This window comes from Tenrec ecaudatus, chromosome 8 (assembly GCF_050624435.1).
Source record: "Tenrec ecaudatus isolate mTenEca1 chromosome 8, mTenEca1.hap1, whole genome shotgun sequence".
Lineage (NCBI taxonomy): Eukaryota > Metazoa > Chordata > Mammalia > Afrosoricida > Tenrecidae > Tenrec > Tenrec ecaudatus.
Window position 1 is genome coordinate 51,997,463 of NC_134537.1, and position 144,179 is coordinate 52,141,641.

At 39.1% G+C, this 144,179-nt stretch overlaps 1 pseudogene; it reads right to left on the reverse strand.

Annotated features, from left to right (window-relative positions):
• Nucleotides 1–1,836: 1,836 nt before the first annotated feature.
• On the reverse strand, nucleotides 1,837–105,792 carry LOC142455395 (forkhead box protein M1 pseudogene; annotated as a pseudogene).
• Nucleotides 105,793–144,179: the final 38,387 nt, after the last annotated feature.

Genomic DNA, 144,179 nt, shown 5'->3' on the forward strand with positions numbered 1-144,179 from the left:
ATTCTGTTAAAAATCACTCACAACTGAATCATTTCAGTGTCTTCCTCCATCTTCTCTTACCCAGACCAGTCAGAAAAAAATTATTTGGAAGGCATGACAAACACTATGGAAAGAAGAGCCTAATTAGACAATTCCCTGCACTGGAAAATACCATCCTTTCTGGTTGGTTTTCTTCACTTCAGCTAGTGCAGAAACTGGCCCCACGTATTTCTTTATCCTCTACTTTATCCAAGCTTGTAAACATGTGCATGGGTATACACATGCTCACAATTCATCCTTCTAGCACTTGGGCCTGGATTAGGAGGTTTCTTCCATCATCCTCATTAATGGCCACCACCATGATACAGAGAGGGAAAGCAAATGCCTGAGATGGAGAGAGTTGGGGAGAAATTTTGGAGAAATTTGGAGGAGGAGGAACTCAGCATGAAGAGCCAGGATCTTTATTTCACAGAAGACATGCCATATCAGCAAGATAGCTGATTCAGTGTGGAGCCCTGGATCCTGCAATTTAGAATGGAAAGTCACACCTGTCTGCACATGCTATCTGTACAGGCTGGCAGAGTGTGATTATCATGGTTTCTTGGCATTTCCATATTTAGTATATCATGGCATTTCCATGCTAAACTACACCCTTAATGATGCACCTAAAAGCAAAGCAAAGAATAACACTTAGATGGGGTTAGAGGCTAAAATAGAGAATGTGTCTCTATTATCAGCAATGGAAAGGAAGTATTCCTCTTAGTGAAGCAGAGAAAAGAAAGTCTGAGCTAGATCTGTGGCTCTTCTAGTCAGCTTTGCCATCTTGTACAATGAAATAACCTCTCTTAGATAACAACAGATTTGTTTTTCCACTCCGGATTGTATTGAGAAGGCAGTTACAGTAGTGTTCTTGAGCTGGCTGGTCGGTGAAGTCAGCTGGGGCTCAAGGTGGCTCTCTGCAAAGCCAAGGAGCCAACTAAGGATGCCAGGGAGGTCAGGGGCCCCTTGTAGCCTACTCCAGCCTCCAGCTCCATGCTCCACGACGCTGGCTTCCTGGCACGATTGGGGACACTGTTGAAGAACCATACAGTGGGAGCACCCTCATGCTTGGCTTCTGATACATCCACCCCCACCCCAAAGCCAACTCTTGACCCAAAAGAGACTGTGACCCAGACTACTTCTAGTAGGTAAGCTGACATGGGAACAAGGGGGTGGGGGGCTAGGGGAAGGGGTTTGAAGAGGGGCCAGAGTGAGCTTGTCCTGGTCTAGGTACCTCCAGTTAAGAACCTTTGAGTCAGGAGCCTCCAGCCTGGGAGAAAACTTGCACTGCAGGTCCTGCCCCCCTCCCACCTCTAGGAACTAAAAGCCAGGGACAGGAGCAAACAGAAGCCCCCTGCCATCCCACCTGCCTCCCCCAGGTAATGATCTAAGGAGAGGTTAACATTTGTAACTAGAGGGTAACATCCAGAAGATAGATACATTCTTTACCGGGGCCACCCTATGGGAAGGCTGCTGGGTTCAGAATGGAAACCGTTGAGGCAGTTCCTAGTCCTTCACCCTTGTTTTTGCTGTGCCCAGCCTTCCACTCCCAGCAGGAAGGAGGAGCGGGGTTCCCCTGGGGTGGGAGAGTGGCAGCAGTTGGCGCCGAGACAAGTTCCCAGGGCCTTGCTGTCTGGAGAGGTCCCGGGTGGCAGAGGCGCCAAGGCTGCCTTGGCGTCACCAGGAGGGCGGTACTGAGGAGCACAGACTGTCGCTGCCTGCTGTTCTCAGGGCGCAGGGGCACAGGGGTCTGGACCACCCTGCCACTGTGGATTCCAGAAGAGTGGGAGGCTAAGTGGCAAGGACCAGGCCGGGTCTCTATCGCAGCTCATGGATGAGCTGCGTCCAGCTGATGCTGTCTGGGCCCGGTGGGTCCTCGTCCTCGGCCAGGCCAGGAAAGCTGATGTCCAGCAGGATCTTGCTGAGGCTGTCATTCATCGTGTCCAGAACCAGACCTTCTGTCAGTGGCTGAAAGGTTGGGGGCCTGTGGATTGGGGGGGCCTGGCTTGGACATTTCCATAGCTGAGGGGGCACAGCTGCTAAAGGGGTCAGAGGTGAGGTCAAAGGGCTCTGAAGTGAGGAGCCCTTGGGGTGAGTCAAAGAGGGGAAGGCTTTTCAGCAGAGTGGTGCTCAGATCCATCAGCCCCAGGGAGTCAGGCAGGGGGCCAAAGGCACCCTGGGCGGTTTGCACAGGGCCGAATTCCAGCCCGCCCTCTCTGGTGGGCAGAGTGAGCCTCCAGGACTCCTGGTGATGGGAAGGACTGCTGGCTTTGCTCGGGGTGGAGGAGATGGGCATCCCCTCCTTGATGGGCGTCTTAAAGGGTCCTCCTTCCTCCTGGGAGTAGCCCTGCTGGGGGGCCTGCTCTGAGGTGTCTGCCAGGAAGGGCTGCTCGGGCTGGCTGGCCAGGCAGCTCTGGGCTTCTCTGGACAGTGAGGCAGAAGGTGCTGTTTCCTGCGGGACCGGCTCTGCTTCCTCCTCTTCCTCCGTTTAATGATGAGCATTTCAGAGAGGCGCTGGCTTGGGGACTTGAGTCCACTGTAGGGCCTCTTGGACCTGGGTGTGGGAAGGTGGGACAAGTCCTCTGACTCCCCTTTGAAGGGAGTGGAGGGCCACTCTTCCAAAGGTGGCCTCTCCACTTGGATGCATCTCGCAGTGCAGGATGTCCTCTGCCCGCGCTGGCCTTCCTCCTCCTCCTTGGACTGCACTGGAAGCAGAGGACAGGGCTCCTCTCCAGGCAGGAGCTTCTCCTGCACTGGTCCCGCAGAGGAGCAGGACCTTGGGGGCGATGGAGACGCGCTTGCTGTGACGCGAGAGCTCCGAGCTCATGAGCGAGGCGGCCAGGTAGGAGCTCACCTGTGGGAACAGAGGCTTCATCTTCCGGCGTGCACCCAGTGGGAGTTCCATTTTGACGGTCACGTTCCAGTGGAGCTCAGGGTGGGGCCGCTTCTGCTGTGATTCTGAGTTCTCGGGCGACTGTGGAGACCCTGGGTCCAATGGCTTAAACACCTGGTCCAGCGTCAAGTAGCGGTTGGCACTGGGGTGGATGGTCCAAAAGGACATCTTGCCATTGGCAGATGTCTCACGAACAAACATCTCGTGGAGGGCCTTTGTAAAAAAAAAAAAAATGAGTTCAGGTACACCTAAGATATAACTCCATTTTGCTATCCTGAGCTGAAGTATTTGTTAAACAAACTTCTATTTAGATAATGTAGTGATCTTGAAAGTCAGCTCTTGTCCTGTCCTTCCCACAAAACCCTGCAGGCCAGCCCGTCTCCTAAGACCTAGTCTCACAGATTCCTCAAGCTCGTCTAATTTTGTGCCTCAGATAGTCTTGTCTGAACTTCCATAGTTCAAGTCCAGGGTCTTTCCTTATGATTTAAAAAGTCTTCATACCTACATAAAAATATTGAGCTACACAGTACTTCCTATAGATTTGATTGATGCTCTATTCCCTTTCTCTGACACTAGAAAATACACCACTCTTTGCATTAGTAGTGATCTCAGCTTTCTCCTAAACCTGTGCCTCTTGAGGCAGAGGGAATGTTCAGCCCCATTCTTGTAGCATCTGGGTGGAAATTACTCAGGTGTGCCCAGGAGGGTGGGTATCAGTTTTTCTGTCATGCTTTATGCTCTTTCAAGTGCACTGAAACTTGGAAGGGGTTTGCCTTAGCCTTAATTCCCTCTGTTTCCTTGTATACCTGAGATCCTGGTCCAAATATAGTTGTTGAGGTTGGATTTCTTACCCTGGTGAACCTAAGCTCAGCATTTCTATGGGCCCGCCAAACTGGCTTGGCACTTTTGGCCACTGCCAGAAGGCAGATGCTCTGAGCTGGATCAGCTGATTTGCTTCAGTCATGAGAAGTGTTAAGTGGGTAGGATTAATAATTTCATTAAGCTGACTTCTGATGTCCCCAAACACATAAACTTTTAGGGCTTATATCACTCTCTATATGATTCTCAGATGGATTTACATTGGTAAGTATATCCAAAGGATTTTTGGATATAAGATATCCCCACAACTACCTTTTGTAACCAAAATTTCAGGTAGTGAAAGATTATCTTTGACAACATTGATAACTGTTGTGCACACACTCAGACACACGTGAGCATATACATATATAATGGATCACATGCAAAAACATCAATACGCATGTGTACACACATACATACATACATGTACACACATATATCAATCAACCAAAATATCAAACTGACTGCTGTTGTAAGGTCTCTCTCTCCAGGACTAGATTTCAGCCTCGGTCCCTGGCTCCGCGTGAGAAAGATTTCACGCCGAAAACCGGACTTGTGATCCAAGTGAATTTAATGAGAGTTAAAAGAAGCTTCAGGTTTTACAGGGCACCCATAGGATTCCTTTGACCATGCGGCCTGGCAGAGACTACCCCAGGTCGCGCAAGGATCCCTCTCCTCCCAAGAAGACGACCAGACCAGCCAAGCAAGACCCTCTCCCTTCCGGTCCCTGCCTTTTCAAGGGTTCCTGGGGGAGGCGTGGTGAAGGACCCCAGGTCGATCCCATTGGCTGAATTGCAATCACCTGGCCCAGGTGGGCTGCTCCAGGTGTAACACCCATCCGAGCCCACCGGCGGGAAATCCTGCTTTGCCCTAAGTGCGCTCTCCTGGGCATGTGTAAATGGACTTTCCATCCCTGATGCTAGCTACCTAACACTGTTAAGTTGATACTGACTCATAGCAACCATACAGGGCAGGTTAGAACTGCCGTCATGAGTTTCTGAGACTGTAGCTTTTTTACAGGAGTAAAATGCCCTGTTTTTCTCCCTGAGGGCTGGTGATTTCAAACTGCTGACCTCACAGGTAGTAGCCCAACACGTAACACTACACCACCAGGGCTCTACATCTATCAACACACACACACACACACACACACACACAGTGTCCACATGCGCACACATGTGCTTATATTAATGATGCACACATGTATACATACACACATACATGTACCTTTGCACATAGGTTTTTTTATGCCAGGCATCATGACTAGTCCCCCATTTCTCTATTTGTTTCTATTTATTATGCTACATTTAAGTTTGTTTTCCTCAGCCCTATCCAGGATTGATCTCCATAGGACCTACCTGGGATCAGAGAAGCTCTTGTTGCTCATAAATTTGTGACATTTGTAGAATTAGCACAACCTGATGTCTCAGTGATCAAGCGCTGCTATAGCAGCAAGACCACAAGTAGATTGCGTTAATAAGCTGGCCGTTTAGGAGGTGAAACTCAGAGCAGAGGTGCCACGTGAAGGCTTTCTCTATCACGCCGTTCTGCGGGAGATCCTCACCGCTTCAACTTCTCTTTCCTAGTCCCTTAGAGATTCCCCTATGTGTAGGCGTGTGTCCTCCCCCATTTTTGATTCTCTCATTTGCTTGCTAAATTTCGCTTATATTTCAAAAGAGATTGAATTAAGTTAAAATCCAATCTTGGTGATTGTATCCTGTGTCATTAACATACCTTCCCTTAATCCTGCCTGATTAACATAATAAAGGTTAGGATTTACAACACATCAGAAAATTGCATCAGATCACAAAATGGAGGATAGCTTCATAAGACATGGTCAATTCAAGTTCACATGTATTTTGGCACACAATTCAATCCATAACAACTATTGACTATTAAGGAAAAGCCAATATACAAAATGTTACATCAAATATTTTGTCACCCAGGTCTGGAGAAGGCAACTTCCCCCAACTGATTAGTCGCAAATCCAGAATTAAAAGTAGACATTTTTCTCTCCTGGTTCAAGGATTTTATACATTAGGATGTATTGCTCATTGCCTTTTGGCCTTACTGTTTTAATTTCAAGCTAAATAAAATTCTCTCTTTGATAAGAAATCATATTTTCTAAAGGATCTACAATCTATAGACTAAGTTTAAAATGCTGATTCTCTATTATATTTACAAAGTGTTTTTGCCAGAAAAATTAAATGTCATAAGTTTTTATTGATTCAGTTCTAAAATAGGCTTAATGATAAAAGCTGCATTAAGGAATAAAATTAGGTGATATATGTAAAAGCACATTGCAATGTCTAAATAGTGTAATGAATATTATTCTTATCCCCCAAACTTTCGTGTATAGAGCAGACATTCAAAAAATGAAATTGGTTGGAATATTAATTAATCAATTTGCAAGCAGAAAGAGTAAAGCCCAGCACACTGGAAAAGGGAAGGTTGAGAAATAGCGTGAACTAAGGGGTATCTAGAGGCTGCCTGGGGAAGCTCAACTTCCAGGTGGGTATTTCCTCAATGGTGTAACAACAGTCCATTAAACACTTATATCCTGTATGGTAACATGATAGATTATTGAGACAAACAGATGGATAAAACAAGACCTTTTCTTCCAAATAATTAATATTTTTTCATCTTAAATACAAAAGGTTGTTTTTACTGAGTGCAATTCCCAAGATATTTGAAAAGAGTAGAGAAGGGAAATGTACCAGAATGTGAAAGGATGGACTTTATCTTCTCTCATAATTCTGGTTCAAGGAATATCTGAGCCAACTGCTAAACTATGACTATGGATTTACTTATTAAAAATAGAGAGCTTGAATCCTTCATTGTGGACTACACTTCAACATAAAGATGACAGAAATCTTCAAAAGTGGAATAATAGATATCACAATCAACGGAGAATAGAACAAAGTTGCCAAGGGTTTCGTTTTACTTGTTTGCATAATCAACAGAGATGCAAGAAATCAAATGACCCATATTGTGTGAGGAAATTCTGCCCACACAAAGCATCCTACAAGTGTCATCCAGCAAAGATGTCACCTAGAGGACCCCGATAACTCTAGCCCAATTCACAGTATTTTCACTTGCTTTATATATATATTGGAGCTGGTCAATTAATAAGGAAGGCTGAACAAATCTCGATAGCTTCAAACTGTGGTGTTAGCAAAGTATAGACTGTCTGGAGAAAAAATAAACCTGTCCTTGAAGAAATGCTCCTTAGAAGCAAGGATGGTGAGACTTTGTCTTAAATAATTTGGATATTTCATCAGAAGGAAGCGGAAGGATATCATGCTTAGTAAAGTGAAGGGTCTGTGAAAAAATGAGAGGAACTGACACAGTGGCTACAATAGTGGGCTCAATCATGGCAGCAGTTGTGAGGATGGTGCAAGACCATAGGGGGATTTGTCCTTATACATAGGGTCTCTAGAAGTAATAACCAACTCCACGGCACCTAATAACAACAATGTGACTTTCCAGGGAAGTAAGTAGATAATAGGGGCTTGAGTGGTAGTGGAACAGTCAACAAGAGGCAAGGTGTATAAAAGATTAGCAAGTAATTTAGTTTGATTATTTTTTTCAACTCTCTGATCCTTAATCTCTACAGTTGCTAAATGCAAACTATGATACAGACATTCCGTAGGCTTATTATATTAATTGAAATGATTTGTCCAAAACCTTTAGTATGTTTCCTGACAAATCTATAAATATGATGAGCATAACAGAAAAGATGTTTGGTTTTAGTTTCAGGGGGTTTTTTCCCCTTAAAAAAAAGACAGAAAACTTTAATTTGTTTATATATATTTTTGAATCTACCCAGAGGACTGTGAAAGGAAAGAGAGGAAAGAAGTAGGAGGCAAAAGCTATCTATAGAGATAAAGCTCTAGGCATGTCTATATGTAAATATGTTAATTTGTAACTAAAGGAATAGAAGTCAAAGAACATCTGTTTATATGTTAAGAATTAAGATAGAGACAGACTTTGGGCCTCTTCTCCCGAAACACAAGACATTTTGTTCTAACAACCTGGCACTCTTTGGTACGCACCTTCGTGACACAACCACTGAAGACAAAATGAGTGCATAAGCAAATGTGGTGAAGAAAGTGGATGATGCTCGGCTATCAAAGGATATAGCATCTGGAATCTTTAAGGCTTGGATTTAAAAAAGCAGCCATCTAGCAGGGAAGCAAATAAGCCCACGTCGAAGAAGCCTGCCAGTTTGTGTGATCATGAGGTGTCAACAGGATCGAGGATCAGGTGCCAAAAGATTCAAAACAATTAATTACATTGATGTGGGAGACGGGGGTTGGAGTGGAGACCCAAAGCCCATCTATAGCAATTGGATTACACACACACACACACACCCAATGAAGGGTTACAAGGATGCAGTATAGCACTGATGAAACACACATCATTGCTCTAGTTCCTAAATGCTTCCTCCCCCCCCAACTACCATGACCCAGTTCTAAATTACAAATCCAGCTAGACCAGAGTATACACCTTGGTACGGGTAAGAGCTGAGGTAGTTAGTTTATTGTGCCAATAGTTATATTCTTCATAATGTGTCAATATTCTTATTTATGTTCTCAGTTTTCCCTTCCATTCAGGTAATCTTTCTGCCCCCTCAATGATTTTTTCTGTGTTTTAAAATAGCTGTTGACCCTTTGATTTTATTATATACATATAATCAAAGGTACTCAAAGGTAGCATTCTTTAGATTAAACGGCTACTTAATTTTAAGATTACTTCAGAGGGTAGTTTAAGATGTAAGGTTAACTTCGGAGGGTAGAAATATCGCCTCAGAAGACAATTTATGGTTTGAAGCCTAACTCAGGCAGTTGTCTTGGAGACTCTTCTGATCCTGGATCTTTTGAGAATTTGAATTTTGGTTCTCTATTTCTCTCCCTTTTTATCAGAATTCATGAATTGTCTTCCTTATTAGAATGTTCAGTAGTGGCAGCTGGACACCATCTAGATCTTCTGGGTCAGATAGAAGATAGTGGTTCATGTAGGCAACATATTTCCATATTTATTTGGCATACCACCCCTTTTTCAGAAAAAAAAAAGATTTCTTAGTAACCTTCTGACAATTAAAAATGTTTGTCTTATAGCCCCAAATCCAGTCTCTTTGCATTGTCCCAGGGCTCCCAGGGGGCCAGTATCACCCACATTAGAAAATGCAGATGTAGACAATTTGTCCTACAGTTCATTTTCTTTTCTAATTCTTGCCTTTTCTCCATTTGCTTATGTAACCGTCATATAAAGACTAATAATATAGATGACTATGTATAAGATCCTAAGCCCTCAGACAGGATTCACCATACCAGGAAGTAGAAAATAAGCTTTATGAACCATAGATGCTGCCAAATGGTTGCATGGTCTTGCAAGACCACAGGTCTAGGCCTGGAACCATCAAAACCATGAAGTGATTGGTTCTGTGATTAGCTTCAGCACCTGTAACCCCTCCCCCTTTTAAATTTTGGTTACTTATTATGGTGAAGGTATATATAGCCTAATACTTACCCACTCATGCCTCTTCCCTATGTAAAGCTTTTTGAGAAAGAATACATTACATTAATCAAGCTATGGAAGACTCACTATCTGTGGTGCCATTGAATAGTGGTAATCACTTGGGCCAGAGTCTACAAGGTTGGCAGTTCATAAACCACCAGCATGCTTCACAGGAGAAAGATAGGATTTTATACACCCGTGAAGAGTTTTAGTTTTGGAAATCCACAAGGACAGTTCTATCTTGTCCTACAGCGCTGCTATGGGTCAGGATAGACTTGATGGTGGTGAGTTTGGAGCTTTATAAACAATACAGATTTACTACATAGATAGTACTTCTCCCTTTCTCCTCCTCCTCTTGAGACCACTAACAAAGATCACATTATTCTTAAACAAATAGCACACATTTTGTACTTTTTAAAAAATAAAACCCTCTGTGTATAAGTCTACTGTGTGCACGACACATATGACGTGTATGCGTGTGCTATTTGCCGGCTCACAATATATGTAAAAAACATGCTAGTTTCTTTGTGTTCATCTATTTTTGTCATAAACATGGGAATATAGATGATCTGTTTTATTGTGATTGACTTATTTTACTCAACATGACGTTCATCATGTTGATGCTAATTGCAAGGTATTTCAGAAATACATTTATCTTTAGTATTGAATACTTATGTACCACAATTTATTCACGTGTGTATCCATTGGTTGTGTCTAGTTTTGCTATGGTGAATAATGCTCTGATGGACATAGGTGTGAGCCTATCTATTCTTTTCACTTATGTTAGGTAGGTCCCAGGCTATATCCAGGTGTGGGAGTGTTTGATCACATTGCAGCTCTACCTCTAGCACTTGGAGAAACAGACCAGTCACCACAAGGGTGACAATATTTTGCATTCCCACAAGAAATGGATGAGGTTTTCAATTTCTCTATGTCAACTCCAATAGTTGCTATTTTCCTTTAGCTTGTTTTTAAGTTGGCTGTTCTCTCAATGCAATCCACTCAATTATGACTCATAGTGAGGCACTGGACAGGGTGGAATTGCCCTGTGGGTTTTTGAGACTGTAACTCTTTCTCCCATACTTGTTCTAGTGGGAATAAAGTAGTAGTTCTGCATGGTTTTAATTTGTATTTATCTCATGGCTATTGACATTGAGCACATTTTCTTGTGTCTATCGCCCATTGGAATTTCCTCTTCAGAAAAGTGTTCATGACTTTTGACAAGCTTTTGACTGTGTTATTTTTCTTTTTGTTAAATTACAAATATTTTAATATAGTTTATATATTAGAGCCTTAAATTCCCAAAGATTCTTTTCCAGTCTTAAGTTGTCTCTTTATGCTTATGATAAATTTTGTAGATGAAGACTAGTATTTAAATTTTATTAGATGTTATTAATCTCTTTGTTTTCTAGGGTTTATGCGTTCTTTGTAGTATTTAATTATCTTTTATTGAAAAACATTTTCTTTGCCCTTATACTCAACATCCCTCCTGAACCCGAAACCCAGTCTACACTGTTAGTTGCTCACCTGACCTCACAAAAATGTGGAATAAGATACTGTTGTTTTTGCCCATTCACCTCTCCATAATTTATTTAAAAGTACATATCCTAGACAGCCAGTGCCTCCAGATATTCTCCCCGAGGAGAAGGGATTTAGGAGAGCTCTTCTAGAGCTCTTTCCTGCACTAGGTCATAGTGGTCATTTTATTCTTGAAAGAGCATCAGGCAGATTTCAAATAAGTAAAGGAGAGAGGGTTAAGCCTTGCTGATAGAAACTCACCAACCACTCCTCCCCTGATACATATGCATGTGAATTTCTATGAAACAAACCTACCTTTAGCTGATTGTTAGCAACAAAGATGTTAGTATTGATTGGAAGAAAAGCATTCCACTTCTATGTCCTCCTCCACCTGACAGGACTCCCGGGTTGTACAAATGCTTAACATACTCACTGCTAAGCAAAAGGACAGAGAGGTTCCAGTCTACCGTTTGGCATCTAGGAATAAAACATTGATGAAATACTTTTTAAAAGTTAGTTACTATAAACTTTATGGAGCACAGTTCTACTGTGACAAGCATAGGGTTACCATGAGTTGAAGTCAACAAGATAGCAACATTTTTTTTTCTTTTTTCTCCTGTGAGCAGTTGCCGAAACTAAAGATTACTATCCGATGCATATAGTTGCAACTAAAAGAGCCCTCATGGCATAGTGTATTAGGTATTGGGCTGCTAACCACAAAGTGTGCATTTCAAAACCACCAGGTGCTCTGGCGGAGAAAGTCAAGGCTTTCTTCCAGAAAGATTTAGTGCCTTGGAAACCCACAGGAAAAAATATACTGTGCAATATATGGTTGCTATGAGTCAGAATTGACTCAATAGCAGCGAATACTTGCAATTTTTAATCTCATCTATAAGTTGAAGCTGTAATCATTTCTAACTGGCCCACTGAAAACAAAGTTATTTGCAACAGCCTGTCATTATTCCTCCCCAGAATAATGTAGGGAAAGGGTACAAAGAGGAAGCATGGAATTACCAAAGAAATGATTTTGTAGTCAGCCAGGGCTCAAACCTTACCCATGCCACTGTTCAACTATTTGACTTGGCATGTCACTTCTTTGATCTCTACTTTATCTCTAAAATGGGATGTATAACACCTGTTTCATAGAGGTGAATATTTGTTAAATATAGAAGTGCTTTATGTAGAGATGTTTGCATAAAGTAAGCAGCACATTGATTCTCTAAAAAAATGTCTGGTCTTTGCTCCTTCCTTTGCAAATGTTTACACAAATCTGTATCTGTGTGAGTGTACATGCATGTGAAAATGAACAGGAACCTTAGTATACATGATGTTATAAGGCATTTATTAATTTGCTGCTGCCATTTCAGTTGATCAAGGTACAGTGCCTTTATTGTAGGTCAAAGCATTGCGCACACAAAATAGCACATAACCTACTCAAAGGTCCCTCAGCTAGTAAGGACATAGTTGTGGTTCAGAGTATGAACAAACTCAACAGTAAAAAAAGAATTACAGCTATAAGTTTTTTCCATGAAAATATTAATAGGTCTGGCATAATTGATTTTTAGTTCTCACTCAGTTCTTACACATTTGCATATCTTGTCCCCAGGTAAATTGTAAGACAAAATACAGCAATATAGGGGGCTGGCAGACTGACAGCACCAAGAAAGAATAACTGACTTGAGAGAAAACACATGAACTAAAGCAAGGAATTGGAAAAGAACAATCTGGATACCTTTAGTTTAGGAACATATGTTTCTAATTGATTTAATGCCCCCCAAGAGCATGACAGCTTCATACAATAACTAATATTTCTAATGATGGACTTGGACAGCAAAGATGGTGAGTTATGATTCATGAACTCCCTTTAAGACTATAGGGAAGTGAAAAATCAAATTTTAAAAATTACTTAAAGTGATTAAAATAATAAAAGAGCTTAGTATGTGTTATAGAGGGAAAACTAACATGTGTGGAGGAGATAATGTCCAGATGGCCTGGGATAAATGAAGCTTGGATATCCATTGCCTCTTATATTTAAACTTTCTAGCAATGGTGATGTGGCCATAAAAAGATGACTGAATTTAGAGTTCAAGGAATTGAGTTTGACTTCTAGTTTGCTAAAGAATAGGTTTTTAACTATTGGTAAAATTTTGGGCTTTTTTAATGTCAGTTTCCTCCTTTGTAGAAAATGAAAACAGTATTTCTTTGTCTAATAAATTTTAAGGTGACTGGTGAATCTACTGAGATAATATATATATTTATATATGTATATATTACTATTTTGCATACTATGCTTTGCAAATTTAAGGGATTTTTATAATTTTACAATTAAATTTAATCAAAATATCCACCCAGGCAGCCAATGACAACTATGTAGTCATAGTATTTGGGACAAAATTAGCTGACTCCACATCTCTCTCCAATTCCCCAACCACAGTCCCGTGCCATGATTCTATTAAATGCATGCATAATTAACCTGGTATTTCAGCAGCCCATTCCCTCAGTGAAATACAGAGGTATTATCATGATATATTGGGAGAATCTGCTGATTTGAGATTACAAAGTATATATTAAGCTTCTGGCACTCTGTACAGTTACCTGAGAATAAATGGCAACATTCATTATGGTGTACAATAAAGCACAAAAGTGATGAAAGAAAATAAAACCCCTATTTCCTTAGTTATTGTGTTCCACGACAGCAAGCAACTAATTGCAAAAATCCAATGTTTCAGGTGGTTTGGTGTATTATTATTTTTTAATTCTTTTTATTGGGAGTTTTTACAGCTCGTATCACAATCCATACATACATACATTGTGTCAAGCACATTGGTACATATGTTTCCATCATCATTTTCAAAACATTTTCTTTCTACTTGAGCCCTTGGTATCATCAGCTTCTCTTTTCTTTCCCCTCCCTTCCTCATGAAACTTAGATAATTTATAATAATTGTTTTTTAATGTCTTACATCGACCACTGTCACCCTTCAGCCACTTTTCTGTTGTTTGTCCCCCTGGGGCTAGGGGGGGTGTATTATATGTTGATCATTGCGATCACTTACCTCTTTCTCCCCCCCACTTCCCCCCTGCCCTCCTGATATCACTACTCTCATTATCGGTCCAGAGGGATTTATCTGTCCTGGATTCCCTGTGTTGTGAGCTCTTATCTGTACCAGTGTAAATGCTCTAGTCTACCTGGATTTGTAAGGTAGAATTGGGATCATGATAGTGGGAAGAAGGTAGCATTAAGAAGAGCTGTATGATTCATCAGTGCTATACTGCACCCTGACTGGCTCATCTCTTCCTTGTGACCCTTTTGTGAGGGGATGTCCAATTGTCCACAGAAGAGCTAGAGGTTTCCACTCTGCCCTCCCCCTCACTCATATCGATATGATTTTTAGTTCTAGGTCTTTGATGTCTGATGCCTGGTAACTGATCCCATCAACACCTCATGATATCACAGGCTGGTGTGCTTCTTCCATGTGGGCTTTGTGCTTCTCAAATAGATGGCCGCTTGTTTATCTTCAAGCCTTTAAGACTCCAGACAATAAATCTGTTGATAGCCAGGCACCATCAGCTTTCTTCACCACATTTGCTTATGTACCCATTTTGTCTTCAGCTATCATGTCAGGAAGGTGAGTATCACAGAATGCTGGATTATTAAAATGAATTGTTCTTGTGTTGAGGGAGTACTTGAGTAGAAGCCCAATGTGTGTCTGCTCCCTTCATACTTAAATATAAATATATATACATAGATCTATTTCCCTATCATTATATATAAATATATTTGCATATGGACATGCCTCTGTTTAGACCTCTATAAATGTCCTTTGCCTCCTAGTTCTTTCCTCTACTTCCTTTTACTTTCCTCTTGTTCCACTATCATGTTCAACCTTCATTTGGCTTTCATGAATTCCTCTTGGCTACATAGGATTTGATCAAGCCCCAGCAGGCATCCCATGCCCTCCTCTTCATTGATTTTAGATCACCTGTCCTTCCATTGTCCCTGAGTTTTTAGCTGCCCCCTACCATTCTCCCACCTTCCCCTCTCTTGTTTAGCCCCAAAACCATCAGTCCTGATGTTTTCTTCTCTGGACTGCTTATCCCGCCTATTATAAATGGGACCAAATAATAAAGTTGGAAGTGTCCTTGGATATCATTCTTTAGTTTGAGATTCGAAGCTTTCAAGTTCCACTTTCAATGTTATAAATGAATGCAAAAAAGCTGAATGGAAAGAAACAAAGACTCATGATAATTAAAGAGATTAAGATTGGCTGCACACTCTTTGTATCAGGTATTATGCTAAATGCTATTCATGTATTATCTTATTTTGTTTTCTTATGATATATTGAAATATCTGCTATTATTTTCTCTCTTTCATAGATGGTGAAACCAAGATTTATAGAATCAGTTCACTAATCCAGTCTCAGAATCCCACAGGGGCAGTTCTAGTCTATCCTGAGGTGTTGCTATGAGTCATAATTGACTCGATGGAAGTATGTTTTAGAGTTGCTGTTGTTGTTAGATGCTGTTAATTCAGATCCAACTGCCCGGTCCTATGCCATGCTCACATTGGTTGCTAAGCTCGAATTCTTTATTGTATCCACTATGTCATTCCATCTCACTGAGGATCTTTCTCTGCTTTGCTGATCCTTGAATTTACCAAACATGATGTCCTTCTTGATAAGATGTCCAAATCTTATCATGGACTGGTCCCTCTTGATACGATGTTCAAATCCCTGAGAAGAAGCCTCTACATTCTGCTTCTAAGAAACATTCTGGCTATGCTACTTCATAGGGAGATTTGTTCTGTCATCTATCAGTCCGTGGTATGTTTAGTGTTCTTCACCAACAGCATATTTAAGTCATAAATTTAGCTTGGATTTTAATTTTTTCATTGTACAGCTTTTGTATGATATGAAATCATTGAATACCATGACATATGTCTAGCACCTTAGACCTCAACATAACATCTTTGTTTTTTAACACTTTAAAGAGGTCTTCTGCTGGAGATTTTCTGAGTGCTCATATGTGAGTGCTACTTTTGTGAGAATTGATTGTTGATTCAAGTAAAATAAAATTCATGACAACTTCAGGCTTTGCATCGTTTGTTATAATATTGCTTATTTGTCCAGTTATAAGGGCTTTTGTTTTTTTTAATTGAAGTATAATACATATTTAAGGTTGTATTCACTAATCTTCAAAATACTTTAGATAATTTTGGGAAGATGGCATTGACTAGGGTCATCTGTTGGCAGTTCCTTGTGAGTGGTTACCAAATTTGTGAGAAAGGAGGATCCAGGCCAAGCCCTGTTCTCACAGTGTCCCAGAGGCATTTTGGCAGTTTCCCCACAGACAGCACAGCTGTAATTACCGTGATACATGTCACCCTGGTTTCCCTGGATATGAGACCCATGAACCATGACCACTATTGTTTCCCAAAGTGGGTGACACACTGCTGGAGCTCCCTGAAGTTCCCCATCCCTGGAGATCCCCGCATGCCATGTTTCCCTGTGACTCCACCCCCACATATATGTAGCGATCTCCTGCATTTCCCACCCTGTTGACCAGCACACCTAGAGCCCTTGATTTGCTCCATCCCCCCCCCTGCCCCCATTCTCTCAGCAACCTGTGAATGCCAACCTCATGTGACTGGGTCACCAAGCTCCACCCATGTGGAGCCCACATGCCCAACCAGCATGCTGCCCACACATACCCCTATTCTGGGATGAGGCCCAGAATAGACGGCCCCTCAAGAGCACCACCAAGACATCCCTGTGGATGTCTGGAGGCCCTGGATGCTGGAAACTGCTGTGACCACCAGATCTGAATCTCATTTGGGACAATCTTTTTGCCAAGCACCTGCATACTCGTCTAGTAGCAATGGTACAGCTGGACCCTCCAGATAGATAGCCCTAGCTTTCTAGGGAGAGAGCCAGAAAAGTGAGACCAAGACACAGCTCAAACCTACAACATACCTGGATCCAGGTAGCTCTTAGCCTTATTTTTATTAGTTTCTGAGAAAGAAAATACAGGCTTCATTTCCTTGTCAGAGGAATTGGAACTCAGTATACCAAGGGTTACTTGGCAACCTTCCCTGGCCCTGGAAAGGTAAACAACAAACATGGGGTCCCACTGGACTTAGTCACATCACTTTCTAATAAGAAGCCCCTCTTCCCTGGAGCACCAACTATAGTATCCTGGTACCTAAGACTCCTTTATGCAGCAAAGCTTTCCATCAAATTTGAAGGAGAAATCAAGGCTTTCTCAAATAAATATTTAAAGAACGTGTAAAATCAAAACCATCTTACAAAAAATTACCATCCAGTTTTTTTTATGTGCAGAAAATCAATAACTTCAGCAAATGAGCATGACCTTACCACAGGGTGTAACAATACTCAGAAACCCAAACAAGGAAAACAGCACCCAAAACATCACCGATCAAACAGGGAATCCAAATCAAGAATAGGCGCCTCACACACAGGCACCACCCTATAAACGAGGAAGAAACGAAGATATCAGAAACAAAGATTAAGAGAGGACAGCTCCTAATCTGCAAATACATTTAATTACACTAAATGTTAATGGCCTAAACAGACTCAAAAAATAGATAAAGAGTTTCAGAATGGATTAGACAGCAATATCCAGAGATCTGGTGCCTTCCAGAGAAACATCTCAAACTCATAGACAAAAACAAACAGACTCAAAGGTTTGGGGAAATTTACCAAGCTAAAATGACAATTAAAAAATAAAGCAAGGGTGGCAATATTAATCTCTGACAAAATGGACTTCAAGTTACTCAAGATAATGAGAGAGAAGAAAGGGTATTACATTGTGCTCAAGGGTCAATAGACCAAGAACACATAAACATAATAAACTTACTTGCACCCAGTGAAATACCCTGGAAATTCATCAACCAAATCCTCATAGACATGAAAGGGCATATCACTAGATCAACAATTATAGTAGATGATTTTAATAGACCACTTTCAAGGAAAGACATATCAACTCAAATTAAAGAATGGAAGAGCTGAACAAGACAATCAATCAACTGGACCTATTAGACATTTATAGAGCTCATTATCCATCAAGGGAAAATATACATATTGTTCTCCAATGCACATGGCTGATGTTCTAGAATAGATCACATACTGGGACATAACTCAAGCAAGCGAAAATTCAAATACATTGACTCAAAGATAATCCAACCCATCTTCTCTGACCACTGCACCATTAACCTACAAAGACTAAACCAAGAAAGGCATTAACTCAGAGACTCAACTATTCAAAAAAGAATGGGTAATAATCCAAATAAGACAGGAACTGAGTAAACTCCAAGAAACTAATGAGAATGATAACACAACACACAAAAACCTATGGGATGCAGCAAGAGTGATTATCTATTGAGGTCATTTTATTGCAGTAAACACATACATGAAGAAAGAGGAGAGAATCTTAGTCAATTCCTTAACACAGAACCTCCCACAATTAGAACAGAGTAAAAAGTATAACCCTATAACATCAAAAGAAATCATAGAAATAAGAGCAGCAATAAATGAATGGAAAACAAAAGAACATTGGGGGTAAATTAGCAAAACAAGAAGCTGTTTTTTGAAAGGATGAAAAAGATTGACAAAGCAGTAGCACACTTAACAAAGGAAAAGAAGGAGCAGGCTTAAATATGAAGAAATTAGGGATGAGGGTCATGACAGAAAACATCCACATACAGACAATTGACAAAGGCCCAAAAAGAATTAAATGAGAAGCCCTTGTCCTCTTCAATAAATGGTGTTGAAAAATCTGCATGTCCACATGTAGAAGAATGAAGCAAGACCTATACCTCCCTCCGTGCACAAAAACAAATTCAAGGTGGATCAAGACCTAAATGTAAAACACAAAGCTATCAGGATAATCAGTGAGAAAATTGGGGAAAAGCCGGGGGCCCTAGTGTAGAGAGATACATGGACTATCAGATTTTTAAAAGGACACTCACTCCTTGGAAGATAAAATAGGTGAATGGACCTATTAAAAATAAAACAATGAAAGACTTTATTAAAGTGCATCGAAAGACTTTATTAAATAATAATAAGAGCCCACATATAGGGAAAATATATTTAGTAACAACATGACAAAGGACTGATTACTAAAATCTACAAATTTTTAGAAGCTTATAGCATGGGAAAAAACTAATATTCTTCTTAGTGTGATTTTCTTTTTTATTGTTTCCTGTGGGGTTTCCCAGGTACGAAGCACAGGAGTAGTGGATACATAATGAGAATAATCGATGCAAGGGTTATAGGGAATGCAGGTGTAGGAGGTAGGCAATAGTGAGGGGAAAGGGATTTCGGGAGTAAATAATGAAGTTGTTAGGGGGGAGGAACACTAGGACTGATTGTGATTGCACAACAAATTTCAAAGGTGATTTAATCGTGGGAGGAGGGATGCTCTCAGCTTGACGCGTTGGAGATTGTGCAATGCACCTTGATTGTTATTGAATGATTGAATTGTATGGCATGTAAATTATGTGATATTAAAACTGCTAGGGAAAACTAATTAGGGATGATACAGGGGAAGTCATAAGAGACTCTAATGAAATAAAAAGATTAATAGCACAGTACTACAAAACTGTATGCTAACAAATTCAATAAATTGCAGGACATAGACAAATATCTAGAAAAACTCTCTCTCTCTAAATTATTGCATATGGACATTAAGAACGTGAACAGACCCATCCCAGAAGAAACTCCCATAAAGGTCATAAACTCCCATTTTAAAAAGAGTTCCTATCCAGACAGCTTCACAGGAGAATTCTACCAAGCATTTAAAGAAGAGCTGACACCAATCCTACATGAGCTCTTCTAGAAGATAGAAAGGGACAACAATCCCAAACTAATTCTATGAACCCAGCATAGCCCTGGTACCAAAGACCAGGGAAGACCCCTACAAGGATAAAGAAATACACACCTATATCTCTCATGAACATAGATGCAAAAATATTATAGGGAATTTTAACCAATAAAATCCAACAACATATCCAAAAAAGAATACATTTTGAATAAGTCGGATTCATAACAAGGATGCAGGGATGGTTCAACATTTGAAAAACAATTAATGCAATCTATCATATTAACAAGATAAAAGACCAGAACCATATGATCATATAAATTAATACCAGAAAAGGCATTTGATAATATCTAACACCCATTCCTAATAAAACTCTCAGGATGATAGAATTTGAAGAGAAAATTCTCAATACAATAAAGGCCACATACGAAAACAGAATAGCCATTGTCACACTGTGTTAGTCTAGGTAAACTAGAGAAACAAATTCATAGACATATATATATATATATATATATATATATATATATATATATATATATATATATATATGAAATGTATATATACAAGAGCAATTGAATATTGAGAAAACATCCCGCACCAGTCCAGATCAAGTCCCTAAGTCCAATATTAGCCTATATGTCTGATACCAATCTATAAAAGTCCTCTTCAGACTAACACAGGAATATCAGAGGCCAGTGGATGGGAAGTCTTGTAGATCCAGTGGCATTGTAAGCATCTCTCCAGCTCCAGAGTTCTGGTTGCATCAGGCAGGGTACATCCATGTGGCTTCTCAAGCTCCCAGGGCATAGCACCATGTCTCCTGTCAGTAAAGAGTATCTCGGGGAATGAGCAGAGAGAGAGAAGTGTCTTCCGCCTCCAAGGAGGAAATGCAGGAGTTCCCAGAATTCTCAGGAGAAGACCATACTCTCCGAGGTCTCATTAGTTATATCTTGATTGACAGGCCAGATCTCTACCCCTTCACTCATAATCCTCTCAAATTGACACCAGATTAGATGACTGCCACATACACTCAATGGAGAAAAGCTGAATAAGGCAACCCAACAAGAATGTCCTTTATCACCACTTCTGTTCAACCTATTCTGGAAATCCTACCCAGTACCATAAGACAACAGCAAGATCAAGCGAGTACACCTGTGTAAAGCAGAAGTGAAACTTTCACTATTTGCAGATTATATGATTTTATGTATTGCGAGTACCACGGTGTCCACAATAGGATTACTGGAAAATAAAAGAGTTTGGTAGTGTAGCAGGATACAGGAGGATAGAATTTGAAGAAAAATCTATTGGGTTCCTGTCTACCAGTTATGGGAATATGAAAAAACAAAGACATAAAGAAAATATACCATTCCCAATAGCCAGACAGAGGCTGAAATACTTGGGAATAAACCTGTAAGAAGAAAACTACAGAACAATTCTACAAGAAACCAGACCATCCTATGTTCATGGAGTGGAAGACTTAATAGTGTGAAAATGGCAACATTACCTAAAACACTATACAGGTTTAATGCAATGCCAATCCAAAGACGAGCATCATACTTCAAAGAAATTGGGGTAAAAAAAGATTACCACCTTCATATGGAGAGGGAAGAAGCCCAGGATAAGTAAAGAACTCCTCCAAAAGAACAAAGTACATGCTCTTGCCCTAACTGACCTCAAAACCTACTATAGAGCTACAGTTGCCAAAACATCCTGGTGCTGGTATGATAGATCCATAGACCAATGGGTTGGACAGAAGATCCAGAAATAAAAACACTCTCATACAGAAAATTGATTTTTGACTAAGACCCCATAGACATTAAGTAGGAAACAGATGTACTGTTTAACAAATGGTGTTGGAAAAGATGGATATCCATGTGCAGAAGAATAAAATAATACCCAAATCTCACTCAATGCATAAAGTCAAACTCAAGGTGGATCAAATACCTAAACGTAAAACCCAAAGCTATCAGGATTATTAGTGAGAAAATTGGAACAAAGCTAGGAGCCCTAATGCAAGGAATAAATGGGCTATCAGAATTACCGGATATACTCGTGTATAAGCCATTTTCCAGAAAATCTTTAATGCAGTTTTGTGGTAAAATTAAGTGCCTTCACTGATATTTGGGTCGGCTTATACTTTAGTATACATGGAAACAAAGGAAACTCTCCAAGGAAGATAAAATAAATGAATGGGACCTATTAAAAATAAAACACCCGTGTACAAAAAATATTTTATTAAAAGAATAAAAAGAGCCCACATAAAGGAAAAGATATTTAGTAATGACATAACAAAGGACCAATTACTAAAATCTACAGAATTTTTAGAAACTTACAAGAAAAAACTAACATCCCTCTCAGAAGGTGGGCAAAAGACCTGAACAGACAATTCACAAAGGATGATTCTCGAATGGCTAATAGGCACATGAGGAAATGCTCCTGCCCAGTCATTAGCCATCCAGGAAATAAAAATCAAAACAACCATGAGATATTAGCTAACATTCATTATGGTAGGCCAGTTTAAAAAAACTAAGAACAACAAATGCTGCAGAGGGTGTAGTGAGTTAGGAACTAATATCCTCCGCTAGTGGTCTTGTAAATATCTACAGCCAGGATGGAAGCCAGTATGGTGATATGTAAAACAGATGGCCACTGAACGACCATATGAAAACCATTACTGGGAATGTACCTAAAAGAAATTATCAGAGCACGAGCGCACATGTTTGCTCCCCCACATTCATCACAGCACAGTTCACAAGAGCAGGCAGCTGTAAACAGCTTAAATTCCCATTAATAGAAGAGTGGATTAAAAAAGAAAACTAGTGCATACACACAATGGAGTACTACACATCCCTAAAAAGTAGCAATGAAACACCTCAACTCGTGAAGGGATCTGGAAGATATTACGCTGAGTGGAATTAGTCAAGCACAAAAGGACAAATACTGTATGTGTGCGCTGTGGTAGAAGCAAGCACCAGAATGGGCACAATCTCAAGCTTGCAGGTCTTCCAGTCTTCTCGCTGGGGACAAGACAGTCTGGTAAAGAGCTGAACCAGTGACAATGAAACACGCATCACTTACTCAAGGTAAATATAGTGTCATAGTGTCGGTCACTTGGATGGAAGGCACCTCACAAAAGCTGGGATCACATGGTCAGGGGAGAGGCGGGATTGATATCTGCTGAGTAGAGTGAGGTCCCCCAGAAAGAGAGGCAGCTTTTAGAGGGATGAGGTTTACTGATGGAAGGGGCAACACAGAAGTGAGGAGTGGCAGTGATCAAGTTTGGGGAGAACATATGAAGGGTATGCCCCCCAAAATGGACTTGCGCTGGGCATAGTTGAGCTTTCGTAATACACATTATTCCCCGGAGGCGAACATCGAGCAACTCACTCAGTTATTGCACCCAGTAGCATTGTCTGGGAAGGTTCTCTCTTGTCACAATGAATTTTTTCATAAAAGCAGTTTCATGGGAACCTCGTTTTTTGTGGTGGCCAATTTAGTAGAACAGCCTGCAGCTATGAACCCTCGTTTCCTGCTCCGGAAAAATGCCACAGAACCTGCTGTGATGTTGACCACAGCTTACAAGGACAGCACTATGGTAAAAACTCAAGTGAACAGGTGGTTTACTTGCTTTAAAAAGGCAAAATGTCGATTGATGACAAAACTCATTCTGGGCATCCGTCAACTTCCTAAACGGATGAAAATGTCAATTTGTATTGCATTTGGAGTTCATCTAACCTGGTCAGACTGTTATCAAGCTTTCTATTTAGAGGTTCTGAAAAGATTGTGTAATAGTGTGCATCAGAAAAGGCCTCTGTGACAGACCGGACACTGGTTTTGCTGCCGTAACAATGCACCTGCTCACGTAGCCATCTCAGTGTGGCAGTGTTTGGCAAAAATCAGCATGCTTTTCTTGCCCCACGTACCTTCTTTTTGTTTCTGCAAATGCAGAGGGGCATGAAAAGATAGCAATTTGATCATGTAGAAGAGGTAAAGAAAATATGAGGGAGGTGCTGTCAGCAATCCATACAGATGAGTGTGGGATACAGAAATATTTCTCCCAAATTGTCTCACCCAAGTATATGCTAAACCTGGCTGCTTGCTACACACAATAAATGACTGTACACTTGGAGGTCAACAAAAGTAGAGCAGAGAGTATTCTCCCTAAGTATTATCAGCCATCTAAAGCAATCAGACTGTATAGTCTGTCCCACCCTAAATATGGCCCACTCCCTTTTGATAAGGATAGTAGATTGATTCTCTGAAAGAGAACCCAGGGAAGTCAAACCCAGTCAAGGGTGACCAAGGTTAGGCTGCCATATTGAGTCTAGGCTCCGCCCATCTTGTCACATGTGCACCCCTAGTCCATCCCTTTCCTATTACGTGTGCACCCCTAGCTCCTCCTCTTCCTGTCATGTTTATGCCTATTGTACAGCCCCTTCCGGTGACGTGTGTGCTTACCGGTAATCACACCCCCTAAGTATATATCGGCCTTGGTCAGAAATAAAGAGAGACTCCTCCTGCCTTCTCTGTCCATCATGCGCATGGGCCTGGCTGGTGAGATCACGACCATCCAGGAGGTGACTGTATTACCATGAAATGTGTCTGACCCCTTCATTTTACTCTCTCTCTCCTATCTCTATTATTCTCTATGACGTTACTATAATGTTTACACATATATTTTAACCTTACAATTACAGTTATTGAACCCATGGTTAGTTCTTGGGGGCTGGCTTACCCCCACCCCCCCAATGAGTTTGAAAATGTTTCCATGAATGGAATTGTAAGGTCTCTCTCTCTCCGGGACTAGATTTCAGCCTCAGTCCTTGGCTCTGCGCGAGAAAGAGCTCACGCCGAAGCCGGGCTCGTGATTCAAGTGAATTTAATGAGAGTTAAAAGAAGTTTCAGGTTTTACACAGCACCCATAGGATTCCTCTGACCATGCAGCCTGGCAGAGACTGCCCCAGGTCACACAAGGATCTCTCTCCTCCCACAAAGACAACCAGACCAGCCAAGCAAGACCCCTCTCCCTCTGGGTCCCTGCCTTTCCAAGGGTTCCCGGGGGAGGCGTGGTGAACGACACCAGGTCGATCCCATTGACTGAATTGCAATCGCCTGGCCCAGGTGGGCTGCTCCAGGTGTAATGCCCATCAGCGCCCACTGGCGGGAAAATCCAGCCTTGTCCTATGCTGGCTCTCCTGGGCATGCGTAAATGGACTTCCCAATTCCCTAGGCTAAACTATCTAACAGAATCACAGATTTGACAAGTGTATTAAGTGCAATGGAGAGTAGTTTGAATGTGATAAGGTTGTTTTGTAAAAAAATTTAAAAATTAAACACATAGCTTTGAAAAATAAAGTTCTAGGTTGGGGTTGAGCCTCTTGTAGTTGCCTGTTGAGGGGAGAGGGGGAGGGGCTGACCTTCAGGTGGAGGGAAGAGAGACTGGGGAAGCTCTTGGGAACATTAGGTGGGGTTGTTCCTTATTGGCCTGCAGTAGGTTGGCAGGACTGACCTAAGGCTTCTGTGCGTATCCCGGGAACCCAGGCCAGTGCCATAGAATGCTGGGACACTGAGTCCCTCAGCAGTGGACACACGGCATGCTCTATAAGCTGCATCAGTTAGAGCCCAAACCACTAGCAGATCTTCTCTAGCCAAAGGCAAGAGTCCCGAACAGCTGTACCAAAAGTCAGGGAAAGTGTGATCTTGATAATGCTTGATCAAACGCAATACTCGGCCAGCTGATCTGCCTATAGACATGACCTGGACTTGTACTGGGTGGAAGTATCTCTTAGTTGTTCCATGATAGAAATTTCTTCCCTGGTTTTTTGAATGTTGATGGGGGTCCTCTCCCTCTTATGAAATTATTTGCACTTTTGTCCTTATACTAATATGGTCTTATCTTTACTATCTTTGTGAGATTTTTTCCATTATTTTCTGTTGGGTTTCTCAGCTCTGAAGCATAAGAGGAGTGGATGTATAATAATAATACCTCATGCAAGGTGTTATACGGAATGCAAGGGTGGGGGTGAACCACAGGGAGGGGAAAGGGAATTCTGAAGTAAATAATGATTGCACAGCTCAGTTGAAAGCTGATTTAACTATTAGGGACTCGGGAAAACTCTGAGATACATGTGGTGGTGAGTGTACAACTCCCTTGATATGAATGAATGATGGAACTATTCAATTGTATGATGTGTAAATTATGTGCCACTAAAAGTGTTGGGAATAAAACCAAAAAAAAGTAACAAAATACTTTAAGTACTCTTCTCTTTCAGCTAGGAAAATTATGCATCTGCATAACCCAATTTGTTAATGAGTCTCCCCCCAATCTTGATGCATACAGATTGAATAAGTAAGCCACAAAGATACAGCTTGGATGCAGACCTTTCCTAATTTTAATCAACACAGTAGCTCTTGATTCTGTTAGAACATATTGAGCAATGTGCAGAATCCACATGAAAGCAATGAAGTGTACTGGAATTAACCATTCTTCACAATGTTATCCATAGTTTGTTATGATTCACTTAGTCAAATGTTTTTGCATACTCAGTAAAACAGGAAAAAACCTCATTTTAGTATTCTTGGCTCTCAACCAAGATCCATCTGACACCAGCCAGCAATGATATACCTCTTTCCATGTCCTCTTCTGAATCCAGCTTGAAATTCTAGAAATCCCCTGTTAGTATACTACTGCAATCATTGTTTAATTAACTTCAGCAAAATTATATTTGAATGTGTTACGAATTATATGATTTGATAACATCTACATTGTGTTAGATCACTTTTCTTGGGAAGGAGCATAAATAATCTCTTCCAGTGGATTGGCCTGGTCTTTCAAATTTCTTGGCATAGGTGAGTGAGTGTAATTTCTTTTGTTAAATGTTCTCATTGGTTTTTTTCTATCAGTAACTGGACTTGTGTTTTTCACCAATACCTTCAATGCAGTTGGAACTTCTTCCTTCAATACCATTAGGTTTTTGGTGATGTTGCTTGTTTGTTTTTCATATTCTACCACCTAAAATGCTTAAATGTCAACTAATTCTTTTTGGTAGAGTGCCTGAATATTTTTCCAGTTTCTTTCTAAGCTTCTTTCCAAATTTACCCATAAACTTCTTAAATTTACAGTTCAAAGTTTGAACTTTTCTTCACCTCTTTCAGCTTGAGAAATATCAGAAGTTCTCTTCTCTTATGGTTTTATAACTTCAGATGATTGCTTATTTCATTATAAGAATTTATCAGCTAAGCTACACTTTGAAAAAATCTATTGAGTTGTTTTATTTCTTCATTTCTTCTATTTGTTTCTATGTCCAAGAGTAAGTTTCAGATTCTCTTCTATCTATTTTAGTCATTTAATCCCTGTCTTATTAATTATTTTTCTTCCATTTTAATTTATGTTTAAGTTTTTAGGATCGTTTTAATGAAAGTTAACATAACAGAATAGTTTTCCAGTCCATAGTTTACAAATGTTTTGTTTCATTACTTCGGTGGCTCTCCCTCATGTACCCGGACTCTTTCTACTTCCCTTCTTTCATATCTGTGTTGCTCTGAGTTGGGTGGAGAAATTAACCAATGATAAAATGATACTCACCTATGTATATGAAAGAACTTTATATAAAGAAGCAACTTTACAACAACAAGGTGGAGTGGCAGAGAGAGGAATTGTCTCTGTTTTATCTTGCTCTTGATTTGATGCTTGACCCAAAGTCCACATCCTCAAGGGGGTGTCATCCTTTCCCCTAGCCAGAAGTGTCTAGTTGACATAACATCTAACTACCACACCTCCTATTTTCCCTGCTCCTTCCTGATTTCAGGAATATTCTTGGATATATTTGCAGCACAAGTATGAATGGAATGCCCTCTACCAGAAGGTTATACACTCATGGTAGTACTCCTATTCATTTTCCCACATTTTGCTTAGCTTTCATGCCTATCTATGTATGTACTAATAGATGTTATATGTTATTATTGTTATTGGAGGCTCTGTATATTAGTATTTATATTTTTTGTCTTTCAGGTTACCTCCTAGTGTCTTTCTTTATCTGGGTCCTGTTGTGCTTCCTCTCTCACATTGCACATTGTCTTTTGCTTCATATCACTTCACAACGTCTTTGGTCTTTAGTCATTAGTGTTCAATGAGTCAAATATGTATGTTAGATGGTATGTACATTTAGGTACACTATATACTTTTTCTCTTTGATTTATTTTATTTTTAATTTTAGACTTTATTTTAATATTATTCAACTTCAACTTGAATTTACATGCAAGCAATTGATATTATGTACCTTAGTCAGCTCTTGGCCTTGTTCTAACTAATGATATTTATACTTTCCATTGTGTCTTTCTGTAGATGTATATTCCATCTTGTAAATCCATATTTATAGTCTTTGTTTATTCTGTTTATAAAAAGGTATTTCCAACAGTTTGTTGGTCATGAAACATTCTGTTATAGGACCCCCCAGTGTTATACAAGTATAAATCTTTGTCTTTCTCTCATGGGATGAATGGTGGTTTCAAATTTCTGACCTTGCAGTTACCAGACCAACATGTAATCACTACATCACCAGGTTTTCAATAGATACATGCCGCTATAATGTTTGCTAATCAGTGATCAAAGCAGACTGAAATGGGCGATGTGGGCTGTTAAAGGGAGAGAGTGAAAATTGACTGTCAGCTCACTCCTCGTAAGGCCAGCTGAAATGAGTGGCTGGTGTGGCATTGGTGGTGGTTACCAGAGAAACAACTAGCCAGAGAAATATAATCAGAGCTGAAATTTGTACAACCTAGTATACCATTTCTCAGCAACTCCTTTGTCTTTTTATAATCTCAGCCTATATTTGAGAAATAGAGGAGAACACAGACAATGTACAATTGCATGAATCCTATCCTCTAAATAAGGGGGACATGCTAGGATTTACAAGATCATGACAGAATGAAATGCTGACAGAGCCCGTGGATTCTATGATGCAAGGACATTAAATGTCACATTGCCCTAAAATCATGTAGAACCATTCTGACCTGCAGCTCTATAGCATTTGTGTAGAAATAAAACAGCAAAATATAAAAGCTCCAGCTAACAAACAACAAAGCAAGGCAGCATTTTGTCACAATGAGCAATAATTATCCCCAGAAATTTCAGTAGAGGATTTCCATGAGAGTCAGCAAGAATGCTAGAATAAACAAAATTAGGGAAAAGAGTGGGGGAAAGTCATTAAGTCACGAACAATTTTGAAGTTGCATTTTTCTCTTTATGATTAGGGAGGCTTATGAAGCTGATGGTGTGGCATCAGTGGTGAACTGGTTACTGTAAAGTAGACTCCCATCTCCTTCAGCTATTGAGAGACACAAGTCTGAAATTATAATGAAAGGAAAGAGGAGGACAGGAATAGAGGACAAATTGACGTGCTCTATGTAGCTGAGACTGTCTGCTGAGGTTTCCCCTGGGCCCCGGGACCCCTTTACATAAGAGTTATTTGCAGAAATTGACAAGAAGACTGAAATGAGTGAGCAAATAAAAGGAAGACACAGAATAAAGCCAAAAGAGTTTTAGTGTGTCATAGACTTTAGGTCAAAAGACAAGCTTTTAGTACCAAATCTATTAGGTAAGCTTCTTGGAGACAGGCAATCAAGACTAGCTCTGTATAACTTAAATAAAACAGAATTAATTGAAACATCTTGGAGCAGTCTGCTATTCAGCTAATGGTGTTATACCCTTGTTATTACCTGTGCTTGATAAGTACTCCATACTTCCCTGAGATGTTTTATAAGCAGGCTAATTTTAGAGGTCTTTGTTGTTATCCACACTTCCCAGCTAGTGCAAAGGGTGAAGCACTTGACTACTAACCAAAAGTTTAGCAATTCAAATCCATCCACAGGTCGAAAGGCGTGATGATCTACTTCAGAAAGATCACAGCGAAACAAATCCTCTCAAACACAGTTCTGATGTGCATGGGAATCACACTGTGTCAGAATCAGCTTGGCAGCTGGTGTGTGCCACTCTGTCATGGATTTTTTTTTCCCCAACCTCACTTTGCTATTTTTTCTGATCTGTGAAATTTGAGATTTGGTCTGGAAAACTCCTTCCACCTGCTTAGCTCCTTCCACCTGCTTGAGATATCAGTGGAAGAATGGATGCACAGTGAAGCGTTGTTCACAAGGAATTTGCACTTTAACTCTCCATTCAGAGCAGCATGCTGATCCCATAGCCTTTATTCTACCAAAGGGAAGAAAGATAAAGGGCATTTGAAGAACTTGGCACAAATCCTCCAATCCCTTACTCCACTCATAAAGACAATGAGAATAGATTCTATCTGACGTGGATGTTATCTCTCAAAGGGCAGGGATACAAATCAGGGACAATTGTCAATAGCAGCTAATGGTGATTTGCTCCTATTTTCACCCAGTAATAGTCTGCAGTGCACTGCTAGCTCCAGCAATGAATATTTAACAAGAAAATATGTCATCAGAACAAGCCCCCACAGCAAATGAATTAATATTAATGGGACAAAAATTGTGTCTCTTTTTGAACCTTTAGAGAAAACTGTAAAGGCAGTGATTATTAAGGAATTCAGATGGTTTCAGAATTGACCTTAACCTGGGCAGAGCTCAGCAGGAACCAAATGAGCAGCAATTAAATATTCAGAGTGGTTTGTCCTCTATCCTGGGATTTGGGGTTTAGGAGCTCCTGATAATTTACATTTCAAAGCTAATCAGCAGAGCGGCTGACAGGTCAGGATTTATAATACTAAAGAGGCTTGGAAAGGACCAGCAAAGACCACTAGGCCACTTGGTAACCTGATACTGTCTCAGGGCCTCAAGGATAGAATTGTGACAAGATGAAACTGAAGGTTTAATCCAGACCTTATCCTTCAGGTATAGAATCTGAAACCAGAGTAAATAAGAGGGGTACCTAGATTTCCTGATAAGTCCGAGCACTACAAAGTGTCTAAAAATAAATCTTTCTTCAAAACGAGTACTAAAGAAATACAAAATCTATTCTTCTAATCTAGATAATGCTGTCCTCATTTACAAAATGAAGGAAGGATTAGATGACTCCACAGTCACTTCCAGCAGTATTTCCAGACATCCTTTTCTGCATCGTGTTGTTTGGGGAATTTTCTTTCAATTGCATGGCCACTGATAATTATCACTTTAATTATTAGTGAAGGTATTCTCAGCCAAGGAGAATTTTTAGAAAATGTCGTTGTGTCCCATAGCACACACAAATGAGTGGATTAACTAACTTACTTAATCATTCAACAAATATTTACCAAATGCATACCATATATAACTATTTAACTAGGTGACCAAAACAAACAGGAATGACCTTCTAATTGGGGAGACAGTGAACATAGTAAATGTGTGAAATATGTTCTGGGTTGAAAATTTGCTAGAGAAAAAAAAGATATAAGTAAGGCAAATAAGAAATATTTGAAGTTTCAAATTTTAGATAGAACACCAGAGAAGCCATAGTTAAAGTGGTGCTTTTTGGAGAAGAGCCCTGGATGTGGGAGGAAACATTCTAGAAAGTTGAAGTTGTGGTTAGAATAGAGTGGGCACAGCAGGAAGTAGTAGGTGAAAATATTAGAGACAATTAGGCCATGATTATATAGGATTTTGTAAACCACAAATATTTTATTAGATTTTCCTCTAAGTATTTAGAACACTTTCTAGGGCGTTATTTTTGAATCAGGAAGCCAGCAACTTGCATGTTATTATATCCCATTGTCCGTCATATTGAAAATTAACTATAGGGGTTTAGGGGAAACACACAAAGTAGAGAGTCATTTCTGTAATCTCGCTCTCTCACTGTCATCAAGCAAATTTTTGCTCTGAGTAAACTGATAGAACAGGATAGCCTGTCTTTGTGGGTTTCCAAAAGTGTAACACTTCACGGGATAAGAAATCCTTTTCTTTCTCCCGTAGGCAGGCTGGTGATTTCCAACTGCAGATCTTATAGTTAGCAGCACAACATGTAACCCCTGCACCAACAGGGCGAATGAAAATAGTTGTTTGGATTTGGTGAACAGTGGATATTACTGTTCCTATTTTGAAAGTTTAAGTGAGTTTAAATGGAATAGGTGAAAGGATACAAAAGAACCCCCCTTTACTTACAGACATTTGAATTGAGTAATTGTAAAGATATGATTGCCATCAATTGGAATGTTGACAAAAATACAAAAGAAGCCGTTTTAGGGGAAGAAAGGAAGATCAAGAGCTCAATATGGGACAGCTAGGTGTGATATCCCAATTCTATATGCAAAGAGTATGTCAACAGTTATCTGTGTAAATCTGGAGAACAAGGAGAGGATGGCTTTGATATAAAATTAATTCATTGATATTTCAGCAGTAATTAGAGCTATGAAACTACTTGGAATCATTTACTCAGAAAAGTGACTAGAGCTTTCAAAGATCAACCACTAAGCCATGGTTTTTCCAATGGTAAGAGATCACTGATAGAAGGAGTAGCCAACCAAGGACTAGCATCCAGTGACGTAGAAATAAAACCAGAAGTGTATGTTATCCCAAAAGTAAAGTATACAAAGGTTTCAAGAAGGAAAGAATGATACACTCTATCAAGGGTAACACAAGATCAAAAATCAATGGAACTGAAAGTAGTGCAAGCTGTGTTGAGCCATAGGTATTACAAAAAGTGGGGACTTCAATAATTGACTAAATATCATTTATATACTTCAATAAATGCATATAATGCTGGAAGGATTCATTTTTCTGTGACAAGAAAGTTGGATAACAGATACTTGGACAATAAACTGAAAGAGATATATATTCAGGCACATTCAATCCAATGGGTATTGTGTAACAATGTGATTAATATCACATACATGCAGAATTTGCTGAAGATAATTTTAAAGTGGCTGACGCCATATACCAAGATAGAAATTGCAGACATTCAAATGATGTTTATTTGTGTTTTATTAACTACACAAAGTACTTTGTGCGGGTCGTAATAAATTACAATAACATTTCTAAGAATGGGAATTCCAGGATATTTGCTTGTGCTCTGGGAAACTTACCCATAGATCAAGACACAGTCATTCGATTAGAAGGAAGAAATATTATAAGGTTTAAAAATAAAACTTTCCAATCGGGTCATATTATTTTACTTTACTCATTCAATCTATACAATAAACAAATGATGTGAGGTACTTGACTAGCTGATGAACAGCATGGCATCAGAATTGGAGGAAATCTCATTAACAACCTTTGATAAGCAGATATCTTGCATGACAAAAGTAGACATAGCTTGATGCATTTACTGATAAAGACAAAAGCTTTCAATATGGATTATGCCTCAAGATTGAGAAAGAGGGAGGGGAAAAAACATTGCAATTGGACTAAAACATATATAGTAGATGGCAAGTAAATTGGAGCAGTCAAGTATTACATATTTCTTTAATTCATAATCAATGCTTCCAGAAGCAGCAGTCATAAAATCAAAGTACATATTGCATCAGGCAAATCTGCTGCAAATAATCTCTTTAAAGTTTTAAAAATCAAAGATGTTGTTTTGATGTTGAAGGTTTATCTTCATCAAGCTATGGTGTTTTCCATTGCCTCAAATACATGTGTATGCTGGACCATGAAAAAGAATGACCAGAGAAGAATTGATGCATTTTAATTGTAATGTTTAATATTGAATATATCACAGCTTCTATGGAAACAAACATCTGATCTGAAGGAAGTATAGTAAGAATGCTCTCTAGAAATGAGGATAGGTAGTATTTTGATATGATATCTGAAGGAACTGAAGAGTCCTGTTGGGTAAGTGTGGGAGCTGCAAATGACATAGCAATTCAAATCTATCAGCAGCTCTGCAGAAGAAAGACCAGGCTGTCTGCTTCCTTAAGAATTTACAGTCTTAGAAACCTCACATTGGGTTGATGTGAGTAGTAAAGGACTAGATGACAGTGGTTTAGGGATTTTTTTGCTTATCAAGAGAGACTAGAATGTTTGGGCTACTACTCAAAGAAGGACACATACTTAGTAAAGATTAAGGAAGAAAAGAGGATGACCATCAATGAGATGGATTGACATAATGCTTTTAAGGATGTTGAATTACTAAGTGGTATTGCAATCTGCTACACATACAGTCACTAAGAGTTTTAGTCAAGTTGCAGACAACTAACAACACCATCAGTAGTTAATGAGAAGACAGAGAATTATCATTGACTTAAACAAGATTGTGTTCACTGGTGACATTGAAAGAACAACTTGAGTGTTGGCAAAAGGAAAAGGCTAGCTGTATCCAAGATTATATGAGTGGGAAACTGAAGGCAATAAGAATGAATTGTTCTTTTCATGACTTTTACTATCAAAGGAAGCAGAGAAACAAAATGAAGGCTGGAAAACAAAGGCATATCAAAGAGTTTGTTTTCATAGTTTTAAACATAAATTAACAAAAAACATGTTTACATGCTGATAGAAATAAAACTTTCAAGATAAAAGAGCTACAGAAGAAAATTCCTGGAATAATGTTTCAGTGCATTAATGAGATAGGATTTAATGGAAAAATGAAGGAATTACACTTAACTAGGCTCATGATCATTTCATCCTCAGTAAAAGAAGAAAATTTTGATGGAGGTGGGATGGATGTGAAGTTGGTGGGTGAAATGATGGATGGTTGAATGAATTTATGAATTAAATTATATATTCAATTAATTAATGGTATTTACTGGTTGCCATCAGCTCCTTGATAGGATTTAAGACTATTGTAACCTTTCATTCAGGAAACTCTAAAAGCTCAAGAATATGAAACTCAAAAGTGTTGATAAAATCTAGTTAATATACACCTTAGCAATTAACAGAGACAAAAGCGCCAAGCATTGCTTCCTCCAGATATACAGATGATGTCATTGGACGATTAAAGAACAAGAGCATCCTCGAAAGCTTCTATTCTCTGATTGCTCACAAAATTATCTTTCTTGAGTGACAATTTAATCATATCACTCAACTGTATAAAATCCTTCCCTGGCTTCATTTTGCCTTTAAGATAAAACTCAGCATTTTTATTGTGACCTACAACACTCACTGTTTCAGTTTTATGTATGAAATAGCTATTGCGTGATTATTACAATTATAAAATTTATTGAGTAAAATAAGTAATTATTTCTCATTGAATATTTGAAGCAGCTGGGAAGTTATATCAGGGTCGAGACTTACCAGACCTCAGTTGAGCTTATGTATTATTTATTTGTTAGTTGGTGAGTCGTCGAGGGACTAACTAGTCTAAGATGGCTTTGGTTTATAGAACCTAGCCTTTGCCTTGGGTTATCGAATTCCAAAAGAAAAATAGGGAAAGTGGAAACTTGGATGGTGTCCTAAGATCTGGGTTCAGAACTAGCACTTAATTACTTTCACAACATAACATTCTAATTATCAATACAAGTCATAAGGAAACCAAGATTTTAACAGGGTATAGTGGGGAGTAGAGAGAATAGACTCTCAATTCTTCATGGGAGATGCTGCATAGTCAAAGAAAGAGGGTTTAAATACAGAGAATATAGCAAATAAATCTGCCATATCATTCTCTCCTGCACTCATACCATTTTATAGGTCCTTCTTTCTCTTTTACTTCCTCACCAAAAAATATTTTTATTTGTTATTTTACATGTTTGTAAAATTGTATTTATGCCACATCAGCACTCCCATGCTTTCTCACCTGATTAACTCTCCTTTGACATTCAGATTTCCAAGTGAATGTCCATTTTCAAGCCACCCAGATTGGTTTTCCTTGAACCAAATGAACACCTGTTACTCTCGCTCAGAGCAAAGTACTTCCCAGACCTTCTAAAATTTCCATTAAAATATTTACTTGCACAATTACCGTTTAATATCTGTAGTCTATGAGAAAATAAACTCAATATAGAAAGGGTACAGATCGTTCTTGTTTACATTGCTATGTTCAGGACCTAATATAATATTGGTATACAATAAAAGCTGGGTAAATATCTGTATTACAATTAGGTAACTTAATAAAAAACAGGTATCTCTTAGCAAAGACACAGTAACATAATTCTAATATTTTTATCTTTTCTCTCCCTACTAAGTTCTCTTTAGAGAAGCTGAAGTGTTTAGGTCCAATCTCTTTCTTAAAGGATTCTTTTTATCCAAGTTATATTAAGTCGCACATCATCCTATATCCCTCACTAGACTGAAACTATTAACATGTAAAAGGTTGTGGATGAAAATATGGCCATGAAACTGGTATATATCAGGTTCAAATTCAGACTTTACCTGTTAATGAAATTATGAATATTTGAGACTTGCTAACCTCACTGTTACTCATTTCCCCCTATGTATGGTAGGTATTTATTTTTTATCAACATTAGCTCTACTTGCTGCTAAGACAGAAAGGCATCAAGCAGATTTTTTTATTTTAATTTTTTAATCTTTTTAAAATATTGTTTCCCAACATGCCGGTTTATCTCATCTTAATATTTATTTTTTATGTCAGAGTATATTCCTCTTTCTTTCTGCCATTTTTCTTTATCCATTTTCTCTCTTATATTTCGTGCCTCTTCATTCTCCCTTCTTCTTCCCTACGGGGTCTCAATTACTCCTTTCCAGCACCATTTCTCAGAGTGAACTTTGCTAACGTGATCTGAAAGCTCCCTTAACAACTGGAAAATGATGCCTTAAAAATTTCCAAAATTATACTTATGAAAAACAAACATAATTAAGTGGGAAAAAGGACATTTTTGAAGAATAAAAGGTATTGGAACTGCTATAAAGGCAATCCAGAAGAATTATGTTCAGGTTCTTTCAATGAATGGAAAGAGAATCCAAGATTGCAACAGAAATGAATAGAAAAATTATAAACCTTACATCAACTAGAATTTCTGAAAATGGCTAATAGCACAACAGAATTAGGAAACACTTTAAAAGACCAAATAAATACAATTGAGGAAATAGACAACCAAATTAGAGGGCTTGGATATACTCCAATATACAAGAATGCTCAACAAAAAAGTACGAAAGTTAAAGAAAATCTATGAATTTTGTGAAACCCTCAAAAGAGGGAAAAGGAATGACTCATTGGGGTTCCAGAAGAAATCCAGAGAAAAAGTACAAGAAATCATGGGAAAATTTTCAAAACTACATAAAAAGAGTAAATATAACTATCAAGAAGGCTGAGATAACATCAATAGATTACAAAAAGAAAACATAAAAACATATTGTAGTCAAACTATCCAATATCACGGGTAAGGAAAGAGTCCGGAGAATAGCTAAGGAAAAAACAGCAGTCATCTAAAAAAGGGGAAGTAAGAATAAGCTGAGGTTATTCAGTAGAAACATCTTAGGTAAGAAGATAATGGAATAATATTTATAAAACTCTGAGAGAGAAAAATTGACAATCAAGAGTCTTATATTTCAGTATATTATCACTCAAATATGAAGAAATAGGGATAGTTCCAGATAATGAAAATAATGGAATTTGTAAAACCAAGAACAGTGTTAAAAACTACATATACTGAAGGGAGTACTTTGCACAGATAGCCAACAAAAACAGTACACAAACCCAAAATCAACATACAAAATAAACCACCCAGCAATAGACACACTTAGAACAGTATCTACAACTGCACAGAAATATAGCAAGAATAGAGAAAGCAACGCTAGAAGCACATCAAAATGACAATACATATCAATAATAACACTTAATGCATTAAATGCACCAGTCAAGAAACAAAGAAGAGCAGGCTGGGTAATAAAATCAGAATCATCAATATTCAACTTAAAAGAATTATATATTAGACAGAGTGACAAAAATACACTGAAAATCAAAGATGAAAAAGAATATCAAGCAAAGAAAAAAACAGGAAAGGCTATATTGATATCTAATAAAATAGACTTAAAGGCAAAATCCTTCGTGAGGGACTAGGAAAGACAGTGCATAATGATTAGAGGTTCAATGGAACCAGAAGACATAGCCAGAGTAAACATACACACACCAATGAAAAATCTACAAAATACACTAATCAAACATTTATAGATTAGAAGAAAGAAATAGACAATTTTTTTAAAAAAGGAAGGATACTTTAGTGCTCCATTCTCAAAGAAACACAGATCATTGGTAAAGAAACTCAGAAAAGACATAGAAAAACTAACAATAATATTTAAAAACTTGAATTCCATAGTATTAATTTGACTTTCTAGACCTATAAACTACACTGTAAAAGTATATTGTACATTTTCATTGCACATGGAAGATTGTCTAGAATAAATCATATATTAAATTACAAAGTGAGCTTTAATAAATATTAAGATATTGAGATTTTGACAATTAAATTTCTCACAATGCTATAGTAGAAATCAACATAGGAAGATCAAGATAAAATTTAATACATGAAAATTTAACAATACACTGCTTAAAAACTATTGCATAATTGATTAAATAAGGAATGAAATTAGAAACTCTAACAAATGAAAAGAGAACACAACATTCAAATCCTTTTTTTGATATAACCAGTTAATTTATTGCAACAAATACACAAATGAATACGCTGAAAACCAAAAACAATATCTTTACCCAGTATCTCCAACAACTTTATCAAAAGCAACAAACCCAGAAGAAAGAAATAAAAATTAAAGCAGAAATGGGAAAGGACAGGACAAGTTGGTGACCAATTAATACACAACAGAGGGATTCTGCAGAAATCAGTGCAGGAGAGTCACAGAGCAGCATACTATACTCCAGGTCACAGAGGTAGCAGCAGAAAGATATGTAGACACAGGTTAACTAGGACTAAAAGAGCACAGGCTTTTTGCTCACAGCCACCACTGCCGCTGGCCAGGTCTTTTATCCTGCCAGCACCATAACCACTGACCCTGGCCTTATCTGCCACCTCCTACAAACCACAGGCGCTGACATCACCCAGGCAGGGCTTTTTTTCTGCTGCCACTTCTGCCAGACCAATGCTTCTTTCCACAACTGCCTCTGATGGCCTGGGGTCTTTCTCCCACCACTGCCACTACCAGCCCAGGGCATTTATTTTGCCTGCCAACAATACAGGACAGTTTTTCTGTTTGTTTGTTTTGTTTTTTCCCCTCCCTCACAGCTGCCACTGATGACCTGGGACTATTTTTTTGGGGGGGGCCACTGCTAACACCCCCACCTGTGCTGCCTGAAAGAGCCATCCAGGCTGACTTCAAATAGGTAAATCTCGCTTACTAGAGATCCAGTAGAACCTCAGTGAGATAGAGATGCAGCCTTATCCCACAGTGCAGTTGACTTTAGAATCATTCTTACTAGCTTCCCAGAGATATCATTCAGGGCTCTTGGACTCTGGGAAAAATGATACCAAGCTCCACCAAAATGTCACACAGACAACAAATCACCTCAGCAACTTCAAGAAACTAATAGAACTGGAATCCAATGCCTGAGGAGGAACTAGACATAGTGATGTACATAGAAGAGGCAAACTTTTAACTGCCACAGAACTAAATTTTCAGAATGCTGCTTAGCATAACACATGATATGAGGGAATCAGTACAGGAAAATGATGAAATAATAGAGAAGACAGAGTCCACATACTGAAGGGAAATACAAGAGTTAAAAGAAAATGCAGCAGAAGCAAAGCAAATGGTAAAAGACTTTACCGGCAAGCTGGAAGAGGCAGAGAATCTTATCAGTGAACTAAAAAATAGACAAGTAGAATCAGCAAATGTGAAAAACAATCAAATACGGTAAGATTATTTAAAAAACTGAAGAAAACCTGACATCAACAAATGATGCTTTGAAGAGAAACAATATTCTAATAATTGGGTTATCTGAGCAGTACATAGCATAAAAAAATCAACAGCCAAGATAGCAAGGGAATTCCTGGAAGAAAATGTCTCCAATTTATTGAAAGAGTGTCAGACAATCACCCAGGAAGAAGAGAGGCCACCAATTAGACTGCACAACAAGCATATAGTAGTCAAATTATCCGAATTCGAGGAAAAGGAGAAAAACCAAAGAGCGGTTACAGAAAATGAAGCAGTCACCTACAGATGACTGATATAGGGTAATCAGAGAAGAATATGCTCAGACCTATCAGCAGGAACTATGAAGTTGAGGAGAGAATGGAACAGCATCTCCCCAAAGTTAAAGAATGATAGTAAACCAAGAATATGCAATCCTCCCACACTCTTCATCAAAATAGATGAAGAGCTAATAGTTTTCCCAGGTCAGGAAAAAATTAGAGAATAAGTCACAAGATAGATAATCCCAACACTACAAGAATTACATTCCAACACTCATTGTCCAGAAGAAAAAAATCCACAGAGCACAGTCTGAAACCACCACATTATGTAACACTATCCAGAAATCAGAGAACTGAAAGGAATGTCGGAGATCCTTATACCCAGTGGTGAAAAGAAAGCGAGAATGAATCCCCACGCACGTACATAGCAAATTTCTAATGAGGAAAGGAGGAAAATGTCTCTCACAAAAGGAATGAGATGACAACAAAGAATCCACAGATGGGTGTAATAACTTTGAATGTAAATGGTCTGAATCGCCCCATAAAAGACAAAGATTAGCAGATTGGATTAAGAAACAAAACACAGCAATCTGCTGTCTGCAAGAGAGACATCTCAAGCTCACAAACAGGTTAAGGACAAAAGGTTGGCAGAAGGTATATCAGGCTAATTGCATTCTAAAAGAAGCAGGAGTTGTCATTCTAATCTCTGGCAAAATAATCTTTATTGCATCGGACATAACAGGAGATTAGTATGGATATTATATAATGCTTAAGGGATCAGTAGACCGAATGCCAGTGAGCATAATAAACATATACACACCCAATCAGAGACCTGAGGAATACGTCAATCAAATCCTTCAAAAGATAAAAAATAAATCATGAGATCAATAAGCATATTAGGGGACTTCAATATACCACTCTCCAAGAAAGATAGGCCAATGGGAAAGAAGCTCAACAAGGAGGCTACAGAGCTAAACTCTACAATTGGACAACTTGATCTGATAGACATATTCAGAGTTCTCCACCTAACCACAAAACAATTTCACATTGTTTTCAAATTCCCATGGCACATATTCAAAAATAGACCACATGCTGTGTCACGGGTCACATTTGAGAAAATTCAAACATATAAAGAGCAATCAGACATCCTTCTCTGACCACTACACATAAACCTGAATATCAGCAAAAGAAAGATTAAAAAACACAGGGTACTTCTTCAAAAGGAGTGGATATTGGCCCAAATTAGAAATGATTTAGGAAATTTCTGAAAACCAATGAGAATGAGAGTACAACATAACAAGATCTATGTGATACATCAAAGGCAGTCATCAGAGGATGCTTGATAATGATAAATGTGCTTATGAAGAAGGCAGAGAGAAGTTTATGTTGATACCTCATCACAAAACCTTCTCAGCTCAAACAGTCAGCATAATAACCCTTCTAATATCAAAAGAAAAGAAATTATAAAAATCAGGGCAGATTAATGAGTGGGAAAACAAAGAAATGAAGAAAATCAGTTCAGTACATAGTGGTTCTTCCAAAGGATTATCAAAATCGACAAACTATTGGCAAACCTAACATAACAAAGTGAGGAACAGATGTGAATATCCAGGTTGAGGGATGAAATAGGAAATTAAAACACACTCCAATGAAATTAAAAGAGTAATTACACCATACTATGAAGGACTGTACTCCAAGGAATACAACAATGTGGAAGACATGGACAAACACCTAGAAAAACAAACTCTCCCTAGATCATCTCATATAAACATCACTAGTTTGAATAGATCAATGGCAAAATAAAAAAATAGATAAGGTTATCAAGGAACTACCAACTAAAAAAGGCCCTGGTCCAGATGGCTTCACAAGAGAATTCCAAAAAGCATTCAGGGAAGAGCTGACACCAATTCCACAGAAGCTCTTTCAGAACAAAGAAAAGGACAGTAAACCAAACACATCCTATGATGCTACTATAACAGTGATACCAAAACCAACAAGAATCGAGAGCTATAAGCTGATATCTCTAATAAACATAGATACAAACATCCTTAACAAAATAGAATTCAAAGGTACATATATATATAAGTAATGCATTATTACCTAGTGACATTCATGCCAGGGATGTTGTTCAACATTCGAAAATCTGTCAACATTATCCACCATATTGAGAGAAAAACGACAAGAGACAGATGATAATATCAATAGATTCAGATAAAGCATTCTACATTATGCCTATTGAGACACTCTAGAAGATAGGATTGGAAGGAAATTACCTCAATGTAATTAAAACTATATATGAAAATCCAACAGTCAGTTTTATAACCAGTGAGAGAAGATAAAATTTCCCACTGAAAAAACTAATAAGAAAAGGATGCGCCTTGACCCCACTTTTATTCACCATCGTCTTGGTGGTTCTAGCTAATAATGTAGGTCAACGGAAGGATATCAAAGCCTTTGGGAAATAAATGAAATTACCATTATTTGTAAATGATGTGACTTTATATATTGAGAACCCCAAAGTCTCCATAATAGGAGTACTAGAAGCAATAGAGAACTGTGGTAGAGTGGCATGATGCAAGATCAACAAGCAGAAGTCGATTGGATTGCTATATACAACTATGGGCTTTCAGAAAAAGAGATAAAAAAGATCGTACCCTTAAAAATAGTTAAGCATAAATTAAAATATGTAGGGATATACCTAAGCAAAACAAACAAACAAACAACATATCTCTATGAGGAAAACTACAGAACATTATTATAAAAAACCAAAAGGAACCCTCATAAATGGAAAATTATCCCATCCTGTTGAATCAGTAGACTCAATATTGTAAAGATCTCAATCCTATCTATGGCACTAAATAGATTCAATGCAATCCCGTTACAAATATCAGCATCATTTTTCAAAGAAATAAAAAACAAAAACCTGACTACCATATGGAAAGTAAAGAAACCCAGAATTGACAAAGAACTCCTTAAGAAGAATAAAGTGAGTAGACTTGCACCACCTGACTTTAAAACTTATTATGCACCCACAGTTGTCAAAACAGCATGGTAATGATATAATAATTGATACTCAGATCAGTGTATAAGAACAGGAAATCTATAAATAAATTTTCACAAACAGACTACAGACAACTGATCTTTGATAAGCAACACCCCTCCCCATTTAACAAATGGTGTTGGAAAATTTGGATTTCAACCTGCAGAAGAATGAAGCGGGACTCTTACCTAATCCCATACAAAAGGATAAATTCAGAGTGGATCACAGACCTTGAGGTAAAGCCCCAACAAATCTAAGAATCTTAGGGCAGGGAATACATAGGCTATCAGTCATAATGAAGGCTACACATCCAGAGGAAGATAAAACCGATGTGTGCGGCATACTAACGAGAAAACACTTGTGTGCACCAAAGACTTCATTGAGAGTAATGAGAGCCCCGAAGCTGGGGCAGGTGTTTAGTAATGACATAATCAGACAAAGGTCTTATCACTGCAATCTATAGAACCTTTCAACCTTACAATAAGAACAAATAAACAGCCCACTGAGGAGGTGGGCAAAAGAAAAGACTTGAACTAAAGATTCACAAAGGAAGAAACCTGAATGCCCAATAAACATGAGAAAATATTCCCAATCATTAGCCTTCGGGAAATGCAAATAAAAAGAACCTAACCCCCACAAGGATAGTCCAATTCCAAAAAGCCATAAATATTGGCCGGGGTTTTGGTGAAATAAGCATTCTCATTCACTGCTGTTGGTTTTGCAGATATGTAAAGCTACTGTAGAAAGCAATTTGGCGATACCTAAAACAGGTGAAAATCAAATTATTTTACAACCCAGCAATCCCACTATTAGGCATATACCCAGAAGAAATAAGCACAGGCTAGGACTAGACATCTGTACTCAAATGTTCATCACTACTCAACATACAATTGCAAAAAATTGGAAACAGCCATAAATTTCCATCAAAAGACAAATGGATTAAAAACTCTGGCATATACATACAATGGGATACTATTCACCCTTAAAAATAGTGATGAAATTAAGAAGCACCTTGTCTCATGGAAAGAATTGGAGGATATTACACTAAGCGAAGTTAGTCAAGCACAAAAGAACAAGTATAAGATGAGTCCGCAGAGGTAAATTCAAACAATAAAATGGGTGTAGGGGAAAATGTATTTATCACACAATTCCCAGGCTGAGGAACAGACACTCTGGCAAGTCAGACGAAACACAGTTATGCATATGTCTTCATATGATATGTGGGGAAGGAAGCACCAAAGAGCTAGAGGAAAGTTGTTTGTTTCATTGGTGTTATACTTCACCTTAACTGGCTCATCTCTTCTCTGTGACCACTCTGTGAAGGGATGTCAAATTTTCTACAGATGGGCTTTGGGTCTCCACTCCATGCCCCCTCACCCCCATTCACATTGGATATGATTTTGTTCTGGGTCTTAGATACCTGATCCCATTACACATCATGATCACACGGGCTGGTGTGCTTCTTCCATGTGGGCTTTGTTGCTTCTCAGCTAGATGACTACTTATTTATCTTCAAGCCTTTAAGACCCCAGATGCTATATCAAATTTCTTCACCACATTTGCTTATGCACCCATTTTGTCTTCAAAAATCGTGTAGGAAAGGTGAGCATTGCAGAATACCGGATTATGAGAACAAAGTATTCTTGCATCGAGGGAGTACTTGAGTTGAGGCCCAATGTCCACCTGAAAGGAACACCTTTTCTCATGATGTCCAGAGAAATCAGGGTAAAATCTCAGGAGGCTATTATTGAATCTTTGTTTAAATGGCAACCACAATCTTCACCTCATGCTCCATTCAATAGGAACAAGGAAAACTAGGCTGTCAAGGCAAGAAAGTTCTAAAAAAAGAAGCCCTACCAAAAAGGAAGTAATGTAGTCCCTGCGCAGACTAACCTGGATATGTATGTCTATCTTCACACTTATTTAGATTGCAAGTACGTTAGACAGAGTTCTCTAGAGAAACGAAGCCAGGACACTAATGAATATATATCTGTCTATGTCTATGTCTATATATCATCTATATCTATATATGTATACCATAAGAAATAGAGTTAATTAATCTATAGAGCAGTACAATCTGTGAGACAGCTAATACACTGGCAGTCCTTCAAGTCGAGGGCTGCTGGGTCATCCTCTTTATAGCTATTCAGCCTATCTGGTCATAGGCAGCAAACAGCAAGGCAGGTCAACAACAGTCAGCCAGAATGACGGGGTTCGACAGTCCCCAACTCAACGGTGTATACTCCAGTAGCATAGCAAAGTAAGTCTTCACTACAGCGACAAAGTCCATGGGTTAGGTGTACCCACAGGTAGTGGGACATGACAAAGCATGTCATGGACTACAGTGACACAGTCAATGTGTTAGGTGTCCCACAGGTGGTGTAGCTTGGAAATTAAGGCAGCGAACAAGCTAAGGCAGCCACACACTGTTCTGATCATCAAAGAGCAGGAGACAAGAAAGGGCAGGCTCACTGAGCCATTTATCTCTCGGCCCTTTAATTAATCCCACATGTCCATTGATCAGGTTGGCATAATAAACTTATCTATCACAGCATGCTTATGGACTCATTTAAAAAGAAATCTAAAGTTTTTATGGCCTCCAGATCACAGATAGAAGTTTGCTGGAATGGGACAATAGGAATTCCTCTCCACAGTTCTGGAACAGGTTGTTCCCAGTCTGACTCAAGGTTGGTTATTTCAGGCTTGGGTGTACCGTGTTTGTCTATTCCCCACCTGGCTGCTGTTTCAGGTCGGGTTGCTCCAATCCTGACTGATCTAACTATAATTGTTCCAGGCCTGACTATTCCAACTCTTGTTGTTCCAGGTCTTGCTGTTTCATCTCTGATTGCTCTGCATTGGAATGTTTCCAGAAGGCAAGCATCCTTAGTGATAGGAAGCACAGAAGCCCAGGTACTCTGTACATAGAGATTGTCTGAGTCACACCATGGCTGTTCTACTTGTTGGTGGGTTTCTGCCACTTACATTTCATGTTTTGGTTCTGGAACCCATTCTTAACTTTTTTTATAGCTCAGAGTCAGGACTTGGGAAAGTTTTGCTTCTGTTGGAGGTTGCATGTATTTCTGCTTCTAAAAATGGTCTCTGAGTATGCACAGCTGGGTCTGAGAGAACACAATTTGGACTTTCTGGTTCTTGCCCTGCTGTCTACACTGGACTCTTCTCTTTAGAATTGGGCAGTTTCACTTTGGGATTGGTGGAAAAAGCAGAAGTTTCCTGAAGAAGCAGGTCCACAGAGTGTGGTAGTAACATAATTTAGCGTCAATTTGGGACTTGAGAGGATTAAGAGTGAAGGGGTGGAGTCTACTCTGTCAGTTGAGTCATAGCTAATGAGGCCTCTGTATGGGTATGGCCTTCTCCTGAGAATTCTAGGAACTCTTGGATTTCCTCCTTGAAGAAGAGAGAGATTCTCTCTCTCTCTCTCTCTCTCTCTCTCTCTCTCTCTCTCTCTCTCTCTCTTTCTCTCTCTCTCTCTCTGCTGACTCCCTGAGAGACACTCTACTGACAAGACACATGGCAATACACCAATAGACCCTATGCCCTAGGAAATGGAGAAGTCATGTGGAGACCCCTGCCAGTGCTGAGATGCTTACAACACCACTGGATCCAAAGACTTTCTACCCACTGACCTGTGATCGTCCTGCATTCAGCATCATTGCATGTGTTTCATGAGTCTGAAGAGGACTTTATAGATATGGGCTAATATCGGATTTATGGGCTTGGACTAGACTGGGTCAGGATGCTTTTTTAATGTACAATTAAATTACTCTTTATATAAAATTCTCTCTTAGATGAATATGAGTTTCTATGGATTTGTTTCCCTATTCTCCTCAGGCTAACACATGGAGGAAGTTGGAGAACAGATGGCAGTCTCTGAGTAAGGTGTCTCAGCAGATGACGTTTGCAAGGATGTACAATTTTCTTCACCCAACAAATCACATCTATTGGTGAAGAGTCTCTAGAACTGTGAGTTTGGAAAGACTCCACTTGTTAAATTGAAGGTTCACCTCCAAATCCTGAAGCTACATCAGGTATTGAAACTACCACTACAGCGGTTTGTTTGTTGTCATGGCAGCCCATGGTCTTTTCAATATTCTTCAACAACACCATAGTTTAAATACATTGATTTTTCTTCAGCCTTCTTTATTAAATGCACAACTTTCACATGTCTATGCAACAATTGAAAATACCATGGCTTGGATCAAGCATACCTAAGACCTCAAAGTATCATTCTCGCTTTTCAAAACTTTAAAGAGGTCTTGTGCAGTAGATTTACTCAATGTGACACATTGTTTGATCTCTTGAGCATTGATTGTGGATCCAAACAAAAATAAATTCTTGACAACTTCAATCTTTTCTCTATTTAGCATGATATTACCTCTTAGCCAAGTTATGAGGAATTTGTTTTCTTTGCATTGAGTTATAACTCACATTGAAGGCTATAACCCTTGATCTTCATCAGCAAGTGCTTCAAGTGCTCCTCATTTTCTGCAAGCTAGGCTGTGTCACCTGCATATCAAAAGTTGTTAAGAAACCTCCCTCTGATCCTGTTGGCACATTCTTCTTCATATAATCCAGTTTCTTGGTTACATAGGATTGCAGAGGGGTAGAGTTATCCCCACTTAATTTCTTTGCAATCTTAATACTACTGCAAGGAAGTTTCATTTCTTCTGTGGCCTACTCTTAATATAAGTTGAAATTGTGGGGAAGTTAGATCACTTCTTGCTGTTCTGGATCCCACCTCTGGTTTATCAACCCACCAACCTTAAAGGCTGTTAGTAGTCTGCCATTTTGCCTGCCAAACTTAGATAAGTCCAACTCTGCAGCCACCAGTCTTTGATTTTCCTGCTGTTTGGTCCATTTTCCTCCTTTTCGGTTCATCAGGACTCTAAGTGAATCATAAATAGCCTCCTGCATAACTGATCCACATGTTTGATCTAGACTGAGCTAACCCACTTCTGAAACTATGTGAGCCACTTTTGTGATCTAAATTTCTCACTTTGTGCTCTCATATAAGCTTCACTGGTTTTGCTTCTCTAGGGAAACCAGAATAACAAACCTCATTTGGTTTTTTTGACTGTAATCATTATGGGCCTATGAAAACAATAGTCAGAGAATGAGGCAACATATCCCATTAGGCAAATCTACTTCCTAATATATCTTTACAGGATTAAGGACTAAGGTGCAACTGACTCATACTAAGGGTCTTTCAAAACTTCATCTGCATGTAAATGCTAGACAATGATTAAGGAAGAAAGAAGAATATTTGATGCCTTTGAAATATGATGCTGGTGAGGAATATTAAATGTATCATTGACTGCCAGAAGAACAAACAAATATGTCTTGGAAGAAATACAGCCAGAATGCACCTTAGAACCAAGGATGGCAAGAATTGGTTCACTTTCTTTGTACGTATTTGCACGAATTGTTTTCAGATGAAGGGCATCATGCTTGGTAAAATAAAGGGCCAGCTCAGAAGAGAAAGGCCCACAATGAGATAGATTTGCATAGTAGTTACAACTATGGACTTAAAATGAGCAGCAATTGTGAGGATGGTACAGTACTTAGCTGTTTTGTTCTCCTACATTTGGATTGCTTGGAGTCAGAACTGAGCCACCAGCACCTAGCAACAGCAGTCTTCATAGGAGCAGACTCCTATGTCTTTCTCCTGTGGAGTTACTGTTTTTTTTCTGACCACCAACCTTTACGTTGGTAGCAGAGTGCTATTGTGACCAAGGGCACTTTAAATTACATTCACAGTATAATTTAAATCAGTAAACAAGTTCTAATTACTCATCTCAGCATTATGTTCATTGCTAAAAAAATGACGAAAATGTGAGCCTTTATAGTTAATAAATTTTTGAAGTTTTATACAGTATTAGGTCAAATACTCTGTATGGGAGACAGACTTTGGGTTTTTTTAAATTTTTTAATCAGTTTTGTTTGTTGTTCTTTTTCGTACATACTACTCTCTAACTTGCCAAATGGCCCCATCTAAGTCTTCCCCTTCTCAGAGTCCCCATTTCCTAATCTGAAATAGAAGATTGACTTAGACTGTCCCTAAATCCATTTTCAACTATTGCATTCTATGTTTCTATTTGAGGAAAGAAAATGTTTTGAAGATGAGATTGTAGTTAAATGTGAGGCCATTGGTATATCTGCAGGGCCGTACACATTTTATTTTGTGAATAAAATGATTTCTCTTTTTATTGCATAGAATAACAAAAAGTTCACTCAACAAACATGTATAGACTGATTACTATGTATGGATAATTCTTTACACACTGGGGATATTACAATAAACAAACAAACAATAATCTTGAATCTCAGAGAATCTATGTTATCATGGGTAAAACTAAGAGAAAAACAAAACACTGCCATTGAACTGATTCTGACTCACAGTGACACTGTAGGGCAGAGTAGAACAGTCTTTGGTTTTCTGAGGCAGTTAATTTTTAGTCTTGTTATTCTCCTTTGGAGCCACTGTGGTTTTGGACTGCTGACCTCTCTGTTAGCAGCGCAACTTGTAAGTTCCTATGCCACCAGAACTCTCCAATGGGGAAAACACACACTAAAAATAAATAAAAACATACAGAATGTTAAAAGGTATATTAGATTTTATTATATGGTTACATTACAGCCTGTCAAAATTTTAGTAGCTTAAAAACACATTTATTATTTCATATTTTTGTGAGTAACAAGTCATTATAGTTTTGCTAAGTCTTGAGCCACAAGACTTCATAAGGTTGTAATGAAGATGCTGACCAGGCTGCATCAGAATCTGTAGAACTATCTGGGGTTAAATCTGCATCCAAAACAGTTTTCTTGACTATAGAACTCACAAGTTGCTTCTTTAAAAGCAGCATGAAGAACAAGGTTTTAGAATGACATGGTGCAGTTAAATTTTCAGGTGTCACCCCGACTGAACAAGAGATGATTATTATTAGTGTCATCCAATCACAACAGAATAACACACTGCCCTTCCTCACACTGCGGCCATGTTTGAGCCCATTTTTGCAGTCACTGCATAAATCCATTCTCCTGAGAGTCTTCCTCTTTTTCACTGACTCTCTATGATGTCAATATTTCCCCACTTATCATAGTGTTATACATTGGCCCATATGGGAAAATTTTTTTCTTTACATGTTGAAATTCAAACTGAAATTTGCGATCTTTGATTTTCATCAACAAATGTTTCAACTTCTTCACACTTTCAGCAAGCAAAATTGTATCATCTGCATATCTCACATTGTTAATAAGCATGCTTCTATCCTGAAGTCGCCTTCTTCTTCATATAGTTCATGTTATAAGATTATGTTCTCAGCATAAAATATTTAAAAAGGATGTTGAAAGAATGCCACCTTGAAACACACATTTCTTGATTTTGAACCAAGAAATCTTGTTTCCAAGATTGTAACTCTTTACGGGAGTGCACATCTCTGTATGGTCAATAAAATATAAGTAAACTTCCTTATATTCTCTGATTTCAGCAAAGTGCCATCTGATGTCAGCAATACACCTCATGCCATGTCCTCTTTTGAATCCATCTTGATTTTTTGGTAGCTCTCTGTTGATGTACTGCTAAAGCCATTTTGAATTATCTTCAGTAAAAATTTACTAGCATGTGATATTAATGATATTATTTGATAATTTATACATTCTGTTGGGCTACTTATTTTTGAAATGGGTGCAAATATGTATCTTTTCTAGCTGGCTATCTAGCTAGTTTTATTCCACATTCCTTGGCATACATGAATGAGTGCTTCCACAGTTTCATCAAATTGTTGAAACTGTGTAATTCAAATGTAATTCTGTCTCCTGGAGGCTTGTTTTTGCTGATGCCTTCATTACAGCTTGGACTTCTTCCTTCAGTTTTATTGGTCACATGTTACCTTGGAAATAGTTGAGCATCCACCAATTCTTTTGGGCATTGTATGTCTGTGTATTCCTTCTATCTACTTAAAAAACATTTAATAGTTTATTAGCACTTCATCCACATGTCATACAATTTATTAATTCAATCATATAAAAAAGTTGTACAATTATCACCACAGTAAATTCTAGAACATTTCCTCTTCCTTGTGCATATTGTTATTCATGCAAATTTTTTTTCTAATTGTGGCAAAAGTAGATGCAACAAAACATTTTTTAATTCCACAACTTCTGCATGTATAATTTGGTGCCATTTATTTTACTCTTTGTGTTGTGCAACCAATTATTGATATCCTTTTCCAAATTATTCATTACCATTACAGACTCTAACCTTTTATTTTTTTAATCATTTTGTTTGGAGCTCTTGCAGATATTGTAGCAACCCATTATTCAATTAGATCAAGCATAATTGTACAATTGCTACCACCATCAATTGCAAAAGATTTTCTTTCTTCTTGAACTCTTTGATATCAGCTCCCCTTTATCCCTTCTTTCCCCACCCCCACCAGGAATCTTTATTATTGTTATATATACTATTTTATTGTTTTATAAATTTTTATCATGTCTTATCACATCCAATGTATTCATTCACCTCCAATTCTATTAGTTATTTCCCTCTTGTGGGGTTATACAGTCATCATTGCTATCTGCTCTCCCTCCCACCCCTCTCCCCATACCCTCAGGTAATCATTACTCCCGTTACTGTTTCTGCAGGGTAATCTATCTTGGCTTTCATGCATTCAACACTCCTTTTGATGTATCCTGCAATGTTTTTCAAACCTTCAACATTGCACTTTGAAGCTTGAATTTTTCTTCAATTCTCTCAGGAGGCAGGAATCCTTAGTGTCTCAGTCTGGCTGCTACCAGAAGCTCTATGTATGTATTATGGAGAAAAGCATCGTTGGAAAAGATGGTCATGAGCTTCATTAGAAGGGAGGAAATGAAAATAAGGAAAAACAGTTGCTTTCAAGTTTTCTTTGACCATGGAGACTCCATTTGTGTGAGAATATAACTGTGCTGTATAGGATACTCAATGGCTAATTTTTCAGAAATAGATTGCTAGACTTTCTTCCCAGTCACCTCTTGAGACCTCAAGTGGTCTCAAGCCTGCAATCTTTCATGAAGCAGATGAGCAGTTAGCCCCTTAAAGTGGATAGGCTATTCTTTCTCCATTACCTTGCTTTAGTCTGGAAACTCCACCAAAACCTTTTCAGCAGAGTGACCCTGCTGGGATTTGAAATGTGAGTGACGTTACTTCCAATATTAAAGCTGCCATAGAATGACAAAGTGATAGATAAGATGACATTAAGTAGTCATTTGATGAAAAAAGATATTAAACAAAGACTCGAAAATGTGAAGTAATCATTGTGATTGCAATTAATGAAATGGTCTGGAGGGAGAACCCAACCGGATGTGTTTATGGAACAACTAGGAGGCTGGAATAGACAATCCAGGGAGAAAGTTGTAGCTGAAGATAGAGAGTTGATGGGGTCCGGATTGTTTATTGCCTTGTGGAGCTTATAAAGAACATTTTTTAAATCATAGATAAGATGAAACATATTGGAAGATGTTCATCTACTCTTGTTTTGAAAAATTACTCTGTTAGGTAGAAAAGACACTGTGTATGAATAAGAGTCAAAGCAAAAGGGAAAGCCAACACACTGTTACAGTGCAGCATCTTAGAGACACTGGTGTATCTGAGGAGGGTGATAATTGACAGAGCTGGTGATAGGTATCTGAATCTTTAGCATGATTCTGAAAGTAGTAGATTTAAAATGCTTTCTGGCAGATTGGAAGTGAGTTACTTCAATAATAAATATCCTACAATGACCTCAATGCTTTCTACCTTGAATCCAGAGAGGGCTGTGGTTTGATCTCACTTGTCTTCTCTCTAATCATTGTCCCATGTATCCCTGACAGTATCCTCCAGCCAGTGCAGAGGCAACTTTTCCTCACAATCCTTTATGTTTCACAACCCTTACATTGTCTATCTCCCAATTCCAAACTGTCCTGTTATGTAAGTTTTTCACTAATTTTCCCTCATACACTATGCCTCTTTATGCCTTTTATAGACAAGTTTTATCTCATGGAATACCCTTGAATAGTGCCAGTAAAACTCAAATATCCCCTTGCATGTGAAAATTTCCAAAACAGCTACACAGAATTGATAACATTCTGCTCCATTTGCATATCACATATCTGCCCTTCACTAGACTAGGCTTTTTGAAGGCATTAATTATGCATTAATAATACTTAAGTCTCAGCCTCTAGTATAGTGCCTGACATAAAATAGATACTTATTAAATATCATTATTGAGTGATAGAAATGAAAGGTTAATATAACCACTAAATGATTAACCCAGCTAGCCAGAGAGCTGATTGTAAGCAGGAAACCAATTGTTGGAAGCTGCATTTTTAGGTTACTAATGGAAGATTGCTAGCATTAAAAATGAAAACAAAAAAAAAAACTTAAATGTCATCCCAAGAGATCCACTTCAAAATTTGCAGAGGGGTAAAGGAATTTGATGATGTGAAGCTAAATCAGCAAGTAAATCAAAACAAACAAAACCGTAACAGGTGGGATTCAGCTCTGTTAATGCCAAGGAGTCTGAAGAATTGTGGGGCAATATATGTTTATGGAATTGGGTGAGGATGAATCCAAAATCAGAAACCAAATGAGGGAAGAGATTCAAACAAACATTAGCACCATGTCAGATGGACTCAGAGCATGCTGACTACGCTGGAATGGAGAAACAGCAGCATTGGGCATTTACACTGTGCTTAAGTATTCACTCTGTCTAAATGCCTTTAAACCTCCATTTGATATGATCTGCAGGCTTCTCAGTATCACCTCCTCTTATTGAGTCTATCAAGGAGGGTCTTCCTAGGGGAATGTAAATGGGTCCAGTGTCCACTGAGCCCAAAGCAGTATGCACATGCTGTCTGAACTCCTAGGGTATTTCTTGTCTGAGCTTTTCTCTGGAATTTAATCACCTGCCTCTACACAGACTCCTCCCTATCCCATTCCCCTCCCCTGCCGTGCCAGCCCTCTATTTCTTGCCCCAATGACATTTGCACTGAAGAAGCCTATGTACTTTCTCACCTGCCTCAGAGTGCTTCACCCCACACAGGGTCCTCAAACAGAGCTGCATCAATTCAGACTCAAAGCAGTGTCAGTGGAAGCTCATATTTAGACAATGATGGACCTCTCTTAAGGCTCCTTCCTGAAAGCTTCCCAGGAAGATTTGTGGACAGACAGCTCTTCCCCTGTGTTCCAGGATCCTGTGCCTGATTTTGGCTTCACGGAAGGCTCAAGGAGGCAGTCGCCTTAAAGATCAGGGGGTAGGTCCTTATGATTATCGAAGGTTGGAAAACACACTAGTGAAGGTCTTTTCCTTGGTTTCCTCTCCACTATGAGACTGCCAATACACCTGGGTGTGATGATACATTAACCTATTTCTCGTGGAGACCTGGCTCATTTATCAGATCCATTTTCCTCCTCATAGGAGGGACCAGACTGCCAGGATAACCAGACCTTTTCTGAGTTAGAAATGGGAGATCAGAGACTGCCAAAAACACACTGTGTCAACCTCATGCTCCTGCCAAAGGCGAATCTGGCCCATGGCTTCCAATCAACTGGGTATATTTGGGCAAATCTCTTTCTCTCTCTGAACCTCAGTTCTTTAACTGACAAAGGGGGTATTTCACCGTGCTCTGCAAGCCCTCTGCTCCCTATGGATTCCCTGATTATGGAAAGGGATTCACTTGTACTTCCTTTTCCTTCTAAGACAAACTACAGGTTACAATTCAGTGTTCTATGTAAAATGAATTCCAAGGCAGACAATTAGGTGCCAGTCACTGTCTGGTGTTTTTGCACTTGTGATTTTGAGTGCCCTGCTCTGTGGATATTTTATCTTAAATCAAAATGATCAATAATGAGAAAATGAAATTAGCCATAGTTTTCGATACCTGTACAGTCACAGGTAACGGGAGTGCCTTTCGATCGTGCTTTCAGAAGGTGGGTGAAGGTGAAAACCAATGGGAGAAGAATGCAAAAGACTTAAGAAGGCTTCAATGGAATCTCCTGGAGAGTTCAATATTCCCCATCACTGCCAAGAAGATAATGTCATTTGACAAACAGTGAAAATGGATTAAATCGCTGAAACTACTAAGGATTTCTGAGTGTTGTTTGACTTACTGCTATCCTGGCAAAGGTGTGGGTGGGGGTGCCATACATTATGCAGTGAGTGAATTCTCTGAGGGGGAAAAATAAATAAACAAAATAGTCATATTAAATGGTATTAGGAAGCAACAGAACTTGGTGTCTGTCTGTGTGTGGGTGGTAAAAAATCAAGCTCATCTTTGAAATGGATGCAGGCTGTGACTGCCCGTCTCTTTACACATGTGCCTGAGCCTCGGAATCTCTGTGGATGATTTCTGCTCTCAGGAGCCTCGTGCTGCCCAAGCAAGGGAGGCATTTGTGAGGCTTAAACTACAGACTGCTTCTGTGGCTGCATTTCTGAAAGGGCCATAGAATGCCTTTGAACTATATCTGTAGATGTAATGAGGTCAGTAAATTAGAACTTCTCATTTCTATATGTGAGTTTATGATTAAATCTGTTCCAAAAGTCATTTTTTTCTTGAGTGCCTACAGTATACCATTCCTGGGATTGGTCCTCTTCCTTAGTCCTTTGTCTTTTGCTTCATTTGTGCTCATTCTCATTGTACAGATATGCAACCTGGGGCTTGAACTGCGCAACCTGACTCTCTTCAGAGTAATCACAGAGGTCAATCACTAAGTGGCATGGTTGTTGTTGTTGCTGTTGTTAATAGCCAAGCTAATTTTTGAATCATAGTGATCCTATAGCACATAGTAAAGTGCTTCATAGAATTCCTACATTACATTTATGAGAGCAAATGACAGGTTTTTTTATGGCCACAGAGTCCCTGGGAGGTAGAAACAGCCTACCTTTTGGTTAGCAGCCAAATGTGTAACAATTTGCACCTAGGACTGAATCATTTCGCCTCAGTTGCATGGGTTTCAGTATTAAAGCCCAGGGATATTTATGGAACAATTAAGGCCGTTTGTTTCTTTGGCCTGAGGTTTGTTGGCATTCATAGTATCTGATGATATAAAGATGTTGGAGGGAGAGGATTATGCTGCCCTATTGCCCCATCTGTGGGAAATCTGAGATGCCAGGGAAAGCCACGAATGCCATTCACTTTGGAGCTCATACGCTCTTGAGGCAAGGAATCTGGAAGTACTAAATTATAGTTATAGCTCTGGAATGCTGTAAATGGGAATCCTGATTCAATAGAGGAAATACCCTGGACATAAGGCGCATGTGCTGGGAAAATGTCAAACTCACTCCACATAGGAGTCTATACGGAGTCCTCTGATTTTTCTGAGGATATCTTAGTCAATTTTAGCACACACGCACAATATTTTCAAGAGGAGTACTAGGTATCAAATTTACTTCAGCCAAATTTCTGGGGTGTTAAACCAAAATCTACAGAGTAACGACAACTCCATTTGCAATTAAGAGTTGTTGTTAGGTGGCACCAAGACAATTCCAACTCACAAAGACCCTATGTACAACACAACAGCACACTCCCAGGCCCCAGGCCAGCTTCATAATTGTTGTCATAGTTAAACCCCTTGTTCAGCCAGTGTATTAATCAATCTCCTTCAGGGCCAATTTTTTTTGCTGTTGACCCTCTATTTTCCCACAAATTCTTCAGGGACTGGACACAACTAATACTACATCCAAGAGTGTGAAAAGAAACCTTGCCAATTTCGGTTCTTCGTATCATTCTGCCTGTACTTCTTTCAAGACAATTTTTTGTTTTTTTGTTGGTTCTCTGGTACTTGTGCTGATTTCAATGTACTTTTTCAGAGCTATAATTCAAGTAGATCAATTTTATCATCTTTATTCCTTGTCCAACTTTTGCATGCATTTGAAGGGATTGAAATATATATTTGTTTCTGTTTTGGTTCTTGGTTCAAAAACCACCACCTGAAATGGTGGAATGTCAACTTGCTCTCTCTGATGTAGTGGCTCTTTGCATTCTTCTCATGTTTCCTTGATGCTTCCTGTATCTTTCATTATTTCACCCATAGAATTTTTCAATATCACAACTCAAGGCTTGAATTTTTTCTTGATTTCTTTCAGTTTAAGAAAGGTTGAGCGTGTCCTTCCCATTTGGTTTTCCAATTCTAGGTTTTTGCACAATTCATTATAATATTTGGGTTTGTCATCTAGAGCAACCCTTTGAAATTTTCTATTCAGCCTTTTGACTTTGTCATTTTTTCCACTTGTTTAGCTGCTCTGTAATAAAGGAGGGTTCAGCCTCCTTTGACACCCACTTTGATCTTTTCCTTCCTGTCTTTTTAATGATCTTTTGCTTTCTTCATGTATGGTGTTCTCGATGTCCTCCCTCAGCTTCTCAGTTCTTCTGCCATTAGTTTCAGTGTTTCAAATGTGTTCTTGAGAAGTTCTAGAAATTCAGGTGGGTTAGATTCAAGGTCACTTTTGGCTCTCATGGATTTGTTTTAATTTTCTTCAGCTTTATCCTGAACTTATGGATGAGCAATTGATTATCTATTTCTCAGTCAGCCCCAGGCCTGCTTTTTAGATGCTGATATTGAGCATCTCTAGTGTCTCTTCCCACAGATGTAGTCAATTTTATTTCTGTGTGTTTCATCTGGAGAAGTCCACATGTATAGTCACCTTTTGTGTTGTTGATAAAAGGTATTTGCTATGAACAAGTTTTTGACTTTGCAAAACACCATTTTGTGATTTCCAACTATCAACAATTCCCTATTTTCCAAATGCGGTTCCTTCCTCTTTGTTTTCAACTTTTGCACTCTAATGGCCAATAATTATCAATGCATCTTGATTGCATGTTTGATCAGTTAACCACTAAAGTCATAGGTAGAATTCTTCCATTTCTTCATCGCTATCTGTTATGGTTGGTGCATAAATTTAAATAATAGTTGTATTGATTGGGTTTCCTTGAAGGTAGAGAGATACAATCCTACGACAGACAGCATTGTACTTCATGAATTATTTTGTAACACCCTTTTTGACAATGAATGTCATGCCTATTCTCTTCGTTATGTTATTCCTGGCATAATAAATCATATGATTTTCTGATTCAAGATGTCAAACACCAGTCCTTTTCAGCTCACGAATGCCTCAGATATAAATCTTAATGAGTTCATTCCATATTTGATGACTTACAAGTTTCCTAGATTCACATTTTGAACATTCCAAGTTCTGGCTCATCTTCCCCTCATGACCCTTCTGTAAGGGGGTGTCCAGTTGCCTATAGATGGGCTTTGGGTCTCCACTCCACACTCCCCCTCATCCACACTGATAAGACTTTTTGTTCTTTGATGCCTGATACCTGCGCCTATCGATACCTCGTGATCACACAGGCTGGTGTGCTTCTTCTATGTGGACTTTGTTGTTTCTCAGCTAGATGACCGCTTGTTTATCTTCAAGCCTTTAAGACCCCAAGTGCTATATCTTTTGATAGCCAGGCACCATCAGCTTTCCTCACCACATTTGCTTATGCACTCGCTTTGTCTTCAGTGATCGTGTCAGGAAGGTGAGCATCTCAGGATGCCAGATTAATAGAACAAAGTGTTCTTGTGTTGAGGGAGTGCTTGAGTACAGGCCCAATGTCCAATTGCTACTTTAATGTTAAACCTATAAATATATGTACATAGATCTATTTCCCCATCATAATATGAACAATATATTTACATAAGTACATGCTGTATTTAGAGCTCTATAAATGTCCTTTGCCTCCTAGTTCTTTCCTCTACTTCATTTAATTTTCCTTTTGTCTTACTATCATGTTCAGTGTTCATTTGGGTTTCAGTAAGTCCGCTCGGTTACATTGCCCTTGATCAAGCCCTACCAGACCTCCTATACCCTCCTTGCCATTGATTTTCGGTTATTTGTTGTTCTCTTGTTCCTTGGTTTTAACACTCACTTCCTCTCCTCCACCTTCCCCTCTCCAATGTCCCCCCCCAAACTGTTGTCCATTGTTTTTTCCTCTGGCTTGTTCATCCCATCTATCTTATCTTGAAAGACATGCAGAGATAATAATATGTACAAACACAAGACAAAGCAAAACAAAGCACCAATAGAAAACAAAGCACCAATAGAAACAATAACTCCAACAAAATAAAAAGCCAATGTCCCGAAAAAGGTTTATTTGTTGACCATTATGAGTGTTTTCCAGTTGAGTCTGATGGGTGCCACGCCCTGGACCCACAGTCTATTTTTGGTGTTCCCTAGGGACTTAATTGTTCTGCTCCCCTTGCTGCTCTGTTACATACCCTTAGTGTTTCACCTTGGTGTGGTGGAGTCAGATGGGGCACAATTTCCACAGTGTTGTCTCCCATAGTGCTATGGGGTTGGTCCTATGTTCCTCGCTGTGCATTGGCTGTTCTGAGAAGAAATATTATCTTCAGAGCTTGATAGGCCAAAATGCATTTCACTCTTTTCCCCTTCCCCTTCATTTGCTTCTGTGTGCTCTGATCAGACATGTCCCTCTCCCTGAGCTGCAGCTTTAGTGCTGTCCTCTGAAGTGAATTCTTCTGTGGGGAAGTGGGGCTGTCCACTTAGTTGGGAATGGGGCTGGCCCCTCAGGCCTCTCTCTTGGTTTCCTGTCAGTGTGTTGTGTTCTCTTCTTGGAGCACTGGGTTGAAGTCTGGTCCCTCTTTCCCTGTGGAGATATAAACAATATTCTCTCCTTGAGTGGGTTAGCGCCCTGTTCCCCCACTACCCAGGTCTCTATTTTTCTTTCTTTTCCCCCTCCTGTTTAGTTGGCTACTGTATGTATCCCTGAGTTTATTTTGGTCCCTGTCATATTACCAGGACCTCACCCTAGAAATGTCTGTATACAGTAGCTTTTTCCCTATTAACATTTTGCATTTCTGAGCTTACCTCCGGTTGTACTTACTTCATATTGTACTTGTCATGATGTGTTTGGCTTGCTTTGCTTAGTATAATTTCCTCCAATTCTTCCTATGCAGCAATGTGCTTCATGCATTCATCACTACTTTTTAAGGATAGTACTACATTGTATATATGCACCACTGTTTTTTAATCCATTCATCTACTGATTGAAATTTGGGTTGTTTTCAACTCCATGCAATTGTGAACTGCGCTGCAATGAACATTGGAGCACAGATGTCTGGCCGTGGTTTGTTTTCTGTCTCTTCTAGGTATATTTGAATTAGGGGAGTTGCTGGGTCATATGGTAGCTCAATTTCCATCTATTTTACATACCAATAAATAGATTTCAACAATGGCTGAACATACCCACAGGTCTACTAGCAGTGGACAAGAGTTCCTATATCTCCACAGCCCCTCCAACACTTGTAACTATCTGATTTTTGAATTGGGCTATCTCTAAGGGTGTTAGGTGGTATCTCGTAGTTGTTTTAATTTGCATTTCTCTTATGGCTAGGGACCTAGAACATTTTCTCATATATATTGGCCATTTGGGTTTCTCCCCTTGAAAAATTTCTGTTCAGGTCCTTTGCCCACCTCCTTAGTGGACATTTTTTTTCTTGCTGTAAGTTAGCAGAGTATTGTAGATTTTAGTAATAAGGCCTTTCTCTAATGTGTCAGTGCTAAAGATGGCTTTTCATTCTGTGGACTCTCTTATTACTCTCTTGGCAAATTCTTGCCATGTACACAAGTGTTTTATCTTTAGTATATCCCACTTGCCAATTTGTGCCTCCTCTGTGGTTGTGTCAATAGCCTATGTGTTTGTGTCAATAGCCTATTGCCAATAGCCTATGTATTCCCTGAGTCAAAGTTCTCAGAGTTCATCCAATTCCTTCATTGATAGTCCTAATAGTTTGGGGTTTAACCTCTAGGTCTGTGATCTCCCTTGAATGTATTCTCATGCATAGGGTGAGGTAAGGGTCTTGCTTAATTTTTCTGCAGATATGTATCCATTTTTTCAAGCACCATGTATTGAAGAGGGCATCCGCTTCCCACTTGATATTTTGGGGGCCATTTATCAAAGACTATTTGGCTGTATGCTGATGCTTTTATTTCTGAGTTTTCAATCATTTTCCTTTGATCTGAGTATATATCATTAAACCAATACCACTCTGTTTTGACCACTGTAGCTGGTTAGTAGGTGCTAAAGTCGGGTAAAGCATGCCCTCCACTTGATCCTTCTTGAGGTGTTCTCTGCTATTTCTGGGCTTCTTCCCTCTCCATATGAAGTTGTTAATCAGTTTTTCCAATTCTTTGAAGAAAGATATGACAAAATAACAATCTATAAATTATCAAGGGCTCATAAGGGAGGGGGGAGCAGGGAGGGAGGGGGAAAAAGAGGACCTGATGCAAAGGGCTTAAGTGGAGAGCAAATGCTTTGAAAATGATTAGGGCAAAGAATGTACGGATGAGCTTTATACAATTAATGTATGTATATGTATGGATTGTGATAAGAGTTGTATGAGCCCCTAATAAAATGTAAAAAAACACAATGAAAAAAAGAAAGATCATGATATGTGGATCGAGGTAGCATTGCATTTATGTAGTACATTGGATAGAACTGGCATCTTTATTATATTGAGTCTTCTGATCCACGAGCATGGGATGTCCTGCCATTTGTTGAGGTCACCGTGCTTTCTTTTAAGAGAGTTCGGTAGCTTTCCTCATATAGATCTTTTGTCTTTTTAGTCAGGTATATCCCTAGATATTTCAGCTTATGCTTGGCTATTTGGAAGGGTACCACCTTTTTGATCCCTTCTTCGGTGGTCTTGTCCGATGTGTATAGTAGTCTGATAGACTTCTGTTTGTTGATCTTGTAACCTGTCACTCTGCCATATTCCTCTATTACTTCCAATACTACTCTTGTGGAACTTTTGGGATGTTCCATATATAAAATCATATCATCTGCAAATAATGATAGTTTTACTTCTTCCTTCCCCAGACGAATACCCTTGATATTTTTTCTTTGCATTATACTGTTAGCTGGGACCTCCAGTACAATGTTAAATAGGAGTGGGGACAAGGAGAATCCTTGTCTGGCCCCTTATTTTCAAAAGGATTGATTTCATCTTTTCTCCATTGACTACCACATTGGCTGTTGGTTTTTCCATCTATAGCTTGTTTTATATTGAAGAATTTTCCTTCCATTCCTATCTTCTTGATTGTCTAAAACAGGAATTGGTGTTGGATGTTGTCGAATGCCTTTTCCTCATCTATTGATATTATCATGTGGTTTTATAAGTTTTCATTTTAATGTGGCAAATAATGCGGATGGTCTTTAGTATATTGAACCATACCTGCATCCCTGGTATGAATCCTGCTTGGTCATGATGAATTATTGGTCTTATATACTTTTGTATTCTGTTGGTCAGTGTTTTGTTAAGGATATTTGCATCGATGTTCATTAGGGAAATTGTTCTGTAGTTTTTGATTCTTTTTTTTAATGTGGTAGTTTTTATGGGGTCCTTGACTGCTTTAAGTATCAGAGTTATACTTGCTTCATAGAAAGGGTTTGGGAGTTTGCTATCTTTTTTCTATGTCCTGGAAGAATTTGTGTAGGATTTGTATCAGTTCTCCCCCGAAAGCTTGGTAGAATTTTCCTACATACCTTCTGGTCCAGTTTTTGTTGTTGTTGTTGTTATTTTTGGTAATCCCTTGATAACCTTGTCTATTTCTTCTGTTGATATGGATGTATTGAGATTAATGACATCCATCAAGGATAGTCTACAGAGGGATTGTTATTCCAAGGATTTGTCCATGGCTTCAAAGATGTTGGATTCTTTGAAGTACAGTCCTTCAAGTACTGTGTAATTATCCTTTTGATTTCATTAGGGTCCATTGTAATGTCCCGTCTTTCATCCCTCATTCTTGCTATTGAAATTTGTTCCTTACTTCCTTTGGCTAGGTGTGCCAGTAGTCTGTCATTTCTGTTTATACTTTAGAAGAACCAAACTTTTAGCAGCATAATTTTGTTCATAGTGTTCTTATTTTGCCTGTCCTGAATCTCACCTCTGATTTTTAAAATTTCTTTTCTTTAGCTATTAGTAGGATAGTCATGTTTACTCTGCTCTAGCTGTTCTAAATTTTATGCCAGCATATCAATGATAAGTTTGTCTTCTTTTTTTATGTGTGCATGTATATTGCCTTGAAACTTCCTCTGATGAATGCCTTTACTGTGTCCCATGTGTTTGGTATGTCGTGTTCTCATTCTCATTGGTTTCTAGAAATTTCTGAATTGCCTCTCTGCAATAGAGAGTTATTCATCCTTCAATTATTTGCCCTTGTCCTCTTCATCTTCCTTTTGTTGATTTTGAGCCTTCTGGCACAGTGTTTAGAGAGAGATCTGTATGATATCAATGTGCTTAAATTTATCCAGATTCAACTGATGCTGCAGCACGTTGTCTGTCTTTGAACATGTGCCCTGTGGGATTGAAGACAATGTGAATAGTTTTGTATTTGGGTAGAGAGCTCTGTAAATATCTATCAGGTCATATCGTCTAAATGTAGAATAAATCTTTAGCCTGCTTGTTGCGTTTCTTTCCCAGTGATCTATCTTTCTCAGAGAGTGGTGTATTGAAGTTACCTACTGTAATTGCGGAAGCTGTGATTTCTTTTTTCATCTTTTGGAGCATTTGATTGACATATCTGCTGAACACTTGTTCAGCCAGTAAATTTTTAAAATGCTGAGTGGTTCTTGGTCTATTTTTGCCTTGAGCTTTAAATAGTGTCCCTCCTTATCTCTTTTTATGGTTTTATGGTTTGCACTTTGAGATCAATTTTATCCTAGATTAGGGTTGCAACCCCTGATTTTTGATTTGCTATTTGCTTGGTGTTTTTCTCAAGCCTTTGATTGTCAACCTATTTTTGTCTGTAATCTGGAGATGTGTCACCTGTAGGCAACAGATGGAGAGGTTGTGTTTTCTAAGCTAGTCTTCTAGCCTCTGTCACTTAAGACCTGGTTTCATTCCAGTAACTTTCAGGGGTTTTACATCTCTCTGTGGACTCCGTGATGTCATTTTATCTCTCTTGTGTTCGGTGTTTTCCTACCTCCAATTTTTTTTCTCTGTGGGTTGTGCATGTGTGTGTGATTCATTCCTGCCTTCTTTCCATCATCGAGACAGTGTTAACTTGCAGAATATTTTCCATTTGATGATCTTTGGGTGGAGTTATTTTGTGTGGCTGTCTCATATGTGCTTGGTGAGTGTTGTTCTTCTGCCCATATTGGGTCAGCAAGGATCTTTTGTAGCTCTGGGTTCCTTTATAGCATATTATTTGAGCTTTTCTTTGTCCAGCAAGACTCTCACTTCTCTATCAACCTTGATAGATAATTTGTCTGGATAGAGTATTCTTGTGTTTGCATTGTTTCCCTCCAATTTTCAGATATGTTTCTAAAATTTCTCCTCTCCTTCATAGTGTCTGCTGATAAGTCTGAGCATATTCTTATCTGCTTGCCTTTGTATGTGACTGCTTGTTTTTCCCTTGCTTCCCTCATAATTTTCTCCATTTCCTCAGAGTTGGCTATCTTAACAACTATATATCTTGGTCACTTCTTGGGATTCAGTCCAGCTGGCATTCTTTTGGCCTCCTGGATGGCTGTCTTCCTTTCATTCATTAAGGTAGGGAAGTTTTCCTCCAAACATTCCATTACTATTTCTGACATTGATTTCCTTGATGTGTATTCTTCTGGTAATCCAATTATTCTGATGTTGTTCCTTCTCATGGCATCAGACATAGCTCTGAGGTTTTCTTCAGCTTCTCTGATTGACTTGTTAGATTTTTTCTCACATTTATTAATGTCTGCTTGCGAGTCCTCTACGTCACTCGTGTGGTTCTCTGCCTCCTCCATTTGACGGGTGAAATCCGCGAGTTTGCTATTAGTTTTTGTTATCTTGCCCCTTAGCTCTTGTATTTCCCTTTGATGCATGGCCTTTATCTCTTCTATCATTTCATATTTTTTCTGTAATGCTTTATTTATGTCCTGTATGACTCTAAATAGCATTCTGAAGATTTCTTTCTGTGGGAGGTCAATGCCTACTTTTTCTATGACTGCAGTTAGGTCCAGGTTGTCCTCTGGCATTGGATTTTGTTTCTCTTTTCTTTTTGAGGCTGTGGAAGCAGCTTGCTGGGGTTTTTTGTTTTGTTTTGTTGATTTATTGGAACTAGGTTCCATTTTCCTGTGTGTCTCAGATCCCTGGACTCTCTCTTTGGGAGGTTGGTGTTGGTGCTTCTGTAGGCTGCTTACTGTCAACAGCCTTGAGCGCTTTTGTTTCACCTTTGTCCTGTTGGGGTTTCCCTCTCACCTAGGCCTAAGCTATGTGCTCCAGTCACCTCCAACCTCCACTGTGCACACTTTGGTCTGATATAAAGTGTTGGCCTAAGCAAAGTGTTGGCCTCAGCGCAGGGGCATGTAGTTCAGGGATGGGTTGGGGATTGGGTAATCTGTTCCTAGCTGGGGCACTTTCCCAGCTAGTGAGAAGGACGGCCCTTTACCTCTGTCACCATGCAACACCACTTCTCAGAGCACAGGGGTTGGGGTGGGGTGGGGATTGTGTTGGCAGAAGGCAGAATGCCACAGTTTCACAAGTTTCTGCCAGACTTGAGCCAGACACCTGGCAGGTCCATCGTGTCACAGCAGGATGGGAATCTCTGTATGTGGGGAGTGGGCATCGAGGAGCTGACTGGTCGAGCATCAAGGTAGGCCTAAGGCCTCTGCCATATGCCTGGCAGGCCTTTGGCACTTGTCGAGGTGAGGTGGGTGCCCTGAGCACTGCAAAAGAGGCAGCTGGTGGGTCTGGGACCTCGGGAGTTCACAGGGAGTGCAAGGGATCAGGTTTAAGTCAGTTTCTTGCTCAGAAAAATGCTCTGGGCTGTCTCGGGGATTGACCTACAGCCTTGACACGCCTACTTGGTCCCAAAAATCTCTCCACCCATTGATATTCGTGGAATTCTGGGTGTGATCTACCTACCTTCTTTTTGTGCTTCTTGCATGGTTCAATATTATACATTTAGCATTCTCAATATTGCAACTGGAGGCTAGGCTATTTTTCCTGTTTTTCCACATTGAGACAAGCTAAACATGTTCTTCCCCTTTGGGCCTTTAACTCCAGGTCTTTTCACATTTCACTGCAATACTTTATTTTGTCTTTTCCAGAGACTCTGAAATTTTTTGTTCAGCTCCTTTACCTCAACACTTATTCCATTTACTTTAGCTACTCTATGTTTAAGAGCAAGCTTCAGTGTTTCTTCTGACATCCAGTGTTCTTTCTTTCTTCCTTTTTGACAACCTCTTGCTTTTGTCATGTGCAATACTATTATATCATCCGACAAATCAGGTCGTAAGTATTCAAACTGTGAAATCTGTTATACATTGCTGTTAAAAGTTAAAATGAGCTCATAGCAATAAGTTTGTTTGTTTGCTTGCTTGCTTGCTTATTTTCTGTGCTTATTTGACATGAGGCTCAAATGAAAATCAGAAGGATTCATTTCTGTCAATCTCTGTCTGTTGAAAGGATTTCTCACATGAAAGGGCTCAGAATGATCTTTGAAGCCCATCTGTCCTTAAATAGAAAGGAAAAAAGTGAGGTCTGAGAGAGAGAGAAGTTTCAGGGAGGGTGGGAAAGAAGTAGAGGGATAGGAAGTTGGATAAAGGAAAAGAGAAGGGGGAGGGGTAACAATGGAAGGAAGGAGAAAACAGGAAGGAGAAAAGGAAGGAAGAAAGGGGATGAGGGATGGAATGATGGAGAAAGGACAAAGGATATTTGAAACTGATCTTAAGCACATTTCTTTTTTGGAAATAAGTGTCAAGAAATATATAAAATTTAAGCAGCCCATGGAGATTTGCTTTACAAAACAAATGAAGAAATCCTTCCTATGTTTTATGGCTAAGGGAAATTGTGGAGGGTAGTTATTCTCAAGATGATTTCTATAAAATGACTTTCTCTCCTCCATATATAAAGCAGAAAATGTGAGTCTGAAATATCACTTGTAGAAATCCATGTGCCAGCTGGAAATGACTCTTAGAGGATGACTATCAAATGTAGGTACTTCCAGGAGAACCCCGTTACCTTTGACAGCCCCCCTTTTCCACTTGCAATGAACCAGGCTAGATTCTCACTAATGAGATACCAGGCCACATATCATCTAAAGGCACTTTTGAATTTTTTCTAAAACTCTCCAGAAGTTCCCGCACTAACTCCAGAGGCCTGAAGACTAACACACTTTAAATTAATGTCTGGTACTCCTGCTCAGGTATTGACCTGGAGCCCAGGCTCTTCCTCATACCTGTTTTCAATTTTCACTTTTACCCACTCCATCCACCACTAACCCAGAAGGTTCTCAGCAACCCTGATGCTGAACTCACTACTTTTCTGTTTTTTGCTTGTGTAACTTCCTGTTGATCCTAAATTAATTTCAGCTCATGATGACCTCGTGTCATATAGTAGAATGGCTCCATAGAGTGTCAGAAATATAAAAGTATGTTGGAAAACTGGATCATCAGACAGCTGTGACATTTTGTCTCAGTATCAATGTTAGTAATGACAAAGGAAAATATCTTCTCAGTGATTGTATCAGATGTTTCTGAGTGTCTACTCTGCACAACATGAGCCTTACCATGGGCTCAAGAACATGCATTGTGAAAACACAAAGCCGTTTAGTGGAAAGCAGAACAAGTAGATTGCTACAGAAAAGTAAGTCCCATCCAGAGAAGTTTTGTAGTAAAAATAAATGTTCCAAGTGATTTAAAACATCAACAAGACAGGTCAGGCGGTACAAGGGATAGGTTTATGTTAGAAAAAAATCTTGGTGGGTAGATCACCAAATTTCCAAATATAGTTGACAACTTAATATCTTGAAAAATTTTTAAACATTTTATTAGGGGCACATACAACTCTTATCACAATCCATACATACATCAATTGTGTAAAGCACATCTGTGCATCCATTGCCCTCATCATTTTCAAAGCATTTGCTCTCCATTTAAGCCCTTGGCATAAGGTTCTCTTTTTTCCCTCCCTCTCCTCTCCCCCCTCCTTCATGAGCCCTTGATAATTTAGAAATTATTATTTTGTCATATCTTGCCCTGTCCGGCGTCTCCCTTCAACCCCTTTTCTTTTGTCCATCCCCCAAGGAGGAGGTCATATGTAGCTCCTTGTAATCATTTCCCTCTTTCTAAACCACTCTCCCTCTACCTTTCCAGTATCACCAATCACATCCCTGGTCCTGAAGGTATCATCCTCCCTGGATTACCTTTGTCTCCAGCTCCTATCTACACCAGTGTACATCTTCTTCTCTATCCAGACTTGTAAGGTAGAATTCGGATCCTGATAGTTGGTGGGGGTGGGGCAGGGAGGGTGGAGAGGGTGGAGGAAGCATTTAGGAACCAGAGGAACTAGCTGTCTTCTTCATGGGTGCTATATTGCACCCGGACTGACTCATCTCCTCCCCTAGACCCCTCTGTGAGGGGATCTCTAGTGGCTGACAAATGGGCTTTGGGTCTCCACTCTGCTCTCCCCCCCTCATTTGCTATGGTCAGATTTTTTTGTTCTGATGATGCCTGATACCTGATCCCTTCGACAGCTCATGGTCACACAGGCTGGTGTGTTTCTTCCATGTGGACTTTGTTGCTTCTGAGCTAGATGGCTGCTTCTTTATCTTAAAGCCTATAAGACCCCAGACACTATATCTTTTGATAGCTGGGCACCATCAGCTTTTTTCACCACATTTGCTATTCACCCGTTTTGTCTTCAGTGGTGGTGTTGGTTGGGTGAGCATCATAGAATGCCAATTTAATAGAAGAAAGTATTAAATGTACATCTCAGTTCCAAACCTGCCCCCACCCCCAACGTCAAACCCATCACAATAAGTGACAACCCCATTCTACCAATTTCTTGGATCATAAACTAAGCCTCATTGATTAATCTGCTTTTTTTCACATCACACATCGAGTCTGTTGACGAATACAGTCAGTTCACCCCCTGCATAGCTGCCCCTTAGTTTATTATTATCATCTCTTTCCTGGATTACTGCAACAGCATCCTGGTGGCTCCCCTTGCTTCTACTCTTTCTGTGGAAACAGAATGATCCTATTATAACAAGTCAGACTGTATCACTCAGCTGCTTACTCCCTATGATGGCCGATAAAATCAATCTCTTCCTTACCACCTCACTTCACTGTCTTTTTGGCTTCAGTTCCAGGCAAATTGGAGTTACAAACAAACCTGTCCAGTGTCAAGGACCTTGCAATCGCTACCCTCTTCTGCCTGGGATACTCTTCTATTCGATGGTCTTGTGTCTCTTTCTCTTGCTTTCCTTCAGGATTTTTTCTCCCTTATCAGGTAATTCTTTACTGTCTAGTCAATTTATAATACTAATCTCCATTATCACTATTTCCTTATTTATTTATCTATTGTACAAGACTCACAGTGTCACAGGTTAAAATATTTGTATATGCTGACTTTCCCTAATTATACCCCCAAAATGATCCAAGATACTATGAGGAACAGAAGAGTTAAAGTAAATACTATTACACAGACTATTCTTCAATATTATGAGTTCTACTCTTCCAGGTAAATATATGGATAGACATTAAAGCTGAGCAGCTATGAGAAGGCAAATGGAAGACACCCATGAATATATAGCATTGTTTTTGTAGTCTATACTATGCCAATTAACATGAATGTACACATAACTTTTACAAAGATTATTTCTCTATATCCCTAATTATGGTACAGTATCCTGAACCTCATTGCTGTCAAGTTAGCTCTGACTCACAATGACCCTATATAAGGTTTCTGAGACTGTAAATCTTTGTGGGAACATAGAGTCTCATTTTTCTCCTTCAGAGCTGTTGGGAGCCGATAGCCATTAAGACCCTGGCCTCAGACAAGTAGCAGAAACTTGGCCGCTTTCTAACAGCAAGGCTTTGTTTCCTGCCCAACTTCGCCCCCACATTCCAAGCTACTGTAGCATGAGCAGTTCCGATAACTGACCTTGTTGCCATTAGTCAAAGTACTGAGCACCCATTGAACTGCAGATATACCATATTAGGAACATAGTGATAAGTTCACCCGTACATCACCACGATGTCTTTGAGTACTGTTGCGTACCCTTTGTACCTTATTGGGAACATGTGGCTAATTGGTTGTTGTACAGTGTGTGGTAGTTACACAGTGTGCTTCATTGGAATATGTGCCTCCCACTTCCTTCTCTGTTGTGAATATATACCCAGAGTTTTGGCAAAATAAACGGGCTTGATCAGCACTTGTCTTGCCCCATGTCTCTCTTTCTTTTTCCCATCCAGGGTCATTGCCCCTCCGGGTCACCGTGTGAGGGTCTTGCTGGATGAGACCCTAACACAGAGCCCTGGAGGTTTGAACCATTGATTTTACAGTTAAAACCCCAATGCTTACCAGACAGTGCCACCAAGGTCCACACCGAGAGGAAAACTTTTGATGATATGGATTCATACAGTGGTTGCAAAAATCAACTCACACATGAAAGTCATGAAGATGAACTAGGACTGGATAGTGCTATATTCTGGTATACATAGGGTCGTTACAAGTTGTAGTTGACTCAATTTGCATATGATAACAACAAACAACAGTAAAGCACACCACAGGCAACGTTATGGATACTTGTGAGTCATAATCTTAAATCTTGAAGGACTGATTCTCTAGGCCACAGGGTTTAGTACCATCATCTAGGGACACTTCCATGTCAATTGCCATAACATAAAACACAGAAACAATGCTGTATGTCATATTTTGGTGAGTAGTGACTGGAGGCTTAAAAGCTTGCCAGAGTGAATAAGACAAAAACAAAACTCACTTCCATTGAGTCAATGCCAACTCATAGCCAACCTATAAGATAGGATAGAATTGCACCTGTACGTTTCTGAGACCATAACTCTTTATGGGAGTAGAAAGTCATGTCTTTCTCCCTTTTAGAGACTGGTGGTTTGGAACAACTGACCTTGAGTTTAGCAGACCATCATAACCACTCCACCAGTAGGGCTCCTTCCTTGGTGGAAAAGAATGGATTAAATCAAATATATAAGAACCACAGGAGCATCAGCATCCATGACGCTGAGACCAAAGGAAGTAAATGGTACCAAGCTATCATTGCCAACCACTCTGAAAGGGATCATAATAGTAAATAGTACAGTGGGGAAAATGTGGATCAAAATTCAAAATAATAAAAAATATTAGGATTGCTAGTCAGAGTCATCACCAACATCAGCTGCCATCACTCAAGTTCATTCAAAAATAGGGTTTCTGAGGTTTTATAAATCTTTACCACATAAGCCAGTGTTTCCTATTTCTCTTGTGAGGTGGTCAGTGGGCCTGAACAACAGTCGGCTAGTTACCTAACTGTGCCACCTATTTGATAGACACTAGAAAAGCTCTATCTGCCACCACACCCCTCTATGTCTGTGGTCCCTGGACAATCTACCAGCACAGACCTGAGCTCACCTCTGTGGCTTAACTCTCAGTGAAGTTATAGGAAGATTTATACAGTAAACACTGAAGCCAGGAAGGTATACATTACTTTGAACAAGCAACCAAAGAAGAGTTCCAAAAAACAGAATTTTCCCAGAAATAAAGTTCAGAGGGCAGAAAGGATCAGGAAAGATGAATGAAGATGGCACACAATGTAGAGAGAGTACTGATACCTTGTGGGTAATGCAAACAATGATGTGAAAAAAAATGTGTATGAAGTAATGAATGGAAAAAAATTTTGTTCTATAAACTTTCACTCAAATCACAATAAAATGGTAATATGTATTCTTATTATTTTGGTATAAACCATTACACATATATATTCCATATATATATACATATATACACTGTCTATATCCCATACACATATCCTGTGTGTATGTATTCATGTGTGGGTTTCCAAGATTATAAATCTTATGGAAGTAGACAGTCTCATCTTCTTCTCAACGAGTATCTCGTGGTTTCAAACTCCTAACCTTGTGGTTAGCAAGCCAACACATAGCTCACTACACCACTAGGGTTCCTGCATCTGCATATAGAAGTGTGTTAGCAAGACTTCCCCTAATTCTGATTTTTGTTATTTTTCATATATTCCAGCATCTTGAATTATTGCTCAACCTACAGATTGCATACATATTTAGGAAGGATATAATACTGACTCCCACTTTAAGGACTAACGGGTGCCTGACCTAAGTGATGGTACTTTTTCTATGACTTCATATTCACGTGAAAGCTAGGCAATGAATAAGCAAGTCTGAAGGCAAATTAATGCATTTGAAATATGATGCTGACAAGACCAGTGGAAATACCATGAACTGCCAAAAGAATGAGCAATACTGTCTTGGAAGAGTGCATAAGACCAGAATTTGGACATGCGAGTATGAAAAACCAGTTGCTGGAAAAGGATCTCATGCTTGGTAAAGTAGTCAGTCAGCTAAAAAGAGGAAGACCCTCACTGAGGTGGATTGACACAGTGCCTGTAACAATGGGCTCGAACACAATAACAATTGTGAGCACAGCGCAGGACTGAGCAATGTTTCATCCTGTTGTATATAGGTGTGTTAGTCTGGGTAGACTAAATAAAGAAATTCATGGACATTCATATGTGTATAAGAAAGAGCTTCAAATAAAGAGTAATTGTACTTTAAGAAAACATCTCAGCCCAGTCCAGATCAAGTCCAATAGTCCAATATTAGTCAATATGTCCAGTACTAATCCATAAATTTCTCTTTAGACTCGTGCAGCCTTGCAATAACATCAAATACAGGAAGATCACAGGCCAGTGGGTGGAAAGTCTTCTGGATTCAGTGGCAGAAGAAGCATCTCAGCACTGGCAGGTATCTCCACATGGTTCCTCCAGCTCCCAGGGCTCTGGATGCCATCAGCAGAGCACCATATAGCTCAGTGTCCATAATGTATTGCAGGAAGTGAGTATGTGTCCTGTCTCCAACAAGCTATTTATTTCCTTAGTGCCTCCAAATGAGGTGATCAAGCCAGGACCTGATTGATAGGCTAAACTCCACCCCTTCACTTCTATATCTCAAATTGACAACAGATTATGTAACTACCCCACTAGGTTGCTATAACTTCGAACTGACTCAACAGCAACAGGTCTCTAATATCAGAACCCCTAAAATTAATGTAAATGCTACCCCAATTTAGGATTTCAGCATATATGCTCTCTTCCCTTCCAAAACTGGTAAGGTCTAAGTGTCAAGTTTTTTAGTTTTTTTTTTTCCCTAAGAGGATGTAGATCTCATGGAGAACTCAGTTTAAGGAAATTGATGTCTTCCAGAAGTTTAGAAGCAGTTAGTGAATGAAGTTTCCTTAAATTAAATTAATTAATTCAAGCCTTTATGACAGCAGTTCTCAACCTGTCGCTCACGACCCCTCTCGAATGACCCTTTCACAGGGGTCACCTGATTCATGACAGTAGCAAAATTACAGTATGAAGTAGCAACAGAAATAATTGTATGATTGGGGAGTCACCACAACATTTGGAACTCTGTTAAAGGGTCGCAGCATCAGGAAGGTTGAAAACCACTGTTTTATGAGTTTCTCTCTTAATTCAGTTAAAATTAGCTACTATGACAACTAAAATTCAAACATATAATGACTCAAACATGATAGATATTTAATTCTCATTTACCCAAAGTCAAAAGCTGCTGATATTGTGGTTGGTCAGTGGCTTTTCATTAAGCATGGATTCTGAGAACAAATGGTTTTCATTTTGTGGCTCTTTGTCTTTAGGGTGTAATTCCTAACATTTCAGGTTTCATCTGTACCTAAATTTAAAAAAAGGGAACAAGAGCAGGGACAATCACATGCAGGAGACATTACTCACATTGGTCAGAACTGAGTCATAGAGTCATTCCAGCAAAAGGCTTATATCTAGGAAGTAGAGGGAATTATTTTGGTAAACAACGATTCTGTCTTCATCATGACATGCTTGGTGAGGACCATACAGATTATTGGCAGACCTTGACATTGGGCACACAGATTCCATTTCAGATATGCCATTAACAATCTGGGTTCTCTTAGGACATCAAAGTATCCCCATCTGTAAATAAGGGGACTACAGTAATATAAAAACAAATATGAACTCTTGACAGTTTTCTGGGCAAGGCAAGTATGATAGAAAAGGCTTTGTATCAACTTGGCTGGATCAGGATTCTCAGTGGTTTGGCAGTTAAGAAGACATACTTGTTGATGGTGTGATAGAGAGGGACTTCAAAGAAAAGAGAGAAGGAAAAATGAGGAAAACTGCCAAGAGGTTTCTGTGGCAAGTGTGATGTAAACTGTCTCTTCTGGGTTTCTTCTGAATTCCTTAGTAAATTTCACTTGCCTGACCAAGATTATTTTATGAATAAAGGGAAGCACAAAGTATAAGAAGAGAAAAAATTCATTTATATTATATGGATGCTCCATAAAATCTTTTTCCAACTGGCATACTGTGATGTGTCTCTTGTGTCGTTATTATAATGAAGGTTCTGAGCTCAAAGGCATGCTCCTGCAAGGATGTCAGAAAGGCCTCAGGATTGCTCCGCTATACTATATTATGATCAGGACCTCACCATTGAATAGTGTAATGGTGCACTTGAATTTTACAGCCCACTAGCCTCCAGGATTTTATCGCCACAGGTCTGGAATATTGTCACCAAGCAATGCTATTTTATGGTTCAGTAAATTCTAAGGTTTATCTTTCATAAAAGCTCCAACTGCAATGAAAGTATCCCATGCAGGTTTGATAGGAAACTGTCATAATCATTTTCAAGTCTGAAAAGTACCTTAAGCTTCTACTTATCAAAAATTATTGGAATAATCACTACTGAGTCCTTCCTTGTCCCCCACTCCATTTGTGACAGGATACTTCTCAGAATCACTTCAGTCATTTTTCCTCAGGAAGCTTTGAAATAGAATTCAAATTCTTCTACAAGAAAAAGACAACGAAGAGAAGTGATAGCTCCTTCTTCAGAGACCACTTTTTGATTCATTCTATCTCAACTTATCAAGTGCTATCATCCCTTCCATCCGAACTGTAACAATTGTGGTGGCTGAACCAATGATGGTGTGGCCAAACTTCTTCCAAGTTTGTCCTCAGAATGTCTGTCTTTAAAGAGTGATAGAAGTTTGTAAACAAGTTGAGGTAATGTTGATTTACTGGTCTGGTATGAGGAAGCACACGAAAAATAGCTAAAATCATGCAGGCTAAAAATGCACCAATAAAAAAGGCATCCTTTTGATCAGGTTTTTCTCTTTTTTCCTTCCAGTAATTTCATTGAAAATACTAATACTCCAATGGGCAAAGAACTCTCTGTTCCCCCAGCTAAATGAGTCTGACTTGAAGTGCTATTCCTCAACTTTCCCGGTTAGTCTGTTAAATTGCTCCACACTATAGAGCTACCAGACAATGTACTTAAAATGGGGTTTCCGTTTCCCAATTATTCACTGGCAGCTTCAAGGATGTTTGGCTGCCATGCCATCTGAGCTCCCCAAACTAGGTGCACTAGTCTCCAATCTACCTGTTCTATAGCATCCCAGTTCATATTCAATGCTAATTAAGCACAAGGAAAACCAAAGTGGTTTCAATACCGTCATCATCTAAAATCCAGCATAACTTTAGGCTAGGTGGTTGCTTTGTATTTTTGTGTGTGTTTGTTTTTTGCTAGTTAAGTAGACTTAGCACTGCTTATAGAGTACTCACAAGCAGTGCCCAAAGTGTTCAAGGTCACTTGAACTCAGTCACTTAATGGGGTTCCTGCATGACCTTGCTCCAGGAATATTTTTCCAGTTTCCTGCATTTCTCCAAGGCCTCTCCTATGTCCAAAAGCAAAGAGGTCAACTTGAAGGACTAAGGTGTACATAACCCAAACCTTTGTATGTCCAATAACCTCATATTTATGTGAAAGCTGCACAGTGAATAAAGAAGATCAATGATGAATTAATGCATTTGTATTATGATGTAAGTGAGGATTACTGAATATACCATGGCTTACCAGGAGAATTGGTGAATATGTCTTGGATGAATTTATAGATTAGTATCGGACATATGGGCTAATATCAGACTTATGGATTAGATCTGAACTGGGCTGGGATGTTTTCTCAATATTCAATTGCTCTTGTATGTAAAGTTATTTCTTACACATATATGAGTGTCTATGAATTTTTTTCTCTAGTCTACCCAGAGTAACACATTTATGGTACCAGGAGTGGGATACTAGAGAAACAAATCATAAAGATGGAGAGTGAATGCTTGTTCCACCTCTGCCACGTGGTAGTTTTTCTTCTTTGTCTATCTAGAGGTCAGGTATGGCCATGCAGTTTACTGGGTTGCTTTCTGGAAAGAACATGGAAAGTTAACATTTTGATTATTTTGTTTGGTTGAAGTACTTGGTTGTTCCTGTTTGAAATGTCAAAATAGAATGTTGTTAATATATATTCTGAGCTCAGAGATAGAAATTGCCCCTTGAATTTCTCACAGACTAGGCTGCTTAGTGAAAATGGTTGACAGAAGGTCAAAATGACTGACAGAAAGACTGGCTCTGGCTTGATGTTGTCAGATGCCTAGTCCCATATTTTGTATCAATGGAATAGATTAGATAAGGATTACGATAAGGTAAATAAGGATATAACTTGACCTTTAAGAATTTAGATTAGTGTCTGATTCTACTTTGCTTCTACTGATTTCTTCTGCTTTTTATTATTGATATAGTGATTGATAGAAATGATTATTGGGAAGAATAAAATAGGGAGTTTGTAAATCTTGCCTCCAGTTATTAAAATTTGAATTTTTAAATGGGTTAGGCCATGCCAGCAAGGAGGCTCTGATAAGATAAGCTCCACCCAGTACTTTGGAGTACTCTAGACATTCGCATTCCAAGAGACTTGCCTAGGGGGGATGTTGACAGATTGAAGAAAAATGAACTCCTTGGTTTTTTGAATCTTGAACTAGTGGTTTTTCTCAGAAGCTGGAAAAAAAAAATCTGGAGTCATGAAGAAACTCTGTTCTAGGACTGAACTGTTAAAAGGAGCCTGTGAGCAGGCTGAAATGCTTTCCAAGTGATCTTTGGATCCACTTGTTGAGTGGAAGTGAGAGAAGTGCAGCAATAAAGAGACAGGTTGATTCTGGCCACTGACACCCATGGACCTGGTTCACAGAAAGTAGAGGAGAGGAGTAGAACAGGTTGACTGGTCTGAAAGTTGATGACCTAGCCTCAGGGGCTGGGGTTCTTGAGCATTTGTGATGGGGCCCATGGTCTAAAGGGAAGGCAGCCCATGGGCACCCTGGTGAGGCTAAGTGAGACAGCCTAGATTGAGTTGACCAGAGCCCGGCCAGATGAAGTGAAGATTTTTAAGCCTGCGAACTGGTGCATATTGCTGCTGACTTTATGGACAGCCTCTCCTGATTTGACTTTGCTTATGGATGCAGATTCACAAGGTTCCAACTGGAACGAAGAGTCTTCACATCATTGGTTATGATTGTCTCCTCAGAGCACTGGGTTGATATAAGTGGGCACTATAGACACTGGATACCCAAAATGGGGAGGATAAGGCATGAAGTGGCTTGCTTACAAACTCTCATAGGTGCTGGAATATACTCATAGGATTAAGGTGTAAATGCTATTTACCTGCAATTGTTAGGCATAGAATGTTGTTGTATTGTTCACTTATGGAATATTATTTTTAAAGGAGACTTTGGCACATACTGAATTTTATGCAATTTGGTTTTATACTACTAGGTACAGATATTATTTTATTATTGTTTTGTTAAAAATTATCTATGGCTAAAGAGAAAGTGTCAAGTTAATAAAGGGTGCTCTATGGTAGTTAGATAATCTGGTGTCAACTTGTGGCGGATTGGAGTCTAGCTCGTCAGTCAGGTCGCAGCTTGATGTCCTTATTTGGAGGCAATAAGGAGACAAATAGCTCGCTGGAGGCGAGGTACAGATACCTTCATTCCCTGTGACCCATTCCTGTTGAGAAGACACATGGAGCTACACTAGAGAGCTGGAGCTGAAGGAGCCACATGTAGTTCCCTGCCAGTACTGAGATGCTTCCACCACGACTGACCCCACAAAACTTTCCAGTCAGTGGCTGGTGACCTTCCTGCATTTGGCATCAATGCATGTGTTGCAGGAGTCTGAAGAGGAATGTATAGATTGGTATCGGACATATGAGCTAATAGCTAAGTAATGAACTTGATCTGGACTGGGCTGGGGTGTTTCCACAAGAATTAATTGCTCTTGTATATAAAGTTCTTTCACATAAACGTATGAGTGTCTATGAATTTATTTCTCTCGTCTACAGAGACGAACACAGAGACGCATAAGCAGAATGTTCATTCAAAGTGAGGATGGTAAAGTTTCTTTTTCTTCTATATGTATGTTATCGGGAGGGGCTAGTCCCTGGAGAGGGACATCATATTTGGTAGAGGGTCAGTGAAAAGGAGCAAGATCTTTCCTGAGATACATTGACATGGTGGCTGCAACAATGGGCTCACATATAGCTATGATTTTGAGGATGCACATAGGGTTGGGACTGCCTTAATGGTACCTAATTCTGAAAGAACAAGCTGTCCCTTTGTTCTTGCCACTTCTGGTCCTTCTTTTGGTGCAGCCCAATAACTACAGTCATGTGTCATAAACACAGATATCACCCAGAGCCAACAAGTTCTTGTTTTTCTTTTTTGCTTCAAAGATGGAGCATCCTTAAAGCCAGGGGAGTGATAACAAAAACTGGCCAATCATTTCTATTAGTGTTCCATGCTATGTGCATAGTCCCATGCCATCATTTGGCTGCAGAGTTCCAGAGACTTGTGTAGGAGAGTTCTATTAGAATTTTCACTCCACCACAACCTTCAAGCTTGTCATTTATAATTCTATTATAAGATCATTCCACTATACTGGTTTTCGTCTATATGTAGGTTTATAGATTTTCTCTCACTGTGCTGAGGACTACTCTGTTGGAATATGCTTCAGTTACTTTGTTTCCCTGACCCACAGCGCGCATAACAAACTAAATATATGGTCTGGAATGGGTGAATAGATGTATGCATGAAAAATATTGGATAATGTTTTTGAGCCCCTTTAGATTCCCCCAAGTAGACAGATGATTCTTGGAATAATAAGGTGGAAAACTCTGCTGTTGTTCCTGAAGCACTGGGGCTACACTCCCTCTACTGCATCTATATCATGGAGGCATCTGTATAAACTCATGCATCTGAAGCAGTTGTTCTCAACCTTGACTACACAATGTAAATGAGTAGAGGTTTAAAACTTACCGATTCTGGGTAGAGCATCACCAATAGGAATTTTGAAAACTCCATAGATGATTCTAACATGCAGTCAGAGTTGAAAGCCAGTCATCTAAAGGGACTTAACCCAAGAGTGTTCCTCTCTGATGATGATGATAACCATCCCTGTATCTTACAGATTTTCTTCCTCCTGTATCCCTCTTCTTTGTGCCCAAACATCCAACTCCCTGGTATTCACCTTTATCATAATGGAAGAGATACAAGGGGGAAATCAAGGAAGAGCTTGGTGGCTGGCACAGATGGGGGAAATGTCAAACTGGGGCAGAGCAGGTATCCAGGGTAAATGTTTAAATGAGAAGGGTCAAAGTGATGAAGTGAATAATCACAGGCAGCATCCTCTCTACATCTGCCTTCATCTCCTCGCCTTCAGGGCAGCCCAATTTCTTGCCATCAGTTCTGACAATGAATTCATGTCTTTTGAGCTTGGCTTCCAGCCATGTCCATAACATTGGGAATACAAAACTCTACTTAATGGCTCTCATTGATCAGGGCTCAAACAAGATCCAGGGCTGATTGGAAGATGTGTCTAGTCTGCATTGACAATAGTTGGTCATTTCTGACTTATTAATCAACCTACTATGAGCCCAGAGATGTACTAGGTCCCCAGCAGGGAAAAGATTTAGGATTTGGTCAGAGGTATCCAGGGACACAGTCTGTGACCTTGAAAGAAGCCATGCAAATGTCACTGTAAGAAGACTGGCAAGTTTTGAAAAGTAATTTTTTTCCTGTTTTGCAGCATTACTCCAAACTCTTATATAATTCTTGCACTGCCCACAGATTGAAATTTCTCTTCCTGTCTCTCTAAATTCCACCTACTTTCCAATTAAACACAAATAAATACTCTATTAGTCTGACCCTGAGCATTGAACCTTCAAAGCCACCCAGAATCTCTGTAGGAGAAAGACCTGGTTATTTGCCACAAGTTCTGCAGCTCAGAAAACCTTGTGAGGTAGTTCTGTTCTGCCACATGGGGTCACTAGGAGTTAGAGCAGACTGGGTGTCACTCAATAACAACAATGCAACAATGTTCAATGGGAAGGAGGCCTTGAGAAGAGCCCTCCCTCCCCCACCCCCGCCCCGACTCCCAGCTGCTTGCTGCCTACATAGCCAGGCCCAGACCGTCTCAGATATTCTCTTCATCCTTATGCCCCGTGTCTTGCACACATTGAGCTACTCAGGCTGGTGTAGTCTCTACTTTGTTATGGTCATGCTAGACCCAGATTTGAATGATTCAGCTTTGGTTTGAGGACTTGATTTCAGCCGGGCCCTGTCATCTTCAAGCGATCATTTGACACTCTTTCACACAAACATGCCCTGGACTTACAGACCACATGGCACTTGTTGCTCAGGCTCCTCAGCACCAAATTTCCATCAGCACAAAGCTCAAATCCTATGTACATCACAAGTCTACTCAATGAAGCCTTCCTTGTTATTGTTGTTGTGTTTTTTTTGATAACCTGTTTTTTTTCTCTTCTGTAACCTTAACACTATGCACTTTCATACTAATTTACTTGAATATCATTATAGCATATTTCCCACTCTCCCATTTGCTATCACTATTTAAAATAATAGTTTATCTTCTGTCCTAGATTTTGACAACTGGAAAAAAACTATATCTAATTCGTTCCTTTCCTCTTCTAGATCCAGCAAAATATACCTAAAATCACGTATAAATAAATAGGGATTCTAAAATATGCTTATTTTAACATAATCAAAATTTCAGGAATTTTTATTTAGGACTATGTCTGCCCTTGCTTTTCCTTAATTTTACATTAAAAAAATAAAGGAGCTTATTTTCAAGATAGCCCATGTTTATCTAGAAGGCATAAGGAGGAGCCTGAATGAGTGACTGTGCAGGCAAATTTCCTAGATGACTAAAGTTACAGTGAAGCTATCATGTTTTCTTTAATATCTTAAGAATATTCTTTCAAAAGCATACTAATAATTTAAGTAAATGTAGCTGGGATAGCTCTTGATTGAGGCAATAACGTAGCTTCTGAGTAAATCCTTACTCACATATATATTTGCTCTGCTGGAGTTGAGAATGCATATGCTGTGGCTGAACTTGGATATTTCCTTTTCAACCAACCCCAGAATTGCCTTTGAAATTAAATTCATTTTGAGCTCCATATCAATTTATACTTACATGAGGTATCTCTTTATCCTACAAATAATACAGCCTAAGTTATGTTTATTAGATATAGCTTCCGTTGATAACATGTTTATACAGCAAACCTTTATTTAATACAATGAAACGCAAGTATCACATAGTTTGTCATACAATGTGGAATAGTAGAAAAATCCTACAAATTGAAGCTTGAATCTTTGATATGTAATTTTATTAGGTATCCTTGGTAAGTCTCGGATTCTTTAAATTTTGCTTTCCCTCTGAATTTGTAGCAGAATCCCGAGTGGAGTTGTTAAGGAAGAACTGGACTGCCAGCAGCATGGTAGTTCAAAACCACCAGATGCTTCCAGGCAGAAAGATGAGGTTATTTGTTCCTCCAAAGACATACAGCCATGGAAACTCCATATAGGTTCGCTCTGAGTTGGAATCAACTCTGTGGCATGGGTACATATTTGTAAAATGGATCTAAAAAATATCCATCGACCATCAATCCTGCTTCAAAAATTCAAAGAGAACATAATGGGCCCTCAATCTCATTCTCTTCCATTTTATTATCACGGAAACCCCTATGTGACTGGTTGTAGGCAATAGAGAGTATAGAATAAAACCTTAAATCTGGCAGGAGCCATGGGAAAATAAGGGACTGAAAGGCAAGAGCCAAGCTTGCCACTATCCAAAGTGAACCGTGTGTCATAAGGCTGATTGCTAAAGCCAGAAACCAATTGTCTCCGAGCTGAAGAAATAACTGGGAATCCAGGGAGCATGCAAAGTCAAGAAAGGAAAGAAGGAAGGATGGGAGACAGGGGGCTAGGAATAACCAGGAAATATAAGAATTGCCTTAATCATATCAAAATTATCTCCCTCTGTCCACTCCAGCTACTTTGACTTCCCTTCATTCTTACAAGCAAATGCTCTTGTCCCCAGAACATCTTAAAAGAGACAGGTGATTTATAACAAAACATGCAGCTAATTGGTGTGATTGTCCTTATGTTATAATTATCATTATTATATTATTTTTGCATGAATACTATTTCTACTGACTTAAGTGGTCATTCTCATTAAAATTCCCAGAAAATTGTCTCATAGTTATGCCCATGCCAAAAGGAAAGTATCATGATCAGAGGACCATGCTTAAACTTACTACATTACTTTGAGACTTCTAGTTCTTTATTTGGGCAAAACAAAGGTTTTGCTTTAAAATCTCCAAATGCTTATCTTACTTGTCAAAAAGTTGGATCAAGTATCTTCTGAATTTTACTGGCTCAGGGTTCAGAATCACACATTTGGAAGACCGTCTTGACACATCATTAGTCCAGCCTTCCATGTTCAAGCACCGGCCATATTCACCCACTCAGCCTATGGCATATCTTGATTGATCCTTCTCCAGCACCCCTGCTATTGACTCGGGGCAAGGCAACATCACCTGCTCCCAATGGTCTCTTAATCAGCCTCACACATTTGGCCTCCCTTGGACTTAGTTTCACACTCCTCTGCTTAAAAAACTCAGCGGTTTCCATCATCTAAACAATAAAGGCCAAGTCTTTGAGGTTTGTAAAAACCTCAGTCTAACAGAAAACTCTTCACAGTTCGTTTAAGGGGAATATTTTACAGCTATTATCTAAAGTAACTACAAATAGAATTTTTTGTGTACACAGATTAGGTTTAGATAGCCCTGTATCATTTAGTGAGATGGAAAATTCCTTCCCATCTCTTGATATATGATGATACAATAGAAAACTACTAGAAAGGGTTCAAGCATCCACATACTAAGGATTTGTAAATCATGAAAATACAATCCAAATTACCACACAGTTCAGAAAGAGAGGGGATAGTATGGAAAAGAACTGAGCTTTGTTCCTTTTGGGCTAGCTTGGTTGACCCAGTGAACTACCAAGAATAGAATGTTTGTTGCTCAGAATGTCACCCCAAAAAGAATTTCCTTAGCCTGCCCTCTACTAAGAGGCCCTGGCTCAAATTATGTTTTCACCAAAGGGAAGACTTCTTATCCCCCTATTAGAGATTAAATGTTGTTACCCAAAAAGTAGGTATTGTAAATCCTTATTTCTATGACTATGGGTTCAATTTCATTTGGGAATGGGTCTTATTATGTTGCATTACTAACACAAGACTGTTGCTGTTAAGTGCCATTGAGTCAGTTCTTGCTCCTAGTGATCCTATGTACAACAAAACAAAACACTGCCCAGTCCGGTGTCATTCTCACAATTGTTCCTATGCTTGACCCCATCACTGCAGCCACTGTGTCAATCCATCTTGTGGAAGGTCTTCCTCTTTGTCACTGCCCTGCTACTTTACCAAGAATGATTTCTGTTTCCAGGTACTGGTCTCTCCTGATAATATGTCCAAAGCACATGAGATAAAATCCCACCACTCTTGTCTCCAAGGAGCATTCTGGTTGTACTTCTAAAAAAGACATGTTGATTCTTTGGCAGTCCACGGTACATTCAAAATTCTTTATCAACACCATAATTAAACGCATACATTCTCTTCAGTCTTTTTTATTCAATGTTCAATTTTCACATGCACCTGAGGCAATTGAAAATATGATGACATGGGTCAGGCACACTTTAGTCCTCAAAGTAACATCACTGCCTTCCAGCACTTTAAAAAGGTCTGTGCAGCTGATTTACCCAATGCAACAAATCCCTTTATCTATTTACTGATTTCCATGATTGTAGATCCAAGCAAGGTGAAATCCTTCACAACTTCAATCTCTTCTCCATTTATGATGCTGTTGTCTTTTGGTCCAGTTGTGAAGATTTTGGTGTTCTTCACATTGTTTGTAGTTCAAACTGAAGGCTGCAATCCCTGATCATCCTCAGCAAGTGCTTCAAATCCTCCTCAATTTCAGCAACCAAAGTTGTATCAGCTGCATATCACATGTTGTTAATAAGCCTTCTTCCAATCCTGATGCTCTTCTTCATATAACCCAGTTTTTCTGAGATAGTTGAATGCCTTAGTGTAATCAATAAACACAAATAAACATATTTCTTATATTCTCTGCTTTTAGCCAAGATCCATCTGCCATCAGCATTGATATCCTTTGTTTCACATCCTCTTCTGAATCAGGCCTTAACCTCTGCCAACAACCTTTCAATCTATTACTACAATTGTTGTTGGATGGTCTTCAGCAAAATTTTATTTGCACAAGATACTAATAATAGTGTTCTATAATTTGAACAATAGAGGATTATAGTACAATATATTCTGAAACCATCCCTTTTGACAGATAAGAGGTTAAACAAATGAGCAAAGCAGAGATGGGAGAAGAGCAATGTCAAATCACATGAAGATCTCCAAGGTGCCAACCCACATAAAGTAGCAGAAGTTCAAAGAGCCTTTTCCCAAAGTCAGCAAAGAGAGAAAATCTCTAGAGCTGTACATCTGAATTATGACCTCAAATATAAGAGGTGAGAAAATGCAGTTTGTTAAAGTGGATAATTTTAATATGTCTGTCATAGCATCACTAGAGAGCTAGGACATGGCTCTTCCAGAATGATAACTTCTGCTGCCATTTTAGAGTGTCTGAAATATTTTTTGGAGGCTGGGGGTGGTATAAATGGTTAATGCAATCTGCAAAAAAAATGAAATAGGGACAACACCCCCATTTACACCTTAGAAGAAAGACCTGGGATCTCTTTTGAAAAAAATCAGTCATTGAAAATGCTATGGAATACAGTTCTGCTCCACTATATATGACATTGGCATGTGCTGGAACCAACTCAATGGAAACTGGTTTTTTTAGCCTTCTTGAGTGCCTAGAGGGTTGCCATAGCCTTTGACATGAATGCAAGAAAGAGACACACTTCCTTCCCCAATATCAGCTGTTGACTAACACACCGGGGCAAACTTGTGTGTTGGCATATACGCAAGGATAAGAGGAAAAGATAAGATGTATTTTGCACTGGTTTATTTTTGTTTTTATCCTTCAATGTCTTAAGGAAGGAGAAGCAGGAAGAGGAGGAGTAGGAGGCAAAGACACAATATATTTGTGTACATATCACTTACTACATCTACATAGGCTAAAATAGCTTCTGCTAATATCACATCTAAGTCTGTTCTGGCTTGGGAATATCTTATAATCTACTTCCCATTAATAAATACAGAAGGATAAACAATTCTAATGAGTTCTTCCCATACACTAGATATTTATTTTTGGATTGTATAGGGGTGTGGCAGTTACAAAATCTCCTATCAACTTGTGAAAGGGTGGAGTCTAGCATGTCAATCAGGTTGCAGCTTGATGATGTAATTTTCAGGCACAACAGAGATAAGTAGCTAATGGGAGGCTAGATGTACACTCCTCTCCTTGAGAGACATTCCTGTTGGCAAGACACATGGAGTTATATTGATGGGGCCAGAACCTTGGAGCTAGTGGAGCCACGTGGAGACCCACACCAGCACTAAGATTCTTCCACTGCCACTGAATCTACAGGACTTCCCACCCACTGGGTTGTGATCTTCCTGTATTTTGTGTCATTTCATGTGTTGTATGAGGTTGAAGAGGAATTTATAGACTGGTATCAGACAAATGAACAAATGGGCTAAAATCGGACTTATGGATTTGATCTGCATTTGCCTGGGATATTTTCTTAGTATATGATTACTCTTTATATAGAGATCTTTCTTTTACAAATTTGAGTCTCCCTGAATTTGTTTCTCTAGTGTACCCAGACTAACAAAGGTGGGATAGAATTGGATCACGAATTCCTGTCTCCAGTCCCCCTATGTTTAAATTCTGCCTTTCCAGTGTTCATTCTTAGTCCTTTTGTATTTCCTTATGGGCCACTTTCCTGACAATAGGCAGAGTTCATCTTTGCCTCCTTTGTATTGCATTTTATTTGTGTTCAATATTTTGACGAAGACCTATCAAACCATATAGCATTTATTTCTTTGACTGAATTTTCTTCTCCTTCTTAGCTCTAGTTCTTTGAGAACAAAGACTACAGTATGTATATGTTAATAATAGTCAGCAATAACCAACATTTTCTAATTTTTTCCTCTGTGAGTTTTATATATCTAAGGGTTTTATATTTATTCTCATTGAAACTTTATAACAACTGTATTTTAAAGATGAGGAACTTAAGTAAGCGACAAAATAATTAGACTAGGAACAAAAATCTAGAAAATGCACTCTACCAAAGATTAAACTCGGGCAGAATCTACACCCTTTACAACAAGCAACAGTAGTAAATACTGTGAAAGAAGTTATATCCAAAATGTTGATGGCATTGGTATGTGTCATCATTGCAAATTATAGAAAGAGGGCTATCTTGGCTATCCTTGGTGTTTGGCTAAGATAATTTCATATATCATATATAAATTGAAACATCTGGCTGATTTATATGTATCTATGAGGTGGTGATGCATGGATGCCAAGCACTCACAGACAGCCTGACCATGAGAAGAAGGGAATGTTAAGGGGACAGCAGTAGCCCATGAAGTAGTACCAGGCAACCTTGGACTCATTGAACACCCATTGTGAGGAATATGTGGTATTGAACACCCTTTTTCAATTTTTTTTTACTGTGTAAACTGGGCCAGAAATTGGGGGCAAGACAGGGGAATTAATACAAAATAAGTTGGGTTCTTTTTTTTTTTCCTTCCTATCTTTTTTTCAAATAACTCTTTCATAGGATTTATTCTCATGTGAAAGCAGAACCATCTCCTAAGAATGAAATCTTAATACCATGTATGACACAGGAAACTCTGTGGTCTGTCTTATCAATCATTTCAAACTTACCTTTCCAAGCCTTCAGGACTCCTACTCTTAGATCTTCTCACATAATAGTCCCAAAATATCGAACAATACTTGGTTCTTCAAATGCATAGCTCTTCGATAATCCTTTGCATCTTCAATTTCTCTGGTCTCTTGCCTTCCCACCTTTGGCATGGAGGTTTTATCTAGCAGAAATTTCCTAACTTCTGTTTCTGCTCTTAATCTTGTTCCCTCTTTAAAGGTTAAATTTAAGCTTCAAACACCATCCCTGATTCCCTCAGGCCCATTCCTCTGGCCTTCCAGTACACTTGAACCTATCTTTCACTTTTTACTTCTAGAATTTAGTAACATGATTACCACTTTACCTAAGTGTCACACTGCTGCAAGACTATGATATTTTTAAAAACAAGAAGCGAGTTTCATACTTTTGAAGAAGCATACATGTGTACTTTACATTACAGAAAATCAGTAAAAGTGTCAGGATGAATAAATAAATATGTAATTGAAAACATAACTATGTATTTACCTCCTAGGCTGGTGGGTAAAAGATCAGGGTATTGTGATTAGGAAAGTAATATAGTTTCCCCACCAATGTTATTTCTTTTCCTTGGTATTCATTACTCTTTTTTAATTTATTAAATCATTTTGTTGGGGGGTCGTGCAACTCTTATTACAATCCACACTTACATCATAAATGTCAAGCACTCCTGTACATGTTTCCCTCATCATTCTCAAAACATTTGCTTTCTACTTGAACCCCTAGTGTCAGTGCCTCATTTTTGTTTTTTACACTGAAAAAAACTTTTTATCCTTTCTTAAAGTAGACCTACATGATACCAAAGGAAAGTAGCTTACATATGCCTTGGAGAAATGAATGTTGCTTTGTTTTATGGAAGCTCTATTGAAAACTCACATGGAAACAACTGGATTCTGAAAACATCCTAAGGTGTCCATGTTGGAATACCTAGGTTTATTCCAGGATATATGCAGAAAAAAATTTAAAAATAAGAAATAAAGGGAGATCAGAAAACTTTGGGTACCAGAATTATAAGATGAAAGAATAAATATAAAAGCTTTTTAAGGTGAAGCATATAAAAGGAAAACTAATTAATCTGGAAAATAAGGAGTAAATTTCTGGTGGATATTTGAGTTTGTAAGGATACCATCTGGCCGACTGCTCACAAAGGAGGTAAATGTAAACAGAGAAACCCAAAAAAGCATGTTGGTAATTAGAATCTGCCTTGTGAACACTACCATGTAGGCCACTTTCAGTTCTGGGTCTGCTGCTTCCTTACTGTCTTTCTCTCATTTCTGAGTTTTATCTGGGATGTGAAGCCCCGTGGAGAACCCAGGAGATTACAGGTCAAAAGACCAGTGTTCCAGCACCAGCTGTGCCAACTCCTACCAAGGGGACTAAGATGAAGCCACTTCACTCCTATGGCTCTCAGCCTGCCACTTCACAACATTCTGACAATAGCCACCTCATGGGGCCATTGTGGGTTTGAAATAGACTGAGACTGAAAATTGGTATACATATATCTGCTACTACACAAACCAAGTAATCTCAATTGTTTAGAATTTTTTACCGAGAAACAAAGTCATATTATCCAGCTCCAAATGAATTTACTCATTTATTCATGGATTTAAACATTTTGTGATCCAAATGTTTAATGAATATTGTGGAGTTCTGTCTGCAATGTTTAATTTGCAACATCACCTAGCTTTGTGACAATTTCAAATTTCAGAATGATGTAGTGTGAAGGATGTGAGCTTTGGAAGTGAGCTATATTAGACCGGGTTCTCTAGAGAAACAAAACCAATGAACTTATGATTTTATAAATATTTATATAGATAAATATATGCAATATAAGAAATAAACAGCTACTTAGTCTATAGAGCCGTACAAATGGCTCAGTGCAACTCACTTCTGTGAGACAGCTAATACACTGACATTCCTTCAAGTCTTGCGGGCCACCAGGTGCAAGTCAAGGAAGCATCCAAGTTCCGAAGCTATTAGATGATTTCTGGCCTCTTACTTCACTGATCTTCTCTGGAACATTTGATAAGATTCTAGTCATTCCTGGAAATTCTACTCAATTGGTCTTCAGTACAAAACTCATTCTCTGAGCACCTTATTATCTTTAAATCACTGTGTCTTAGACTGTGCAGTGGGTTTGACCTCTTCCACCCATATATGCTCCCACTGCTTTGTTTTGGGACCACTGTTTGATTTTCCTCTCCCAATGAAGACATGTTAAACTTGGCTGAGGGAACGCTCTGCTCTCTTTCCATCGCATTCCATGTGTCTGGGGGATACCCTGGCCACCCTCCACAGCCCCACACATAACTGAGGAAACATCCTCCCACCTTCAAAAGAGTTTCACTCATCCTAAGGCAGCCCCATCAGCCCTCTCCAGTGCTCCATGCTGCAGCAGGAACCTATACCTGACCTCTGCAGTGATCTTCCCAACTAGAGAAATTCCTCCTACCATACATGGTGCTCTAAACCAAAGTGGACACACCCACCTGCCTCTGTGGCACTCCCATTGCAACAGGAACCTCTGCAATCCTCTGAGACATTTCAAGCCTCTGTGGACCACACCACCACCACTTCCTGTGAGATCATCCAGCAGAACATCAACTTCAAGAGCCCTCCATTGCCCGACCAGCGTACCCAGAGAGAGAGACATCCAATTTGCCCTCCCCAAAAAGAATTACGGTTGGCTAAGGAAAGAGTGAAACCACAGGAGGATAAAGCTGTTACCCAACCCACAGAACAATTAGCTGAAGGTAGTTTGAAGAAGCATTTCTAAGAGCCCCCAAAAGAGATCCCTGTGATCTTAAACTCTCTGGAAAATCTTCATCAGGAACCTCTTAAACAAAATGCAAACAACAACCAGTCCTATCAAGCTTAACGAAAATTAAAAAAAACAGGAAAAAAATGAAGGCAATGTTGTAAGAAGTCCTGAACCTAACAATGTGCATAGAAGAAGCAGACGTTGATCTAGCACAGAAAGAAATCTTTAAAATGCTGCTGGGAGTCACCCAGGACATGATGGAAGCAAATACAGAAAAATGAGGAAACAATAGAGGAGATAAAGGCCGTGCACCAAAGAGATAAGGGACAAGGTTACAAAAGCAAATAACAAGTTAACAGAAATCACTAACAGACTAGAAGAAATGGATAACTGTGCCAGTGACCTCGAGACCATCAGGCAGATTTCAACAAACGGGAAACACAGTCAGACAAGTTAATCAAAGAAGCTGAAGGAAACCTAAGAACAACGTCTGATGCCATGAAGAGGAAAAATATTTAAATAATTGGATGACCAGAACAAGACACAACCAAGACGTCAACTGCAAAAATAGCAAAGGAATTCCTGGAAGAAAACTACCCATGCTCAATGAATGAGAATCAGGCAACCATTCAGGAAGCAGATTGGACATCAGCTAGACTGAATCCCAGGAAGAAGGTGCCAAGGCACATAGTAGTTAAACTATCCAACTATGAAGAAAAGGAGAAAAACATAAGAGTAGTGAGGGGGGTAAAGGGATTCACCTCGAAAGCACTCAGAAAAGAATATGCACAGACCTATCAGCAGACACCATGAAGATGAGGAGAGAGTGGAGTAACATCTTCAAAAAGTTGAAAGAAAACAATGCCAACCCAAGAATTCTCTACACTACCAAACTATCTGTCAATATAGTTGGAGACCAGGAAAATCTCAAAGAATACATTAAAATTATGCCAGCTCAACAAAAAATTCTTACTGACTCACTGTGTTCAGAAGAACAGTGTGCATTCAGAACAAATAAGGGACCACCCCATAGAGCAACTTCACCCCGAGGTAAACACATTGAAAACATCCTGGATGATATCATTTCTCAACATTAAAAATACAGCAAGAATGAACACCTCTTTCAAACACACATACACACAAAATACACACAACACAATGCTAAGAAAGGAGGCAGGTAAATACCCAACACAAAAGGTTTGAGATGACATCACAGAATCCACAAATGGATGTAATAACTCTGAATGTCAATGGACTGAACTCACCCATTAAAAGACAGAGACTAGCAGATTGGCTTAGAAAACGTCACCCATCCATTTGTTGTCTATGAGAGACAAATCTCAAGTTGCAGACAAAAATAGTCTGAAGATTAAAGGATGGGAAAAATATACCAAGCAAATGGCAATTCAAATAAAGCAGGGGTTGCATTCCTGGTCTCTGAGAAAAATGATCTCAAGGTGAAAGTCATAACAATAGATAAGGAGGGACACAGCATAATCCTCAAGAGAAGAGTTGACTAAGAACAATTAAGCATAATAAATATATACACATCCAAAGAAAGACCTGCACAATTCATCAAACACCCCAAAATATGAAAAAAAGAAATCACAGGCTCAACCATTACAGTAGGTAACTTTAATACACTGCTTTCCAAGAAAGATAGATAACAGGGAAAGAAGCTTAACAAGGACCTAAACTCTACAATTAGGCAACTTTACATATAGAATCTTTTTCGAGCTCTTCACACAAATGCAAAAAATTCACAATAGTTTTAAGTGTACATGGCACACATCCACACGCTGGGGAACAAGTCAAGGCTGAGTAAATTTAAGCATACAGAGATCACTCATAAGTTCCTCTTGAACCACTACACAATAAGACTGGAAATCATCAAAAGAAAACAAGGTCAAATAATTGGAGGATGAATAACTCCCTATTGCAAAATGATTGGTTACTGGTCCAGATCAGAGATGAAATTAATAAGTTTTTAGAAATCAATGATAATGAGAATGCCACATATCAAACCCTTTGGGACACAGCAAAAACACTTATCAAAGGAAGCTTGACAGTAATAAATACAAACATGAAAAAGGAAGAGAGACTTTAGATTGAAACTTTGTCAAAAAGTCTCCAGCGATTAGAGTAGAGTCAACAGAATAATCATAACTAATTGCAAAAGAAAAGAAATAATAAAAATCAAGGCAGAGATAAATGAGTAGGAAAACAGGAAAATAATACAAAAAACCAATGCAGCAAATTCTTGGTTATTTGAAAGGATTAATAGAATAGATAGACCATTGGAAAACCTAACCAAAGAAAGGAAGGATGAGGAATGAAATGGGGGAAAACTCAATGGACCCTAATGAAATAAAGAGGTTATTTACACAGTATTACAAAGGGCTGTACTCCAATGAATTTAACAACTTGGAAGACACAAACACTGGCAACACAATTTCTCTCTAGATTATTCCAAATAGACATCATGAACCTCAATAGACTCATAACAATAGAAGAAATAAATAAAGTTATCAAAGGACTGCCAACTTTGGGCAGATGGCTTCACAGGAGAATTTTACCATTCAGGAAAAAACTCTCACCAATCCTACACAAACTTATCCAGAGCACAGAAAGTGACAGCAAGGACCAAAACCCTTTCTATGAAGCTAGTATAACACTGATACCTAAAGTGGGAAAGTATCCCACAAGAATTGAGATCTAAAGACTAATATCTCTAATAAAAACTGATGAAAAAAATCCTTAACAAGATATTGGTCAATAGAATAGAAAATTATATAAATAAATAATTTCTCACTACCAAGTGGGATTTATTCCAGGGATGAAGGGATGCTTCAAGATCCCAAAGCCCATCAACATTATATGCCACATTGCCAAGAAAAAGGATAAGAAACACATGATAATATCAATAGACACAGAAAAAGCATTCTACAACATCCAATACCCATTCCTGTTTAAGACACTCAAGAAGAAAGGAATATAATGAAAATTCACCAATATAATACATGCCATGTATGAAAAACCAACAGCCAATATACTAGTAAATGGAAAAAAGATGAAAATATTCCCACTGGAAAAGGGGTCCAGACAAGGATGCTCCTTGTCCCCTCTTTTATTCACCACCATACTGGAAGCCATAGCTAACAACGTACAGCAAAGGAAAGACATTAATGGAATTCATCTGGGAAAGAAGAGGTGAAACTATCCTTATTAATAGATGATATGCTTTTATATATTGAAAACCCCAAAAGCTCCACAAGAGGAGTGCTGGAAGTGATAGAGAAACATAGCAGAGTGGGTGGAAACAAGATTAACAAACAGAAATCTATAGGATTGCTATATACACTGGATACAATTACAGCAGACTACAGAGGTAGTACCCTTCACAACAGCAAAACACAAATTGAAATATACAGGGATATACCTAACTGAAAAACCGAAAGGTATGTATGAATAAAAGTATAACACGCTATTGCAAGAAACCAAAAGTGAACTCCACAAATGGAAAAATAGCCCAGGCTTGTGTATCGGAAGTCTCAATATAGTAAAGATGTCAGTCCCACCCAAGGCACTATCTAAATTTCATGCTCTCCTGATACAATACCAACATATTTTCCCAAGGAATTGGAAAAACTGATTACCAACTTCTTATAGAGAAGGAAGAATCCCAGAATTAACAGAGAAGTCCTGAAATAGAAGGATAAGGTAGGAGGGCTTGCTTTGCCTGACTAACACTTACTGTACAGCCACAGTGGTGAAAACAGCGTGTATTGGTATAAAACAGATACTCAGACCAATGGAAAATAACAGAAAATTCGGAAATGAAAACTTCAGTATACACACAACTGACCTTCGATAAGAGACCCCCAAATATCAAATGGGAATCAGACACCCTATGATATCTACCTGAAGAAAAATGGAGCAAGACACTCACTTCAGTTCATGCACAAGAATAAAGTTGAGGTGGATTATAGACCTTGAAGTAAAATCCTAAACTATTAAGGTCATCAATGAGGAAATTGGAACACACCTAAGAACTATGGCGCAGGGAATACACAGTGTATCAGAAATAGAGAAGGACACAAACACAGAGGAGGCACAGGTTGACAAGTGGGATATGCTGAAGATAATCCACCTGTGCACATCGAAAGACTTTGCCAGGAGAGTCATATGAGAGTCCACTGAGAAAACATTTTTAGCAATGACACCTCAGACAAGGGCTTATTACTAAAATATACAATACTCTCATAGCCTACAACAAGAAAAATAACAAAGAGGCCACAGAGGAAATGGGCAAAGGACCTGAACAGAAGTTTCACAAGGGTGGAAATCCAAATGGCCAATAAGCATATGAGAAAATGTGCCTGATCATTAGCCATAAAGGAAATGCAAATTAAAGCAACTATGAGAAAGTGAGCCTAATTAAAAAACCAGAAAGCAACAAGAGCCGGAGAGGCTGTGGTGAGATAGGTACTCTCATCCACCATTGGTGATCCTGCAGATATGTGTAGACACTATGGAAAACGACCTGATGATACCTAAAACAAATGGAAATCTAGTTACCATACGGTCCAGCAATCCCCCTACTGGACATATACCCAGGAGAAGCAAGAAACAAACCAAGACCAGACATCTGTGCTCCATTGTTCATCACGGCACAGCTCACAATCACAAAGACCTGGAAGCAATCTAAATTTTCTCCAACCAACAAATGGATTTTTAAAATCTGGTATGTACAGACAATGGAGTACTATGCAGCCCTAAAAAGCAGCAACAAAAAGCATGAAGCACATTTTCTCATGGGAAGAGTTGGAGGAAATTATGCTGAATGAAGTTAGTCAGGCACAAAGGGACAAGAATAATATGAGTGGGTATAGAGGATAAGCTACTTCATGCATAAATCCTGGGATGAGGTCCAGGCACTTTGGTAGGGGCCCGACACAACTCAGTAATGCATATGGCAACCAGCTAAAAAGGAGGAGAAAAGAGATGGAAGAAAAAAGGGGAAAAACATGAGGGTGATAGGGAAAAGTAACTAATACACCCACAGGGAGGGTATTGTTTATGTCTCCACAGAAAAGGGAGAGAGGGACCAGACCCCATCACAGAGCACCAAGCCTTGAGAGCAATACACTGGCATGGAGTAGTGAGCTAACAGAGCAGATGATGGGGTTGGATCAAAGCCAAACTATGTTGACCTCCTCCCAGAAGAAAGCAATACAGAGGGAAGCACTGTAGATATAGCTTGGGGAGAGGCAGATCTGTCTAGACCACACGAGAGTGAAATAAAAGGGAGAGAGAGAAAACAAAAAACACCTCAGCATGGCTCATCAAGCCACAGGAATGACATCCCTGGTCAGAGCAGCCAAAGTTTTGTTTTTTGTTTTTGTTTTCCTTTTGTCCTATGCCTATTCATATAAGATAGTCAGGATTAACGATCCTGATGAGAAAACAAAGGGATTGGTGTTTCCAGGGGAATATGGGAGATAAGCGGGGCGGGGAGAAGGAGTGGGGAGCAAACAAACTCAGGGATGAAGGAATAAGGATCTAAAGTTGATGGTGGGAAGGGTGTACAATGCCTAATGGGGTTTAATCAAGTGCAATGTGTCTGAGAAGAAATACTGAGAACCAAATTGAGGGTGAGCATGATAGTAGGACAGGAGGAAGGTGAAAGAAAATAGAGGAATGAAATAGGAGGCAAAGCTATCTATAGAGGTATAGCTACAGGCATGTACATATGTAGATTTACTAATTTATAATGAAAGGACTAGAGACCAATGTACACATACTGATGTTAAATATTATAATAGCAGACAAAATGTGGACTTCTACTCAAGGTCTCCCTTAACACAAGAACAATTTGTCTTACCAGCCTGGCACTCTTTGATACTCACCTACCTGACACGATCACCAAAGACAAAATGGGTGCATAAGCAAATGTGGTGAAGAGAGCCAATGGTGCCTGACTATCAAAAGATACTTCATCTAGTGTCTTAAAGGCTTAAAGATAAACAAGCAGGGAAGCAAATAAGCTCCATGGAAGAAGCACACCAGCCTGTGTGATCACGAGGTGTAGAAGGGGTCATGTATCAGTTATCAAAAGATCCCAAACAAACAACTACATTGATGCGAATGAGGGGGGGTTGGATTGGAGACACAGAGCCCATCTGTAGATAATTGGATATCCCCACGTGGAAGGGTTATAAGGAAGGGATGATTCAACCAAGGTGCAGTTATAGCACTGAGGAAACACACATCATTCCTCTAATTCCTGAATGCTTCCTACCCCCAACTATCATGATCCGGTTCTACATTACAAATCTGTTTAGACCAAAGAAAACACATTCTACAGATAAGAGCTTTTGCACATGGAATGCAGGACAGATAAATACCTCAGGAACAGTAGTGAGAGTAGCAATAGCATAAAGTTAGGGGGATGGTTGGGGAGAAAGGGGAAACCATTACAAGATTGGATCTATGCCTCCCACCCCACCCACAAAGCGGACCAATAACAGAAATGTGGGTGAAGGGAGAAAACAGAGAGTGTAAAATGTGAAATAATAATAATATATAATTGATCAAATATTCATGAGGGTGTAAGTGTGGTGGAGGGAGGGGAGAAAGGGAGGGTTGATACCAAAGGATCAAATAGAAAATGTTTTTGATGATGACAACATATGTACAAATATACTTCATATGATTGATGTATGGAATGTTACAAAAGCTGTAAGAGCCCCCAATAAAATAATTTTTTAAAACATTTTATTAGGGGCTCATACACCTCTTATCACAATCTATACATATACATACATCAGTTGTATAAAGCACATCTGTACTTTCTTTGCCCTAATCATTTTCTTTTCTTCTTTTTTAAAAAATATTTTTATTGGGGCTCATAAGGCTCTTATCACAGTCTGTACATACATCAATTGAGCAAAGCACCCTTATACATTCATTGCACTCGTCATTCTCATAATTCACCTTCCACTTGGGTTCCTGGAATCAGCTCGGTTTCCCTTTTTTCCCCCCATCCCCCTCCCTCCCCATCCCACCCCTGGTCCCTTGATAGTTTATAAATAATTATTTTATCTTATCTTACACTCCCCGGCGTCTCCCCTCACCCGCCTCCCCATTGCCCATCTCCCAGAGAGGATGTTACACATAGATCTCCGAGATCAGTTCTCCCTTTCTACACCCCCTTCCCTCCTGGTGTCGCCACTCCCACCGCTGGTGTTGAGGGGTTCGTCTGTCCTAGATTCCCTGTGCCTCCAGATCCCCACTGCACCGCTGTACATCCTCTGGTATAACCAAGTCCGCAAGGCAAGGTAGAATTGGGGTCATGATGATTGGGAGGGGAGGAAGCGTTCAGGAACTAGAGGAAGGTTTTGAGTTTCATTGTTGCTACAATTTTTTAAAAAAGAATAGCAGTTCAACATATGTTTGACTTTTAAACTGCATGCTGACTTGACAGTTCACATATTTATAATGTCTTTCTCAACACCTGAAATCAATCTATTCATTTTTAAGCTGTGTTGGAGGTGCAGTGGGGTAAAGTGTTGGGTGGTAGCTGAAAAGTGAGTGGTGCAAATTCACCTGCTGTTCTAAGTGCAGATTTCCTAGTTCTACTCTGTCACTATGAGTCAGATTCAACTTAATGACAGTGGATTTCATTTCTTACTACATATTTTTGCAGGGTTTTAAATTCATTCTCTACAACAAACATACCACCTTCCCACAAAGCCGGAAACGTGGAGGGTTTTTGTTTGTTTGTTTTGATAAATAAAACCAAACATTTATTTACACCAAAAAATTCCAACATTGGATCTTTCACATATGAAGAACAAAATATTATATATAAACACATAGCAAGGGGTGGGGCGGCAGGGCTGGAAGCGAGTCCTGTTTCCCCACAAGCAGAAGTCTACCCTTTCAGCTTCAATGGTGGCTCTGCTCCTGCCTCTCCAGTCACATTTACAAGTCATTTCACTGGATGATGGGATGTGAGAGGGGAAGGCAAGGGAAGGGAGGAGGAGGAGGTGGTAGAAAGCGTAAAATATAACCCAGTGTGGCCATATCTCCTTTTAGCTCTTAGCATAAAACCTACGGAGATAATGTTTCTTATGTAAAAAAGGAATTATGTCTAGCAATGAAGTAAATGTCAAATGGCCTCATCAAATAAAACAGAGGGGACATTTTTTGCCTCCCTTCCTGCCAGCTACAGCGCTCACAGTGTGCTGGGCCATGGGAGGTAGAGGGAAGGCACGATATAGTTACACTGGTATTCCAAACTAAATCGATGAGTTGAAGTTCAGGCTAGAGAAGTAAGAGGATTCAAACTGAACAGAAGATGTTATTTAGGGTCTGTCCGAACTCTGGGTAGATTTTCAATATGTTAATGTAACCAAGATACTTGTCTGTCCGCTCAATTCACTGAAGCTCTACTGAAGGTAAGTGATCAAGAGAGGAGCAGTACAATGCTCCTAATCGGGGACCCTCCAGAAACCTAGAGTCAACAGAAATTTTATTCCTCTCTGCCTCTCTATCTTCCTGTTTCCCAAACACCTATTCTGCTCATTTTCCTCCGTTAGTGGATCGACTTCTCTTTCTTCTTTCCAAACCTGCTAACCCTGCTGTTGTTCAGAGACTCATCTCTTTCACTCAGTTATCTCATGGGTCACCTATTGATCTTCTTGCCAATCGCTCCACTGTTTTAGCTGCCCTCTCATAGCTCCACGGTCAATACTGAAGCCATATCGTGTTGTCAAAACTTTATTGCATTCTTTCCTATTTTTTAAATCCCTTCTATTGCTTCCAGAATAAAATTTAAACTTCTCTTCATAAAGTATAAACTATCAGTTATCTGATACTTTATTTCCTTGTTGAGTATTATTGCATGCCATGCCCACCCTGATGTCCCTACTCTAGTGATCACTAACTACGTTCTTAATCATGCTTTGAGGCATTCCTTGCCCTTAGTCTATCCCCAATCCTCCTGCTTATCTTCATCTAGCCAACATGGCCCGTACTTTGCTGCTGTTAAGTACCATTGAGTCTCTTTGAATCAGAATGAACAACAGAAGAAAATGCTGCCTGGTCTTGCACCATCCTCAGACTTGTTCTTATGTTATAGCTCATTGTTGCAGCCACTGTGTAAATCCATCTTACCAAGAGCTTTCCTCTTTTTCACTTCTCCTTTACTCTTCCCAAGCATGAAGCAAAGTCTACCTATCCTTTCATTGTACTTTAGAGTCATCTGCATCTTATCTAGGAAGTTTTTCTGTATTTCCATTAGACTTAGTTGTCCTTTGAGGTAATTACATAATATGGTGCAAACAAATACAGAATAACTTGGAGTGAATCAATGGAGTCTTGTCTGGCAATCAGGTCAGATCCTGATAACACCTCCTTGTGGGCATGGTCTTCTCCTGAAGATTCTGGGAACTTCCTCTCTTCCTCGAGGGATGTGGGTCACACACACTCTCTCTCTGCCTTCACTCTCCTTTTGAACAGCCATATGGAGCCACACTGATGGCAACCAGAGTCCGGGAGATGCTTCTACTGCTTCTCTGGATGTGTTTCTCTTGTCAACCCGGACTAACAAATCCCTCTTAGCTCTTACATATCCTATACCCATCTTTAACACAAATCTTCCTTATCACATATACTTAAATGTGTGAGTCTCCAAAATCTGTATCCTAGGAGAGGTTATGCATAATATTGCACATTTATCTTTTATCTTCAGTGTCCAGGACACTTGAAAGCATATAGTAAACATTCAACAAAAGTTTGTTGAACTAGTCAAAAATGAAAAGAGAGTGAAAGAAAGCCAAGAAATTGATCTGTGGGGAAAAAATGCCGGGTTTTACAAACTACCCCTAGACACATTCATGATCTCAATAGCATTTATCCAGTGCCTACCACAATACCCTTATAGCTTTATTACAAAACTATGACTTGGGACCATTACCTGTTATTCACAAATCTGTCTCCCCACTGGACTATAAACAATTCAAGATCAAAATGTTTTTTATTATAACTGTCTTCCCAGTACAGTTACTCTGTACTGACATAGGACAAATTACAAGCTACAATATGGTTTACATACGCCAAAGTTCTCTTTCCCTTTGCATTTTCCTGGCAACAAGAGGGCGAATCTATTCTATTATCAGCCACTTTTGAATTAGGAGCTGCTCTGATACCATTAGGAGGATTTCAATTCATGCTACCCCGCTCCTGAGTGATAGGATCAGACACTATCATTTCTACAGAGGTGGCCTCAGAATCTTGATCACCCCTGAATCTGTCACAGCTCAGCAGGTGGCTGTGCACACGACTAAGGAGTGACATCCATGTTTGACACTAAAGGTCTAGTCACTTCTCAGTAGCACATTCTAACCCATGATTACATAATTAATATCCTAACACAGATCACTCACTGACATGCAATATGCTACAATTCCAGACGTTGCCACTTATGACTCAATCTTTGCAGGATTCATTAGGTTTAGTTGCTCAGAAAATCTGCTTAATTTCCAGTTATGCCCTATCCTGTAGGCAAAAAATTATAATCTGTAACAATTACATAGTTCACTTGTTTAATGGAAAGAGATTTGTCATAATTCTCTTGCTAAAAATGACTTCACCTCCAGGAAGTGCACTACAAATGTCCGACAAATTCTGGCTGTCTTCTGGGAGCAGCTGGGATCCCTGAAGTAGCCCGGTGGGTGGAAATCACTTGGTTCTGACTGACTTCTAGCTGTGAGGTGCAGGGTGGGGAGAGGAGTGTCCAACTGAAGCACCACTGAGAAACCCAGCTTCCTTTCTCGACCAGGGAATCCCTCATTTAAGAGTGCTTTATGTGGAAAGGCCCTTGTGCTGAAGAAAGAATTCATTACAAAGTAAGTTTGGATGACATTAAAACAAAAAGTAAATACAAGGGTAAGTAAAAAAGTCTCTGTCTCTATGCTGCTCTTAATAACTCAGTAGCTATTAGATAAAGCTATACTATACACAAATATCGATTTCTTAACAACAAATAAATGCTGATTCCTTAAATAGATTAATTTGGCAGTTATCAAGGTTATAATTGAAACACATGTTGAAGGGAAACGAATGATTCCATAACAGCATGTATATGTCTATGTATTATGTACATATATATGTAGCAGTATTAAACAAAGTTTTAATATTCAAATTCTTTCAAATTTTGAATTATCTGAGAGGATGATATAATATGCAGCACTTCTCAAACCAACCTTCCTCTAGAAATCCCTCTCCCTTTTGTTTGAGGCCAATGAGTAAGACATATTCAAAAAGTCATCCTTGGAAAATCCATGCAATAAACTCCTCCGATAATATTCAAAAGGCAACATGTATGCAAATATAGCACCGCCCCCATTGAATAGATGTTTTAACAAAAATAAAGCTCTTTTGACCCAAAACAAATGAATAAAAAACAACAACTCTTTCATGCATCCATTCATGTATCCAATGTTTCCTAAACAGCATGTATGAGAGGACTTCAAAAGGTCATGACAAAATAGTATGAAAAGGTAATGGGAAATTTTCAGGAGCCTTTCGAAGCTCTTCAAATGTGCCCAGATGGATTTGTCATTGGAAAGTAATTTATGTTATATTCTTCAAAAGTATCCTCTAAATAAAACAACAACAAAAAAAGATTTCTGTGCATGTGATTCATTAAAAAAAAAATCGCTCCCCATGGAAATTGTAAGTGGAAGCAGAGGAAGAGACACAAGGAAAGTAATGGAGGCAAAAAAGGACCTGGCTCAGGGCAAGGTTGCTCTCCGAGTAGCGTCAGCTTTGTCAGACAGGAGAACTCTGGAGCAAACATATGGTTAGGTTTCTCGAAGGTAAGAGAATCTTTTGATATTTCTATAGCAGTCCACCACTGGTTGAGTCTCTAAAGGGTGAAGTATAAAGTCAACTGTCAAAGACTTTCACCTCCCTTGGCGGTCTCTGAAAAAGGGCTGCAGCAGGTACTGGATGTGGGAAAAGAACACATAGTGTGTTAGTCCGAGTAGACTAGAGAAACAAATCCAGGGAGACTCATACGTGTGTAAGAAAGGGCTTTAGATACAAGAGCAATTGAACATTGAGAAAACATCCCAGACAGGCCCAGATCAAGTCCATAAGTCTACTATTAGCCCATATAAAGTCCTCTTCAGACTCACAAAACATACGCAATGACACCAAATGCAGGAAGATCATAGGCCAGGGGGTGGAAAGTCTGGTAGATTCAGGGGTGGTAGAAGCATCTTAGCACTGGCAGGGACCTCCATGTGGCTCCTTCTTCTCCAGGGCTCTAAGGTAGCTCCATGTGTCTTGCCAACAGGAATGTCTTGCAGGGAGTGACTGTGTGCCCTGACCTCAGAGAGCTATTTATCTTCTTAGCACCTCCAGATGAGGTCATCAAGCTGTGACTTGATTGACAGGGTAAACTCCACCCCTTCACTCTTAAGTCTCGAGTTGTCACCAGATTATGTAACTACTACACCCAGGGAAGAGGTTCAGAGGTGCATAAAAATTGTAAAAACAACAACAAAAAGAAACTGAGTTGTTGCAGGTAGAACATTGACTATACCAGATACTGGGATATAAAATGTATAAGCCTCATGCAAAATCTTTATTTGTTCTTCATTTCCTCACACATTATTTCTCAAAACCGGTCTGCTTTGAAGTGCCATTCATTTTGTTCTTCGGCTTCTTGCCACTTCCACTCTGCTACCCAAAAGTCAATTCACAGAGGACAAGTGTTCTCAATTATTTCCACACCACAATTGTCTCTTCTGTTCCATACAACCTACATATTACTTCCTATGTCCTCTTCCTAAAGTCCTGTCTATGAAAGTGTCTTCTGGTCCGTAGAACACAATCTGATACACAGTAAGTGATTAATAAGTTTTGTTGTAGAAATGAATCATGATTTAACAAGTAGAAACATGGAAGAGGTCATACTACTTTTCAAAAGCCTTGAATAACACCTTGTTGGAGAAGGTAATATGTTTTCTTTTATTAGATCACACGCTCTGATGATGAAATGCTAGGTTTCACATCCAAAGGGATTTCATATCCCTAACTTATAAAGGAGGCATTCAGTGAATTGACACATGCACAACACGTAGAGGACAAAATATCTCCGTCATTTTCCCAAGTAAACAAGAGCAAGCCAACACAAACACACAGTTGCCAACAGTTCTTTAGTGTAGTTCTTTGGCTCTTAAATTTATTTCGTCATCCTCCATATGTGTGATAGCCTATCCAAATTGCAGGTCTAATTTTTAAGTATATTCTGCATGCTGAAATATTCTTTATGTCATACCATATTTTTATTCTCTCAATTTTAAATAGTTTCCTCCCATTTCTCTGTATAGCTATCATCCTCCCCAGCACCAGCCATGCCTCATTTTTCCCCATAACTCCTTGGAATATGGTGGTGATGTTAAGTATTGGACTGCTAACTGTAAGCTCAGCAATTCAAACCCATCTGTTTCTCCCTGTGAGAAAGACTAGACTACTTAATTATGTAAAACTTTGCAGCCTCAGAAACCCTGGGCTCATTGTAAGTTGGAATTAATTTCATAGTAGTGACTTTGAATGTTTTGGTTTACTACATAACTAATATTTTGATCAGCATAAAGCAATATATATGAGAACTGAGTCTTTATCTCCTAGATTCCCATACTTTCCTAGCACAGTGCCTTGCAGATAGCAGGTTCTCAGGGGAAGGAGAAGGATGTGTGTGTGTTTGGGCGGTGGGGGATGAATTATACACAAAGAAATAAACATGTGGATGAAGAGGTTTGTATACAGTCTAATGAAGCACTTTCTTAATCACTCTGGCAGCTAAGGAACAAAACTAAAACACGCAAAATTTTAGTGACATTTTTTGCCAGTAAAAGAGACCTGAGGTAACTATATTTCCAGAATAACTATATTTCTAAAGTTCTATAGTCATCAGAAGGCCAAAATTAATAATTCAGTTTGAGTACCCCACAATTTTTAGGAGGCCAAAATAAACTAATTTAATTCCATTAGCCTTACTCAGAAACCTGTAGAACACCATCACACCATGTTTAAGCAACTAGATTGTTAGGAGGAGGTGGCTGTCTAAAACCCACATGGCTATTTGTCTTTCAGATAAAGTCATTCATGAAATTGGCTTTCAGACAGCAAGAGACCCACCAAATCAAATTTCTGTCCACAGAACATTTGCCAAGAGAATGTCTGGGGAAATTCCCCTTCACTAAGCAAAACACTAGAGATATCTAGCCTCTTAAGTAATCAGGTAGGTGATGCGAAAGGGAAAAAAAGGCAGTTAGCTATTCCAGCACACCTGAGCAAACTAGCTACACTGACCTGTGACAGAGGCTGTGTGTCCCCCTCCTTATCTTAGAAGCTTTTGAAGTCACTGTCTATCACCTCAAATTTGCCTCTAACATACATGCACTCCCCTCACATGTGTACAGAACAGCTTTTGGAAAAGAAAAAGGTAAAAACAAGCAATCAATGGAGAAATTAAAAGATAACAAAAGGAATCTCCTCTTGGTTGCTGATGCTACCTAGACTTTGTAAAATATTTTTTTCTCATCTGATATGCTTCATTTAAAAAAGTCATATGTGGGACAACATCATATCTAAACCCAATGTTTATTCATTTACTCACCTAAAATTTTTGATTATCTGTTAAGCACCAGGTAATTTTCAGCTGCTGAGAATGCAATTGTGAATAAAACAGTAAGAATTCTTATTTCAAAGATCTTATTCTAGATTTAGGAGAGAGGAGAGGGGAAGAAACAGGGGGAAAAGCTATGAACTCAAAATCTCATTTATGATGATTACATGACAACTTATGGACATTGATTAGGCAGACATAGAAAATCTGTTTACAGTGTTCCCAATTACATATGAATGAAAAGAAATCCACTGCACCTGAAGAGTTAAAAACACTCCTTCAAAAGATACCATGGAAGGACTGTAGACTATTAAATTAATGAATCAGGGAAAATTGGAACTTCTCAAAATAAAATGAACTTCTCAAAATAAAATGAAATACATAAAGATTGATAACTTAGACATTACTGAGCTGAGTTGGACTCATTGCCACTGTCAATTTCAACTGATAGCAAGGTAAGACTGGGTAAAACTGCCCCTGTAGGTTTCTGAGAGCATAGCTATTTACAGAAATAGACAGCCTCATCTTTCTCCCTGGAAGTGGCTGGTGATTTCAAGCTGCTGACCTTTTGATTAGCAGCTCAATGAATGACCACTATACCACAAGGGCTCCTGGTATTAGTCATTTTGAATCAGACAGTCATGTGTTATACAAAACTAGAAATAGCTAATTTAAGAGGAATAGTGTCATATTCATCATCAAAAAGAATGTTTCAAGAGATACCTTGATATACAACTGTAGGTAAATGGACAATATCTTTACACTTAACAAAAAAACAGATAATAGAATTATATTCTAATATATAAAAAACACTAAAACAAATGATGAAGAAATTTAGGAATGCTATAAATATCTTCCATCTGAAATTGATCAAATGTTTAATCAAGATACAGTTATAATTACTGGCAACTGGAATGTAGCAGTAAGATATGACAAAATAATTTATAAATTATCAAGGATTCATGAAGGATGGGGTAGCAGGTAGGGAGGGGAGAAATGAGCAGCTGATGCCAAGAGCTTAAGTGGAGAGCAAATGTTTTGAGAATGATGAGGGTAACAAAATGTACAAGTGTGCCTGACACAATTGATGATGTATGGATTGTGTTAAGAGTTGTATGAGCCCCCAATAAAATGATTATAAAACAACAAAGAGGAAGTGTCAGTAGTTGGAAACTACAGGTTCAGAAGGTAGCTTGGGCAATTCAGGGGTCGCAGGAGTGCTCTGATTCTCCCATCTGTGCGGGACTTACTCTTCACCATGTTGAGCATAGACTAAGGGCAAAGACCATGACCAACAAGAAATGCCCTAGCGCACAACATCCAATGTGTTTGCCACGTTTGACCAGTCACAGATTCAGGAGTCCAACATAATTGATCAGAATCAAGATGGCTTCATTGACAAGGAAGATTTGCATGGTATGCTCACCTTGGTGGGGAAAAATCCAGCTGATGAATATCTGGACGCCATGATGAATGAGTGTCCAGGTCCCATCAATGTCACCGTGTTCCTTACAATGTTTGGAGAAGGAATGATGCAAATCAGAACTGCTCTTGTGTTCTTGGATGAAGAAGCTACTGGGACCTTTCAGGAAGATGACCTTAGAGAGCTGCTGAAAATAATGGGAGATGGGTTCATGGATGAGAATTTGGATGAGTTGTACAGAGAAGTACCTATTTATTGACCAAAGGGGAATTTCCATGACATTGAATTCACGCGCATCCTTAAACATGGAGCAAAAGACAAGGATGACTGAAAGAACATCAAGTTCCAGTCATTTTGGGTATTTCTGAGACTTTCTCTTGGCGCTTATTATATGCCCTTGGTGTTAAAACCTTTGACTTTTTGTTGTATTTATTCTCAGTCACCTTGAGCACATGCATCTCTGTAATCAGACTGGAAATGGGACTTTTTAAAAGTGGAACTGGGAAAAAAAACCTAAGGAAAATATTCTCAGATTTCTTCCAATTTACTAGATTTTTACTTTATTTTTTTGAAATAAAAATTTTAAAAGAAACTACAAGTTCAGTAATAGAAACTAAAATGGAGCTGACATGAGAGAATGTTGCCACACCAACTTCCTCATAACACATTTTTTATTAATAAAACATTTTATTATGGGCCCTTACAGCTCTTTTAACAATTCATACATCAAATGTATTAAACACCTTTTTTTTTCACCATTGAAAGCATTTATTATTTGTATTACTGTAAACACCTTTGTGTATACATTGTCATAATCATTTTCTAAACAGTTACTTTCTGTTTGAGCCCTTAGTATTAGCTCTTCTTTTTTCCCTCCCTCCCCAACCCTCCCAGCCTCAAGGACCCCTGATAAGTGATAGATTATTAGTGTTTTCATATCTTGCACAACAACATAAAGTGTGACTATACATATGGACCTCACCAGGTAGAATGAACAGGAATTAAATAGACTGAATTTGTGAAAATAACTGATAGAGACTCTTGATTATGAAACAGACTACCAATTACTCAAATTCAAGCTCAGGTTGAAGCTGAAAAAATGAAGTCATTGAAAGCCAAATACAAATTTGAGTAAATCCCATCTGAATTTAGAGGTAAGCTCAAGACCAGGTTTCATGATTTGAACACAAAAACAGAGAACAACAAATGCTGTACAAAGAGATTGGGACTCTCAAAACTGTTGGTGTTCCCGTGACACGTACAAATCTTGTGGGACACAATATGGCATAACCTAAAATAATGGCAGAGAAATCTCATAATATTCCACAGTACCTTTAGGGCATGCACCCTAAAGAAGTAAAACACATAACATGAAAAGAGGTGCGCACTCTCAAGTTCATGGCAGCACCGAGAACAATAGCAAGCAGTTGTGGATAGTAGCAAACACCAACAATATGAGAATGGCTAAAGAAATTGATCCACACACAACGAGATACCATGCATTGTTTAAAAATATTGATAACCTCATGAAGTGCCTCATAACATGGATGGATCTAGAGAACACTGTGCTGAGGGAAGTTAGTCATCACAATAATACGGATATTACCTGAGACATTTACTGTCAGGAAAAGCACTAAGACAATGACAGGCATCATTTCTCATGGTATCATTTATTCTGGCTTCCCAAACAATGTGGTTGTGTGTCTGTCTAGTGTGTGCAATCCATTCATCACTCACTTATTTGTACATCTTAAAAGTCACTTATTTAGAGGAGGCCTTACCTCAGCTAGAGTCACTGCTTATATTTGAGGGCGGAGGGACAGGGCCAAAGACATCCTGTTATATAGCATTGTCCCATGAGCAGCCAAATTAATAGACACTCCTAAAATGGTGATTAATTAATATCATGGACTTAATGACCAGAGGAGGGGGTCTACATGTCTGTCATTTCCGGTGGGAGAAATCCAAGGTGGTGCAACCTGCTCTTGTGAAAAATACTTAACACAATACTTCCAATGGGAGATTCTGTCTGCTATTACCTTGCTAATCATGCATTTTTGACCCAGTTCCCTTTCAGCCCTCAATAGCTCTGGCTGTGTGCTATATGCTGCATAGACATTAGCTATTGTTTATTCAGGTATAGAGCATTCTTCATAGACCACATAAGCACTATGTGATTTGGAAACCCCGCGAAGGGATCCCTTTACCCTAAACAAACCCATTGCAGTTTAAAGAAATGGAAATAATCCTTTTCACTCACAGCTGAAACGTCCTAGTATGAGATGAAGCGAGGACTGTTATTCTGAAGTCGTGGATTTTGGAGTCGATGGACTTTGGTTTAAATCCTTGCTTTTGATGTTGCCCAATAGTTGGTAACTTAACTACCATGTACTTGATAATCTTATACTTTCTTTCCTTTTTGTGACTTGTGTTAGTCCTGAAAACATAGTTTTGCCTTAAAGAATTAGCTTGATTCAAATTATTGTCTTTTGTCATTGCTTTCTTAAACAGAGTTTAGTTACTAAAGTTTTTCACTTCTATAAGTGAACATCCCACCGTATTGCTGTTAATTTGTTGTATTGTAATTGCTTGTGTATGGTAGCAGCTATGTCATGGATATTTCAAGTATCCGCAGGGTCATCCAATATAAACAGGCTTCAGGAGAGCTTCCAGAGTAAAACCAGCCTGTGAATGGGCTGCTCATTTTAGGAATTAGTCACTGAAACCTTTTAAGGATAGTAGGATCTACACATTGTCAGTTACAAAATCCTTCAGGAATAACAGCAGAATACTGTCTGAGACAGAGCCAGAAAATGTGGCCCTCAGGTTGGAAGGTACTAAAAATGTGGCTAAGGAAATATTTGGAAGAACTGAGTCTATCTTCACTTGCTAATGAACTCAAATGGAGAACAAACAGCTGGAAACATTAATTAATAAACCGAAATTGAAATGTATGAAGTGTGAATTTAAGAAACTTTGAAGTTATCAAAAATGAAATGGAAAGCATAAAGTTTGATATTCTAGATGTCAGTGAACTAATAGATAAGTATTCATTATTTTGAATCAGAAAATCATATGGTTTAATATCCTAGAAATGACACAGTTAAGAGAAGTAGTGAGTGTCTCATTCATATAAAAAAAAGGATATTTAAAAATGTATCTTGAAGTACAATGCTGTCTGTGATAGGATTATATTTATCCACATGTAAGGAAGTTCAGCCAATAAAATTATCATTCAAATTTATGCACCAACCACAAAAGGTTGCAAAAATTGGAGAATTCTATCAACATAGTCTAAAATTGATCAAACATACAATCAAGATGTATTGATAATTTTTGATGATTGAAATGCAAAATTTGGAAACAAAGAAGAAAGAACAGTAACTGAAAACATGATCTTGGTGACAGATATGAAGGCAGAGATCATATGATAAAATTTTGCAACTCCAATGACTTCTTCATTGAAAATATTTTTTACAACACAAACTGTGTCTATACATGTGAATTTCTTCAGATGGAATACACAGACATCAAATTGACTGTGTCTTTGAAGATACGATGGAGAAATTCAATACAAGTAGCTAAGAGCAGGCCAGGAAACAGCTATGGAACACACCATCAACTGCTCCTATGTTAATTCAGGTTGGAGTTGAAGAAAATGAAACAAAGTCCATGAGAGACAAAATACAACTTTGAGCAGATCTCACTTGAATTTCAAGAACATTTTACGAACAGATTTGACTCATTGAACACTGATAATAGACGGCCAGGTGACCTGTGGAAAGACATCAAAACATCATTCATGAAGAAAACAAAAAATCATTAAAAAGTCAGGAAAGAAAGAAAAGATCAATATTGAGAGTAGGCATACCAGGAGGGGACGGGGAAAGTGGGGGGAGAAAGGGGGAACCCATTACAATGACCTACTTATAACCCTCTCCCAGGAGGATGAACAACAGACAAGGGGGTGGGGGGAGACACTGGACAGTGCAAAATATTTTAAAAATTTTAATTATCCAAGGTTCATGAGGGAGGGAGGGGAAAAATGAGGAGCTGATACCAAGGGCTCAAGCAGAAAGAAAATGCTTTGAAAACGATGATGGCAACATATGTACAAATGTGCTTGAGACAATGTATGCATGTATGGATTGTGATATGAGTTTTATGAGGTCCCAATAAAATGATCTTAAAATAAAAGATCAAAGTGAGCATCAGAAGAGACTGAAATTTGCTGTCAGTTATTGAGAAGCTAAGGCACATTGAAGAAATGAATTAAAAGAATTATACAGAAAATTTCAAAGGACAGCTCAGGATCACAGGTCAAATATTATAAGAAAATGTGCAAAGTTTCTGTTAGAAAACCAAAAAGGAATAACACACTTAATATATCTTAAACTGAAATAAAGGGAAAATAAGTTCAGCCTTGAGTTGAAATATTGAAAGATTCTAGGTGCAAAATATTGAATGATACAGGAAGTATCAAAAGAAGGAAAGAACACTGGACCAACAAGAACTAGTGGATAGTTAATTATTTCAAGAAGTAGCACATGGTCAGGAATCATTGGTACTGAGGGAAGAAGTCCAAGGTGCACTGAAAACATTCATTTAAAAAAAAGACTCCAGGAATTTGTGGACTACCAATTAAAGTATTTCAACAAGCTGATGAAGCACTCAGTCTATCTATCTATTCCAAAAACATTTTTTGTTTTATTCCAAACATTTTTGAAGAGAGCTACTTGGCCAACTATCTGGAAGAGATCTATAAATTTACTCATTCCGAATGATGTCAGATAGACCTTGGCTGGAGACAGAAAACTCCAGAAACACATTTACTTCTATTTTATTGACTATTGAAAGGCATTTGACTGCATGGACCATAACAAACTATGGAAAGCCTTGAGAAGCATGGGTTTTCCAGAATACTTCTTTGTGCTCATGTAAAATCTGTGCATCAATCAAGAGATGGTTGTGCCAAAGTCCACATGGAAGAACACACCAGCCTGTGTGATCAAGTGGCCCCAAAGGGATCAGTTACCAGGCATCAAAGAACAAAAAATCATATCATTGACTGCACACCTCCATGATAGGATCGCTGAAGACAAATGGGTGCATAAGCAAATGTGGTGAAGAAAGCTGATGGTGCCCGGCTATCAAAAGAGATAGTGTCTGGGGTCTTAAAGGCTTGAAGATGAACAAGCGGCCATCTAGCTCAGAAGCAAAAAAAGCCCACATGGAAGAAGCACACGGGCCAGTGCGATCACGAGGTGCCAAGGGACCAGGTATAAGGCATCATGCAAAAAAAAAACCCACGATATAAGTGTGTGTATGTATGTGTATATATGTGTATATGTATATGTATATATATACCATATTAAATGAAGGGGGAAGTGCAGACTGGAGACCCAGGGCCCAAGTGTTGGCCAATGGAGATCCCCTCATAGAGGGGTTTAGGAGAGGAGATGGGTTAATTAGGGTGCGAGATAGTACCGATGAAGAACACAGCTTTCCCCCAGATCCTGGATGCTTCCTCCCCCCAACTACCATGATCCGAATTCTACCTTGCAGGCCTGGATAGGACAGAGGCTGTACACTGGTACATATGAGGGTTGGAGGTACAGGGAATCCAGGGTGGATGATACCTTCAGGACCAAGGGTGTGAGGGACGATGCTGGGAGAGTGGAGGGTGAGTGGGTTGGAAAGGGGGAACTGATTACAAGGATCCACATGTGACCTCTTCCCTGGGAGAGGGACAGCAGAGAAGGGGGGAAGGGAGACTCCGGATAGGGCAAGATATGACAAAATAACGAGGTATAAATTACCAAGGGCACATGAGGGAGGGGGGAAAGGGGAGGGAGGGGGGAAAAAAGAGGACCTGATGCAAGGGGCTTAAGTGGAGAGCAAATGCCTTGAGAATGATTGGGGCAGGAAATGTATGGATGTGCTTTATACAATTGATGTATGTATATGTATGGATGGTGATAAGAGTTGTATGAGTCCCTAATAAAATGTAAAAAAAGAAAAGAGGAGAAAAAAATGATTAGGGCAAAGACTGTACAGATGTGCTTTATACAATTGATGTATGTATATGTATGAACTGTGATAAGAATTGTATGAGCCCCAATAAATTGTTAAAGGAAAAAAAAAGAGATGGTTGTGCAAATAGAACAAGACAATAGAGTATTGTTTTCAATCAGGAAGGGTGTGCACCACATTGTATCCTCTCACCACACTTATTCAGTCTGTATATTGAGCAAATAATCAGAAGATTTGGATTATATGATGAACAATTGGGTATCAGGATTAGAGGAAGGCTTATTAATTACCCAACAGCTGCAGAAACACACAATGTTTGCTGAAAGTGAGGAGGAGTTGAAGCATTTGCTGATAAAGATCAAGGATTACAGCCTTCATTAAGGAATACAACACAATGTAAATAAAATAAAAATCCTTAAAACTAAACCAATAAGTAATATGGAGAAGATTTTGAAATTGTCAAGGGCTTCTTCTTGCTTTGGTCCACAAGCAATGCTCATGGAAGCAGCAATCAAGAGAGCAAATGGCATACAGCATTTGGGGAAATGTGCTATATTTTTATAATCTGTTTAATAATCTCTTTAATCTACTAATGAGTAATGATATCACCTTGAAGACTGAAGTTAATGTGAAAGCTGGAAAACAAATAAGGAAGAACTGATGCCTTTGGAATTATAGATTGGGCGAAGGATATAGAAAATACCATGAACTGTCAGAAAAACTAAGAAATTCCTCTTGGAAAAAGTACATTTACAATCTTCCTCAGAAGCTAGAATGGGGAGACGTTGTCTCATGTATTTTTTACATGTTCTTAGGAGAGGCCAATCCTTGGGATAAGACATCATACTCAATGTGTTAGTCTGGATACTTTAGAGAAATAAATGCACAGAAACTAATGTATAAGAGAGTTTTATATAAAAGTTAAGTACACATCAAGAAAACATTCCAGTCCAGTGTTGTCCAAGACCACAAGTCCAACACTAGCTCATATGGCCAACACCAATCCACAAAGTCCTCCTCCATATCACAAAACACATGCAATGATGCCGACTTCAGGAGGAAAGCTGAGTCAGTGAAAGTGTAAGCATTTCAGCATTGGCAGGGGTCTCCACACGGCTGCTCCAGCACCCAGAGCTGCATCGGGGTAGGTCCATGTTGCTTCTCCTCAGGGATGTCTTGAAGGAAGTGAGCCTTGCCAGCTGAAGCAGGGAACTGGCTAAGGTAGCTGCACCCTGGTCTGACCATCAGAAAGCAAGAGACCTGAGAACTAGAAATGCGAGGCTCACTGAGCCATTTATTCCACACCCTTCAATTAAACCCACAGGTTGGCACATTAAACTAACTAACTCACTCAGCAAAGCAAAATAGCATAAAAAGAGGCAGACCCTCAATTAAATAGATTGACACAGTAGCTTATACAATTGGCTCAAACATAGCATCAGTTATGAGGATGGCAATGGACTGGGCAGCTTTAGTTCTGTTGAACATGCGGTCACTATGAGTCAGAATCAATAACAAGATGCAAAGCATCTTAGTATGTTTGAAGAAAAAGAACAATTTCCAAAACTTTGTTGTCAGCAATAAGGCATCAAATTTTATTTAAAGTGAATTGGGAAGCATTCATATATTTTAAGCAGAAAGGCAGCGTGATGTGCTTATGATTTTTCAAAATTCTGGCACTGTGGAGAATGAGCTGTTTGCAAGATAGGACTTGGAAGAGACAAAACAGTTATAGTTCTTGGTCACAAAATGATGATTTATAGACAATGAGAATAGCCATGGAATTGGGCACTCGTGGATGATTTAGAGCATTTGGGGGAGATGGAGTTTAAGGATGGGAAGACATTTTTAGATAATGGTAGAAATTTTCGATTGCACAATTTAGTGGCTGCTGAGATCAGTTGCAGTGCTGAGGAGACAAGTGGGAGGAAATGATTTGTCTGTTGGGGAGATAAGGGTAAGTAGATCTGTTAAGTCAGTAAAGCAATTCATTGGATAGCAAGAATTAACATGGACAAGGCAACATAGTTGTAAGAATAGTAATGGGATTGCCTCTGCTCTCTTCTGCTTCACATGTGAGGAGAGGAGAATCACTATTAGCATCAGACCAAGGCCAATTCCATGCTTCTGAGGTCAAAAGCGCTTGAATCCTTCAACCTCCTTATAGCTTCTGATCCCTTGACCCCTCCCATGGTATTTTCTTTGTCTTTGCTGGGCTGAATACTTCATTCCAATGATAACATAGAATTGATGAACAATACGCACAACTATCAAGTTTATTAGCAAGGTTAACAACTTATGATTCAGGCTCAGAAATGCTGAAGCAGCAGTTCTTTGGTCAGGACAACTTTTTCCCAGCCATGTCCATAGGCAGGCCTTCTTCTGGTCTTAGCATCTTAACTACATGGATCTCTGGATGCTGGTCTGTTCAGGCAATATTAGAGAACTCTTTAAACAGTGCTAATAAATAATCAAAGGTCTTGCCACTCCACCATCAGTCTCAGCCCAAAGGTACTTATTTTTTATGATAGTGAGATTCTGCATCCTCTTTCTGTTTCTGAATAGTTACTTATGTTCTCTGTGAGTTGGTAAAATTGACCCACTTCCTCATTAAATTTTCATGTTGACAATCAAAATCCACCCTCTTAACAATCACTCACAGCTGAATTATGTAATCACACCAGGGTCTTTCTCTACATTCTCTTACCCAAAGCAATTAGTAAAAGAGGAAATACATCTACTCTGCATGGTGCTACACAGTCCTTTCATGGAATTGACAAATACCACCATCAAAGTTGGGGTCTAATCGTATTGGACAGTTATTCAGTGTATGTGTGTGTGTGTGCGTGTGTGTGCCCACACGCGTGTAGGTCTCAGCTGAGATTATAGCATTATATACCACTCATTGATAATACACATTTTCAAGAGGTAATCACTAATGCCAGAAACAACATTCTAAACTGCCTTATGCATTCTAAAGAGGAAATAGTGATATGAAATTGAAGTTAGATAATTGGGTAAGTTTTGTTATACTTTACACAAAAAGCCACATACATACTTGTGACATTTGATAAAGATAGAGGGGGAATATGGTTCCTTTTAAGGAGAAATAAATTTATGGAGAAACAATGACATATCAAAAATACAAAAGAGAAAAAGAATAGGTTCTAATAGAAGTAAACTTTTAATATGAGAGAGCAAAATCAGGACGCAATGGAAAAAAGAATGAGATTATACAACAAATTGCATTGGAAAAATTTCCTAATGGAAAAAATTCAAATTAACAGTTTTATTTCATTTCATACAAGAAAGTAATTTCAAATAAAGGAAGTAAAACTGGTTCCTGTTGAGTTGGTTCCAATTTATGGACAGAGTATAATGGTGCCTCATAGATTTTTCAAAGGTTCATATTTTGGAGTAGCTCACCAAGCCACCGCACTTTCAAGGGGACTTGAACCACCTAAAGAGTGCTTAAAAAAAAAGTGCTTTGACCATTTGCAACACCTAACTCCCAGTTACTGTCATCAAGTCAATTCCGACTCAAGCAGCTCTATAGGACAGGGGAGAAATGCCTCTATGGGTTTCTAAGACTGTGGATATTATATTTGCAGATGTATAAAGCCTCATCCTTCTCCTGCAGTGCAACCTGTGGTTTTGAACTGCTGACCTTGTCCAATGTGTAACGCAACACCACTAGGGCTCCCTTGGTAACATGCAGGTACTCTATAAATTAATAGCTAAATATAAAGCCAAAATAAAGCCCTAAAGAATACACGTAACTTCCACATGTTTCTTAGAGAGCTCTATAGGCCAGAAAATAAGTTTAATATTGGGTTCTATTGTCACTGCTAAGTACCGTTAGGTTGATTTTGAGCCACTGTGACCTGTGTAACAGAATAATAGGACTGTGCCATAGGATTTTCTAGACTATTTTTTTTTTAGTTTCTGGTTTTTAAAACATTTTATTAGGGGCTCATACAACTCTTATCACAATCCATACATGTACATGCATCAATTGTATAAAGCACGTCTGTACATTATTTGCCCTAATCATTTTCAAAGCATTTGCTCTCCACTTAAACCCTTTGCATCAGGTCCTCTTTTCCCCCCCGCCCCTCCCTCCCCGCTCCCCCTTCCTTCATGAGCCCTTGATAATTTATAGAGTACATGTGAGGATGTGGGTATGTCATATGCAAATACTATGCTGTAAGAGACTTGCGCATTCATGGACTTTGGTGTCTGCAGTAGTTCCACACAGAAAACAAAGGGTCAGTGTATGAGAAAAAATAAAACATGAAAACATTACACAACTTTGCTGGAGTCATATAGAATGGCTCCTGGATTTGAATATACAGGTGTCAGACCCAAGAATCCGCATTGAAGGAGCTGTGTTGGTGCAAGGGGAAGTACTGCCCTGCTAACCAGAACACGCAGGCCTACTCAGTCATTTTGACCTAGCCAGGGCTCTGCAAGCAAGAGACCTGTAAAAATTAGTCTAGATTATTATTTAGGACTCCAGCAAAGTTGTGTAACATTTTCATAACTTATTTTTCTCATACACTGACCCTTTGTTTTCTGTGTGGAACTACGGCAGATACCAAAGTCCATGAATGTGCAAGTCTCTTACAGCATAGTATTTGCATATAACATACCCACATCCTCACATGTACTGTAACTACTTCTAGATTACTTATAATTCCTAGTACAGAATAAATGCTGTGTAAATAGACGTTTACTCTTCCTCTTTGTTTTTGAGGGATTGGTTTTACCATTTAATTCCTTTTACAAAGGCAAGGGTTTATTTTAGAATATTTTCAAACTGAGGCTGGTTGAATCCAAGGATTCAGAACTTGTGGATTTGAGAGGCTGACTATAAAAACAAGAGAAAAGCTGTAATGAAACTAGTCCCCAGCAAATCATAAGTACCTACTTCGTTAGCTACTTTTATTATTACAGTATTCATTATAGGAAAGTGTTTCAATGGTTGTGAACAAATGTTTCATTTTTTCCTCCCTTTTCAAAGGATTCTTAGATCTTCAAATTGTCCCATCACTCACAATGCGAAGAAAGTGTCCCACTGATGGCATTCAAATAGCAAGACAAAATCCCAAATAATGAATTTGCTTCTAAAACAGATCTGTTATATTGCATATAACCAATAGGGTAATGGTTTGATAGATCATTGGAATGAGCAGTTGAAACATTTGTTATCTAAAACAGGGGGAGATACATGCATTAATGGTGGTCTTACACTGCTTCAAGTGTGTGTGCTCACACTCAACAGGAACAAGGCAAAGGGAGGATTACAACTGGATAGATCCCCATATTTCTCATGACAGTCTAGGGATGAAGAATGGAAAGCAATCATTGCATCACTGCATAGATCTTTCCCATATCAATTGAAATCACTTTTCTTTTCTCCCCCTGCCAGAAGCTGCAGTCCCTGGGCAAGGGGTACAGCATAGAGTGTGCGAAGGAGTGGCCTCTCAACTATCTGTGCACTGTAATTATCCCCTGTCTATGTGTGCCAGAATTCCCCAGGCCTGATGTGACGGATTGAACCATTATCCTAACTGGCAATTCTGGGGTTCATTGTGAATAGTATTGTATTGTGGTGCAGATAGTCCACTAGTCTTGTAACCCCAATATGAATGGGAATGGCTTAAGGAAGAGAACTTGCTAGACTTGTCTTTCTCCCAGCAATCTTGAGGGCACAGTAGCTGACCACAATGCTTCATTTCCAAGGTGGGCACGTTTGGGTAAAAATAAATGGGGAAAGGAAGGAAGGACACATAATTGCTGAAGGCAATCAATCAAAACTAAACTCGCTGCCATCGAATCTATGCTGAGTCATAGAGAGTCCCTGTGGGATTCTGAGATTGTAACTGTATGCTGAAAATAAAAGAATGAAGAAATGAATTATGCAGTGGGGAAAATCTAACATTATGATTACATTTCAAGAGGTTAAGTTTTATCAGGGACAGAAAAGGTGAAGTCTAGACAATTTTTCAAGAACCTAACCACATCACATGCGCACCTGCAGCAAACCTGAGCGGCTGGTGTCTAATAAACCTCACCCTTATGTCACTTGGCCTTCCTGAAGGATCAGCTGTTGATAACTGATTTGGACTAACGAAAGGATTGGGGTGAGGAAGTGAATGCTTAAAGTATGAAAAGGAAATGACTAGAAATAGCCAGGGAGTGACCTGAGATGCAGTTAATTTCTTACCTGATCCTTTTGCCATAATCCTCCCTTTTGTGATACATTGTAAATTCTAGCCTCAACACCTATGGTTCTATCACTTGTCAGTTCATAGTGCTGTGGTGACTTGTGTGTTGATGTGATACTGGAATCTATATTACTTATATCTCAAATACCAGCATGGTCACTCAAAGTGAACAGATTTCATCAGAACGTGCAGACTAAGAACGAAAAATGAAGGAATTGACTGCCTTATTTGGAGGAAGTACTCACTGAAAACTCTATACCTTGCTTCAAAATATTGTCAGATACTAAAGGCCTACTTAATGGAAGCAGAACATTTTGGGGACAGTGATAGAGGATAGATTCCTGCAATCAGACAACTCTCAAAGTGTGGCTGAAGAGGAGTTCCTTTCTCAAGGTAGAGCTGAACTCTCCTGGCATAAAGCCTGTGTGAGTAGAGCTTTTGAGATCTTCATTCCCTGATGGGCCAAAACTAAAGATAAGAAACAGCTGCAAATATCTACTAATAAGCAGAAGTTGGAATGAATCTAGGAAATTTGGAAGTGGTCAACAATGAAATGGAATGCATAAAGATTAATAACCCAGGCATTAGAGGCCTGAAATAAAATGGCATTGGCCATTTTGAATGACCTTACATACAAATGCTGTCTGTGATGTATTATATCTATCTGCCTCCAAGAAAGGCCAATCAATACAACTATTATTCAAATTTATGCAACTACATAAACTATATTGATGGAAGACATTAAAGAATTCTACCAATGACTTCAGTGGGAAATTGATCAAACATGTAATCAAGATGCATTTATAATTATTGGCTATTGGGAATGCAAAAATTGGAAACAAAGAAGAACGAACAGTAGTTGCAAAATAGGGACTTGGTGATAGAAATGTAACTGGAGAATGAGTGATAGAATTTTGCAAAACCAACAACTTTTTCAAAGCAAATACCTATTTTCAACAACACAAAACCTGGATTTCTCCATTTGGAACACAAGAAATCAAATTTACTACATCTTTGCAAAGAGACACTATAGAAGCTTAATATTAGCAGCTGAAATTAGGCCATGAGCTAATTATTCTATCAAGCAGTTTAATTGTGTGGACTATAAAAAAACCATGGAAAACTTTCAGAAGAATGAGAATCCATAATACTTCATAGGTCTCATGAGAAACTTACACATGGGGGAAGAGGTAGTTGTGGGAACAGACAAGGTAACACTGAATGGTTTAAGATCAGGAAAGGTGTGCATCAATGTTGCATCCTCTCATCATATTTAGTTAATCTGTATGCTGAGTCAAAAATCAGAGAAGCTAGATTATATCAAAGAGAATGTGGAATCAAGATGTGAGAAGGGTTCATTAAAAAAATTGTGATATCTATCGCAGAAGACAAAATGGGGGCATAAGCAAAGGTAGTGAAGAAAGTTAAAGGTGTCCGGCTATTAGAAAACATAGCATCTGGGATATTCAAGGGCAGCAAAGCCCACATGGAGGAAGCACACCAATTGGTGTGATCATGAGGTCTTGATGAGAATAGGTATCAGAATTTGAAAAGAAGCAATCAAATTAATGTGAAGGAGTGTGGACAAAGTGGAGACCTTAAACCCACCTGCAAGACAATTGGACAGGCAAGCACAGAGGGCAGGAATTCAGGGTGCCGTATAGCACTGATGAAACCCATAACTATCCTCTGGTCCTCTAAAATTTCCTCCCCTTAGTATTAAGGCTTGTTTCACCTCATTAATGCTGTTAGACCTATGTATATTAGTGTGTATAATTAAGTTTGTTCAATCCAGGAATCCCAGGATGGATGACCCTTCAGAAACAGCAAGAGGAGTAATGATTCCTTGAGGATAAGGGAAGAGGGGTGGGGGTGGGACTGATAGCAATAATGACTGTATAACTCCCCTGGAGGTGAGTGAATAACAGAATTGTAGGTGAACAGATATAATGGATGGTGTAAGATGATCTCTCTATATATTAGAATATATATATAAACAATAACAACAAGGGTATGGGGTGGAGTAAGGGAGAGAGGGGATAAAGGGGAGATGATATCAAAGAGTTCAAGAAGAAAGAAAAGTTTTAAAACTGATTGTAGTAGCAATTGTGCATTATGCTTGTTCTATTTGAAAGGATGTTATGATATCTGTAAGAGCTCCTAATAAAATGATGAATATAAAAGAAAAAAAAAACTTGTGCTATTCAGAGGAATTGAAGCATATACTGATGACGTTCAAGTTTCCAGCCTTCACTGTCTGTGGATTACAACTCAATGTAAAGAAGACCAAATCCTCACTACTGGATCAACAGGTAACATAATGATAAATGAAGAAAAGGTTTAAGTTGTCAAGGATTCTATTTTGCTTAGATCCATAGTCAATGCTCATGGAAATAGCTGTCGGAAGATCAAAGGTGAGTTGCTTTAAGTTAATCTGCTGCACAAACCTGTTTAGCGTATTAAAGATATTTTAGAGTATTAAAGAGTCTTTAAAGCAAGGATGTTTCTTTAAAGACTAAAGTGCCTGATCCAAGACCTAATATTGTCAGTTACCTCATATACACGTGAAAGTTGGGCATTGAATCCAGAAGACTGAAGAAGAATCCATGCATGTGAACCATGGTGCTGTGGAAGATTGTTGAAAGTACCACAACTGCTCAAAGATAAACTGGTCTGTTGGAAGTACAGCCAAACTACCCCTTAGAGGTAAAGATGGCAAGACTTGGTTTTACACACTTTGGACATGTTGTCAGGAGAAACCAGTCACTGGAGAAGGAGATCATGCTTGGTAAAGAGGAGGGCCAGTCAACAAGAGGAAGTTCCTTAATGAGATGAATTGAAACAGTGGCTGCATCAGTGAGTTCAAGCATAGGAAAAAATGTGAAGATGGAACTGGACTGGGAAGTGTTTTGTTCTGTGGCGCATAATAGGGCTGCTATTGGTTAGAACTGACTCAATATCACAAAAGTCACAGAACTTAACTAATAGCAACAACCCACATATGGTTATAATATGATTCTTTAGGGAGTGATCTGTTATGTCAATGAGACAGGATTAAAGTATATTTATTTGTGTCTTCATTTCAGCAGAGGGAATGACTCAAATCAGGGCCCTTTGTTTCCTTTGGAGTATGGTCTGCATATGGCCAAAGGCACACCTCCATCAAAGCCTGGGATATTGGCAACATATCTTCTCTGTGACCTCCCCTTAGGGACTGATCATGCTCAGAAGTGTGTGCTGACCTACAGGTGACAGAACCCAATCAGATGCCAGTTATCACTCAAAAAGACTGCTCCACCAGGACCCAGATAATCCTTTTAATAGGAGTCCTAAATACATTTTTTTGGCTTAGCTAAACAAGCAAGTCTGTTTTCCCTCTCAGGTGTGTCACATCCTGCATCTGGCTTGTCTCTGCTTAACCTTGAGCTCTTGGGATTTGAGTTTGCATGTATCTGATTCAAAGCCTTCTATTCAAGAAGGATTCTCCTGATGGACATCTAAACTTCTGATTTGGGACTTACCAACCGCACAATCATGTGAGCCATTTCCTTAATGGTTCATGATTCTGTGAGATATTGCAGCCAATAGCTTAACTCCAGGATGTGAGGGACTAAAGGGAGGATTAATGACTTAGAACAAGGATAATGGAGTGGTAGAGCCTTTTTGAAAAGTCAGACATTATTCTCCACCTCACTGCCACCCACTTGATTCTGATGCCTGGCAACCCTATAGGACAGAATAGAACTGCCCCTTTGGGTTTCTGAGGAAGTAAATCTTTACTGGAGCAGAAAGCTTCATTTTTCTCCCTCAGACTAACTGCGCTTGCTACTAGTCCTTCATGGTGATTTGTCTTGTATTAATCTTTCTAAAAGAAATTATTTTTGAAAAGGCCTACATGCCTCCTCAGTGTAAGGGAGCTTCATGGAAGACGTTCTGTTAGAGAATGAAAGAATCATAGAAAACAAAGCACAACCAGCTAAGCCCTGTATAAAAGGAAAATTGTGAAGTCAATGCAGTAGGTCCTTGAAAACGTATAAATGCTGCTCAGGTACAAGAGGAAATTACTGACACAAGTGATTTGACCACCGGTGACCTTCAGTGAAGTCATAGCTCACTCTAGATCACCGTTTCCTTGTGTGGAATAATATAGGTACTGGATGAGGCGGTCTCAAAGGTCTAAGTGCCTGTGATTGTAAGACAAACTTGAAAATGAAATAAGTCAAAAGCCCACCAAATGTGAGTGTGGAATTTCTAATCTCATTGCATGCTTCTTATTACCCAGCTGTCAAGGAGCTAAGAGAAAAGGTGTCACGACCATTCAATTCCTCCGCGCCAAGAGGTTCGGGACATGTTGCAGGATGCAACTGGGTTGATGCCTGCTCCTGTCTTTGAGCTGCTCCCCTAACACTTTATATTAGAAAGACACATTTTTAACCTTATAAAAAAGGCAATTTCCACACTGACTATGATACGGATGACTTAAGACTAACATCAAAGCTATCAAATGCAGAAGCAGTTTGCTTTGATAAACTGAAACCCTGCCACGTGAAGAGGAGAAGCTACAGAGAGGTGGTTAAGCAGATTCCGACTGCAGCCCCAAGTGGTGACCTGGGCAGTAATCTGTTTCCAAATTCCATTCGCTAGAGTTCCAGTGAGCAATTTCCTTTCCTACTGGGCAAACTTATCATATCCCTCTGACAGCACCTAAGGCTTCTAAACCAGCCTCACTCTGTTGACCTCAACTGGCCCCATAATCTCGCTGACAGGAATGACCTTATTTAGGTGATAGAATCTTAGAACTTAAATAACTGGTGGATGGTCTATCTGAACATGACAGATAACATATTTTCTGTCAACTATACCATTAAGCACTTTTCCACATCATTTTTAGATCAAAAATAAATGAAAAAGTACTTTTATGAGATTATTGTGTGAACAGTTATTGAACACCTACTATGTGGGAGGCATACATGTGGGTTTTGTGGAAATGTCCAGGTAAGATATGGTCTCATCCTACAAGGTTTATTGTCCACAAGGAGGGATGAAATACATAAGAAAAGAAACAAAAACCAGGGAAGTGTGCATTCAGGCTTAATAACAATATACACAGAAAAGAATCAAAATGTAATTTCTGACTAGAAAACAAGGAAATACACGTGGAAAGCCCTCATGCTTATATGACTAGCTTAAAGAATGAAATGAACTTATTTGAATTTTGCTGTAAATTTTACTTTTGCAATGTACATTCATTACCAGAAATACACTATTGCATTTCAGATGTCTAAAAAAGCATGCATGAAAAGTTGCTCAAAGATTAAAAAAAAAAAAGAAGGGAGCAGCAAAAATGAAACAAAATTAAACAAGAAATTGATGCTTCTCATTGATCATATTGATAAGAAATAAAGCACTATTTTCATTTACCAACTTCCGTTATCTTTAAGGGGAGCTGTCATCAAGGTATCAACACACTGGGACCAACTGACCCCCATTGAACCTATGCATAAACAGTAACTGTGGCCTCAATTCAATTGACCAGAACTTTGCACGATGGTCGCAGGCCTGACATATCTTGAAACTATCCATTGTTCCTCCCTCTACTCACCCAAGGGAAAGGTGTCTGTAAGTTATGCTTTTATAAAAAGGAATGTGTGGTGAATGAAAATAGCACACACGTGTGCAGTGTGAATAAAGCTGCCATTAGGTGGATTCTGATTCATGGTGAATTCATACAGTTTCTGGGGCTATAAATCTTTACTGGAGCAGATAGCTGAACTTTCTCTAGCTGAGCAGCTGGTAGGTTTGAACCATGACTTTACAGTTAGAAGTCTGATACTTTGGAGTCTGACATTGGCTCCTTTCTGAGCCAGGAAACCAAAAGGGGCAGTTCTACCCTGTTCTATAAGGTCGCTGTGAGTCAGAATGGATTCAACGGCAGTGAGTTTGGTCTCTGGAGTTCCTCTAAGTTCACAACTGGCAAGAATCTTTACTTTACCCAACATTTGAGTTTCATTATGTCCCTCCTTTCATTTTAATAATCATTTTTGCACTAGGAATTTTTCTTTGTCGTGATGCTTCGATTTGCAGAGAGGACTAGGCTTCAGTCAGGCCACATCTCATCTTCCTGGTGGAGGTGCATTACTGGCTGTCCTGTCTTGCTGACCCGGTCCTGTTTCATGATGACCTTCCTCGGGGCTCCTGTCTACATCTTTGCCTTTCCTTGTCCCTCTCTCCAGCCAACTATATGAACACTTCAGATTTAGCTAGACTTACTTGTCTAGGAAAGCTTGGCTGGCAAATCAGCCCTTGGTAAGTTTCCTTTGCTCTGAACTCCAGAGAACTCAACCTCATTGTTCTGGTCTGAACCTGAAAGCAAGTTCATTTTCCTTCTGAAAGTGGGCTGAGAAGATAGGGATGATTCATTTCTCAGGGTACCAACGGGTGTCTGGGTAAATGGAAAGTGCTCTTTCCTTCCTGATTGAGAATTATCTTTTTAAAAAATCAACTGAGAAATATCAGTAGGGTAGGTAGAACTGCATTAAAGCTCATTACAAAAAGTGCCAGATATTAGCCTAAGAAATAAAACATCACACCAAGAGATCAGGCAGCCCAAAGTTTTTCCAGTTCTGATCAAATGGATCCATTTTATCCTGTCCCTGGGGCTCTCTTGGAGTGTCATAAGCTTCCCTTCTCTCCTCGTAAATTCCTGCGCATCCCAGCCAATGATGCCACTTCCTTTATTCTAAATAGAACATTCTGTTTCACACAATTGTGGGTTTGCACATGCTTTTGTCCTCTCAAGATGCATTTTTAGTCCTCTCTATGGAAAATAATATCTGCATGACCTTCTAGCATCAGCCTAAATATTTCCTCAGCCTAAACCAGCTTTCTATTCCTTAACCCGGCAGAAGGACTCCCTCTTCTGGGGACCCCAGAATTACTCAGTTTAATTCTTCCCCCCACATACAACACAGTGTGACATGACATGTTTATTTGACCATCTTGTAGAGCAGCCAGCATCGCATACTATTCTCTAGCAGAGACCTGACACACAGTAGATGCTCAATAAATGTTAATGAATGCACATGCACATTGATGAGGTTTTACATTAGGGGAGATGAGGAATCAAATACAATCCACAAACCTCACAATTAGAAGCACTGTGAGTGCCAGGGGGTGGGAGCAGAAATGAAGAAGCGAACAGTTTGAGCCTCATTTCAGGATTCATTAGCTAGAAGTGTCTGCTGGAGAGGCCTGTCAGAAAGAGAGACATGCTCCCTGCAGAGATCCCTGTAAAAAATGCACAAACCCTATGCTGTGCGTTCTGATGAGCAGCATTTGAAACCCCACACAGCATCCATCGTCAGAAAGGCACGAGCTTCGTTCGCAGCCTGGTCTCCATCTCTGAAGGCATCACGCTAGCAGATATTTTTAATTGGGCCCACGAGTGGGTATTTAGATGCTCCCATCAACATCGGAAATAGGCTAAGCACTAGCTCCTTGATTTAATGAAATGGAGGTGAGAAAAGTCTCATTCCTGTGGACTGTGAGCATGAGGCTCTGGGATAATTCAGACATGCTTTGGACTGAGGCTCACTTTCCATGGAAAAGGATTTGCTAAGCAAATCAGTAATGGGAACAAGATTTCCATCACTGTTTCCTTCAAGGAACTGACAGATTTTTTTCATCTTTGTATCCCTATTGTCCTTACCAAGATTTTTTTTAAAAGGCTGAGTTTTAAAAAACATCTGGCAAGCTTTATGGAAGATTCTGGGGCTTTATGAAAGTAGATGCTTTCTAATTGGGGTAGGAGGGAAGGCATGGATTAAACAGCATCTATTCATGTTTGAAATACTAAGAAGGATACTTCATTAAAATTGCTCTGTTAGGGCCTCTACTTAGGATTGTTATCGGCCATTAATAATTCCCTTATTTCATATCCAATAGCTACTTAGCTCTTTACAGTGATTCAGTCACCAAGGTGAGACACATATTATTATTATTGCACAGATTAAAAATTCAAGCCATAGTAAGATTATGCAATTTCCTCAAAATTACATAACTGGTCAAAAGGAAAGTTGGCACTAAATTCTAATCTCTTTTAAAAGCCAGCTGATCTTTATATCAGCGCTGCTGTCTGGTGCTGTGGAATTTAAGTATTCAACTCAGAGTCATAAAGCTGAAGTTCTTCAACATAGTTATTTACTTGTTGACTAATAAATAGCTCAAATTTGTGAGATGTTGAATATACACGATAAAGCAAACATCAACAAAATGTAAGTATTTAAGTATTACAATCAATTTCACATGCAAGTGCAATATTGAGTGTTGAACCTAAGGAGCGACACGAGAGCGATTATCTTCACCCTTCTTGTCATAGCTGGCGAATTCCATGACAGGGGCAATGCTCAGGAGACCAGAAGGACCTACGAACATCCTCCAGCAATACACCGTTTCAATGACAGAAAAACAAACAAGACTAGTCACAGACTGCAAAGTCATGGCTACATACTTTGGGTTAGTATTCATATCTTAATTGTTTTCACCTCAGGACTCCACATAAAATTATTTTTTCTTATTCTACTCACAAAAATATTGTTGCTTCTTAAACCCAAATCCGAAGATGTGGTTTATTAAAATCATGGTTACCAGGAACATTTTTGTATGTTATTACTCATGAATAGTTTTCCATAGTTGGAAACACAAACCAAAGGTGACAATAGGAACCATTTGAAATCTCTCATGTTTTCTATCTAAAAGAATTAAGAAGCAATGAAGTGGAGGTTCTACTACAGTTTAATTATTTAATACTCATTCTTTCATCATTTCACCTTGAAGGAGTATACTATGCTGTCCCATTGATTTTGGATTTGATGATGGATTTATTTTGAGATAAACTGAATGCTATATACAAGCAAGGTGTTAAATAAGCTTGCAAGATTTGGCTTGGCATCTCTGTCCAGTCTTCTCACAAGACAGCTTGTCAAGGCCCAGTTATGACCTGAAGTAGAGACCCCATAACCTCCCCTCAAGCATCAAATGATAAAGAAATGTTTTCCTTTGTAAGCTTCTCTGGTTTAGGCATTGTTTAAAGTAAGCACTATCAAAGTAAAAGACTACTGAGTAGGTGGGTAGATAGTGAAGTAGACTAATGGAGCAAAAATACAATACATCGGTACAGGGATATACCTGACAATGGTTCACTAATTCAAACTATAATATACACTCACCTGTGACAAGCTTCTTACCAGGTAGCCCTCTTGGAATAGTGACAAATGTGCTTGCAAGAAACAAGGCTTCTGAACAACTGCAGTAAACACTGACAACTATTTCATTATTTTTCTTAATAAACTAAAAGAGAAGTCACCCTCACATAAAAATAAAGATATACAGATTTAAGGAGTCCTATCAGTCTGTGGGCTGTGTGACAGGTCATCAATTGTTTATGTACAAGTCCAGATTGAGGTAAAGAAAATTAAAACAAGCCTATGAAGATCAATACACTATCTTTAGTATATTCTACCAGAATTTAGAGGGCATCTCAAGAGTAGTTTTGAAAAATTGAACACAAATCAATGAAGACTAGAGTGGTTGCAGTATAAAACCAGAAACATCATATATGAAGAAAGCAAGAGGTCATATAAAATACAGGAAAGAAAGAAAAGTCCACTGCTCCATGCCAACAAATTTGGAAGATTGATATCAGGGCAACAGACTAGAAGAAATCCATAATTGTGCCCATTTCAAAGAGATCATCAATCAATACCAGTATCTCACACAAGTAAAATTTTGCTGAAGATAATTTTTAAATGTTTGCAGCAATTTATCAACAGGAAGCTACAAGAAATTCAAGTTGGATTCAGAAGACTTGGAACAAAGAACATCTTGTTAATGTCAGATAGATCTTCACTGAAAGCAGAGAGTACCTGAATGATGTTTATTTGTGTTTTATTGGCTATGCAAAGGAATTTAATTGGGTGGATTATAATAAACTATGGCTAACATTAAGGAGTCCTAGTAGAGTTATCAGATAAGCATTGGATTGTTAACTGCTAGGTTTCCAGTTTAACCCCACCAGCTTTTCTGCTGGAAAAAGGTGAGGCTGCTTCTGTAAAGATGTACAGACTCAATGGCAGTGGGTTTCATGGGTATAGACAACATCACAAAGAACGGGAATTCCAGAACACTCAATTGCTTGGGCAGAAGCAGTACGTGGAACCAGAGTAGAACAAGGGGCTACTTCATGTTTAAAATCAAAAAACAGATACTAGGTTTCTTATATTAATAAAATAGGATGCTATATATTTTCATTCACATGCAACATTATTTGTCAAAATTATCCTCTGCCTCAAGGAGTCCAGGTGTCACAACCATCAAGCTCTCAGCAGCTAACTGCAAGGTTGGCAGTTTGAACTCACACAGCTCTGGTAGAGAAAGATCTGGCAATATGTTGTTGTGAAGGTACAGCCAAGAAAACCCTATAGACTACTTCCACTCCATCACATGGGCTGCTTGTCATCTGAACACCTAACTGCAACATCTTCCACCTTGACGTTTGATACAAAAAAGTTACTTGAGAGCAGCAGCTTTCAACCTGTGGGTTACGACCCAATTGGGGATCGAACGACCCTTTCACAGGGGTCGCGCAATTCTTTTTGCTTAACTAGTTTAGTTTTTAAATTAAAGTAAATGCGCATACAATAAAACATTTGATATTTCAACAACATTCGCGTGTATAGCTTGGTAATATTAATTATATTCTGTGTCTTGTTTAGTCATCACCCTTTTCCATTCCCAAATTATACCAAACCCCCTTACCAGAAAGTAAGCATGTTCTAACTACTGAATGCGCCTTTTTCCCAAGTATTCCTTATAACCATTAATAGAATTTGTTCTCTGTACTCATGGCTGTTCTAGTTTTCTGTGACTGACTTATTTATCTTAGTATAATTTTTCAATGTCCTTCCATGTTGTAGCATATGTCAGAACTTTATTTATTTTTATGGCTGAATAGTATTCCATTGTATAGATGTAGCACATTTTTTATCCACTCATTTGTTGATGGGAATGATAGAGAAAATCGTCCTTGAGTCTATTCATTCACAGCATCAAGCTCTACTCACTTCATATTTTTATCTCAATCGATCCTCCCAATATTCCTGGATATTGGTATATGTATATGAAAAGCAATCATCTGAGAGGGTAAGTACATTTGCCAGGGTCACGTAGCTAATAATAAGATAAGACTGAGATGTAAGGGCAGATCACACCAGCTGCAAACTCCAAACTCTTACAGTGAGCAAAAGCATGATGCATAAGTACAGAAAATGCATAGCAGCATTATTGGTGAAGCATGTATAAACTTAAAAACAGTAAAATTTTAATTTAAAAAATTTTAATAATTACCATAATTTGAAGTGTATTTGCAAAATATAAAAATCTAGCTAGCCGATCAAACTCCCATGAATATTATTGCTTTAAACTAGGACTGATTTTAAAAACTCAATTTCAAGGGAAAATAACAAAATTGAAAATTTATTCATGTGGCCCGCACACACCCACACAACACCAGGGCAGCTTAGCCCTCTGCTCCACAGAACTGCTGATGTGCCTCACAGCAAATTCCCTTCACAGAATTATGTAAAACAAATAAAATCACTGTACAAGTTAATTTTTATTAGGCAAGAAAGAACACAGTTGTTCCTCTGTATACCTCTGTATAAACCTAGAACAAGACGTACCCTTAGGGGATGGCCAAAGATGTTAGATGTTGAAGGAAACAGAGGGACAAGAAAAGATCAGCATTTGTAGTGTTTCAAAGATGGAAAGTCTTTGACCTGATGCTCAGAGATGACCACCCAAGTTGTTGCTTATAGAGGGACACACCTCTGGAGATATGAAGATGGTTTCAACCTCTGAAATCTAACTAAAACTTGCACCCTCTCCTTGGGAGCTTTCTCAACTGGCCAGTTTATTCTGTCCTCGAACCTCAAATATGCTCTTTATTTATTCTCTTAAAATATGGGTTATAATAAAATATAAATGGCTATTTATTGAGAACTTCTTCTCAAGTCAGTCCTTCTAGTCCACCCACACTCCCTTCAATTTAATTGTCTCTGTTTTACACACTATCGTCACATCTAGGTTCAATGGAGTTGGCTAAATCGAATTCACCACCTTCGGCGTAAGCAAACATTTGTCCCCCCTATCCGTCTCCAGTGACTGCTGTGATCACCAAAACCACTAACCTTCTTAAGGGTCCTTTGTGAGATTCTTTTCTCCAGAGTGGTGGCTACAGAAGGAACTATGTTAATATTTGAGGGCTAAGAGAAGGAAGCTTCCAGGCACCCAGGTTCCCATTGCTGAAAGAGTGTGCTGATAAGGGAGCCAAAGGGAAAGCAATGTAGTCCTTGAGACTAAACTTCTCAAGGTTAGCATGTGATGCTAACCTAAACAATGTCTTTTGGGATTCACCAGCCATGTTATGTGTCGGTTGCACATCTTCCTCTATTATGTTTTGTCTCATAATAAACTGATTGGACTCAAAACAACAGCTGATTTTGGATGAAAACATGCTTATAATTTCAAATGAAATAAGATTAATTTGGACAATGAGGATCTATTCAGAATTCCTTATAAAGTTTTAGATCAAGTGCCTGAGGAAGAAAGAAAACCAGTTAATTGTAATTAATCATGGATAATTCATTACTTACAGTATACCTCACTGCTGGAGCCTCTTTGGGGTCTGAATCTTAAAAAGGTTCCCAGACTACAGAGCTAAGCCAGACTTATATCGCCTGCCATTTGACAATGACAAATGGAAATTCGGGGGCAGGCACACTCTCATCGGCCCTCTTTGAAGGTGAATGGGAACCAGTCATCTTTCTGGGTGAGTTGTAATTCATTTTCAGGAGCAGCTCAGAGCTCAGAAATGGACAAAGGGCTGGCACTGCAGTCGCCAGCAAGTCTCCACTCAGATCTGTCTACTTTTGCTGACTCTTTAGAAGGGGTGGGTTGGCTTTGAGAGCATCTCTTCCCTCCTTCACAAAGACGCTTTTGGAAGTAGCATTATCCTCCTTGGTACAGGAGAATCTAATTTATTAAATGTAAAAGTGACATGTCTGAAAGGAATTGTATCCAAGGGATAGAAGGGGAAGACTATATGAATGTGATCATCTTCATTTAAGGACAACAGAGAAAAAAATGCATGCAGCCATGCAGGAGGTTGGGGCAATGGGCAGGGTGTGGGGTGGTACATGAAAGAAATGTGAACGGGATACAGGACACATCCCATAGGGTATAAAATCCACATCAGACTCACTGTCATCAGTTGATTTTATTTCAAGGAATAGCATCCTACACCTCGGAGTACTAAAATCCTCCCCTGCATTCTCATCTTTCTCACTTACCCACATGGATCCCTCCCCTCTAATACTTCTGTTTGCATCTTCCCTCCAGTCTTCATCTGACTCCCGAGTTTGATCTCTCACTTGGAATACAGTAACACTCTTCAAACCGATCTCCTTGTCTCTTGCCACTTCCTCTTTTAATCCATTTAATATAATTGCCATAAAACTAAAATGCAAATCTGATTGTCACTCACTTGTTTAATACCCCTCAATCACTTACACTTGCCCTTAATTTAAAAACCAAACCCTCCAGTTTAGGCTTATCATAAAAGTCATTTAATATCTTGCCGCGCTCCTACTGTAGTTTTAGTTTGCATCACTATGACCACCTTCTTGCTCTGCCTTGAATTACTTGCAGACCCTGTTTCACAACGCAATAACTTAAAGACATAGTGCCTATTGTGAAAACATGAATATTGTCTGGATTGTGGAGCTATCTAGCCATGCTAGTCTTACATTAAAGATTTAGCTCCTCAAATACTTAGACTCTAAGAAAATGAGGTTTGAGAAAGATTTTTTATTATATATAAACATTAGAAAAATGGCTAATACTTTGGACTAAAGTTGCTAGGGACTTTAGAATAATTTAAGATTAGAGGAGGAAGAATATGTGTAGTAGTTAGATAATCTTTTTAACAAATCATTTTATCAGGGGCTCATACAACCCTTATCACAATCCTTACATACATTCATTGTGTAAAGCACATTTGCACATTCATTGCCCTCATCATTCTCAAAATGTCTGCTCTCCACCCAAGCCCCTGGCATCAGACCCTCATTTTTCCCCTCCCTCCCCACTCCTCATGAACTCTTGATAACCCATAAAGTGTTATTTTGTCATATCTTGCCTTGTCCCACATCTCCCTTCACCCACTTTTCCGTTGTCTGTCCCCCAGGGAGGAGGTCACATGTAGATCCCTGAAATCAGTTCCCCCTTTCCAATCTACCCTCCCTACCTCCCTATGCTCTCCCAGTATCACCACTCACACCACTGGTCCTGAGGGGATCATCTGCCCTGGATTCCCTGTGTTTCCAGTTCCCAGCTGTACCAGTGTACATCCTCTCATCTAGCCAGACTTGCAAGGTAGGATTCGGATCATGACAAGAGGGGGAGGTTGAGGGGGGTAGGAAGCATTTAGGAACTAGAGGAAAGTTGTATTTTTCATCTTTCCTACATCACACCCAGACTGGCTCATCTCCTCCCAAAACCCTTCTGTAAGAGTATGCCCAGTGGCCTACAAATGGACTTTGGGTCTCCACTCTGCATTCCCCACCCAGCCCCCTGCCTCATTTACTGTGGTAGGATTTTTTGTTCTAATGATGCCTGATACCTCATCCCTTTGACACCTTGTTATTGCACAGGCTGGTGTGCTTCTTCCATGTGAGCTTTGTTGGTTCTGAGCTAGATAGCCGTTTGTTTACCTTCAAGCCTTTAAGGCCCCAGACACTATATATTTTGATAGTTGGGCACCATCAGCTTTCTTCACCACATTTGGTTGTTCACCCTCTTTGTCTTCAGCAGTTGTGTTGGCAAGGTGAGCATCGTTGAATGCCAATTTAATAGAAGGCAGTATTCTTGCATTGAGGGAGTACTTGAGTGGAAGACCAACTTCCATTTGCTACCTTAATACTAAACCTATAAATATATGCACATAGATCTAGTTCCCCATCCTCGTGTGTAAATATATTTGAATATGTACATGTCTTTATCAAGACCTGTAAAATTCCCTTTGCCTCTCAGTTCTTTCCTCTATTTCCTGTGACTTCCCTCCTGTCCCATTATCATGCTCATTCCCCACAAGGGTTTCAGCAATTCCTCTTAGTTACATTACCCTTGACCATGCCCAACCAGGCCTCCCACACCCTCCTCACCACCGATTTGGATTGCTTGTTGTTCCCTTGTCCTTGAGTGTATTAACACCACTACTTTTCCCCATCCCCCTCACTCCCCTCTCCCATGTCCTCACAGAACTGTCAGTCCCGTTGTTTTCTCCTCTAATTGTTCATCCAGCCTATCTTATTTAGACAGACCTGAGGAGATAATAACATGCACAAAAACAAGACAGCACAACCAAGCAACAATATACAACAAAACAACTACAACAACAAACCAATGACAAAAAAACACAATAAGAAAGAAAAGCTTGGAGTTAGTTCAAAGATTGTTTATTGGCCTTTAGGAGTGTTTTCCAGTACAGTCTATTGGGGCATCACGCCCTGGTCCCAAAGTCCAACTTCAGCATTCCCTGGGGACCTTGCCGCTCCATTCCCTTGCTGTTCTGTTGCACCCCCTTAATATTTTGTCTCGGTGTCACGGGATCTGATCAGGTGCGATTCCCACACTGTGTTTCTGGTGTTATCCCCTTTCAGGCTATATTTGGTCTGGTCCCTTCCATATTACCTGGTCTTCACCCCAGGAATGTTTGTATACCGTAGCTTTTTCCCTATAACCCTTTTGCCTTCTTTTAAAAAAAGCTTACCTCAGCAGCCTTTGAAGTCTTTCCATCTTTAAGTCAATGCTATATTGAGGTCTGTTTTCTATTTTTTGCCCTCTGGGTGAGGTTGTTCTATGTGGTGGTCTCTTATTTATGCTTGGTGAGGGTTATTCTGCCAATACTGGGTTAGCAAGGATCTTTTGTAGGGCTGGTTTTCTGCTAACATATTCTTTGAGTTTTTCCTTGTCTGGGAAGACTCTTCTCCATCTATCTTGATCGATAATTTGGCTGGGTAGAGTATTCTTGGATTTGCATTGTTTTCCTTCAATTTTTGGAATATGTTACTCCACTGTCTCTTCTTCTTCATAGTTTCTGCTGATAGGTGTGAGCATATTCTTATTTGGGAACCTTTAGATGTGATTGCTTGTTTTTCCCTAGCTGCTCTCATGATTTTCTCCTTTGCCTCAAAGTTGAATAGTTTATTATGTGTCTTGGTGACTTCTTCTAGGGATTCAGTCTAGCTGATGTTCTTTCAGCCTCCTGAATGGTTGCCTGGTTTTTATTCATTAACATTGGGAAGTTTTCCTCCAAGAATTCTCTCACTATTGTTGCAGATAACTTCTTTGTTGTGTCTTCCTCCAGTAAGCCAATAATTCTAAAATTGTTTCACTTTATAGCATCAGACATAGCCCTTAGGTTTGCTCAGCTTCTCTGATGATCTTATTAGATTTTTGTTCACCTTTGTTAAAGTCGGCTTGGGTGTCCTCCAAGCCACTGATGCGATTCTCTGATTCCTCCAGTTGATTCTCAAGGTCCGCGTTTCTGCTACTGGTTTTTGTTATCCTCTCCCTAAGCTCCTGTATTTCCCTTTGGTTTATGACTTTTACCTCTTCCATCATTTCATACTTTTCTGTATTGTTTCCTTCATATCCTGTATGACTCCAAGTAGCATTCTGAAAATTTCTGTCACAGCTCAATGTCTGTTTCTTCTCTACATGTCATTATCTTCAGAACATCTTCTGCCATTGCCTTTTGTTTCTCCCGTTTTTTTCTTTGAAGTCGTTGGGTCTGATGGCTGTTTTCATTGCATTGTTTTAGAGTAGCCTGGTGCCATTTTTTAGGGAGTCGAAGAGCACTTTCTCTATCTGGGAGACTTGTAGGAATGCTTCTTTGAACTGCCTACAGCTTATTTCACTATGGAATTAACCTACCACTTTATCCTGCTGTGGCTTCCCTCTCAGGGGAGTGACCCAGAAGGCTGGTGGGTTGCCTGCTTTGGTGTTGCAGAGGTTGGGCAGAGGTTTCTGCAGCAGCTTGGAATGTTGAGGAGTGTTGGCCGCTGAGTTACCTTATGCCACCAGGCACACAGGCAGGAATTCTCCTGTAAAATGTTGAGCAGAGTATCCCCTGGTGGAGGTCAGCAGGGCCTTTACAGCTTCGGGCTAGCTACCAGGGGGAGCTCACCTAACTGGTTGTGTCACAGGCGTAAATTCCCTAGGCTAAGTGGGGTTTTCTGGAGGTTATCGGTAGTGTGTGAGAGACCAAGAAAGAGACAAATAGGAGGGGAAAAAAATTAAAAAGCAAACCTGCTGAGCCTGTTGAGGGTGTGTGTGTGTGGGGGGAGGGTATAGTGAAGAGATGGAAACAAATGAAATAATGCAGCTGAGTCCCAATCCCTGCTAGTCCCTGCTCAGTCCCGGATCAGTTCCTGCTCTGATGAGGCAGTGGCAAGCTGTGGCTGTGCTAGAAAAGGCCCCTGTGCAGCCCCCGCAAGACTGAGGAGAGGGAAGAGAGGAATGGAAATAAGAACACCAAAGCAGCTGAACCCCAATACCTGCCCGTGGAGTTGCAAGGGTACAGTCCCTGCCCTGGGCGGTGGCGGCAAACTGTGGATGTGTGAGACCAACCAAGCTGTCCTACTGTCTCCAAATGGTCCCAGCTCCAGCAGAGACAGTGTCAGGGCCAAGGTCAAGCCCCAGTTGGCCTCCACTGAGGAAAGCCAAAAGCCCTCAGCCCCTCAAAAGCCCGTGGGTTTGTGCCTAGTTATATTTATGATGCTCCTCCTGTGCCCCAGCAGTGTTGAATTTTCCTCTAAGTAACTCTCCTGGGTTGAATTCTACAGAGTCCCTTTGGTATGTGTTACTCTGTTGCCATTTTCCCAGGAGTTCCAGTTAAATAATCTTGCATCAACTTGAAGATATTAAAAGTGAAGGGATTAAGCAGTCTGATGCCACCTTGTGGGGTGCCCTTTTAATGGGGATTCTGAGAACTTCTCTTCCTCCCCGGAGGCAAGACATACTCTCTCTCTCTGCTTCTCCTTTCTTTTGACAAGCCACATGGAGCATGATGCTGGCAGCCAGAGCCCTGGAGATGCTCCATTGCCATTGGGTCCACAAGACTTTTCACTTACTGTCCTGTGATCTTCCTGTATTCTGGCATCATTGCTTGTGCTGCATGAATCTAAAGAGGAATTTATGAGCTAGAATAGGACATATGAGCTAATATCAGACTTAAGGACTTGATCTGGATTGGACTGGGATGTTTTCTCGATATGCAATTACTCTTTGATATAAAGCACACTCATAAACATGTGAGTGTCTCTGGGTTTGAGTCTCCAGTTAACACAGACTAACAAAATATGGAAGATGTCACAGGATGCTTGCTTATTGTGCTTTCATGTATGTCCAGTGATATTTCATATATGAGGCGGTTCCTCACAAATACTGAAATTGCACTAAGCAGAACATAGCTTTTGTAGTACGGATTTTCCCTACTAGGTGAGCATGGAGCAACTTGCTCTGAGTGTGTGCATCCAGTGGCGTTGCCTGGAAAGGTTCAATCTGGTCACAGTGAACTTTTTCTTAAAAGACGTTTTGCTCAAACCTCATTTTTTGTGATGGCTATTTTAAGAGAACAGCATGTGGCTGTGAAATTTTCATTTCTGCTTGGGAAAACTGCTGCACAAACTGTTGTAATGTTGAACACAGTTTACAAGGACAATGCTATGGGAACACTCAAGTATCTGAGTAGTTTCCTCATTTCACAAAAGGTTAAATATCAATTGATGTCAAACCTTGTTCTGGATGTTCATCAACTTCTCAAATGGATGAAAATCTTGACTCATCCCATTATGATGTTCGGCCTTCATTCAGATTTCATTAATTTCTCTCAGCCACATTGCCCTTGCTTAAGGCCTACCAGGCGTCCTACACCCTGCTCTCATCATTTGTTGTTCCCTTGTCCCTGGGTTTGTTGACATAACTTCCCATCCCCCATCTCCACAACTCTCATGCCGCTCCCCACCCTCCACCGCCCTGCCCTGGAAAGTCCTGTTGTTTTCTCCTCTAAATTGTTTATACCACCTATCTTACCTAGATAGACATGCAGAGATAATAATAAGCACAAAAACAAGACATAGAAAAACAACGACAACAAAAGAAAAGCCTATAAATGGTTCCAGGTCTATTTGTTGACCTTTAGAAATGTTTTCCAGTCAAGTCTAATGGAGTGTCATGCCCCGGTCCCAAAGTTTATTTTTGGTATTCCCAGCGAATTCATTGCTTTGCTCTCCTTGCTGCTCTGTTGCTTTCCGTTAGTGTTTCACCCTAGTGTGATGGGGTCAGATGATTCCTACACTGTTTCTCCAGTGCTGTCCTCCATAGCACTTTGAGTCGATGAGGGATGTCATGTCATTTTCTCATGGCGGACTGGCCCTATGGTCCTCTCTGTGCATTGGCTGCTCTGGGCAGGAATATCATTCTCAGGGCTTGGTGGGCCCAGATCTGTTCCACGCACTCTCATTTCCTCATTGTTGGCTCCTGTGGGTTCTGATCAGATGCGCTTCAGTGTTGTCTTCTAAAGTGCATTCTTCTGGTGTTGGGGGCAGCGGCAGGGTAGTGACAGTGGTGGTAGGCCATGTAGTTGGGATTGGGGCTGGTCCCACAGATTAAAAGGAAATATAGGAAAGAACTAGGAGGCAGGGATATTTATAGAGGTCTAAATACAGGAATGTACAGATGTAAACATATTTATATGTAATGATATGGAAATAGATTTATGTACATACATTTATATGTTAAGCGTTAAGGTAGCAGATGGACATTGGGCCTCTACTCAAGTACTACCTCAATGCAAGAACATTTTGTTCTAATAACCCAGCATTCTGTGATGCTCACCTTCCCTACATGATCACTAAAGACAAAATGGGTGCATAAGAAAATATGGTGAAGAAAGCTGATGGTGCTCGGCTATCAGAAGATTTAGCATTTGGGGTCTTAAAGGCTTGAAGATAAATAAATGGCCATCTAGCTGTGAAGCAACAAAGTCCACACAGAAGACAATATAAGCCTGTGTGATCATGAGGTGTCGATGGGATCAGGTATCAGGTGTCAAGACCCAGAAAAAAATCACATTAATGTGAATGAGGGGGAGTATAGTGTGGCGACCCAAAACCCATCACTAGACAATTGGACATTCCTCTACAGAAGGGTAACAAGGAAGAGTTGAGGCAGTCAGGATGCAGTATAGCAATGATGAAACATACAACTTTCTTCTATTTCTTTAATGCTTTCTTGACCACAATTCTGCCTTACAAATCTGCCTAGATCAGAGCATGTACACTGGTACAGATAAGAGCTCAAAATACAGGGAATGTAGGACAGATAACCCCCTCAGGACCAATAATAAGAATATTAATACCAGGACGATAGGGAGAGGGTGGAGGTTAAAAGGGGGAACCAATAAAAATGATCCACATATAACTCCCTCCCAGAGTGAAAGAGATCAGAAAAGTGGGTGAGGGGAGATAGAAGTCAGTGTAAGACATGAGGGAAAAAAAAGATAAATTATCAAGGGCTCATGGGAGAGGGAAGGGAAGGGATGGGGAAAATGAGCTCATATCAAGGGCTCAAGTAGAAAAAAATTGTTTTGAAAACGATGATGACAGCATATGTACAAATGTGCTTGACACAATGGATGTATGTATGGATCTTGATAAGAGCTGTAAGGGCCCCCAATAAAATGATTTTAAAAAAGTAAAGAAAACATTGACAGTGCATTTGGACATCCTTTCACCAGGTCAGACAGTTACTCAAGTTTTCTCTTTGGAGGATCTGAAAAGAATAGAATTTAAGATTTAACAAATGTATTAAGTGCAATGGAGAGTACTTTGAAGGTGATAAAGTTGTTTTGTAAAAAAATATATATATAGCTTTGAAAAAAATTGCATGAATTTTTTTTGTTTTTGAGTACCCCCACGTATATCTTCTCTCCTGATCCATCTCACTACAGAAACATAAAAGGAGAAATTGACATTTTTATACTCTGGAAGAGTATCTAGAATCTATGAATACAACTTTAAAGAAACAGGTATTGATTGAAAAGTCCTTTAAATAACAAAGGTCATTTACAACTCAAACTGAGCCCAAATATTTTGTTGAGAGTGGTGATGATTCTAAGGCAGAAAGCTTGGTTGAAGGATTCCAAATGACCTCAGCTTTTTTTGACTGGAGAGTCCGAAGAGTGGTCTGATTCACTTCCTTATTTGGGAACAATCATCTTCAAACCGATTCCCTGTGTCCCCATCAACTCTAAAGCCTGAAGAAGAGCAGATCTACTGCCTAAGAAAAAAGCAGAACCAGTAAGAGATAGATGATAGATATGTAGGTAGATAGATGATAGATGATAGATAGATAGATAGATAGATAGATAGATAGATAGATAGATAGATAGATAGATAAATATTTTTGTTTTGAGAAATTGACTATCAAGCCCAAAATCTGTAGGGTGGGTGGCAGACTAGAAAAGATAGCAATTTCGTGTTCCTTAAATATTCAAGCATAGGCAGTAGGGGAGTGAGTAATTCTTGTAGACTGTTTATATTCTAAATGCCAAATCCTACTTCTGGAAATCTCGTTTTTCTTTTTAGGAATTCAACTGCTTAATAAGTCTTACTCACATTATAATGTGTAATTCGTTTCTTGTTTGTCTAGTAACAAAGTTAAACACCATCAGCACCTCTGTGAGAGAAAGAGGAAGTTTCTAGTCCTGTAAAGATTTACAGCCTTGGAAACAAAAAAGGATAGTTCTATTGGGTCTTGTAGGATTGCTATGAGTCAAGTTGGAACAACCTTAATGAGAGTGGGTTTGGTTTTTCTTGAGACCAGCAGATTTAAAGGTTTTCCACTTATGAATATTTTACTAGTGTTTGGTTTAACAACTGGTTGTGATAGCCTCATAGCCTAGTCATAAAATCAGAGAATCAGAAAAAAATACCCCGCTCTCTTGACACCCCTTTCGCCATAAAGAGAGAATGATGGCCATATCATTTGCGTAGTATATTCCTCACGGGATGGACAACCTCTCCCAAAGCGTTCAGATAGAACAGTAGAGTGTGGCAGGTTTTCAGTCTTTGCTCAACACTCCCTCTCTCACTCAGGGCCCTTTATAAAACAGACAGACAGCACAGCCATGTTTGGCGATACCATCACAGAGATCTTACTTTAATTTTCTTGATATATTTCAGTCTCTAGCTTAAGTCTTTATCTTTGCATTGATGATCATTTTACATGGACAATGACAAGGTCTGCTAGAAAAAGAAAGTTGCAGAGAATAAAGTGAAAACGTGTTCAGTCAGACAAGTTCATGTCCTAGAACATGGATTTAATTGTTACATAATGACAAATTGGTGGGTGCTGTTGAGTCTGTTCCAACTTACAGTGACTTAGAGCACAGCAGAATAGAAGACTGCCTGGTCCAGCTCCATCCTCACAATATTTAGGACGTTTGAGCCCCTGTTGCAACCATTGGGTCCATCCATCTCATGGAGGGTCTTCCTCTTGTGTTGACCTTTTTGTTTTTTTATTAACCAAGATTGATGTCCTTTCCTATGGCCTGGCCTTTTCTGATAACATGTTCAAAGTTCATGAGAGGAGATCGTACCATGCTTGCTTCTAAGGAGTAGTTTTACTGTACTTCTTCCAAGACAGATTTCTCTGTTCTCCATACATTCCATTGTACTTTCAATATTCTGCACCAACATCATCATTTAAATGCATCAATTCTTTTCCATTTTTTTATATTCATGGCCCAACTTTCATATGCACATGAAGCAATTGAAAATACCATAACTTTTGTAAGGTATATATTGCTCTTCAAAATGAAATTCCTTCCTCTTCAATACTTCATAGAAGTCTTACACAGTTGATTTGTCCAATGCAGTATGTCGTTGCATTTCTTGAGTGCTGCTTCCGTAAACATTGACTGTAGATCCAATCAAAATGAAAAGCTTGACAACTTCAATCTTTTCTCTACTTATCATGATATTGTATATTAGTTTAGTTCTGAGGATCACCCCATCCCCTCCCCAATGAGTTCTAAACCACACTGCAGGTTATAGTGCTGGCTCTTCATCAAAATGTGCCTCAAGGAGTGGTGGGATTTAGTCAGTTCAAACTGGTTCAGCGGAACCAATATCTAATTGTTGGATTGACCAACTGGTTGTTAAAATGGCACTTTTAATCAGGATTCTCTCTAAGGTGTGTGGCTGGGTAGCCACTCAATGTGGAAATCACAAATTTACATTCCCTTCTCTTTTATAATATTGTAGCAGCATATTCTAAGTGCCTGTAGTAAGGTTCACTCTATCCATAGGTATAAAAAATAAGACAGAAAGAACTATACTTGTAATATTTATTTATTTGTATCATTAAATGCATTACACTTTTGATGAAACACTACATTTTCATTCTCTTGCATTTGTTGCTTCATTAAACAAGCATATAAAGGGAAAACATTTGACACAACCAAAGGGTGACCCATTGCCATTCATTTCAGCTTTGTGCTACACCCCAAATTCCCATGAGATATTGTATATGAATTATGCAATTCTTCAAAAAGTTCAAAGAGTTGAAAAGATTATTGCAACAATTTCTGTAAGTTCAGCAGAAGCAGAATGGGGTTTTTCAAATATGAACATAATATGTTTAGAGAAGTCACCGGTTTCTAATATATCAAACACAATAATGGTTGTCCAATTGCCCCACCTTGAAAGGAATGGACTCCTACTCCTACAGTGAAAAAAAATGTATGAAGATAAATCACACAGCTGATGATGCTCAGATAAAAAAGAAGAATATTGCAAGCAAGAATGTCAATCAAGAAGCAATGTGTAAAAAAAAAGCAGCAATGTGTATCTTAAATAATAGTTTCATCATTTTATGCCAGGTATTTAATTTTATTAATATTTGAAAACTCATAAAACTGTTTAATTTTATTAATATTTTAAAACTCTTACAATCGTATACTTTTGTATACCTCTTCAATTGTACTTACTTAAGTATTAACTGTATGAAATTATGAACTACCTTCCAGTGTATATATTTTTATACTTAAAATGGTCATTAGGGAAGCTAACTTAGTTATTAATTTATTTGAATCCCACCATTGACTTGAAGTCCTCCTTGCTTTCAACAAGGATACGATCTGCATATTGCAAGTTTTTAATAAGTTTTCTTTCAATCTTGATGCTGTGTTCATCCTCACATAATTCAACTTCACAGATTATTTGCTCAACATACAAATTGAATAAATCTGGTGAGTGGATACACCCTGACACACACTTTTCCTCATTTTAAATCAATAAGTATTCCCTTGTTCTGTTCCTACAACTGCCTCTTGGTCCAAGTATAAGTTTCCCATGAGCACAATGTAGGGTTCTGGATTTCCCATTCTTCTCAATGTTATCCATGTTTGGTTATGATCCATACAGTCAAATGCCTTTGCATTGTCAATAAAAGCAAAGTTCTGTTTTTCTCTGCTTTCAAATAAGATCCATCTGACGTCAAAATGCTATCACTTATAAAACATCCTCTTCTGAATCTGGCATGAATTTTTAGCAGCTCTATATTGCTCTATATATCGCTGCAACCACTGCTGAATTGTCTACAGCCAAGTTTTACTTGCTTGTGTTATTGGTGATATTGTTAGATAATTCCACATTCCTTTTGGTCACCATTTTGCAATAGAAACCAACACAAATTTCCTCCAATTGGGTGGCCAACTAGTTGTCCTCCAAATATCTTGACACACATGAGTGTGTACGTATTTCCTCTGTTTCATCAGCTTGTTGAAACTTTCTATTGTGACTTTGTAAATTCCTGGAATTGTGTTCTTCAATAATTCCTTCGAAGCAGCTTGGATCCCTTCCTTTAGTGCCATTGGTTCTTAATCACTACCTACTTCTTGAAATGTTTAAATGAACCAGCTCTTTTTGGTACAGTGACACTATAGTCTGATTAACTTTTGACACTTCCTGCATCATCCAATATTTTGCCCATAGAGTTCTTCAATATTGCATCTAGGGCTTGAAATTTTTCTTCAGTTTTTCAACTTGAGATATGCTGATCACGTTTTCCTCTTCTGGCTTTGTAATTCCAGAGGTTTGCACATTTACAGTACTAGTTGTGTTCTTGAACTTCCCTTTGACATTTTCAGCTCAGCTCTTTTACTTCATCATTTGTTTCCACTTACTTTAGCTACTTTACATTCCCAACTTTATTGTAACTTTCACATTCCAATCACAGTAATGATCAAATCATCGTGATTGCATGCTTCATCAACTTCAGACGGAAGAAGTTGATAGAATTCTTAAAATTCTGGTTGTGTTAACTGGACTTCCTTGTTTGTTTGTTGTTTGCTGTTAGATGCCATAGAGTGGGTTCTAACTCATAGTGACATGTGCACAACAGAATAAAACATTGCCTAGTCCTGTGCCATCCTCATAAATGTTCCCTTGTTTAAGCCATTGCTGCACCCACTGTGTCAATCCATGATTTTGAGGGTCTTCTTTTTTCCATGAGGATCTTCTTTACCAAGCATGATATTCTTCTCGAGGGACTGACCTCTCCTGACAACATGTTCAAAGTATGCAAGACATCTTTCCATCTTTTCTTCTAAGGAAAATTCTGGTTGTACTTCTTCAAAGATAGATTTGTTTGTTCATTTGGAAGTCTATAGTATTTTCAATATTCTTCACCAGCACAATAATTCAAATTCATCAGTTCTTCTTGGTCTTCCTTACTCAGTGTCCAGCTTTCACATTTATAGGTTGTTAGGTGCCTTTGAGTCAGTTCTAATTCAAAGTGATGTCATACACAATAGAATGAAACACTGCCTGGTCCTGCGTCATTCTCACAATTGTTCCTATGTTTGATCCCATTGTTGCAGTCATGGCACCAAAGCAACTCCTTAAGGAACGTCCTCTTTTTGGAATCCCCTCTGCTTTACCAAACCTGATTTTTTTCTCCAGGATCTGGTCTCTCTTAACAACA